This window comes from Ammospiza nelsoni, chromosome 4, assembly GCF_027579445.1.
Source record: "Ammospiza nelsoni isolate bAmmNel1 chromosome 4, bAmmNel1.pri, whole genome shotgun sequence".
NCBI lineage: Eukaryota > Metazoa > Chordata > Aves > Passeriformes > Passerellidae > Ammospiza > Ammospiza nelsoni.
Window position 1 is genome coordinate 7,367,779 of NC_080636.1, and position 140,648 is coordinate 7,508,426.

Genomic DNA, 140,648 nt, shown 5'->3' on the forward strand with positions numbered 1-140,648 from the left:
AGGAGCTCCGGGAGCTGCTGGCACAGGCAGAGGGTCTGGCTGCCAGCTGGAGCTGTCCTGCTGGCCCCACAGCCTCCTGCAGAGAGCCTGGGGAGGCTCCCCCGGGGCTGGGTGGGAGGGAGGAGGATCCAAAGGATGCCAGGTTAGGCCAGGACTGGATCCCAAAGCTGCAGGACACACTGTCATGGGATGAGGCCGTGACCCCAAGGGGTGTGCAGGCACAGGAGCTGGACACGGACCCTCTGGACTCTTCCAGCTGCCAGCTGGCATGGGGACACCCTCTGGCTGTCAGCTCCCAGCACAGGGAAAGGGTGAAGGCAGTGGCCCAAGAGCCAAGGACAGGGAAATCCACAGGGAGGTGGGAGCCAGAAGGGAGCAGCAGTGTGGGCAGGAGCCAGGCTGCCCGTGCAGGGCTGGCACAGAGCACTGCCAGCAGCCTCCCGGGCACTGGCACAGCCCCACAGCCCAGCCATCCTCCCTCCCTGGAGCCCCTGGCAGTGCCCCCAAAGGCTGCCCGTGTGGGGCTGGCACAGAGCACTGGCACAGCCCCACAGCCCAGCCATCCTCCTCCCCTGGAGCCCCTGGGCAGTGCCCCCGCTGGCCTGGGCAGCTCCCTGGGCTCCTGGGGCCAGGCTGGCAGGGCAGCAGGGACACAGGGCAGCGAGGACAGCAGCAGTGGGGATTCCCTCAGTGCCCGGGTCAGGAGCCTCCTGAGGAGGGCTGGGCACTCCCAGCAGCCGGGCAGTGCCCCGGGGGCGGTGCAGGGCAGCCTGCCCAGGGCTGGAGTTGCTCGGAGCCTGCCAGGAGCTGCCCTGAGCCCGGCGGGCAGCAGCAGCAGCAGCGGTGACTCCCTGGCCACCCGTGTCCGCAGCCTCCTGGGCACCACTGCCCCGGCCAGCCGTGTCCTGAAGAGCGCTGAGGAGCACGAGAGGAGGATCCGAGGTGAGGAAGGCTCTCAGTGGGTTTGGCTGTGTCAGGAGCACGGCCTGGGGTGGGTTTGTGTCAGGGGCTGGGGTGGGTTTGTGTAGGGGCTGGGGGTGGGTTTGTGTCAGGGGCTGGGGTGGGTTTGTGTCAGGGGCTGGGGTGGGTTTGTGTAGAGGCTGGGGTGGGTTTGTGTCAGGGGCTGGGGTGAGTTTGTGTAGAGGCTGGGGTGAGTTTGTGTAGAGGCTGGGGTGGGTTTGTGTCAGGGGCTGGGGTGGGTTTGTGTCAGGGGCTGGGGTGGGTTTGTGTCAGGGGCTGGGGTGGGTTTGTGTCAGGGGCTGTGGCAGTGACCAAGGAGCAGGAGAGGAAGATCTGAGGTGAGGAAGGCTCTCAGTGGGTTTGGCACAGCCCGGGGTGGGGTTGTGTCAGGGGCTGGGGTGAGTTTTTGGAGGGGCTGGGGTGGGTTTGTGTCAGGGGCTGTGGCAGTGATGGGGTGAGGCTGCTCCTGCATGAAGGGTCTGGTATTCACGTGCCCTCCGAACATAGAGAAGCTGTGAGAAGAAGGAAAACACAGTTCTTATCTGGCTTGCTGTGCCTGTGTTGTGCTAAAGTAGAATGCAATATGGAGATTGTTTACCCAAAGTGAAGATGTTTTGTTCCCTTGGCCTATCAGGGCCAGGTGTGTGTGTGTGGGTGGGTGCTGGACTGTCACGGGACAGTCACGAGACAATCAGAGATGAGTGCAGGGTGAGCAGTTGTGAGCAAGGGTGAGTGCATGTATCAGTTTGGATACAATGTGCATAGTATACTATTATAAAGTAATTAATAGTAAAGTAATTAATTAGCCTTCTGATAATGGAGTCAGATGCATCATTCTCCCCTTCATCGGAGTTGCCTTTGATTTACAACAGAAGGAGATTATTGTGCAGTGCACTGAGACCCTTTAATGGGACAGAGCTTGGGTGGGGGACACTTCCCAGTGATCTCCTGACTCCAGTGATCTCCTGACTTCATCAGGGTCTGGTGTAGTGCCTGTGGGACAGGTTTGGGGGGATGTTCTTTGGGGGGATGTTCAGGCTCTGAACATTGAAGGGGATTATTGTGCGGTGCCCTGAGACCCTTTAACGGGACAGGGCTTTGGTGAGGGACACTTCCCAGTGATCTCCTGACTCCAGCAAGGTCTGGTGTAGTGCCTGTAGGACAGGTTGGGGGATGTTCTTTGGGGATGTTCTTTGGGGGGATGTTCTTTGGGAACATTCAGGCTCTGCTTCTCCCTTTCAGAGGTGACAGCCCCAGGAATTCAGGTGCCACTGGATTTTCTTGGCATTTCCTTGTTTCCCATGGAAGTGTGTGAAGCCTGAGGGCAGGGAAGGGATCAGGACACTGGGGAATCTTCTGTGCTCTGATCAAACTGGGTAGAACTAGGCTTTTCCAGTTTGAAAAGCTTCTTTTCCTGGCATCACTGTAAGGAATTATTTTGTCCATACAGTTATTAAATCAGGGATGTGGGAAGGGATTGTGTGAGTGACCTCTGAGTTGTGTCTGAGACTGTGAGGATGACAGAACCAGGGAAGAGTCTTGGATCCATCTCCCCAAATAAATGATCCAAGGAGCCATTTGCCTGCTCATTGTAGTCCTGCTCATTCCAGGAGCTCTGGAATTTGGTGTGGTCTTTGTTCTCTCAGCTGGGCTAACCAGAAGTGCACAGCTTTGACTTTAAGTTAAAAACTGCTCTCATACATGAAACAGGAAAGGAAAACTCTCCTACTTTGTGTTTTTGGCAGCCTGGGTGAAGATGAAACTGGCCAGCCAGTCCCAGGAGTGTGAGGCAGACTGGGATGAAGAGCACCAGCTCAGGATGGAGGCAATCAAGGCAGAGCTGCTCCCAAAGCCCAGGGAACCCGCACCAGCCAAGGTACAAACCAGCTCAGCTTGGGGAAACACTGCTGCACCTGCCCTTGGGGGGTTTTGGGGTTTTTTTATGGTTTTCCCACACAGTTTGGGGTGGTTTGGCCATGGGGGTGACACTCAGCTGCAGATGTGCCTGAGGAAGGTGTGAAGGACAGAGCTGTGGGGGGACAATTGGTGTTGCTGTCGGAAAGTGCCCAAAGCTCCTGGTCCTGGGGTTGGCTGGAGGAATTCTTAGCACAGAATGTTTATGGAGGTGCTGATGGTGCCTGGGAAACTCCTCCTGGTGTGCAGGGAGCACCCTCAGCACTGGGAAGGGAAGGGAAGGGAAGGGAAGGGAAGGGAAGGGAAGGGAAGGGAAGGGAAGGGAAGGGAAGGGAAGGGAAGGGAAGGGAAGGGAAGGGAAGGGAAGGGAAGGGAAGGGGCTGCTCCAGGCTCCTGCAGGTGAGGATGCCAGGGGAAACCAGGGAGTGCTGGTCACAGGATGCTCTCCCCGGAGCTGGGAAGTGTCTGTGGAAACCTGGTGATGTCTGTGCTGGGTCAGAGCTCAGGGCTGAGGAGGTTCAGGCTCTGCAGCTCTGACTCTCTGGGAGAACGAGCCCTGAAGCTGCTATGGTTGATGCATCTCCTTTGGAGTGTTTCTTGTTCATTATAAATTGCATGTCTGGGCTGGAATTGGTCTGAGCAGGAGTGTATTACCTCTGTTTTCACTCTAAATGCCATTTCTGCCACTGTTGTGCTCTCCAGGGTGATTCAGGCAAGGTTTTTAGGGACTGGTGGTTCAGACAAGTGCCTTGAGCTTTAGGAAGAGCTTCCTCTTTATTTTTTCCCTTGATTTTCCCCCTGTTTTCTCATGCAGCCTGCTTGCCTCCCAGGAAAAGCAGCAGGGGTTGGTTTGTTTGTTTTAATTAAAAGCCCTGCATTAGCAGGAGTGACAGTCAGTGCTTTAGGAGTACTCTATGTTCTGAGCTTCTCTGCATCAGCAGTGCTGGGAGGGGACACAGCAGCTCCCAAAAGCCATCAGGCCAAACCTCCTGGCTATTCCCAGACTGGTGGAATCTCTGGGCAGCTGGTGAAAAGAAAGTGACTATTTTATTAATAATTATTATAGAAATAAATTATAAATATACTATAGTAGATTTTAATGATATTTAAAATCTAATATTGTATAATATACAGCATTATATATAATATAATATAATATAATATAATATAATATAATATAATATAATATAATATAATATAATATAATATAATATATAATATATACATATTACATAATATATAATATTAAATATATTATATAATAGCTTTAAAATATTATTTCATATTTTAGAAATTCACATTTCTTAAAATTCAGATTTTTTAAAAACAGAAGTAAAACACAAATACAAAACCAAAGGCATCAAAGCTTTTCCCCCCCAGCTTTTAGATTATTTTGGTCACAGCTTGGTCCCTGGAAGGAACTCTGTGCAGTGTGGAACCAAGGATTTTACCTTTCTGTGACTCAGTGTCAGCTGGGGATTGTTTTCTCCCCATTTGGAGTAAGAAGAAATTCACCATAATTTTGCAACCAAGCTCCAAGAAATTGCTTTAGTTGAACCACAGCACCTCGTGCTTTGATTTGAAAATACTTTTGCACTGCAATGTTTTTAATTTGAGATAAAAAAGGTTTGAATTTGCAGAGTGAAGGTCACTGGGTTTTTTTATTGTACTTAAGATAAATGTGCTGTTCCCTCCAAGACAAACACTGTCACTGAAAAACACAGATTGTTCAAAACTATTGCACTGAAAAAAAACACAGCCAGGCAAAATATGCTCCTGTAAATTTAATGGGAACTGTTGTGTACAATAAGGGTGCAAGTCTTAGAGCCAAAGTGCCTTGCATGGAGTTAAAAAGAACAGAACAAAGATTAGGAAAAGACATTTTCCTTCTCCTAAACTTTTAAGGCTGAGAAAGACAAACTGTTCCTACAGCTCGAGCAAACAATTGCAGCAGGGTCTGGTGTGGTGCCTGTGGGGCAGGTCTGGGGATGTTCTTTGGGAATGTTCAGGCTCTGCCTCTCCCTTCCAGAGGTGACAGCTGCAGGAATTCAGGTGCCACTGGATTTTCCTGGCATTTCCTTGTTTGCCATGGAAGTGTGTGAATTCTGTGGGCAGGGAAAGGAGCAGGACACTGGGGAACATCTCTGGGATGTTTTATTTGGGAAGATTTTCCGTCTTTCCTGTGGGTTTCCCACGTCGGCCTGAGCAGAGGGTTCAGGAGGGGCCTGGGGTGGGCACAGCAAGGGGCTGCAAACCCAGCTCGAATGCTCTGGAGGGCTCCAAACCCCTGGAATATTCAACATGGACAGGCTGGGAGAGCTGGGAATGTGCCCCTGGAGAAGGGAAAAACCCAGGGAATCCTCAGAGTCCCTGAAGGGGTCCAGGAGAGCTGCAGAAGGACTGGGGACAAGGGACAGAGGGACAGGAGCCAGGGAATGGCTCCCACTGGGAAAGGGGAGATTGGGCTGGGATCTGGGCAAGGAATTGCTGGCTGGGCTGGAATTCTCAGATTTGCTGTGGCTGCCCCTGGATCCCTGGCAGTGCCCAAGGCCAGGCTGGGCATTGGGGCTTGGAGCAGTGGGACGGTGGGAGGCATCCCTGCTATGGCAGGTTTGGAGCTGCTGTTGGATGCAAACACAATTCCAGCACCTTCAGCCTCAGGATTTTCCTCCTAAATTGAGAAGCTGATCCCCCACCTGTATTTCAGGGTGCCAGTGCCCTCAGTTCCCTGCCCTGTGAGTTCCTCCCTGCTTGGTGCAGTGTTTCCCTCCACTCCCTGCTGTACTTTTCCACTCCCTGACTTCTCGCTTCTCCAGGAAGTTCACGGAGTTGTAGCTCTAAATTTGCTCTGCAGGCTCCTGTGGATCATATGGCACAGGGAGCTTTTTTGGAAGGATGACACATAACAGGCACAATAAAACATGTGAAAGGCTTGGGAAGATGAGTTTATCACAACTTCTGTGCCTGCTCCTGTGGGTGGGAGTTGCTCTGGATTACCTTAGGCCGTTGAACTGGCACGTGGTGCAGGGAGGAGAAGCTTTTGGATCATCCCTGTGCTGGCTCAGCTCTGCTCCTTGTCCCTGGGCTCTCCCACAGGCCCTCCTGGCTGCAGGAAATGCCAAATAATCCCATTTATTGCTTTAAAACCCATAAAGGAATAGAGAAGTGGGACAGTGATCCAGGCCCTACTGGAGTAGATGCTGTTGTCAGGACAGCTGGGATGGAGAAAGACTGGGAAAGCTCTTGTGAAATATTTGTTTGTATGTTTGGTTTGCACCAAAAATGTTTCCCACTGCTTTTTGTTGCCAAATTCCCAGTGGTTGATGGGGATATAATCACCCAGGGACCCGTGGTTGATTCATGACTGGAATACATTCTGCTGCTTCCACAGTTGGCCCAATCAGTAGGAAAAAGTAAATATAACCTAGATTTTTGTGTCTTTTTTCTCTAATTCAGCTTATCTGGCCCATCTCCATGGCAGCACATTTCTCTCAGATTTACTCTCTTCAGTGGAAGTGTTGGAATTTTGGGTTACACTTGAATGAATAAATTTATGTTGGTGGTTGGAATCATGGAATCATTCAGGCTGGAAAAAACCTCCAAGATCATTGAGTCCAGCCATGAACCAGCCCCACCATGCTTAGCACCAGAGTGTCCTCACGTGCCTCATCCACACATTTCTGTGCAGTTCCAGGGGTGGTGACACCACCAGCTCCCTGTTCCAGTGCCTGCCAACCCTTTCCAGGCAGAGATTTTCCCTAAAATCCTTTCTAAACGTCCTCTGGTGCAGCCTGAGGCCACTTCAGGGGTTCTGTGCACAGGAGGGTGGTGGTCTGAACCCCCCCACAGACACAGGGGAATATGGGGTGGGAGGGTTGGATCCCCATGGAATTGTGTCTGTGTCCTGTCCCTTGCCAGCATTCCCCAGCCCTGACCCTGCCCCAAACCAGACCAGAACTGAAGGGCAGAATGGATTAATCACATTTTTGAAAAGAACCACATCATCACAGCTTTTAATTAAGTAATATTCATTTTATACATTTAATTTTATGATGTTGCTGATAAAGGAATGTCTTCGAAACAAATGACTCTTTCCTAAAACTGTTAAATTTGTTTTTAAGGGGTAGAGGCCATTGGATATGTGTGGTATGAGCCAGTAACAGTGCTGATATTTAATCCACTTTCCAAAATTGATGGAAGAATAATTGAGACCCTTTAGGAACCCTTTAAGGAAGAGCTGTACTCCCTACAGATACTAATGGGGCAAACACATCAGAAATTAATATTGCCATTAATGGAATGGTGACCTGGCACTTAGAAAGGGTAAAGTTTAATTAGTTCCTTACCAGCTGGGCTCCCTCCCTTCCTAGTGACAAACTCTTGGTTGGTGACACTCTCATCCTTGGCTTTTCCCATCCAGGTTTGGCCAGGTGGGATGTTCTCCACATGACCTCTGAATTGTGCTCTGCTTTTCAGGATCCCTGGCTCTGTGGTTTGGAAGCAGCTTCTGAGTACCTGAGGAAGCAGGAGCAGGACCTGGAGGGTGTGCAGGGTCCCAGGGGCAGGCAGGGACAGCTCTCCAGGACCTGGGAGCTCCTCCAGCCCCGCTCCCCACCAGCAGCACCATTCTGTAGAGCTGGTCCCTGGCATTCCTCCCTGCTGAAGGACATGCACCTGAAACCTTGGGGTGCTGCTGAGCTGCAGGATGTGCAGCTGAAACCTTGGGGTGCTGCTGAGCTGAAAGACATGCACCTGAAGCCCTGCAATGCTGCTGACCTGAAGTCCTGGAATACTGCTGATCTGCAGGATGTGCAGCTGAAACCTTGGAGTGCTGCTGACTTGCAGGACATGCAGCTGAAGCCTTTCAGTGCTGCTGAGCTGCAGGACATGCACCTGAAGCCCTGGAACACTGCTGAGCTGCAGGACATGCACCTGAAGCCCTGCAATGCTGCTGACCTGCAGGACATGCACCTGAAACCCTGCAGTACTGCTGAGCCACAGAAGATGCAGCTGAAGCCCTGGAACACTGCTGACCTAAAGGACGTGCACCTGAAGCTCTACCGTGCTGCTGAGCTGCAGGATGTGCACCTGAAACCTTCTAGTGCTGCTGAGCTGCTGGACATGCAGCTGAAGCCCTGCAATGCTGCTGAGCTGCAGGACATGCACCTGAAGCCCTGCAGTACTGCTGAGCCACAGAAGATGCAGCTGAAGTCCTGGAACACTGCTGACCTGCAGGATGTGCACCTGAAGCCCTGCAGTGCTGCTGAGCCACAGGAGATGCACCCAAAGCCCTGGAACACTGCTGAGCTGCAAGTGCACACCCAGCAGGCAGCCATGGGGCACCCCAGTGCCAGGGCAGAGCCCCGTGCCCCTCTGGCACAGCACCCCCGTGCAGGGAGCCCTGCAGCTGCCCCCCCTGCCCACGGGGAGCTGGGCAAGCCCAGCACCTCCCTCACCCTGTGCTCGCAGAGCCTGGCACACAGCCCCAGCCTGGCCAGCATCCTGCTTGGGCAGCACAGGCTGGGCACAGAGCCCTGGCACAGAGCTGGGGGTGCTGCTGCTGAGGCTCCTGCTGCCTCTGCTACCAGGGCTGCAGCTCCTCAGGAGCCAGCCCAGCAGCCCGGGAGCATCCAGGCTGGGAAGGGACAAACCCTGAGTGCCCGGCAGCCCCAGCTCCTGCCGGCAGCTCTGGGGCACAGACACGGTGCCAGGGAGCTCAGCCAGGAAACAAAGCCATCCATGGAACCTCCCCCTCTGAGCCCATCCCTGCAGGAGGAGATCCCCCCTGGGCACACCCAGCTCCAGGAGATCCCCCCTGGGCACAGCCAGCCCCGGGAGAGCTCAGAGGGTCCAGGAGCAGCTGCACAAAGGGGTTTGCTGAAGGGCCCCAGTGAGGTGTTGGCTGAGGGGAGGAAAAGCCCTGAGGAGCCACCTCTGGTTCCAGAAGAGGCTGTGAGGGAGCACGTGGTTCCTGCTCACCCTTTACCTGAAGATGAAGCTTTGTCCACCATTCCAGAAGAGGCTGTGAGGGAGCACGTGGTTCCTGCTCACCCTTTACCTGCAGATGAAGCTTTGTCCACCATTCCAGAAGAGGCTGTGAGGGGGCAGATGGGTCCTGCTCACCCCTTACCTGCAGATGAAGCTTTATGCACCATGCCTGAAGCTCCCTCATCACCAGTGAAGAGATTCCTGAGCTGTGTGCACATCACCCTCTCCTCCAGGGTCCATCACCCTAGTGCCAGCAGTGCTGGGAATGGGATCAAGGTGTGGGACAAACCTCCAGAGACGGCTCAGACAGTGACTTTACAAGCAGCTCCAGAATCTTCAGTGGGAGGTGTTCCTAAATCCCCTCGTGCTGAGGGCATTCCCAGCTCAGCTCAGCCTGTGGCAGGTCCCAGCCAGCTGCTTTCCCCCAGGCAGGAGCTGCAGGGCAGGGCCAGAGCCCGGCTCACACAGGGCATCCCCACCTCTGCCACACCTGCCAGAAGGACTTCTGATGCTGCCACCCAGATCACCACAGAGAGTCCCACCAAAGCCACGTTCTCAGCAGAAATCTGTGTGGATCCCCACGAGGGGGGAAGTGCTGCCCTGCAGCCATCACTCCCCAGTGCCCCTGGAGCTCCTGGGACTGCAGCTCCACCCCACAAGGCCCCTGAAGCTCCTGGGATTGCAGCTCCAGCCCACACGGAGATTCCCCCATTCCCAAGGCAGCCTGGTGAGCAAATTCCTGTCTTACAGGTGTCTGCACTTGAATCTGCACAAGGTCAGGTACTGATAAATGTGAAAGCCCAAAACCAGTTTTTTTGTGGAAATAACATCCTTGAGATAATTGTGGTATTTGAAGTTGCTCAACCCTTAAACTTGTGGTTTTCAGCCCTGTCAGGAGGGGTTTGTGTGGAAACAGTTGGGATTCAGTTCAGGTTTCTCTAGAATTGAATTCTTTGTGTCCAAGTGTGGTTGGAGAATATTTTCTGGTGTTTGTGTGTAGATGGTTTGATTTGGTTCACTTGGAGTTCAGTGAGAGCTGGGTCTGATTACTGATTTACTCTCTTGCCAAGATAGCACCAAAAAATCAGAAGGAAAAGTGCACATTGCTGCTTTTAATGGAATAAAACAGCAAACTGCAGGGTTTGGGGTGTCTGTCAGCAGGGGTATGTGGATGTTCACAGGGTTTCCCACCCCAGTGGTGTGTGGTACTGGGGCTCTGTTGTTGCTTTTATAGACTTGAGGGACACATCCCTGCTCCTTTAAAGGGATTCCCTCAGGCTGGGATCAGCTGGGAGCTCTGTGGGTACAGGAGATGTTTCTGTAAGTCACTGTTTGCCACCCTGATCACATTTTTAATATTGAATAGGAGAAGCTGTTTTTCCAGGTAAGGGATGTAACCTTCTACTTGTGGGTGGGGATTAAAAAATCCAATTAATTAAATTTAGCTAATGAAATAGCAATTTAATTTAATTTAGCTAATGAAATAGCAATCCCTGTTGCTGAAGAACAGGGTACTCCTCAGGCTGTAGCAGCAGGAGCACCCTGAGCAGCTTGCCCAGGTCCTGCCTTGCTGCATGAGGGGTTTCCAGCCTGGCTGCTGCTCACTGTTTGCCTTGTCCCCCCAGCCCAGCCCCTGCTGCTGCCCTACAAGCCCTCAGGAAGCTCTGGCATGTACTATGTGCCTTTCCAGAGAGCAGGAGCCAGCGTGGAGCCCAGCACAGCCAGCTCCCACTCAGGTACTGCACCCCTGCCCAGGCTGGATGGGTGTTCTGTGCTGAATTACCTGTGAGCCATGAGGGCAGCTCCTGCCTGCAGCCTCTGCGCTCCTGGGGTGCAAGGGGGATCTTTTCCACTCTGGCAGTGGAAAGGAGCAGAACTCAGTGTTCACAGCCTGAACATCCCTTGCTTTGCTCTGGGAATCGCTGCTCACTTAGCATCCTTGCAGAGCTCTGCTACTCTTCCTGCAAAGCATGGACCACTGGGTTTAGTACATGTTTTCACAGGTTTTTATTACAGGTTATCACAGGTTTTATTTGCAGGTTGGTTTCACTCAGAGCTTTTTAACATCCAAAGCTTGGTCTGTAGACAAAACTCACATTAAGAGATTCCAGTTCCTGAATTGCAGCAGTGGTGACCAAGGGCTCAGGCTGATCCAACAGTGCCCAGATCAATCACTGCAGCCACAAATTGTGCTGGCCATGATTTAGGTGTTCCTGCTCTTGACCTTTTTCAAGTTTATCTGGGGAATCGTGTCCAAAATGAGGGAAACAAATGTGATGCAAATCTGTTGTTTTGCAGAAATGATGATGCCATATATAAAAATTCACTATGCAAATGAAGCAGCACAAGGTTCTAGGAGAACGTACAGCAGGATGGAAAAATACATTTTGTTTTTCCCAGTCCCTGCTGCTCCCAGGGCTCAGCTCAGGGGGAGCTGAGGGATCTGAGTGCAGGAAATCCATGGGATGTAACCAGGTGGGGTTGGCAGGGATGAGAAATTGGTGGGGACAGTTCTAGGTTTGTAACCCTGAGACAGGGATAGGATCATGGAGTCATGGAATGGTTGGGTTGGAAGGACTTTGAAGATCATCCCATTCCTCCCTGCCATGGCAGACACCTCCCACTGTGCCAGGCTGCTCCAAGCCCCATCCAGCCTTGCCTGGGGCACTGCCAGGGCTCCTGATTGCTGGTTGTCTTGGTTTGGAAAGACCGGAGTCTGCTAAGGAAGGCAGGAGAAATGGAGAATGTAAACCCTCCCCACCCCTCTGAATTGCTATAAATTTTAAATTAAGGGGCTCTCAGGCAAAAATATGGGAGCAGGAGATAGCAGTTCTTTAATAGGGAAAAGAAAAAAAAAAGAATAAAAGGATAAAATAAACAATGCAGTACACTAGAACAACACTGCCAGAGTCAGAACCCAACCTGACCCTGTGGGGTGTTGGTGGCAGTCCCATTGGAAATGTGGCTCAGCCCTCCTGCAGTGTCAGGGGTGGTTCTGTTGGAGCAAGGGGATCCTGTAGAGAAGGATGTATTCTTGCTCTGAAGATCCAGTGGAAGGAGAGGCAGCTGCTGCTCCTCTGGGGAATCCCATGGAGAAAGCTGTGCTGGTGTCTCAAAACCTCTGGATTATATCTGGGTAGCAATGCTTGGCTCCTCCCTCTGGGCTCACATCTCACAATGGGATGCTGTAGTTCTTATCAGTCATGCAGTGACATTCAATAATCTGTTTATCAGCAGATGTCCCCTCCTGAGGGAGGTGTCACTCAAAGAGAGAGATAAAGCAAACTGCCCACTTGACAAAAGATAACCTGCCATACAGATGGTAATGGAAAACATCTTGCATTGCAGGCTTCAACACTGGTTCATTGTGGCATTTGTGTGCCTGCTGTCCCTGGTTGCTGTTTTACTCACTCTGCTCTCTCTGTGCAGGCTCAGAGGATGCTCCTGCTCCAGGGATCCTGGCCCAGGTGCTGGCTCTGGGGGATGAGCCCCCTGCAGCCAGGGCAGCTGCCCAGCACACAGGGACAGTCCATGGGCACTGGCCTAAGCTGGCCTGGGCTGAGGGGCACAGGACACCGCTGGAACAGTCTGCAGGTAATGAGAATGTGGATTTGATTTTGTAATTGTTTCTGTGTGTTCATACATGTGGAGGAAGTCAGAGCAGAAGATTTGACATTTCAGGATCCGTGGTTCCGGTGACATTGCTGGGTCTGCCAGAAAATGCTGGATTTGACTCAGTTTTCTCTTCCTGTCTTTCTGCTTCTCCCTGGCTGATAGAATCCGGGTTTCTCTGGCAAGCTCTAGACTCTGCATCCCTGCAGTGTCCCAGGCCAGGCTGCACAGGGCTGGGAGCAGCCTGGGACAGTGGGAGGTGTCCCTGCCGTGGCAGGGGTGGCACTGGATGGGATTTCAGATCCCTCCAACACAGCCCATTGCAGGATTCCATGGAAAACTTGGCCATCAGTATTTGGTGGCATTCCTGTGTCTCCAGGGATTGTCAGGAATTCCCTGAGGCTGCAGCCAGCGGGGATTCCTTGAGCAGGGGGGTCATTCTGCCCCTGCCCTGGGCACTGGGGAGGGCACACCTCGAGTGCTGTGCCCAGCCCTGACCCCTCAGTTTGAGATGTTTGAGCCCATCCAGAGGGGGCTGGAGAGGGGCTGGGAGCACAAACCCTGTGAGGAGCCCCTGAGGGAGCTGGGGGTGCTCAGCCTGGAGAAAAGGAGACTCAGGGGTGCCCCCATCACTCTGCACAGCCCCTGAAAGGTGCCTGTGCTCAGCTGGGGCTGGGCTCTGTCTGCAGGAACCGACACAACCAGAGCACACAGCCTCGAGCTGTGCCAAGGGAAACACAGGTGGGATAGCAGGAAAAGGTTTTTACAGAAAGGTGATAAAGTTCTGGAATGTTCTGCCCAGGGAGGTGGTGGAGTCACCATCCCTGGGGGTGTTTAACAAAGCCTGGATGTGGCACTGGGTGCCAGGGTCTGGCGGAGGTGTTGGGGCTGGGTTGGACTTGACGATCTTGAAGGTCTCTTCCAACCTGGTGATTCTGTGAGCTGGGCTGGGGCTGTCCCTGCCCAGGGACACTCTGCTGTCCTGTGATGTCACATCAGGTTCCTCTGTGCCCTGCGTGTCCTGGAGCTGCAGCTCAGTGTGCTACTGTCCCTGCCCCTGTCCTGCCCTGTCTTATCCCTGTCCTTGTCCTTGTCCCTGCCCCTGTCCTGCCCTGTCTTATCCCTGTCCCTGCCCTGCCCCTGTCCCTGCCTGGCTGGAGGAGCTGCCCTGGAGCAAGGTCAGGGTTTGCTCTGTCCTGTTCCTGTCCCTGCCCTGTTCCTGTCCCATCCTTGTCCCTGTCCCTGTCCCTGTCCTGCCTGTCCCTGCCTGGCTGGAGGAGCTGCCCTGGAGCAAGGTCAGGGTTTGCCCCCCAGGCTCTGTGTGCTGAGGGTGCTGCCCCAGGGGGGTCAGGCTGGGCCCAGCCCTGGGTGCCTCGCTGGCTCTGGTGGCAGCAGCTGGAATGATCCTCGTGGGCACTTTGTACAGCACAAACACTGATGTGAGTGCCTGATGCACTTCTGGGTTTTCATCCCTGCACACAGGTGGCTGCAGCCACACCACTCCAGGGGGCTGCATCTCTGTTGTCCTGATGGTTCCTGTCCTGATGTGGTGATAGGGTTTCCATCTGATTATTTCCATTTTTCACTTGAGGTTGGGTTTTTTTCTTTGAAGCTTTTCCTCTCAGAATGGAGAAATTTTGATGTTTCCAGAAGACAATTTTTATTTGCACAGGAAAATTTCAATGATTATGTAAGGCTGCCACATCAATAACCTGGATAAAAATGAGAGGGGAACAAAAGTGCTAACATAAAATTATCTCCTAACATTTTTTATTGCTCTGATGGTCTAAAGGTCCAGGTAAGAAAAGAACTGTAAGGAGAAAGAATATTTTGTGAAGGTAGCCAGTGCAGCTGGAACTTTAAAGAATCTTTCAGAAGAAAGACTTGCATGTCTTAAATCTTCCCTGACTTCTTCAACCATATTTTTAGATGATCTAATAAAAGATTACCTCTACCCACAGAGCTTGTCTAGAGCTTAAAATTATGCAAGTTATGTATTTTTAAAAAAAAAAGTTTCTCTATACAAACTTATTTTTATTTTTTGCCTGTTTACATTCCTTCCATTTCTTGGTAACTTTCTAAAAAGCCAGGAATAGCAAAGTTCTGCCTGGCATTCCCAAGCCTGATCTCATTTGTCAGGAGGATGTGGAGGAAGCCTCTTACACAAGTTTATAAACATTGCCCTTGTATGGGAAGAAAAATTCCTGCACTTCCAGAGTTAGTGGGGCTGGGCCTGGCTGCAGCATCTGTGATCTGTGTGTTCCACCACAGCCCCTGTGCTGGGCAGGGAGGAGATGCAAGCACCCAGTCCTTTCTACAAAAATCACAAGGCACATTTTAAAAGTGGACAGGTTTTACATTATATTAAAAATCACTTTAAAGCTGTTTTGCAGAGCGATCCTGGCTCGTGCTGGGTGTGTTTCAAGGGTGGCCAGGGCATCCCCATCCCTGGCAGTGTCCAGGGCCTGGCTGGATGGGAATTGGGGCACCCTGGGGTAGTGGGAGGTGTCCCTGCCCGTGCCACTGGATGGGCTTTGAGGTCCCTTCCATGGCTCTAACAAAGGCTCAGTTCAGGGTTGGTCAGGGCAGTTCCGTGAGATGGAATTGGTGGAGTAAATTCTTCCCCAGATTCACTTGCATGGAATATTCTCTTGGATTCCATGTTTCAAAAGATAGAAAACATTTGTTTATGTGATTTTAATAATGCTCAAACCTGATCTCCCAGTTCACTGCGTTTGGGAATGAGCTTGGTGATCCTGCTTTTAATCCTTTGTGGTGTTTTGGGAGTTTTAGCATGAAAATCCTGCACTTGAAGCAGAGCAGTGAAACATCCCTGTGTTTTGTGTCTTGCAGAGCTCCCAGCTGGTTCTCAGCTTGCAGAACCCTCCCGTGGTGTCCCTGAGCCCCGTGCCATGCCCACCAGGCAGCGCTGCAGCCAGCATGCCAGGGAGCCCTGCAGGGCCAGGGCTGCAGCTGGGCACGCTGCCCTGGGCACAGCAGGGCACTTCTTTGCCCTCCCTGCAGAGGCTGACGACAGCAGGAGCGAGGAGCTGAGTGCCAGGGGGTCCTTTGGGCACGGGGCAGCTGGCACGGGGCTGCACCAGGGCACTGCTGGCACCGATCCTGCCCCACGGGGCCCAGCTGCTCCCCTGCAGGACAGCCTGGGGAAGGCACCACAGCAAAGGGGCCATGCCAGGGGCGGCCTGGACGAGCTGTGGCTGAGGTTCCTGGAGCGCCAGGGCACACAGCAGCAGCAGCAGCAGCTCAGGAGGAACGGGGAGCTGAGCCTCGTGCAGCGCCTGGACCGGCTGGCCAGGCTCCTGCAGAACCCCATCAGGCACACCCTGGCACCCACAGCTGCTGGGGAGAGGGCTCCTGAGCAGGAAATGCAGGGGAGGGAACAGCCAGAACCTGGGCTGGCAGGAAAAGCCAGGTCTGGGAGCAGCACGGGGCCAAGGGGAGCACGAGCGGCACAGAGGCCACGTGTGAGCCATGGCAGCAGCAGCCCCGGGGAGCCCAGGGCAGGGCAGAAGGTGATCCAGCACCTGAGCAGGATCCTGGAGGAGCAGCAGCCCCTGGGCAGCATCCTGGAGGAGCAGCAGCACCTGGGTATGCCAAGTGACAGCTCCTCAGAGAGCAGGCTGAGCGGGGAGCCCAGCAGCTGCAGCACCTCTGCGTGGGACACGGGGACAGGGCTGGACACCTCCCCTGCCTCTGGGAGCAGCAGCTCCCTGTCCCTGTCCACCATTGACACAGCCAGGCTGCTCCAGGCCTTTGGGCAGCACAGGGTGGCCCCAAGCACCGACGCCCCCAGCCCAGCCCCACAGCTGTCCCCAGAGCTGTCCCCGAGGCTGGCCCGGCTGTACCGTGCCATCAGCCAGCAGAAGAGGCGCTCTGAGAAGTGGCAGGAGCACAGTGGAGGAGCAGGGACTGCAGGATGTCCCCAGGGAGCTGCTCAGAGCCTCGGGAAGGGACAGCAGAGCCAGGTAAGAGCCCCCTGAGCCCAGCACTGCCCCATCCCCATAGGAACCCCAACTGCTGCCAGCTCTGTGAGCTGGGAATCTCTGAGAACCACTGAGAGTCACTGCGAACCACTGGGAATCTCAGCATCGCTGGGAACCTCTGGGAACCACTGGGAGTCACTGGGAATCTCTTGAGAGTCACTGGGAATCACTGGAATCTCTGAGAGTCTGTGGGAATCTCTAGGAATCACTGCAAATCTCTGAGAATCTCTGGGAATCAATCACTGGGAATACTTAGGAATCACTGGGAGTCGCTGGGAATCTCAGAATCACAGAATTTCTGGGAATCACTGGTTTGCATGGGAGGCTTCTGCCTTCCATGGGGTAGCCCCAGCTCAGGTCTGAGTGTGCAGGAGCCAGGGCAGCAGCTCAGGCTGGCACACACCCCCTGGGCTTGTATTCCCTGTCTGCATTCCCTTGGGAACAGCTCCATCCCGAGCCAGGGCAGCAGCTCAGGCTGGCACACACCACTGGGTGTGCCCTCCTTGTCCCCATTCCCTTGGGAACAGATCCTGGTGTCCCAGTCCCTGGGAACAGATACCTGCAGGCTCAGTGAGGTTCTAAATCTGATGGAAATTGCAGCCAGGACATCCCTGGGCAAGGCTCCATACAATTATTGGAGTTGCCCTGCTGCTGGGCTTGTAAAAATTTGTGAATTGTTTTGTCTGGCTGGTTGTGAGGATTTTCTTTTTAAAGAGCTGAGAATTTCAGGTGAGAGCTCTGCAGTGCAGCTGTCTGAAAGGGGAGGGAATAATTCCTTCAGGTGAATTCGGCTGTTGCCCTTGGCAGGAGAAATGGAAATGTTCTTAACTGGGACTCAGCCTGGATTTGGTGATTTTAGTAAGGAATTAGTTCAGGGGCTCTGTGATCCACAGGAATGCTGAAAAGTACAGAACAAGTGAGGAATATTGAATTACTTCTTTCATTTTTTTGTATTTCCAGATGAAAGTGGAACTGGCATCATTACTACCAGATTTAATTTAAATTACTATTTTATTTTATAGAAACAGCTCCAAGTCTGTTTGTCAAATAAGCCAGTGAATTATGAAATAATTAAAAAGAATGCCAATAACGAAATTAATCTAGGGAAGAAACAATCTTTTTGAAGGTGAAGAATGGTTAGAAAATATTTTATTTAATATTTTTATTCATAACATTTATTTGAAGGTAAAATAAAACTGTTCTGAACTATGCAGTTTTAGGACTATTAACCAGAACACCAGCATTAGGATCCAACATTTCTGGCACAGTTGTAGAATTCAGAAGATGATTTTATTCCACGTTCCATTCACAAGATTAATTTTTCAGGGTCTGTTGAATCTTAAACCCGAATCTGATTTTTTAACGTGTTAAATCACCTGTGAGATGACAAATGGAATTAATACTATGGGGAATAAACCCTTTAAAGGCTCATTGAACCCCCATGGCTTTAGAAACTCACATTTTTTATCTGCTGGTGAAATATCCTTTTTAAAAAATCCATCTGAAGACATACATGAGCCCCCTCAAATAAGGGGTGAGAGAAGATAGATGGCAAAATAGCAAATTTAATTTAAAATTCTGATTTTGGTCATTTCTGGGCTGTTTTGCCCAGGCTGGGTGGCTGCTGTTGGGCAGTGCTGCAGGGAAGGGCAGATTTGGGGTTTTTCTCCCTGGTTTGACACGTTTTTGCCAAGCACATAATTCAAATTCACACGTTCACAATTCAGATGTTCACATGCTCTATTATCTGAAAGGAAATCCATATCCATGCATGTGTGCAGTGCCTCTCCTGGAGCTGGGATAGTTACAGGAAATTAAAGAAGAGCAGGTTTATGAGAGCCAGAATGGCCTCCTTATAGTATTTAGTTTTGTTTGGGTGATAGAGCTGTAGTAAAGGGAATAAAGAGGCCTCTGCATTCCCATGGCCTCCTTCTAGTATTTAGTTTTGCTTGGGGTGATAGAGCTGCAGGAAAGGGGAATAAAGGGGCTGGTGTTGGGGGTGACTCACAGGACACCAGGTAATTTTCTCCAGGTTGCTGATTGCAGCTCTGTAATTAGAGCTGGAGCTCAGGGGAGCCGTGGGCACTGTCAGGTTGTGCTGGGAGGTGCTGCCAGGTCACTGGTGATAATAAACCCCCTGAGCCAAGGTTGGGACAGCCTTCCTGCTTTTAATGGCTTTGTTAATTGCAATCAGTGTGTGATCTGCAAGCTGTGTCCAGCCCTGCAGCTTTCACACCTGGCTTGGTGGCAGTGAAGGTGTGACACTCCCCTCAGCCCTGCTCCTTCCATGTCCCTCCTGTTTCTTGGATTTATGGAATTTCTCCCACCTCGAGGACTGTGTGGTGAGGATCACAGGGTGAGGGAGCTTCCCCTGTTTTGAAAGGGTTTTGCCTGCTCATCCTCCCAGGGAACAATTCCTAATTCCCAAGGTCCCATCCATCCCTGCCCTCTGGCAGTGGGAGCCATTCCCTGGCTCCTGTCCCTCCATCCTTGTTCCCAGTCTCTCTGCAGCTCTCCTGGAGCCCCCTCTGAGCTCTCCCTTCAGCTGAACAGCCCCAGGTGGGTTGGAGGATGCCCAGTGCTGTCCTGACTGATGCCAGCAAGCTCTTCCCACAGAAATAGTGTGTTTTTATAAAGTAAATAATGTACTTTTCAATGATGTACCAAAGCAGGCTGCTGGAAGTGCACGGGGTGGAGCCAGGGCTGGGATTTGTGAGAGCAGGTGGACAGCTCAGCCTGGGCTCAGCATTAACAACAATGAGGGAAAAGCAATGACTGCTTTCTGTTTAGATGCTCTGTGCTGCTGTTTGGGTTGGAATCTCGGGAATTCCTGTTCCCTTACCTGTTTTGTAGAGCACCATGCCCTTCTCAGACTCCACCTGTGCCAGCAGCAGCTCCTGGGGGCCCAGCTGTGCCCTGAGCCACAAGAGACGGGCTCGGATGCTGAACAAAGGGATCCAGGCAGGTGAGGCCTTGAATCCCACACCTCCCTGGGCTCCTCCTGCCTCTCCTGATTTGGAACCTGTTTTCCACACTCTGGGTATTCTGGTGATGGCTCTGTACAGGCAGCACCCTCCAAATTCACTCCAGATGCTGGCAGGGAAGGGTGATGTGTTTAGTGAAGGTGAGCTGCTCAATTGCCCTTCTTGGGCTGCTTTAAAAACCAGTTTTCTCACTTGTAAGTTTATTAACCTCAGCTTCTGCTCCATTCCAATGGCAAAGGTGAGCTGCCTTTTTTATCTATTGTTTTTCCCCGAGACATCTGTTCCTCCCAGAATGGGTTTTGTAGGCATATGCTATTTCAGAAGGCAACTGCAGTGTTCTGTGTTCTTCCTGGGAATATTTTGGGTGTTAAATTCTATTTCAGTCCTGAGCTGCTCCTGGCCTGGTGCAGTTCTGCAGTTGGGTTTTTTCTGGTGGCAATTAGCAGTTTCTTCATTGCTTTCATTTCCACGCCAACTCCCCATCATCACATTGAGTAATGGCCCTGGTTTATTCATCAGATACAGCAATTATTTATTTATTCCTGCTTGTGTGCAAGCAGATTGAATCAGGGAAGGATTTTCATAGGGGAGAGTTAATTCCAGTTGAATTCCCACCCCCAGATAAATGAATATTTTGCTTGGGGTATTTGGTTTTAATTTTCCTCAGATTATCAAGCAGTAACATAACTGGAAACTCTCCTTGCTTTGGGGAAGTGTAAAATAGAAATGTGAAAGGTTTGGACTGTTGGGGGTGGGTGAAGGATGTGATTCCTCACTCCTGGCTGGAATGGGGTCATTCCCTGCCCTGGCACACGGGACTGAGGTGTCTCTCCTTGGTTTCCATTGCAGGGGACCTGGAGATCGTCAGCAGTGCCACCAAGAGGAACACTCGGGATGTGGGGGTGACCTTCCCCACGCCCAGGAGCAGCCAGCAGCTGTGGGAGCCCCCTGGGCAGGGCCAGGGCACAGCCTGGCAGCAGCCCCGGGCACAGCCGGGCAGGATGCTGACAGACACACGGACCAGGAGGAGCAGGCTGCACTTCCAGCAAGGTCAGCACCTGGGGCAGGGCTGGGGACACCTGGGCAGGCCTGGGGACAGCCAGGGCTGTGTCACAGCCTGTGATGGTGGTGCACACACCCTGCCCCAAGAGCATCCTGTGCCAAGGGGCAGGAGCCACGAGAGCATGGCACACACACTGATCTATGGACAGACAGCTCTTCAACTAATTACAGTTGAAAAGTGCTGTGTTTATTACAGCACTGGTACAAGCTGAATAATTTCTAAAGGTATGTGTGCTCTTGAGAGTCCAAACTTCCTTTTTGTCCCTTAACCTGTTGCTGTGCATTAAGCTTTGCAATAGGTTTGTGCGTATTTATTTATCACAATTAGTTCTGATCAGTAGAGAGCTCTCTGGTTGTCCATCCATCTCCTGTAGCTTTAGTTTTGGTTTCCATCTTGTTTTAAGGTCTAAGAGGCCCCTCTTATTTTCTTCTAGCTTGGAAGTTCACACTCTTTTCGCCTTGTTGAGGCAGCTTTGTGAGCTGCAGGCTGTTGCAAGCACAGGTTTTTTACAAGCACAGCAAATGGATAGACTCTACAGACTAAACAATTCAGAGCAGCACACTTCACCTGAATCTGAAATGGGTTTCTAACCTCAGTTAATCCCTAACCTCATGTCTCAACACACACAGAGCATGAGAGGGTGAAGGCACAGGGGGGTCCAGGCATGGAGTTCCGATGTGTTTTATTTCAGACAATGCTGAAGGGATCCAGGGGCCAGAGAAAAACACAAAGGAGGGTCCAGGGTATAAATACAGGAGGAGGGAATCGGGGATCCAGTGGTCTGAGGGCTCAGGGGTGGTACAAAGGGAAGGGACTGACAGTGTTGCAGCATGGCAGGGTGGTAGAAATGCTGCAGATACCTCGAGGTGTCTCCTTCAGAAGGTGCTCAGAGTAAGGCCACCAGAACAGCATTTCAGGTCCATGCACAAACAGACACACACAGATCAGCAGAGGAAGCACAGGAAGGGTCTCTGTATGATGTATTCCAGTGAGGTTTTATTCCAAAGCATGCCAAAGGATCAGGGACAAAGACCAAACCATGGGGTGTGCACAGGTTGAAGTGTGGGGTCAGTGACCTGAGGGCACAGGGGTGGGCAAAGGGCAGCAACCTGCTGGGAGGGATGAGGGATGAGTAACTGGGGTGGGCAGGGTCAGCTGGCCCATGGGGGAGGCAATCTGATGTGGATTGGCAGTAGTGCTCGGAGCACCATGGGCTGAGTCCTCTCCATCAGCTCAGCTGGGGAAACTCTATGGTAGATCCTTCCAAGGCAAGGCAATCCCTGGGGGTTTCTCTGGGGGGAGGATTCAGAGGGTTCCACACAACAGGGGATGCCAGGGTGGATGGCAATAGGTTGCACAAACCAATGGGGTAATGGGGAAGGGAGAACTCTCTAGAACATGAACATGTAGGGAAGGCCAATGGGCAGGACAGAACTGGATAAATGGACACAGAGCTGCAGGGCACCCTGGGGGAAGTCTCTTTCCTCACCCTGAGCTGTGAGGAGTGCCCAGAGCCTGAGGTGCATCTCTCCAGGCCATTCCCACTGCCCTCTCCCTGGTGGGTTCATGGGTCTCCACAGAGCTGGCCCTGCCACAGCCTCCTCCTACTGGGATTTCATGGGAGTTAACCAAACCCTGCTAGGGATTGCAGTGCTGGCTTCTGATGGCAATTTCAGCCATGGAACAGCTGTTACAGCAGGAAATGCACTCATTGGAGAGGAATAAACAAGGTGGAGAGGTGGCAATCCTGTAGGTGCTTAACATGAACTTCTGAGACACAAAAGGTTCTGTTGAACTCTCAGTGCTGGTCACCAGCTTGTCCTTAATGTCTCATGCCCTGAGGCTTCCCAGGAAATTTTTCCAGAGCACTTGAGTGAAAATTGGGAAGAACACGACTGTTATTGAAAATTGCATTTTTAGGCTGCTGCTGGAGTCTCCTGACGTTTTCATTTATGTTTTTTGTCTCTTAAATTCCTGCCACTCTTCACAACGTCACAATTAAATGTTTAAAAATATTTCCCTTACTCATCACTGTTGTTGTTGTGGGGACTGATCATTCTTTCTCATAAGAGTTTAATTTAGAAAATTCAGAATATCTGCTCAGAATCGCAGCTGATGCATTCGCATCATTGTATGTGTAAACTGTGAGTAACTGAATTCCTGGAGACAGGTTGAGCATTTGGGAGATGGAAAGCATTTGATGTTCCAAAACATGGATGAAGAGCCACAGGGCTTAGGCCAGCAGAAAGGCTCCTTAGAAATGTGTGATTGCTGGTAAATAACTGTTCTTTCCATGGAGAGAAACCTGGAAAATGAAACCTGGGCCGTTCAAAGTGGTGTTTGGTAAAGACTTGCTGGGGAAGGAATTCTCTTGAACCTGCCCAAGGTGTTTCTCACAGAAATTCCCCAGGAATTCAGCTGCAGTGAGGGGTTGCTGCAGTGCTGGCACTGGCTGGGTTTAGTTGCAAACCTGGGCACTGCTGTGGTTTAACCCCAGGTCCTGCCCTTCTGAGGGATGTGGGACAGGATGGGAGGGTGAGAGTGGGGAAACCACTGGATTGGGATAGAAACAGGATAACAAGAAAAGGAGAAGCCACATAAGCACAGTCAGACAGGGAATTCATTCTCCACTTGGAGAATCCTGGAGTGGGTTGGGTTGGAAGGGACCTTAAATCCCACCCAGTGCCACCCCTGCCATGGCAGGGACACCTCCCATTGTCCTGGGGTGCTCCCAGCCCCAGTGTCCAGCCTGGCCTTGGACACTGCCAGGGATCCAGGGGCAGCCGCAGCAAATCTGGAAATTCCTGTGCCAGTCTCTCCCCACCCTCCCAGGGAACAATTCCTGCCCCATATCTGGTGTAAACCTGCCCTCCTTCAGCTTCAGACCATTTCCCCTTGTCCCAGGTTCCTCTGCAGCCTCCTTGGAAGCCCCTGTAGGCACTGGAGGGACCCTGGCGAGCCCCTGCCCACTTTCCATCCCCAGGAGAGCTCCATTGTGCCTGGTGTGACCTGGGGGGGTCAAAGCACCATCATTCCAAGTGCTCCCCTTCCTCTTCCCTCAGCTCTGTCTCCTGACCATGATCTGGGATGGCCCTTGGGTCAGCTGGCATCCCCTATCCTGGCTGTGTCCCCTCATTCCTGCAGGAATAAAGGACCGTGGATTGGGATGGACAACGGGCACAGGAATTGCCTCAAATCTTCTTTCTCTCCCATGCTCTTTTAACAGGGACTGCGTGGCTCATCCCAGCAGAGGACTTGGAATGTGAATCAAGGAAAGAAAACCAGTGCAGTGCCCCTCCTGGCCCTGGGCCGGCCTGGTTTGAGCCCTGGAGCAGCACAAAGCCCTGGAGAGAGCCCCTGAGGGAGAAGAACTGGGAGGAGCAGCCCAGGCTGGGCCAGGGAGCAGTGACAGCCCTGGGGGCTGGCAGGGGGCTGGGGCAGCCCCTGGGCAAGCTCACCCTGCAGGTGAGCCCACCCTGACCCAGGCACTGCTGGGGCACATCCTGGACTGCTCTGGCAGCCTGGCTTTCCCCAGGATCCTGCCCCAGGTTATTTCCCCAGTATTTGAATTGGTCTGGTGTTACAGGGGTTAAACCCCTTGGCTTCAGGAGCCAGGAGGTGTAGCTGACAGAACATTCCACCACGCTTGTTTCCACGCAGAAACAGTACTGAGGTGTACATAGCATGAGATCAAAATGAGTTTTTATTATTCTTTATTATTATTTTGGTGGTTTCTTTTTCCTTTCTGGCCAGTTTATTTCCATGTTGTTAAAGCAGAGGCTCAGAGGCTACTGGCGTTAAGGACAGGAGTTTTGTATTACACCCAATATTGTGATGGGATTTTTTCCATGCTCTGGGGTTGGTGGTGGGTGTTGTGGGTCTCCCCTGCAGCTGCCAGCCCCAGCTTGGTGTGTTGGTGTCCCCTCAGGAGGCGCTGGCCCTGCACCGCCCCGATTTCATCTCGCGCTCGGGGCAGCGCCTGCGGCACCTGCGGCTGCTCCGCGAGGAGAGGAGGCTGCACAAAGCCCAGAGGGAAAAGCTGCTGCCAGCCCAGGGGGAAACACTGCTGCCAGCCCAGAGGGACCAGCTCCTGCCACCCCAGCAGCTGCTGCAGCCTGCAAGGAGGAGAAAAGACTGCAGGACTGCAAATCACCTGCTGTCCAACCGAGGTACTTTAGGGCTCTGTGTTGAATTCTTTGGTTTCATGAACCCCACATTGTGCTTTAGGGTGTGTTTATTTACTTTGTATTTCTCCTAAACTCATTACAGTTATTTAAGCCTGTTGTCTGTAAGATCTTTAAAGAGTTTTTTGTGAGAACTTCTATAAAACTTACAAAGGACTCAGACTGTTGCAGTAACAAACTCGTTCATCATTCCCTTCTCTCAAAATTTTCCATTCAGGTTTCCTGATGAGAGAAAAAAGAAGAGCAATTCCCAAGCATGAAATGTTTCAAAGATCTAAAAGGTAAAATTGAGGGAATTTTATTTCAGGTGGATCAGTGCCCTCGGTGGGGAAGAGCTCTGAATCCTGTCTGCAGTCAAAGAACTGGGTGTGCAAATAATTCAGCTTTTTCAGTGAAAAATGCAGGTGCCTTATCAGAGGGAGAAATGTCCTGCTTAGAAGTTCCAAGAAACAAAATCATTTTGTAAATAATTTCTGTAGCTAAACCTAGGATTCTGCTGCAGTGTCAGCCATCCACAGCAAACTGGGTCCCACATGGAGAGGGAATGGGCTGGAGGACACTGGAGCATCTGAGGAAGATTAGAAATTACCAAAGTGGGTAACTGGGGCAGCAGCAAGGCAGCATTCCCCAAAGCAAAAGGCTTTCTATAGAAATAATCACCCCAAGGGAATGCAGAGACGTTTACCCTTGGAGAAACCACCTTAGGGTAGGGTTTGTGTTATTTCTGACTGCAGTAATTCATCTCTGCAGTGCCCAGCACAGTCCATGGATTTACCCTTGGAGCAGCTGAGCTGCAGAGGGGCCACGGGAAGGGATGGTGAAAAATGGGAGCTCACTGCAGCTGAATTTTGCTGTGAATGGGATGGGAGGTGCAGGGCCAGGAGCAGCAGAGGTGGCAGAGCCTGAAATAGTCCCAGGTTGGTGGGATGAGGCCTGAGCAGCCTGGTCCAGCCTTGGAATGGACCCTGCTTTGAGCAGCAGCTTGGTGGCCTGCTGAGGTTTCTGCCAACTTGGTTTCCCTGTGATTCCACTAAACACCTACTGTAATACTATACAATAATACAATATATAAAATAAACCCCTTGATGATTTTTAATGATTTTCATGATATGTTTTAATGGTTTTTAGCATTTAAGAGTATTCTTAGGGTGTCTGGGGAAGGTGTCCCTGCCCATGGCAGGGGTGGCACTGGATGGGCTTGGAGGTTCCTTCCAACCCAAACCATTCCAGGATTGAAGAAAAACTTGGGGAAGCATCAGCAGAGGAGAAGACAAAGCAGGGCAACACTACTGAAAGCACTGGAATTTTGGAAATGCCTAAAAAGCTTCAGTGAGGTGGTGGCTGTGCTGAACTCCTGGCGTGGCTGGAGGGACATGGGGCTGTCCTGGGCTGGGGACATGGGAGACACTGAGCTCCAGCTGGGTCACCAGGGCAGGGCAGAGCTACAGGTGCTGCTCTGGGGAGGTGCTGGGGTGGGAGAGGGGCAGTTCCAGGGGCAGGAGAGGCATCCCAGGGGTAGCAGAGCCACCCCAGGGGCAGGAATTCCCAGGCTCAGTGCTGCTGTGGATTCCACAGTGGGACAGCAGCAAACTGCAAACACATTTGTCAGGGATGTGCTTGGCCAGCAGCCCTTAGGGATGTGGGGCTAAAGCAGAGGGTGTGTGTTCCAGTAAAGCAGATGGGACTCAGTTTCTTCATGCCCATATTAAAATAAATAAATAAATAAAGCAAATATATAAATATAAAAAATAGTGTAAAAATAGAAATAAATATACATAAGCTCACATTTATACAGTTTTTAAAGACATTGTGTTTGACTCTAATTGGTTAGTAACCTTAACACCCAATGTATTGGTTAGAAGGTGCTCGTGTGTGTGTATGTGTTAATGCTTTTTTTTCTTCAGATGTTTATGTTTTTTCTTTGTAAATTCTCATAGGACAGATCTTTTGTTATTACTTTTTCCTTTACAAGAATAAGTTGTTATGCAGACTTGATTCTCAATCTAATTTTTTTCACATAAAAACTTACAAGCTGGCTACTAGTTTAGCCAAAGTAACAGGGCCTAAACCATATTTTATAGGGCTTTTCTAATATTTCTCCTTGTGTACAGCAGCTGTGGTTTTTAGTGTCAGGCAGTTTCAAATATCTGGTTTTGCCTTTCCTGTCCCGTTAGGATGTACGAGCAGCTCCCTGAGGTGAGGAGGAAGAGGGAGGAGGAGCAGAGGAGGCAGGAGTACAGCTCCTACCGCCTGAGGGCTCAGCTCTACAAAACTGTGAGTGACCTCTGTTCATAGCTCATATTTTATTATATTAATATGTATAATAAAAAAAAAAAAAATATATATATATATATACTAGGTATATTTTTATCTATTAAAATATACATTCTATATATATTTTATATATTTAGATAGCATATATTATATTTTTATATCTTGTAAATATTTATTTTGATATAAAATATATATTTTGATATATAAATATAGATATAAATATAGATATAATATGGAAGGTATATATTTCTATTATATATTTATCTTTATATAATTAAATATTATAATACATATTATAATAGAATATATAATATATCACATATAATATAATATAATATAATATAATATAATATAATATAATATAATATAATATAATATAATATAAGTATTCCATTATTTAAATATATTTTTTATTATATTTATATGGCTATCAGAAGGCAGCATGCCTGGATCTAACTGGTCAGCAGTTCAGTGAAGCTCAGCTCGCTGGCTGGCAATGGCTGCTGTAGGTGTCCATCAAACCTTTCTCTTTCCAGCTATGTTCACATTCTTGTCTCCTGGGGAGGGAATGTTTCACAGGGGTAGAACTTTCCTCCCCACAGGTGTGAGCTGTCTTCTCACAAGAATAGATTGTTTTGCTAACTAATTCTCGCTATTGTAATTCTTATCTCAGAGTAACAAGGCCAGATTTTAGAAAGGTTTTTTTAATAAGGTTTTACCTGTATGTGACACCCCTCCCCTCTGGAGCACCAGGTTCCCTCAGAGGGTCCCAGACACAGGGATCTGCTGAGGGATGTCTGTTCGAAAAGCAAAGTGTCTGCTGAGGAAGGCAGGAGCCTCCTCTGAAATGGAAAATGTAAACCTCTCCCTCTGAATTATTGTGATTTGAAATTAAGGGGCTCTTGGGCAAAGATATGGGAATAGGAATAACAGTTCTTTAACAGGAAAATTAAAAATACAAATGCAATAGTACAAAACAACCCTGCCAGAGTGAGACCATGCCCTGCCCCCTGTGTGTCAGGGAGGTGTCCCAGCCCCATCCCATGGGGGCTCAGCCCTCCTGCAGTGCCAGCTGTGGCTCTGCTGCAGCAGGGATCCTGCACAAGGGGGGAGTTTTCCTCTGCAGCTCCAGGGCTGCTGGAGATGGGCCTGGGCTCCCTCTGGCAATGCAGGGCAGCAGAAAGCTGCTCCTCTGGGAATGCAGTGGGCAAAGGCTGCTGGGGTGTCCCAAAGCTCAGATTGGATCCAGGTAGGAATGCTTGGTTCCTCCCCTGGGCGGAGCATCTCCCCATGGGATGATGGAATTTGATCAGCCATGCAGGGACACTCACTGGCCATGGACAGCAGATAATTAATAATTAGTGGCCCATGAACAGCAGATAATTAATAATTAATGGCCCATTAACAGAAGAGATCTCCTGGAGGGAGGATTGGCTGTGGAAGAGATGAAGAGAACTGCCCCATGAGCAGCGGATACCTGCCCCAGCTCTGACAGGTGGCAGTAGAATACACACTTATCTTACATCCCAGGACAGGAGGGAAGAGCTGGGTTCTGCCCAGAGGACAGCCTGCTGCTGTGGCTGTCCCTCCTGGCCGTGCTGTAGGGACAGGAGGTGCCTGGATCCATTCAGGGAAAGGCCTGCCAGGGGCTGGAAACAAATCTGGGCTCCCCTTTTCATCCCACACCTTCCTGTGCCATGGCAAGGAAGAGGCAGAGCAGGCCAGAAGCAAAATCAGATTTTGGAGCCATTTTGTCTGGGTGTAAATGGTTCTTCCATGTGCACATCCATGGAGGGGTTGGCCCCAAACTCACCCATCTGCCCCAGCTCTGACAGGTGGAATGCGACCCCAGCCACACCTCACAACCCAGGGCAATGCAGTCCAGTGCTGGGGCTGCCCAGGTGTGCTCCATTCATCAGCCAAGCTCTGCTGCACCTTTCCTTTCCTGAAATCCTCCCATCCCACGGAAAAATGGCTCAGAAGGTGGTGCTGGTGAAATGATACAAACCAGGGCTTGTGCAGGCCCTGGGGTGGAACAGAGGGGTCTTGGAGCACATCCCAGAAGGACAAGTGTCCTTCCAGAGCTGGGTTTGCTCTCCTGTGCCCTGGCTGTAGATAGATTGGCTCAGGGAATTCCCAGCCATGCCTAGCAAAGCCTGGAGTCACCTTTGATTTATCCAGGCTAGAGCCTGCAGTCCTGGTGGAGGGTTACCTCTGAGGGTTCCAGCAGTTTCTGTTTGCCCAGCACTGGCCCTGCTCAGCCAGGACCCCTCTCTGGGAAGCTGTGGGATGAACCAGTGTCCCTGAACATGGGCAGGCTCTGAAACTAAAACTGGCCTTTTCTTTAAACTCTGGTTGTTAAACTTGCACTCCAGTTTTAGTGTTAAACTCCTGGAGTATTCCAGAGCTGGAGTAACAGGCTTGGCTGTTTGTTGGGAGCAGCAGTCATTGGATTTTGGAAGCCAGCACTTGTAATGTGTTCTGTAAAACATCTTCCTACTCTAATCTGGGGAATTTACCACTAGAAAGACTTTAATTTGTTGCTATACTTGAGCAGGGTATTTTCAGGACATTTTTTTTCTCTGGTCTGAGAATTCCAGATGCTGGTATAGTAAAGTTTGGGGAATTAATGAGTTCTGGCAGTCACTGACTTGGAGTGGCAGAGTGGGCTGGAAGCAGGGAGGAAATAGGATCAGAACTTTTGCACATAAATATGGGTTTGATTGGAAGGGAGGTGATGATTCATGGCAGTAAATAATTGCAGTGCTTTCGTTCTCCCTGCTGGTGCAGAAGAGCTGCTGTAAATCAGGGAATGGTTTGGTGAGGATGGCACCAGCTTCTGGGTGAGGCTCATTATGCCTGAAAATCAACCACAGATTCTGTGGAATGGCTCCAAAAATGAGACAGAGCTGGTCTCAAGGCATTTCTGTGACAGTTTGGGGCAGCTCACTGACGGGAAAAGAATAATAAAAAGTTTTCTTGGCACTGAGTGAGGGGGAAACAACATGGGCCCACCTAGAACTGGAGCCATAAAAATCCCTGGGCTGGAGTGCACAGACATCCTTATCTGTGAAATTGTTCAATACTTCTCTTTGTTAAGATAGCAAAGTTATTTTTATCACAGGGTGCACGTGGATCTGGGCTGATGCTCTGTCCCAGCAGCCCTTTGCTTTTGTGCTTTCAATTTCAAATAGAGCATAAAATCATCCCAGTCAGATCAGGGGACAGGGAGTGCCCTGGAATTTTGCACTCTGTAGTGGGGACAGACTCTGATCTGATGGCAGCAGCAATCAGAACTCGCAGCCCCACTGGAGCAGAAATGAATTTTCTGAGTTTGTCAGATCCAGATTGGTTCCAATGCTGAGGCTCTTCCACGAGGGGGAGCGAGTTTGTGATGCCAGTGAATTGGAGAGAGCTGCTGGAAGGAGCAGCAGCTCATGGGTATTCCCCCTGCTGGATTCCACAGCAATCTGTGCAGAGAACCTGTGCTCAGCCTTGTTAATTTCAAATCACTAAACTCACCCATGTCCCTCTGTTTTTCCCTCAGAGCACAGAGAACCTGTGCTCAGCGTTGTTAATTCCAAAGCACCAAACTAACCCATGTCCCTCTGTTTTTCCCTCAGAACACAGAGAACCTGTGCTCAACATTTTGAATTTCCAAAGCACCAAACTCACCCGTGTCCCTCTGTTTCCCCTCAGAGCACAGAGAACCTGTGCTCAGCGTTGTTAATTTCCAAAGCACCAAACTCACCCATGTCCCTCTGTTTTTCCCCCAGAAGATCACCAGCCGTGTCCTGGGGAAGAAGGTGTCCTGGAGCTGACCTCAGCCAGCCTGGGCTGGGCACACACAGCCCTGGCACAGGAGAAGGCACTAAATGCTTCTGCAGCCCCACTTTGTGCTCTTGGCTCCCTTGTGTGCTCACTGCTCCTGCCCTACGTAAGAATCGGGGATTTGGGGGAGTGTCAGGGTTTTAAATAAATAGCTGGGGTTTTATAGTGGTGTTAGGCACTTCAGAGGAAACAGAGTCTGGAAAAACTTGGTTCATAACATATTTATAACTCCCTGATTGGAATAGCAGTTTTATATATTTATTTTCAACGGATTTTAACGCGGATTTTTAGATTTTTTAAAATTCCTGTCTCAATGTAGAAAATTCACTTGTTATGTTTTGTACTTCAATAAAACAGCTGAGTTGTTTTAACTGCTGCAGCTGTGTTTGTGTAGGGACCAGGAGGGGCTGAGCAGAGACACTTGTGGTGCTGCTGGTGGGAGCTTTCAGGGCTTTCCTGGGAGAATCCCTGTTTTATTTGATGCTTTGTCCTGCCAGGGTCCCTGGCTGTGCCCTGGGCCAGCGTCACTGAAAAGACGCAGGGCAGAGAGGAGGTTTATGAAGTGCTCAAGCCTCAGTTTCATCTGATCATCACTGAGCAGTTCATAGGATGGATAAACAGGAAAAGAGATCTGAGGAAAACAGAGTGGGTGTGAGCTGTGGCTTCCTATGCTCTCTCTGCCACAGATGTTTGTGGCAATTCAGCCCCAAACAGCTGGGAGGGAACACCCACTGCTGGGAGGGCTGGGCACCATGGAGCTGGAAGGTTCTGGAGAGACCCTGCAGGGCCTGCAGGGGCTTCAGGAGAGCTGCAGAGGGACTGGGGACAAGGCCTGCAGGGACAGGAGCCAGGGAATGGCTCCCACTGGGAAAGGGGAGATTGGGCTGGGATCTTGGCAGGGAATTGCTGTCTGGGACGGTGAGCAGGGGCTGGGCTGGAATTCCCAGATTTGCTGTGACTGCCCCTGGATCCCTGGCAGTGCCCAAGGCCAGGTTGGATCCACCTGGGACAGTGGGAGGTGTCCCTGCCATGGCAGGGGTGCCACTGGGTGGGATTTAGGATCCCTTCCCACCCAAACCATTCCAGGATTCCCTGATCTGATATGGTCTCAGAAATGGAAGTTGAAGTGCAGATTACAATTTACACCATCCCATGGCTAGGATAAATCAGCTCAGGCTGTGGCTCCTCTTCTCAGATCTTCCCACCTCCCACAGTCCAGTTTTACCTGTTTATCACAGCATCAGCCTCCTTTGGGATGCAGGGATCCAGTGCCACCCCTGCCCTGTCCTACCTGGCCTGGAGCTGGAATTTGCTCCTTCCACTGCCTTGGGATCAGGAGGGATGGAATTGCTGCCTTGCCTCTGGAATTCTGTTCTGGGGCTGGAAATGAGCTTGGTGTGAAGCAGAAGGTGCTGAGTGTGCTGGGGCTGAGCTCTCTGATGGATCCTGAGACACACAGGACAGATTTGTTCCCTGGGAGAAGAGACGGGGGGTGCTGGAGCCCCAGCGAGCTCCTGCCTCACTTGGAGCTTGCTCAAGGCCGCTCCTTATTTGTGCCTTTAAGCTTTCAGTGAGGAGATGAAGGGAGCTGGAGGGGCCTTGTGCTCCAAAACCCCTCTGAGACCCAGCCCAGTGTTCCCCCAGCACTGCCAGGGCCCAAAACCCCTCTGAGATCCAGCCCAGCACTGCCAGGCCACCCCTGAGCTGTGTCCCCAGGTGCCACAAACACAGGGCTTTGAAATCCCTCAGGGATGGGGACTCCAGGCCTGGACAAACCTTTGGGGGATGGAAGTTCCCCCAGAGCTGCTGGTGAGGGTGTTCCCATCCCTCCTGCCCTGACTGATGTGTCCCTGGGGATGCTCCTGAGCTGCTCCAGGGCTGTCCCTGCCCTCCTGTGCATGCAGAGCTCCCTTGCAGTGTCTGCAGCTCTGGGAAGGAGCTGTTGACATTTGCAGCCACTGCTTCCAGCACACCAAGCTGCTTTCCAAACACTCAGGAAATTGTGCTTGTCTTGTGCTGGCTCCAGAGTGGAGTCATCCCCTCCAAATCCACTGCACTCAGACTTCTGGGGTGAATCCTGCAGAGCTCTGGGAGGGGAATTGGGGCAGGACTGGTTTTTGTCAACACTCTTGGAGCAGATTTGTGTTTCAGTGATTCAGAATTGCCCTTTGATCAACAGCACCCCCAGGGATTGCTGTGTAGGACAGATGTGTGTCCACAGCCTGACCTGCAGCTGGGAAACCTCCTGGATCAGATGGAAAAGGAGGAAATGGAAAAGAGGTGCAAAAATCCACTTTTGCTTTTGAAATGTGCTTTATTTCAAAATGAGAGGCTTTTTTCCCTTCAGAAGCACCTTCCATTTCTTCTTTTATCACCATTTCCACTCATTCTTCCTTTATTCTGTAAATTCCATCCCGAGGCAATCAGTCCTGACCCTCCTCTGTGGGGGCAGCCCTGTGGGGGTTTTGGGGGTCCTTCCTATGGAGAACCCCTCTCCAGCAGGTTTGGGAGTTTCTGGAGCACCTCTCCAGCAGGTTTGGGTGTTTTGGGAATCCCTCTCCAGCTGGTTTGGGTGTTTTGGGAGTTCCTCTCCAGAAGGTTTGGGTGTTTTTGGAACCCCTCCCATAGAGAACCCCTCTCCAGCAGGTTTGGGTGTTTTGGGAATCTCTCCTATAGAGAACCCCTCTCCAGCTGGGTTGGGTGTTTTGGGAATCTCTCCCATGGGGAATCCCTCTCCAGATGGTTTGTGTGTTTCTGGAGCCCCTTTCCAGCAGGGGTTTGGGTGTTTCTGGAACCCCTCGCATGGAGAACCCCTGTCCCATCAAGGGCTGAGGGGCTCATGACACGTTCTGGCACTGCTGGCATCTGGAAGGGTTTCCATGGAAATGCCTTGCAGTGCGGATGTGAAACACAGCTCAAGTGCCCCATTAAAGGAAGTTCCCAAATCTGCAGTCACTGTTGTCCCTCTGCCTGTCCAGCATGCTGGGGACTCCTCCCAGGGTTTCTCTTGGCCCATTTGTTTTGTCACTGAGAACACCATGGGAAGCCTTTGGAGAGGAGAAGATGAAGGATTTGTGCCAAAGCAGGTGAGGAAAACTCTTCCAGAATTCCAGGATGGTTTGGATTGCCAGGGATCTTAAAGACCATGCAGGCCCACCCCTGCACTGGCACCTGAAATTAGATGGATTATGGATTATTATGGGCTTTATATCAGCCTTCCTCGAAGTCCATCTCATTTTTTCCATGAGTGCATCCTGGATTGTAATTCACTTTTCCTGAAACAGTTCCCTGAGGAAGACATGACTTCCTGAGTGGCTGTTCATTAGTGCAGATCCCACTTGAATCCAGTGGAACAGATTTTAAAATATTGTTTCCTTTGTGCTGTCTCTGTGAGCCCCTGGCTGCTCCTGGGGCCAGGGCAGGAATTCAGCCTGGGGCAGGAATCTGGCTGGAAATGGGAAAGGCCCGGCTCTCACACGAGCAAGGTTTGAAAGTCAAGCTTTTAGTAATATTTTTCTCCCTACATCAGCAGATAAAGTGAGTTCTGCTGCCAAATGGGACCCTGCGGGAGGGTGAGCGACCTCGGCGTGACAAATGGGAGCCACGCTGATTAATGCTGCTGGGAGGAGCTCAGATTCCAGGGGGATGAGGCACTGGGAGAGCCTGCCTGCCTTCCCGGGGACAAGGGGCTTTTCAAACCACTCTCATTTTATTCCTGTGCCCACGTGCTGCTGCCCTGCTGCTGCACCAGAGGCTCCTTCCAACTTCCCAAAGGCAGAGAGATCCGAGCTGTTTCCCCCAGGCTGTGCTGCTCCCCCACCTGAGATGGGTTCAGAGCATCCCATGAACTGTCCTGGCTGCTCCTGCCAGCCCTCCTGACTCATCCACTGAGCAGCCAGCCCTGACCTTCCTCTGGCCAGGGAAGAGCCCCTGGGACTGACTGAGAGGGGACACAGCTGAGGAGTTGTGTGACACCACTGTGTCCCTGGGGTGGCACTGGGGGCACATCTGCTCTGGGGAGGCTCACCTGGCTCTGCCAGGGTTGTGTGAGCAGCACAGAGGTGTTTGACTGGAACAGAGCTGGGAAGGGGCTGGAGAATCCCTGAGGGAGCTGGGCAGGGGCTCAGCCTGGAGCAAAGGAGGCTCAGGGGGCCCTTGTGGCTCTGCACAGCTCCTGCCAGGAGGGGAACAGGGACAGGAGCAGAGGGAACGGCCTCAGGGGAGCTCAGGGTGGGCATTGGGGACATTCCTCATGGAAAGGGGGGTCAGGCACTGGAAGTGCCCAGGGAGGTTTGGAGTCCCCATCCCTGGAGGTGTCCAGGGAAGCCCTGGAGGTGGCACTCAGAGCTCTGGGCTCGGGACAAGGTGGGAATTGGGCAGAGGTGGGACTGGTGATCCTGGAGATCTTTTCGCACCCCAGCAATGCCCTGATCCTGGGACTGTCACACCCGAGGGTGTCCCTTGCAGCGGGACCTGGGCCAGGGTAGGGGTGATGGAGTTTGAGTTGAGCAAGCCCCAGGCTGTGGCTGCCCAGGGTCACCCTCCTGTGCCCGTGTCCATGGCTGGGGACAGGGCGTGGCTGGGAGGGGGAGCAGCCTCAGCCAGAGCCCCAGGGCCTCTCCTGTCTGGGACCCCAGCTCTGGGTGACCCCGGGCTCTGGGTGACCCCCAGTGTCACAGACATCATTTATGAAAAATCCTTTCCTTAGGATTTTTCCTCCTGAGCAGCTGAGAGGCCTCAAGAACAAAATGTAAACAATGGTTATCTGCTGCTGTGGAATGCAACAGGTGCATCTGTGATTTGTCTCATGTGGTTGTTTCTGATTAATGGCTAATCACAATCAGCTGGCTCAGACTCTCTGAGCCACAAACCTTTATCATTCCTTCTTTTTCTATTCTTAGCCAGCCTTCTGATGAAATCCTTTCTTCTATTCTTTTAGTATAGTATTAATATAATATATATAATAAAATAATAAATCAGCCTTCTGAAACACGGAGTCAGATCCTCATCTCTTCCCTCATCCTCAGACCCCTGTGAACACCGTCACACCCCAGCACTCCCCACGTGCTGCCCTGGCCTCTCTGCAGCCCCAGGCTGGGTGCAGCTGCTGGCTGTGCTGGTGACAGGGGATGGGGCCAGCGCCTGCTCCTGCCCACACAAAGGCATTTATAGCTCTGCAGCCTCCCCAGCTGCTGCTGCCAGCCTGGGCAGGGCCATCCCAGAGCCTGGGACATTGCTGGGGGAAGCAGAGACTTCTGTCTGTGCCCTGGGATCTGTCTTGTCTGTGCCCTGGGATCTGTCCTGCTCTGTGCCCTGTCTGTGCCTTGTTTGTCCCTGTCTGTGCCCTGGGATCTGTCCTGTCTGTGTCCTGTTTGTGTCCTGTCTGTGCCCTGGGATCTGCCCTGTCTGTTCCCTGGGATCTGTCCCTGTCTGTGCCCTGTCTGTGTCCTGTTTGTGTCCCTGTTTGTCCCTGTTTGTGCCCTGGGATCTGTCCTGCTCTGTGTCCTTGTCTGTGCCCTGTTTGTGTCCCTGTCTGTCCCTGTCTGTGGCAGGCTGCTGATCCCCAGCCATGCCCTCGGGTTCCCCCCATGCTCCCACATTCCCTCTTGGCAGGGATGGGTTTGGAGCATTTCTCCTCTTGTGTATCCTCTCCTGGAGCTGGCAGGACCTGCAGGGTGGGGTGAAGCTTCAGTGGGGCCTGGGGCTGTGCAGAGGGGCCCAGGAAAGGCAGAACTCCATGGAATCCCACCCAGTGCCACCCCTGCCATGGCAGGGACACCTCCCACTGTCCCAGGCTGCTCCAGCCCTATGTCCAGCCTGGCCTTGGGCACTGGATCAGCCCCAGCTGCTCTGAGCACATGTGCCAGGCCCTCAGCCCCTCACAGGGAGGAATTTCTCCCCAAAGGCTCCCTGAGGTGCCTGGGGAGGGCTTGTGGTGGCAGGAGGGGCAGCTCAGTGCCACTGACCCTCCTGGGGAGGGCTGGAGGCTGATGGGGAAGCTCTCAGCTCCATCCAGATGTTTGCAGCTGCAGGGTGCACCCCAGGGCCCCCTCCCAGCACCCCCGGTGTTTGGTGCCAGCAGGGCTCTGACTCGGTTGCCACAGCTCTGCTCTGTTTGTCCCTTGTGTCAGGAAACCCCAGGGAGGTCCCCTGTGCCTTCCTGTCCCCAGATGTCCCCTTGGGCCACAGCTCCCTGGAGCACTCTGGGTAGGGGGCCTGGTAGCTGTCCCCGTTTTCAGGATAAATCATTTGCAAAGCTTTAATTACTACTGCTAATCAATATTGCTATTGGGATTTTAATAACTATTGCTGAATCCTTGCCCTGAATGTGGCAGGAGAGCTGGCTGGCCCCAGGGAGGCAGCCAAGGGGCTGGGAATGTGTGCAGGCAGGAAGGGAGCATCCCCTCATCCCCACACTCCCTGCTCCTGCTCTGGTGGGTCTGGGGTGATGATGGCAATAAAATCCATCCCTGGATGTGCCCAAGGCCAGGCTGGAGCACCTGGGACAGTGGGAGGTGTCCCTGCTAAGGCAGTGGTGGCACTGGGTAGGCTTTGAGATCCCTTCCACAGAATCCAAACCATTCTGTGATTCTACAGTTAAGAGCATTTTTATTAATAGCATTAACATTTTTATTAGTAGTATTTATATTAATGAATATAAAATACTGATGTTAATAATCAATATAATCAATATTAACAATAACAGCAACTGTGGAGCAGATTTAAGGTCACAGAGGTGTCTCTGGGGTGGGGTATGTGCAGTTATTGAATTGCTTTAATCAATTTTGCCCATCTCCTTGTGGAGGCAGCTGTGGGAACACCCCAGGCTTTACTTGAGCATAAGAAAGGGGGGGAGTGGTGGTGGGGATGGATGGATGGATGGATGGATGGATGGATGGATGGATGGATGGATGGATGGATGGATGGATGGATGGATGGATGGATGGATGGATGGAGGGATGGCTGAGGGCTGATGAATGATGAATGATGGATAGAGCCGCGGCGGGCGGGGGAAGCCTGGGAGCCGCCGAGCCGCGGATCTGGTTCTCATTAAGCGGCCGGGCCGGGCCAAGAAACACAGCAATAAATAAGGGCGAACAAAGCCGCCCCGTCCCCGCCGCCCCCCGGCCGGGCCGGCCGCGCTCGGGGCTCGGCGGCGGGGGAGGGACCCGCGGCATAAAGAGGAGGAGGTCGGGCGGAGGCGCCGAGTCGGGCGGTGACAGCCCGGGAGCGGCGGCATGGCCGGGCCGGGCCCCCCCGGGCCCCGCCGCGGCTCGGCCTCGGGCTGGGGGCTGCGCCTCGCCCTCCTGGGGGTCCTGCTGGGGCTGCCCCCGCGGGGCCGGGCGGGGCCGGCAGGTAACGGGGGCTGCGGGCCGGCGGGATGGGGTGCGATGGGATAGGGGTGGGGATAGGGATGGGGATGGGATGGGATGGGGGATCCGGGCTGCGCTCGCTGCCCCCGGGGAGGAGCCCCCAGAGCCCGCGCTGCGGCTCCGCTCCGCTCCCGGAGCTCCCGGCCCGGCCCCGCGGGTCCCGCTGGCCGCGGAGGGACCGGGCACCGGGCACGGGGCCGCTCTCAGCCCCAGAACACGGGGAGGGACCGGGCACGGGCACGGGGCCGCTCTCAGCCCCGGAGCTGAGAGTGAATTCAGAGCCCCCGTTCCGAGCCAGCCCCGGCTCTGAGCAGGAGCTCGGAGTCCGCCCTGCCCTGCGGGTCTTGCCCTGAAACGTGGCTCGTTCGGTCCGTGAGGAAATCCAGACTTTCCCCGGGGCTCCCATCGCTTTTTAGATGGGAGCCGGAGGAGGAGAGGGGCTGCCCGTTTCCCTTCGCCCCCCTGTCGCCTCTTCCTTATCCCTGTTTCCTTCCCCAGCCATTCCAAGAAGTCAGGGCTGATGTTCCTCCAGCCAGAGCACATTTTTTCGTTACAGCTTTGCCGGGCTCTCGGCTGCTGCTGAGAAGTTTTCCAGCAACTGCAAGAGAGCAGCTGGGAGGGGAGCGGGAGGGCGGTGGGGCCGGAGCTGTGTTTGGATAAGGAGCAGAAAGGAAAGCTGCCAGCTCTGGGGGGCACCCGGGCTCTGCGGGGCTCCCCGGGCTCCCCCAGCCCCGCAGCTCGGGGTGCCACCATCCCAAACCCCACAGCAGCGCCGCTCCCCACAGCTCTCCCTAAAAGGGCTGGGATCGATGTTTTCCAGGAAATCCAGAGGAGGGGGGTGTGGGAAACCCTTTCTGCGCTGCCTTTGGGTTTATTTGAGTTCCGTTTCGGAGGCCCCGTCTCGTGCTCCGAGTCTCTCAGATTCCTAGCAAAAGCTACAAACAAAACAGTGGGAAATTTAAAATATCGTAACTGAAATCTCATCTCCTAAATCTCCCTGCTGAGGGATTTTTGGGACGCGGCCGAAGCCCGGGCCAGCCCCTGGTGTCCCATCCTCTCCCCAGCCGTGGGAGAGAGCTGGGGCCGGCACAGCTCCCTGCCCTGCTCCAGTGGGAATTGAAAACAGAGGGATTTATTGCTTGGCTCTGGAATGGGAGGCACCAAACCCCGAAATGGGAGAGCACCAAACCCGCCGTGGCTGCTCCCGTGCCTCAGTTTCCCCACGGACAATGAGCTGATGTGAGGCCGGGGTGCAGGGCCTGGCTCCCGCGTTGGGAGGAAGTGAGGAGAGGGAAGCTGGGATGGTGCCACCCCTTATCTGCAGCTATTCCTGGAATCTGATCCCAGGCTATATTTAATGGCACTGATTAAATACCTCGGGCGATAGCGCCCGGCGCTCCCGGGGGACAAAGGTGGCCGGGCGGGGTGACCCGAGCCCATCCAGCCCCGGCAGCAATTCCCAGCCCACAGCTCCACCTTTGTTTTTCCTTTGTCTCTCCAATAACTTCATCTTCCCTCGAGCCAAAGCCCCGGAGCTCAGCACAGGGAACCAAAACAAGCTCTAAAACCAGAGAGCCCTGAGCCCTGTAATTCCACTCTCTGAGTAAATAGTCTCGCTGGGGAAGATAATTCCACCCAAGCTCTCCTAACAACGTTTGGCTTGGCAAGGTGGCCCAACCCTTGACATTTTTGTTCAGCCTCATCCCCTCTCTGCAGCAGCCTCAGATTTTCGTTTTTTGTTCTGTTGTCATCCGGGCTTAAGTCATCAGTGGCTGCTCCCTGTGCTGCAGTCAAATCCAGCCACATTGTTTAGGAAAAAAATAATCTTAGAAAGTCTGTCTGCCTTGGCTGGAGCCAAGGAATGGCTTGTGCTGCCTGCCCGGGGGGGCTGGGATGGCTCAGCAAACCCTGACAGGCACGGCCCTCGGGATCCTGCTGCAGCCCAGCCCTGGGGCACAGAGCTGCATTGGGGTGATGGAACCACCCTGCCTGCTGAGCACAGAGTCATGGAGCTCTTTGGGTGGGAAGGGACCCCAGAGCCCACCCAGTGCCGCCCCTGCCATGCAGGGACCCCTCCCAGTGCCCCAGGCTGCTCCCAGTGTCCAGCCTGGCCTGGGACACTCCAGGGATCCAGAGCAGGCACAGCTCCCACGGGCAGCTGCGTCTCCAGGGGCAGATTTAGGGATTTGGGGCCCTGGGCCCTGGGTGGGAGCAATGGGACTGGGAGCTTCCAGGACCAAGGCTGAGCCAGCAGTGAGGGGTTGGGCTGGGGAGGGGGTGACACTGGGGGTGACACTGTCCTGGGGCTGGGGAGGGGATGACACTGGGGAGGAGGTGACACTGGGAGTGGCACTGGCTCGGCGCTGGGTCCATCCCCTGGAACACCCGTGAGGAGGCTCTGGGTGTGGGTGCCCATCTCTGTCCCTGTGCTGGGGCTGTGCAGGGCTGCAGCTCTCTCAGGCTCTGCTCAGCAACTCTCTCCTCTCTCCTCCCCTGTCCCCAGGGTCCCTGTCCCATGGAGAGAGGGTCACCCCCCACTGGCTGCTGGGGGGCCGTGCCCGCAGGGCTGTCAGCCTGCAGGAGCAGGTAAGGGTGATCCCAAACCCCTCCTCCCTCCTGCTTCCTCCCTCCTCCTTCCTCCTTCCCTGCTCTGCCCACAGCCTTCTTGGTGGGACACCATGGAGCCCTTGGGCTGCAGCATCCATGGGCAGGGTGTGGAATTCAGGATCCATGGGCAGGGTGTGGATTTCAGGATCCATGAGCAGGGTGTGGGATTCAGTATCCATGGCAAGGTTGAGAATTTCAGGATCCATGAGCAGGGTGTGGGATTCAGGATCCATAGCAAGGTTGAGAATTTCAGGATCCATAAGCAGGTTGGGGAGTGTCAGGATTCATCACCACCCTCAGGTGGTGAAGAGGTAAAGCAGAGGATGCAGCAGTGCATTAATTAAACATGGTGTTAATGAGTGCTGGGCAGGAGGAGGATGGCCAGGAGCTGCAGGGTGAGTGGATGGGAGCTGGAGAGCTCAGAGGGAGGAGATGGAGGTGATCTGTCAGCTCCTGGTTTGGGATGGGAGGAGCTCAGGTGATCTGTCAGCTCCTGGTTTGGGATGGGAGGAGCTCGGGTGATCTGTCAGCTCCTGGTTTGGCTGGGACAGGAGGAGCAGCCACAGGAAGTGCTGCAGGTTTGGGAGCAGAGGGCATCTCCTGCCAGGGCTGTCCCCCTCTCCCTGCTGTCCCCACATCCCTGGGGGGCCGGGGGCTCCTTAGGCAGCTCCAGCCTCTCCCACCTCTGGTTCCGAGGGCTCCAAGGGGCTGAGAGCGCTGCTGGGAGGGGCCTCCGGGGCCATCTCACCGGAGATGCTCCAAACGAACCTTCCTTGCCACAGGTGGAACCGGCCGGGCTCGGGAGGGGGCTCTGGGCTGCCCTGGTCGTCCCAGGGGAAGGAACCCGGGCTGGCTGCTCCTGCCGGAGCTGCAAGGGCCCGTGTGGGTGCTGTGCTCGGCCTGGAGAGATGTCCCTTTCCTGGAGAGATGTCCCTGACCTGGAGAAATGTTCCCCGGCCTGGGAGATGTCCTTTCCCTGCAGAGATGTCCCCAGCCTGCAGAAATGTCCCCTCCCGCTGGCAGCCCCGGCCCCGTCTATATTTAAATTGAAGCCACTTGAGACAGGGAACGCGTGGCAGGGCAGGATTATTGGGCAGGATTATTTCTGCTCCTTTATTTATGGGTGCCTCGGTGGTACCGGGGGTGCAAACGGCACCCGGGGGGTTTTGGGGCTTTTAAAGGGTTTTGGGGATTCCGGGGCTCGGGGCTGGGGTGTCGGGCAGGTCCCCGTGTTTGCTGCCATCCTCTGCGCCGCAGCCCCGCCAGGCTGGACAAGGAGCTGAGCAAGGAGCTGAGCAAGGAGCTGGACACGGAGCAGGGAGGGAGCGGGGCCGGGCAGAGCTGCAGGGGGGGACTTTGGGGAGGGATGGGGACAGGCAGGCAGGGACGGACACAGCCCCGGTACTGCTGAGGCTCATTTTTAGGATCAATTTAGTCCGTTCCGTCCCCACCCTGTCTCCTGCCGCCCTCCAGCAGGGATTCTGGAAATAACCGCGTCTGTGGGGATGCCAGCTGTGCCAGGAGGCAGCATGCCAGCCTGCGGGGGGGTGGCTTCCCGCCCGGGCATCCCCAGAATCCTCCATCCCTGCCCGGGGCTGCTCCTCCTGCCCCTGCCCGGGATGGGGGCAAGGGCTGCCCGGGCTGCCAGGGGCTTTTCCAGACCCCAGAGATGGAAATGGGGCTGGAGCCAGGGATGGGAATGGGGATTGTACCCAGAGATGGGAATGGGTCTGTACCCAGTGATGGAAATGGGGATTGTGCCCAGAGATGGAAATGGGGCTGTATCCAGCACTCTACCCTGGGCATTCCACCAGTATCCAGCCCTGGGGAAGGGCTCGATATGCCCTGTCCCAGCCCAGAGCCTGCTCAGCCTTGGGGCTCCCCCTGCCTCTTTCCCTTCCATTTGGAATTGCTTTCTCCAAGGTGTGGAGCAGGAGGAGAGGGAGGATCAGGCTGCTCACAGTGGTTGGGATGTGCTGCAGGTGCTGAGGGCACTTCCCTGCCCTGCTCCCTGCAGGGAAGCCCTTTCCCCCTTGTTTCCCCCTTGTTTCCCCCTTGTTTCCCCCTTGTTTCCCCCTTGTTTCCCCCTTGTTTCCCCCTTGTTTCCCCCTTGTTTCCCCCTTGTTTCCCCCTTCTTTTCCCCTTCTTTTCCCTGTGCCAGATGTGGCTGCACTGAGCAAACCCTGCCAGTTCTGTTCTGAACCAGCCCAAACCCTGCCCTGACCCCTGGGCCTGGCTGCCCTGCTTCCTGATTCCCAGGGATGCTCCTGATTCCCAGGGATGTTCCTGACTCCCAGGGATGCTCCTGATTCCCAGGGATTGTTCCTGACTCCTTGGGATGCTCCTGGTTGGATGTTCCTGACTTCCAGGGATGCTCTTGACTCCAAGTGATGTTCCTGGCTGCCAAGGGTGCTCCTGGCTCCCAGGGATGCTCCTGGCTCCCAGGAATGCTTTTCCAGAAAGCACTGGGTGTAAGAGCTTCCTTCCTGGATGCTGCTGGCATTGGCCAAGTGATGCAATCCCGAGCTGTGTTCCTCAAGCCTCAGTGCTGGCCCCTCCTCAAGCCTCAGAGCTGGCACTGGCTGCCTGGGGAGGCCCTGGTGCAGCCCAGCTGCTCCAGCAGCTGCAGATCCCATCAGCAAATCCTCCTGGAGCACCCCTGGTAGCCTCCATCCTCTCCTCCCCGTCACATCCGGGCTCTGGGGGCTTCCCTGGGAGCTCAGGGCCTGGGGGAGCAGCCTGAGCAGATGGCTGGGCTGGGAGCTGAGCTCTGGGAGCTGGCCTGGGTGATTCCCAGGGAACTCTGAGCTCCCTGAGCCTGCTCCTGAGCAGGAGCTTCCCAGCAGGGATGGAGGCAGCTGGATGGGGAGGTGGATGGGCTGGGAGCTGTGGGCAAATGGGGAAGGGCAGCTCAACCCCCTGGCCCTCTGCACAAAGCACTGGGGTTTGTCTCATCAATGGAGTGAAAAGTTAAACCAGACTGCAGCTGGGCCTGCAGGGTCCCTGGGCTGGTCACAGGCTGGGGCCTGGCCAGGCTGAGCCATCCCAGCTGCAATTCCATCATTGCAGCCCCTCCCAGCCCCTGGGGACTGGCTGTGCTGGATGGCCAGGACAGGGCCACCCCCTGCACCTGCAGCAGGGCTGAGAGGGGATGCAGGGACTGGGGGGGACTGGGGCACTCCTCTGTTCATGGTGGGGACTGGAGAAAGAGACTGGGGAGCAGGAGGAGCCTGTGAGGATGCTGGGACCCGTGAGGATGCTGGGACCCGTGAGGATGCTGGGACCTGTGAGGATGCTGGAGCCTGTGAGGATGCTGGAGCCTGTGAGGATGCTGGAGCCTGTGAGGATGCTGGGACCTGTGAAGATGCTGGGACCTGTGAGGATGCTGGGACCTGTGAAGATGCTGGAGCCTGTGAGGATGCTGGGACCTGTGAGGATGCTGGGACCTGTGAAGATGCTGGAGCCTGTGAAGATGCTGGAGCCTGGGGTCACAGTGGAGCCCAGGATGAAATTGGAACTTGCAATGTGCTGGAGCCCAGGGTGGTGCTGGAGCTTGGAATGTGCTGGAGCCTGGGGTGATGCTGAAACATGGGATTATATTGGAGCCTGGGATGATGCTGGAGCCCAGGATAATGGACTCTGGCATGATACTGAAGTTTGGGATGTTGCTGGAGCTTGGAATGTGCAGGAGCCCAGCTGGAGCCTGTGAGGATGCTGGGACCCAGGAGGATGCTGGAGCCTGGGGTCACAGTGGAGCCCAGGATTAAATTGGAACTGGGGATGTGCTGGAGCCCAGGGTGATGATGCTGGAACTTGGAATGTACTGGAGCACAGGACAGTGCTGGAGCCTGGGGAGATGCTGAAATATGGATTATATTGGAGCCTGGGATGATGCTGGAGCCTGTGAAGATGCTGGGACCTGTGAGGATGCTGGGACCTGTGAAGATGCTGGAGCCTGGGGTCACAGTGGAGCCCAGGATGAAATTGGAACTTGCAATGTGCTGGAGCCCAGGGTGGTGCTGGAGCTTGGAATGTGCTGGAGCCTGGGGTGATGCTGAAACATGGGATTATATTGGAGCCTGGGATGATGCTGGAGCTCAGGATATTGGACCCTGGGATGATGCTGGAGCCCGGGATGATGCTGGAGCCCAGGACAGTGCTGGAGCCTGGGGAGATGCTGGAGCTTGGAATGTGCTGGAGCCTGGGGAGATGCTGGAGCCCAGGACAATGCTGGAGCCTGGGATGATGGAACCTGGGATGACACTGAAGTTTGGGATGTTGCTGGAGCTTGGAATATGCAGGAGTCCAGACAGTGCTGGAACACAGGATTATGCTGGAGTTTGGGATGATGCTGCAGCCTGAGACAATGGCAGAGCCCAGGAAGATGCTGGAGCTGGGAATGTCCTGGAACCTGGGATGATGCTGGAATGTTCTGGAATCCAGGATGATGCTGGACCTTGGGATGATGCTGAAACCCGATAAGTTGCTGCAGCCCAGGCTGATATTGGAGCCTGGGATGATGCTGGAGCTCTGGAGGATGCTGGGCCTTGGAATAATGCTGGAGCCAAGGATGATACTGGAACCTGGGATGGTGTCGGAAATGTTCTGGAATCCAGGATGATGCTGGGCCTTGGAATGATGCTGGAGCCAGGGATAATATTGGAACCTGGAAGATGCTGGAGGGCAGGAGGAGGCTGGAGCCAGGAGGAGGCTGCTCCTGGATCATTCCCAGGGTGCAGATCCTGTCAGGAGCCCGGGGCAGCTCCCTGCCTGCCCGGGGCACAAGGAGCAGCGTTCAATCAGTGCCATCACCCTGCCTGCCCTCGGAGCCTGGCTCCTGCCTGGCACAGTGCTGCCCACATTCCCTGCTTTCACTGTGCTGATCCCTGCAGGAGCTGAGCTGGGCCCATCCCAGCTGGAACCAGGATCCATCCCTGCTCCCCACTGCCCCTCCAGTAACTCTCAGGGGAAACTGAGGCACGGGGGGAGGAGAGCTTGTGGTGCATCCCCTGCCGGGGAGGGGATACACGTCCCACAGCAGCCGCTTGTTCTCCAGCCCCTGGGAGATGGGATGGGATGGGATGGGATGGGATGGGATGGGATGGGATGGGATGGGATGGGATGGGATGGGATGGGATGGGAGCTGCCGGGGCCGGGATACCCCGGACACACACGTTCCCTTTAAGACGGCAGCTGGGAAAGAACATTCTGCCAGTAACGGCTCTGGAGGCGAGGCAGGGAGTAATTGCTGGGGAATTCTAAACCGGGAGTGAGCCGGCCGGGACCTGGGGGGGAGGAGGAGGAGGAGAGGGCTGCAGGGAGCGGGTGCTGGGGAGATCAGAGACGGGGAGAGAAAAAGGGAGGGCAAGAGGCGGGGGAAAGGAGGGAAACGGCGAGAAAAATGTACAGACCATGTTTGGCCAGAGAGCGATGTTTGTACAAGATCGTGTTCCAAAAATACCGCCCGTTCCCAGTGCCGCCGAGCGGGGATGGAGCCGCTGCCCGCCGGGGCCCGCTCGGTTCGGGCACCGGGCCCGGCTCGGTTCGGCACCGGGGCCCCGCTCGGTTCGGCACCAGGATCCCGCTCGGTTCGGCACCGGGCTCCGCTCGGTTCGGCACCAGGATCCCGCTCGGTTCGGGCACCGGGCCCGGCTCGGTTCGGCACCGGGCCCCGCTCGGTTCGGCACCGGGGCCCTCTCGGTTCGGGGCCGGGCCGGGCCGCGGGAGCCGCCGGGAGGTGCCGGGGCCGGGCCGGGCCTCCCTGTGCTGCGGGTTTGTGCTCTGACAGCGCCGGGGCTGCTCGCCTTTTTTGGAGCTGGGCACATGGAGCGGGAGGCGGAGGGAGCTCAGCCAGCCCGGCTGCAGCTCCAGCCCTGTTCCCTGCTCCATTCCCGGCTCCATCCCCGCATCCCGGCTCCATCTCCGTTCCCGGCTCCATCGCCGCATCCCTGCTCCAGCCCTGCTCCCGGCTCCATCCCCATTCCCAACTCTATCCCCATTGCCGGCTCAAGCTGTTCTCAGCTCCATCCCGGCTCCTTCCCCGTTCCCAGCTCCAGCCCCATTCCCAGCTCTATCCCGGCTCCAGCCCTGCATCCCAGCTCCTCCCGGCTCCAGCCCTGCATCCTGGCTCCATCCCGGCTCCATCGCCCCATCCCGGCTCCATCTCCGTTCCATCCCCATTCCCGGCTCCATCCTCATCCCCGTCCCCGGCTCCCCCCCGGCCCCATCCCCCCATCCCGCCCGGCAGGAGCCGCACCTCGCTGCCCTGTGGACCCGGAGCTCATCGCGGGGGCTCCTCGGAGCCGCAGCCACCCACGGGCACCCTGAGCAGCCTGAGCACTGTCTGGGACGGCCCGGCCCGGGGCTGCCCTCGGGGTGGGTGTGCAGGAACAGCCCCTCCGGCAGTACAGACCCCACAGCCCGGGGGCAGCAGTGCCGGCACCTCACTGCTCTGCACCCAAATGCTTTATCCCTTTGTCCCTCTGTCCCTTTGTCCCTCTGTCCCGAGCTCAGGGCAGGCTCCCCTGGGGCTCCCCTGGTGTCCCCCATAGCCAGGGCAGGGGGCTTGGGCTGGAAGAGCAGCAGCACAGCCAACTCCACAGGAATTGGGGAATCCACAGGGAATCCAGCTCCACAGGAATTGGGGAATCAGGACTTAACCTCTGCTTTATCCCGGGCCTTGAATCACCCAGCTCTGCCCCTCCCTGCTGCATTCCTGTGTTCCAGCTGCAGGGATGGGATGCCAAGGGCAGCCCGAGCTGGGGCCTTGTGGGGATGGCTCCTTTCTCTGTCCTCTTTCCCTGCAGAGCCAGGAACAGCTCCTTCCTCTGTCCCCTTTCCTTCCAGAGCAGGGACGGCTCCTTCCTCTGTCCCCTTTCCTTCCAGAGCAGGGATGGCTCCTTCCTCTGTCCCCTTTCCTTCCAGGGCCAGGAAGAGCTGGCCAGACCCACGGCCATGGCAGTGATGGGGTCCTGTGGGCTGGCAGCCCTCTGGGCTCCCTGTGTGCTCCATGGATGGGGACAGACTGAGGGGGACCTCAGAGCTCAGGGACAGTCCAGGCCATGGGCAGCAGGCAGGGCCATGCTTTCAGTGTCCTCAGAGCTGGGGATAGTGTGGGGACACAGGGAAGGGCAGCACTGTGGGCTCTGGCCCCTCCTGTCACACACAGCTGGGCTGGCTCCAGAGCCAGGTTCCCGTCCAACACCCTCCGAAGAGAGGGAATGAGTAAAGAATGAGTAAAGGCACCGGCATCCTGGGGAAGCTGAGTCAATGTTTCCTTTCTGTGCCGCTGCTCTGAGGTATTTTTAACGGCCCTCATCCGGTGCCCGGGGGGGTATTGGTGGTGATTTCCATCCCCCCAGGGTACTGATGTCCCTCCCAGGGCTGAGGGCCCTTCCCTGGATCAGCCTCTGCACTGGGGCAGAGCTGAGCTGGGATGGAGCACACAGAGACCCTGCTCAGGGTGGTCCTGGTGCTGGTCCTCATCCTGGGGCCATCCTGTTCTGCCTTTCCCTGGGGGAGCTGCCAACAGAGCTGGGGTCTGCTGCCTCAGCCCTGAATCTCTTGTGACTCCCCCATTATCCCTGCTGTAAATCCCCCATTATCCTCCTGTGACTCCCCCGCTATCCCCCTGTGACTCCCCCATTATCCCTGCTGGCTGGGAGTTCAGGGAGATCCCCTTCCCCAGGATGGAGAGGCCGGGATGCACCTGGAGCTGGAGCAGAGGAAGGTTCTGGGCACAGGGACCTTGTCTGAGCCCATCCCTCCTTTCCTTGCAGGTGGTGGCTCCTGCCCGGGCAGAGGTGGCTGTGACAGCTGAGGGCAGAGAGCTCGTGCTGGTGCTGGAGAGGAACCAGTGAGTGTGGGGCTGGGAATGGGGAGGGGACATGGGGCACCCTGCCAGGGACCTGCCTGGGCTGGGGAGGGGACATGGGGCACGGGGCACTCTGCCAGGGACCCATCTGGCCTGGCAGGGTTGCGGCCAGCAGGGGAAGGGACAGCCCAGTGTGGCTCCATTTGGGCTGGAATGCTCCTGTTGCCTCCTTGGTCACCTCCTTTGGGCTCCTGCTCTGGGTCAGTTTGGATGCAGGTGGCAGCAGCTCCTGTCCCCTGTGCCCTGTGACACTCATCCAGCCTGGGACATGGACACTCCCCTCCCCTGGGACACAGACAGGACTTGTGTCCATCTGTCCTGTCCTGCCCTCCTTGTCCCTCTGCCTGAGACCTCGTGGCATTTTACAGAGCCCCAGAACCCCAGAGTGGTTTGGGCTGGAAGGGACCCTGAAGATGCAGTGCCACCCCTGCCATGGCAGGGACATCTGCCACCAGCCCAGGCTGCTCCAGGCCCCGTTCAGGGCTGGGGACACTGCCAGGGGTGGGGCAGCCCAGTTCTCTGTCCCTTGGTGGGTTTGTGTCCTGTGCTGAGCAGGGCAGAGCTGAGCCCTTCCTGCTGCTGGTGGGTACAAACCCAGCCCCACGGTGTCCCCCGGGCCCCAGTCACAGCTCCTGGTGTGCAAGAAGGGGAACTGGGGGTCCCTCTGCCCATCTGAGAGCTGTGGGCACTGGGGTTGGTGGTGGGGGATGAAATGTGATGGGCAGAGCTTGGCCTCGTGTCTGGCTGGTGCTCCAGGCCTGGCCACCTTGGGGTGTCCCCTGTGCCCCTCATTGTGCCCCTCTGGAGAGGGGCAGGAGGGACAAGGAGAGCGCTGGGAGCTCTGGAGGGGGCAGGAGGGACAGGGGCAGCTCTGGGTGAGCTGGGGGACAGTGGCACAAAGGGGACCTGAGCACCCAGAGCAGTCCACAGCACCCAAGGCACCCCAGAGTGGCTGTGGGGACATTGTGGGGATGCAGTGTGGGGACACAGCATGGAGACACAGCGTAGGGACATCCAAACTGCCCTAGGGGTGTACACAGAGTGGGGACACAGCGTGGGGACAGTACATCCAAACTGCCCTGGGGGTACACACAGAGTGGGGACATTGTGGGGACACAGCATGGGGACACAGTGTGGGGACACCCAAACTGCTGCCTCAGCCCTGTGAGCGAGCCCCTGGCCCAGTGAGCTGGGTTTGGCCTCAGACCTTCCTCCTGGCACTGGGAGCTCTGCTCGGTCCCCAGGAGCATCCCGGGGTGTTTTCCTCACCCTGCTTGGTGGAGCAGGCTGGTCCTGCCCTCCCTGCCCTCCCTGCCCTGCCTGGAGGGCACATCCCTGCTGTGGGGCCAGCCCGGGCTGTGCCTGGCTCAGCCATCCCAGTCCATTCCCTGGCCATGGCAGGAGGATTTGCCATTCCTGTGTCCCCAGCCCAGCTGTCCCGTCCCTGTCCCCATGTCCCCGTGTCCCCAGGCTGGCCAGGCCCTGCCTTGGCAGCCACCCAGTGTCCCTGGCAGGAGGCAGGCTGAGCTGTGGCTGCAGTCCCTGGGGCCAGGCACCCACGGACAGGCTGTGGGGAGCCACAGCCGTGCCCACAGTGACATTTCTGGGGCCAGGCTGGCTGAAAGCAGAAAGGGAGAGGCAGGGGAGCTATTCTGGGAGTGCTGCTTTATTTTCTCTGCAGAATTTAACTTTTGGGATGGAGCCAAACCCCAAAAAAGAGTCTAAACTGAGAGCAGGGGAAAACCTGGCCCCATTTGTCCCTCTCTGGGTGGCTGAGCCCCACAGGAGTGCTGCCCTTCCATGGGGCCCTGCCAGCCCAGGGGTGACCTGCCATCCCCACAGGGACCTGCCATCCCCCGGGCACTGCAGCCTTCCAGCAGATACCCATCACCCTGGCATCTGGGCAAGGTCACACAGATCTGGGCAATGCAGGAAAACCTGTCTTCTTTTTCTTTTTTCTTTTTCTTTTTCTTTTTCTTTTTCTTTTTCTTTTTCTTTTTCTTTTTCTTTTTCTTTTTCTTTTTCTTTTTCTTTTTCTTTTTCTTTTTCTGTTCTTTTTTTTTTTTTTTTTTAATTGTTTTTCTTTTTTTCTTTTTCTTCTTTTTCTTCTTCTTCTTCTGGATGGCCCAGCCTGGTTCAGGGGGCTCAGGGGATGTGTGGGTGGCTCAGGGGGTTCAAGGGGCTCAGGGGGATATGTGGAAGGCTCAGAGGGTTCAAGGGGCTCAGGGGGATATGTGGATGGCTCAGAGGATGTGTGGATGGTTCAGGGGGCTCGGGGGGCTCAGGGGATGTGGGGATGGCTCAGGGGGCTTAGGGGGACATGTGGATGGCTCAGGGGGCTCAGGGGATGTGTGGATGGCCCAGGCTCAGGGCCTCAGTGCGTTGCTGTGCCGGCAGCCCTGGAGCCGCTGCCCACTGTCCCCGCTGTGTCCCCGCTGTGTCCCCGCAGGCTGCTGGCTCCGGGCTACACGGAGACGCACTACAGCGAGCAGGGCCAGCCCGTGACGGTCACCCCCAACCACACGGTGGGTGCTGGGCCCTCCCCTCTGGGTTTCGGTGTTCGGATGGAGCCGCGGGGCGCTCCCCTCTGCGTTTCGGGGTTCGGATGGAGCCGAGATTCCCCGACGGCAGCGGGAACGCGGCAGCGCTCGACTGCTGCGGCTCCGGGCCCCAGGACAGCGCTTCGGGACACAAACACAGCAGGGCAGGGCCCTCCCTCCCCATGGCCCCACCGCCTTCTGTCACCCTTCCAGCGCCGCGCCGGGCGCCGGGCTCTGTCCCGGGCTGACCCCGTTCCATTCCCATTCCGGTGCGGGGAACAGCGCTCGCCTGGCTGGGAAAAGAGATGGGAAATGGAAGTGGGGAGATGGAAAAGGGGAGATGGAATAGGGGAAATGGAAAGGGAAAATGGAAAAGGGGAGATGGAAATGGGGAGATGGAAATGGGGAGATGGAAATGGGGGGATGAAAATGGGGAGATGGAAAAGGGGCGCTTTTCTGGGAGCAGCCCTCGGGCTGCTGGTCCCAGCCCGCTGAGGAAGGTCCCCCTGTCTCTCTCCAGGAGCACTGCCACTACCACGGGCACGTCCGTGGCCACCGCCGCTCCTGGGTCGTGCTCAGCACCTGCTCGGGAATACGGTATGGGGGAATGGGAATGGGGAAATGGGGAATGGGAATGGGGGAATATGGTATGGGGGAACAGGAATGGGGAATATGGGAACAGGGAATACGGTATTGGGGAATGGGAATGGGGAATGGAGGAACGGGGGAACAGGGAATGGGGAATGGGGAATGGGGGAATGGAGAATACAGTAATGGGGAATGGGAATGAGGAATGGGGAATACAATATGGGGGAATAGGAATGTGGAATGGGGAACAGGGAATGGGGAATGGGGGATAGGGAATGGGGGAATAGGGAATGGGGAATGGGGGAATGGGGGAACAGGGAGTGAGGGAACAGGGAACAGGAAATGGGGAATGGGGGAACAGAGAATAGGGAGTGGGGAATAGGGGAACAGGGAATGGGGGAATAGGGAATGGAGGAAGGAGTAGGGTAGGGAGGAAGGAGTAGGGAATGGAGGAAGGAATAGGGTATGGGGGAATCAGGGTTGGAGAAACACAGGGTCGGTGGATTGAGGAGCTGACAAAGGTGGGATGGATCCACTGCTCCCTCTCTCTGCAGGGGTCCCCTTTGGGACCATCCAAGCAGCACCAATGCTCATGCAAGCCCAGCTCCAAATGCTTCATGGGCTGATTTTCCCATGGCTCCTATCTTGTCCTTCCTCCTTCTCCCACCCTTCCCCCAGCCCCAGGACTGAGCAGGCTGGGCAGGGACCATATTCCTGGCAGTATGAGCTTATTCCCAGGAAATCTATCCCTGGAGGGGCAGGTCCCTGCACCCCAGAGCAGCTGTCCCAGACCAAGCTTTGGCCTGTGCTCTGAAGGGGGGAGGTTTGGGTGCCCAGGGTTTATTTGTCCTGGGGCTGTTTGAGCAGAGATCCCCAATTCTTGTCCCTGCTCCCAGCTTGAGTACAGACCAGGCTGGTGTGCCACGAGTATGTGGGGCCTCAGGGGCTGGGGCAGTGCAGGGGGAAGCACCACAGGAGCCATCGGGGCTGTTCCCATCTCCAGGGGCCTCATAGTGCTGAGCAGCAACACCAGCTACTACCTGAGCCCCCTGGGGCCCCCCGAGCCCGGCCTGCACCTCCTCCAGCGAGCAGAGCACCTGCCTGTGCCAGGGGGCACCTGCGGGCACGGCCAGCACCTGGCGAGCACCGTGGCTGGCATGGCCCGGCTCTTCCAGCCACGGCACACACGGGTAAATCCTCAGGGGGAATCCAGTTGGGTAAATCCTCATGGGTAAATCCTCATGGGTGAATCTTCATGGGTAAATCCGCTCAGGTAAATCCTCACGGGTGAATTTATTGTGAATCCTCACGGGTGAATCTTCACAGGTGAATTTACCATGAATCCTCATGGGTGAATTCTCACGGGTGAATCCACTTGGGTAAATCCACTTGGGTGAATCCTCATGGGTGAATTTACTGTCAATCCTCACGGGTAAATCCTCACGGGTGAATCTTCACAGGTGAATTTACCATGAATCCTCACGGGTGAATCCACTTGGGTAAATCCACTTGGGTAAATCCTCACGGGTGAATTTACTGTGAATCTTCATGGGTAAATCCTCACAGGTGAATCCACTTGGGTGAACCCTCATGGGTAAATACTTGTGGTAGAATCCTCACAGGTGAATTTACCATGAATCCTCACGGGTGAATCCACTTGGGCAAATCCACTAGGGTAAATCCTCATGGGTGAATTTACTGTGAATCCTCATGAGTAAATCCTCACAGGTGAAACCTCACAGGTAAATCCACTTGGGTGAATCCTCGTGGGTGAATCCTTGCAGGTGAATTCTCAAGGGTAAATCCACTTGGGTAAATCCATTCAGGTAAATTCACTCAGGATCCGTCTGGGGACAGGCAGAGGGCTGGGAGGGGCTCTCCGCACTGCTCCCATGTCCCTGGCAGCTGGGCAGGCTGTGCAGGCAGGTGGGGTGAGAGGGTCTCTGTGGGTGGCTTGTGTGGCTTGAATTTAGGCAGGAGATCCCAGGGGATGCTTGGGTTGGGTCTTGGTGCTGCATCCTATCATGGGGGATATGACGTGAGGTCATTTGGAGCCACCCAAACGTTCTCTGTCACCCTGTGCCTCAGTTTCCCCTCTGAGCTGTCCCTCCTGAGCAGCTCTGTGGTGTCTGGAGGGTGCCCAGAGCCAAGGGCTGCTCCTCTTTGCTGAGCCCTGTGTCTGCCTGCAGGCCAGGAGGGATGCCTGGAGGACCATGAAATACATGGAGCTCTTCATTGTTGCTGATCACACCCTGGTGAGCGCTGGGGGGCAGAAAACCAGGGTCCCTCTCTGTCTCTGCCCTGGATTGACCCCGTGGGCCTCCCCATCCTCACCTGTCTCCAGTACAGGAACCAGAACCGCAACCTGGGCCACACCAAGCAGCGCATCGTGGAGATCGCAAACTACGTGGACAAGGTGAGGGACCTGCCAGACCCTTGTGTGGCCCCAGGGACTGTCCCCGTGTCACCAGGGCCAGGAATCACAGAATTATGGAACTGTTAAGGTCAGAAAGGGTCTTTAAATCTTTGAGTCCAGTCATTCCTCAGCACTGCCAAGGCCAGCACTGACCATGTCCCCAAGGGCCACATGCACGTGACTGTGAATCCCCTCAGGGATGGGGACTGCTCCCCTGTCCTGGGCAGCTGTGCCAGGGCTTGGCCACCCAGGGAGGAGTTCAGGAGCTCTTTGAGAACACGGTGGGAAGGGCTTTGTCACCCGTGGGCTGAGCTCGGCAGGGAAGTGTTCACTGGCCCCTGCCTGGATCATTTTTGGATCATTTCCAAAGAAGGGACACACAGAGGTGTTGTCACTGAATGTCATCGTGCCCCCCTGGCTGCCCACACCTGTGCCTGTGGAGCCATGCTTGCAGGTGGGTGTGGGACAGGTGTGTTCTGGGGTCACACAGCCACAGGGAAACACGAGGACCCCACAGCAGGGAGGGAGGGTGCAGGGAATTGTAGCCCCCATGCCCCCACCCATGCCCTGCTGCAGTTTTATAGGCTGCTGAACATCAAGGTGGCCCTGATCGGGCTGGAGGTGTGGACGGAGCGGGACCAGTGCGCGGTGAGCAGCGACGCCAACGCCACGCTCTGGGCCTTCCTGCAGTGGAAGAAATCGCTGAGGGCGCGCAAGAGGCACGACAACGCCCAGCTGCTGACGTGGGTCTGAGGCTGGGGGCGCTGGGAGGGGGTCCTGGCTGGGGGTGGGCACTCCTGACCCCCCAGTGCTGAGCTGGGCCCATTCTCCTGCCCGGACTGGGGCTGGGCACTCCTGACCCCCAGTGCTGAGCTGGCCCCGTTCTCCTGCCCGGCAGAGGGAAGACCTTCGGGGGCACCACCATCGGGATGGCCCCGCTGGAGGGGATGTGCAGCGCCGACAACTCTGGAGGGGTCAGCGTGGTAAGGGGGGCTGGGGTCCCTGTGCCACCCCGGCCCAGGGGAGATCCCCCTGGGGTTGGAGGAGCAGCCCCTGAGGCTGGGCCAGCACCCCTGAGTTGGGTCTGGGGTGCAGCCTGAAGGTGATGAGGGGTGATGTTGTAGCCCCTGACCTGGGGTGCAGCCTGAAGGTGATGAGGGGTGATGTTGTAGCTCCTGACCCCCTCAGGTGCTGGCCAGGGGCACAGGGGTCAGGTGAGAAGGGGCTGCTGAAGGTCTCCCACCCCCAGCTCCCAGCTGGCACAGCACTAGGATCTCCTGTGCTGCTCCTGTCCCTCGGGCTGGAGAGCCCCTGCCTGTCCCTGCTTCTGCTCTGGATTTCTGCCCCCATCTCTGCCCAGATCCCTTCTGCTCCTCCTGATGGTGACCCTGGGCATGATGGGGTGGCCTTGGTGACCTGTGATCCCTGGGATCACACCCTGTGATCCCTGAGCAGGGTGGTGGGGGACACACAAGTTTCTGGGTTTTGGGATGTGCCCCGGGTTTTGAGCAGCTGGCTCCAGCCAAGAGCTTCCCACCAGCCCCACAGGGGAATATCAGGAGACCAAGCCCCACTTGCCACCAACCTTCCTCCAACCTCTCCTCCACCAACCTTCCTCCAACCTCTCCTCCTGCAGGGCAGAGTGTTCCCTCCTGTGCCCAGCCCCATTCCCTGCTCTGGGTGACCCTGTCCCTCGCTGCTGGCCCTGGTGACACGTCCCTTCCTGGCTGTGGGTGACCCTGTCCCTTGGTGCTGACCTTGGTGACACATCCCCTCCCTGATGTGGGTGGCCCTGGTGACACATCCCCTCCTGGCTGTGGGTGACCCTGTCCCTCGCTGTGGGTGACCCTGTCCCTCCCTGGTGGCCCTGGTGACACGTCCTGTCCCCTCCCTCAGGACCACGCGGAGCAGCCCATCGGCGCCGCCGCCACCATGGCGCACGAGATCGGCCACAACTTCGGCCTGGTGCATGACAGCCCGGGCTGCTGCACCGAGGCCACCCCTGAGCAGGGCGGCTGCGTCATGGCCGCGGCCACCGGGTGAGTGCTGCTGGCCCTGGAGTGTCCCCAGAGCCATGGATGTGTCCTGGGTGTGTCCCCAGTGCCCTGGATGTGTCCCCAGGCCATGGTGCTGGGTGCAGGCAGGGAATGCTGTCACCTCTGCTCTGGAGCCAGGCTGGCAGAGCTGGGAATGTTCCCCTGGAGAAGGGAAGGCTCCAGGCAGAGCTCAGAGCCCCTGGCAGGGCCTGGAGGGGCTCCAGGAGAGCTGCAGAGGGACTGGGGACAAGGGATGGAGGGACAGGAGCCAGGGAATGGCTCCCACTGGGAAAGGGGAGATTGGGCTGGGATCTTGGCAAGGAATTCCTGGCTGGGAGGGTGGGCAGGGGTGGGCTGGAATTCCCAGATTTGCTGTGGCCGCCCCTGGATCCCTGGCAGTGCCCAAGGCCGGGTTGGACACTGGGAGCTCCCTGGGATAGTGGGAGGTGTCCCTGCCATGGCAGGGTGGCACTGGGTGGGTTTCACAATCCATGTGGTTGGTGCCAGTTTCCTTTCCAGTCCTTCTCTCCCTTCTGAGGATGTCTCATCCCAGATGTCCCTGCCCTGAGGGAAAGCAGGGTTTATTCAGCTGTTCATTCCCTGTGTTTGAACCCACCTGCTCTTCCAATGAGGAAGGAACAGTGGGACCCCAGTTGTGCTTTCAGGGCTGCCAGACCCCTGCCAGACCCTGGTGTTGATCCCACAGGATTTAACCTCTGCCTGGGCGGGTTGTGGTGGGGAACAGCACATTTCTGGCTGTGTTTGCACAGCCATGTGTATGAATTTATATAAAAATACATGCGTGGTACACTGGCTTGCTCAGCCTCCATAACCTGCAGGCTCTTACAGGTTTCCCTCCAGCTCAAGAGATTTCAAAACCAGTTTTAAAAAATGTCCTCTGAGTCATCTTGAGAATGAGATGTCCTGGAATGAAAATATTTTTCAGCTTTAAGGGGAAATGAAACTGTTTTTCAAGAAGGAAATGCTTCCTTCTTCATAAACCACTGAAACCCCTGCAAATGGTGAAATTACAGAAGAACTTTGCTCAGAGGTTCTGTAGAAAATGAGTGTTTTTCCTGTTCCTCAGTTCCTTACACACTGTAGGCTCTGACTGTTTTATTTTTTTTGCTGCTCTCTGGGTAGTTTTTGGTATTTTTTTCTGTATTTCTTCAACTTTAAGTGATGTTCACCCATCTCAGCTGTGGGGCCCAGGTGGGGTTTGCTGTGGGGTTCAGTGAGCACAGGAAGGGGTTTGCTATGGCTGAGGGCAGAGGTGACACCTGCAGCAGTGCTGGGCTGGCAGCAGTGAGCACAGGAAAGAGTTTGCTGTGGCTCATGGGTGTCTGTGGTGTCCCAGGGCAGAGGTGACACCTGCAGCAGTGCTGGGCTGGCATCAGTTAGAACAGGAAGGGGCTTGAGTGGGAGCAGAGGGCCCTGCAGGGGTGGGGACCTGCCCTGGGGGTGTCTGTGGTGTCCCAGGGCAGAGGTGACACTGTTTTGCAGAGATAATCAGAACTCCACAACTTTTGTGAAAGTTGTAAAGCTGGTATGTGCTGGAGGCATGTGGGAATCATTCTCTTCAAAATGACATGGGTACTTCTGGGAACTTCAGGTCCCTTTTTATCCCCCTCTCAGATACATATGCATACAATTTCACAATAGGTTCATACATCTTCATTTTTACAAATTTTGCATAACATTTGCCGCTAGTTCTTCTTTATCAGAAAGAATTCCTAGGTCAGGTTGACCTCCTCTCACAGCAGTCTCTGTCTTTTTTTATCACACTCTGCCTCTTCTCTTCTCTTCTCTTCTCTTCTCTTCTCTTCTCTTCTCTTCTCTTCTCTTCTCTTCTCTTCTCTTCTCTTCTCTTCTCTTCTCTTCTCTTCTCTTCTCTTCTCTTCTCTTCTCTTCTCTTCTCTTCTCTTCTCTTCTCTTCTCTTCTCTTCTCTTCTCTTCTCTTCTCTTCTCTTCTCTTCTCTTCTCTTCTCTTCTCTTCTCTTCTCTTCTCTTCTCTTCCCTTCCCTTCCCTTCTCTTCCCTTCTCTTCCCTTCCCTTCCCTTCCCTTCCCTTCCCTTCCCTTCCCTTCCCTTCCCTTCCCTTCCCTTCCCTTCCCTTCCCTTCCCTTCCCTTCCCTTCCCTTCCCTTCCCTTCCCTTCCCTTCCCTTCCCTTCCCTTCCCTTCCCTTCCCTTCCCTTCCCTTCCCTTCCCTTCCCTTCCCTTCCCTTCCCTTCCCTTCCCTTCCCTTCCCTTCCCTTCCCTTCCCTTCCCTTCCCTTCCCTTCCCTGTCTTTCACTGAAGCAGTTTCTCTGAGCCTAGGCCTTGCAGTCAGGCTACATAGCTATGTTTGCTAACCACAGACTCAAAGATGTACATTTCACCTAAATCAAAATGGATTTCTGCTCTGGAGAATTTCCACTCTGTCTCACCTGGGTCACTGAGCAATGGGGATCTGCTCTGGGAGGGTCTGTGCCAGTCTGTGCCAGTTGTCCATGTGCTGAATTCCCCACCTCCTCTGGCCCTGCTCCCCTGTGTCCCCCCAGGCACCCCTTCCCGCGGGTGTTCAGCTCGTGCAGCAGGAGGCAGCTGGAGAGCTACTTCCAGAAGGGAGGGGGAATGTGCCTCTTCAACCTGCCCGACACCAAGGACCTGGTGGTGGCACGCAAATGTGGCAACGGCTTCCGCGAGGAGGGAGAGGACTGCGACTGCGGCGAGGTGGAGGTACAGGGGGGCTTGTGGGATGTGGGGGGACAGGGGGTCCTTTGTAGGATGTGGGGGGACAGGGGGTCCTTTGTGGGATGTGGGGGGACAGGGGGTCCTCCTGGGACCTGGAGGGACAGAGTGACCCTTGTGGGAGGTGGAAGGGCAGAGGGGTCCTCTGTGACAGCGTTCACAGGGGTCCCAGGTTGAGGGAAGAGATGAGGATCTGACTCCGTGTTTCAGAAGGCTGATTTATTATTTTATGATATGTATTACATTAAAACTATACTAAAAGAATAGAAGAAAGGATTTCATCAGAAGGCTAGCTAAGAATAGAAAAAGAAAGAATGATAACAAAGGCTTGTGGCTAGGACAGAGAGTCCAAGCCAGCTGACTGTGATTGGCCATTAATCAAAAACAACCAACATGGGCCAATCACAGATGTACCTGTTGCATTCCACAGCAGCAGATAATCAATGTTTACATTTTGTTCTTGAGGCCTCTCAGCTTAGGAGGGAAAATCCTAATGAAAGAATTTTCCATAAAAGATGTCTGCAACAGTCCTCCTCAGCTGAGGGAATTCCTGCACAGGGCATTTACAAGGGAAGGGTTTGCTGTCACCACAGGGACTCCATCCCAAGGGCTTTTCCCAGTCCCACCTCCCTGAATCCATCTATCCCAGTCCTGACTTTCCCCTGAGTGCCCATTCTCCCCCCTGCCCTCTGTGCCTCAGTTTCCCCATTGCAGGATGAGCAGGGTGCTCTGGGATGGGTGTGGCAGGGACTGGGGCAGTGCTGGGGAAGGCATGGAGCCCCAGCCCATGGATGGGTGTGGCAGGGGTGGGGCAGTGCTGGGGAAAGGATGGAGCCCCAGCCCATGGATGGGTGTGGCAGGGGCAGTGGTGTGGCAGGGATGGAGCCCCAGCCCATGGATGGGTGTGGCAGGGGTGGGGCAGCAATGGGGCAGGGATGGAGCCCCAGCCCATGGAGCTCTGTGCTCCCCACAGGAATGCACCAACCCCTGCTGCAACGCTCACAACTGCACGCTCAAGGAGGGGGCCCAGTGTGCCCACGGTGACTGCTGCCACAGCTGCAAGGTGAGACCCAGCCTGAACACCCTGTGCCACCGCCTGTCCCCAGTGTGTGCCCATGTCAGTGCCACCTGTCCCCAGTCTGTGCCCATGTCAGTGCCCCCTGTCCCCAGTCTGTCCCCGTGTCAGTGCCACCTGTCCCCAGTGTGCCCCCATGTCGGTGCCACCTGTCCCCAGTGTGTGCCTGTGTGTGTCCCCCCAGTGTCCCCATGTCACTGCCCCCTGTCCCCACTCTGTCCCCACTCTGTCCCTCTGTCCCCAGCTGAAGGTGGCCGGGACTCTGTGCCGGGAGGCCGCTGGCTCCTGTGACCTGCCCGAGTTCTGCACGGGAGCGTCCCCGTACTGCCCTCCCAACGTGTACCTGCTGGACGGCTCCTCGTGCGCCCAGGGCCAGGCCTACTGCAGCAACGGCATGTGCATGACCCACCAGCAGCAGTGTGTGCAGCTCTGGGGGCCAGGTCAGTCCCTCCCTGCAGCAATGGGGTGTGCATGACCCACCAGCAGCAGTGTGTGCAGCTCTGGGGGCCAGGTCAGTCCCATCCCTCACTGCAGCACCAGCCTGGGGTGCCCAGGGGGCTGTGGGTGCTGCATGGGGGCCCTGGCACAGCCACAGCCACACCAATGGCCAGGGGACAGTTCTGAACCCCAAATCCTTGGGAATGGGGTGGAGGGTGCCCAGAGCAGTTGTGGCTGCCCCTGCATCCCTGGAATGCCCAAGGCCAGGGATGGGGGATGCCCAGAGCAGCTGTGGCTGCCCTTGGATCCATGGAATGTCCAGGGTTGGACACTGGGGCTGGGAGCCACCTGGGACAGTGGGAAGTGTTCCTGCCCTGGGTGGAACTGGGTGGGTTTAAGGTCTCTTCCAACCCAACCCATTCTCTGACCAAAATCCTCCACAAGCCTCCAGAGAATGGGGAAGTTCATCCCTCCTGTCCCTGGCCTGACACCCACAGCAGCAGCTCCTGGGACAGCTGTCCCTGGTGTGTTCTCCCTGAGCCCCATGTGCTGCTCCTGCTGTGGGTCCCTGCCTGTGCCAGGGTTCCCAGAGCTCTCCCCTGTGTGCAGGAGCGTGGCCAGCCCCTGATGCCTGCTTCCAGGACGTGAACATGGCAGGGAACACCTACGGCAACTGCGGCAAGGACAGCCAGGGCCGCTACGTCAAGTGTGACAAGAGGTGGGCACAGCGCTGGCATTGGGTGCTCTGTGTCCCCTCCTGTACCCCTGCCACCCTTGTCATGCCACTGGGAGGGCCCTGCATCAGCCCTACCCTCGGGAATCAGCCCTGGATTGTACCCCAGAAAGCCACCAGGTCCTCCTGAGCTCTGTCCCCACCACTGCTGGGAGGTGGGACCTGGAGATCTTGAGGTGTTTTCCAGCCTCAATCCTGTGATTCTGCTGTCCCACCACCAGCAGCTCCCAGCCCAGCCTGCTGGGCAATCAAAGCCAGTGCCAGATTTAGGGTGTTGTGCTCTCTGGTGTCCCAGTGCCACATTTAGGGAGTTGTGCTCTCTGTGTTCCCAGTGACCCCAGGGATGTCAGTGCCTCTCCTCCCCTCCCCTGCCCTGGCTGTTTCCCTCCATCATTCATGTGCTGTCCATGATTTACCCACTGAGCCTCTCCAGCATGGCCATAACCCCATGGGAATGACCCCCAGGTGTGGGATGCTGGGGCTGGGGGGCTGAGGGGGCACCACTGCCCGCTGTCCCATCTCCTCCCGGCTGTGCCCGCTGCAGGGATGCCATGTGTGGGAAGATCCAGTGCCAGAGCTCTGCCAAGAAGCCTCAAGGCACCAACACGGTGTCCATCGACACCACCATCCGCCTCAAGGGCCGCGAGGTCAAGTGCAGGGGCACCTTCGTCTACAGCGCCAAGGACGACCAGGAGGACCTGTCCGACCCAGGGCTGGTGCTGACGGGCACCAAGTGCGGGGATGGCATGGTGAGTGTCCCCTCTGCCCCGGGCTCTGCTCAGGGACACCTGACCTGGGCTCTCACCCAGCTCCAGGCACCTTCTGTGGGCTCTGACCCAGCTCCAGGTACCTCCTCTGGGCTCTGACCCAGCTCCAGGCTGCACATGGCCATTCCCTGTGTCACAGCCAGACCCTGCAGTGGTTCCTTGCACACCTGCAGATGTTCTCTCAGTGTCACCTCTGGCTGCCACCAGGTGTTTGTGGGCCACCAGGTTCTTCTCACTCTGGGCATTTGTGGGCATCACCAGATGCTCAGTCGTGTTTAGGCCACCAAATCATTCTCTGTGCCCTCCAAACTTCTTCACCAAATTGGTTCAGAGTGGAGCAACCCCAGCAGGAATTGCCCCAGGATTTGATTGAGGATTCCTCCTATGAAGAGATTGTTTCCCAGAGGAAAAAGGAAATCTCTGACAGGAATCCATGTGACAAATCCAGTGCTAACTGGGCATTGCTGTCTGCAGCTCCTGCATCTCCGAGAGCTTTGGAGGGGGCCAGTGGAGCTGAGAGAGGGCAGTGGCTGCTGGAAGCCAGGGCAGCAGGGATGTGTTCCAGAGAGGGCTGGCTGTGGAGACACAGCCTTCCCAGTTTGGCATTTTAACAGTGAAATCTTCACTGGGGAGGCCAAAGCGGTGACATTTTCATGAGGAAATGTGGCCAGTTTTAGTTTTGAAATGCGGCATTGTTTATTCTGGCCAGTGCCTGGGATTTCAGGCCAAATGGGAAATGTTTTCCCTTGGTTTTGGTGCCAAATGGAAATGGTTTCCCTTGGTTTTGGGGCCAAATGGGAAATGGTTTCTCTTGGTTTTGGGGCCAAATGGAAATGGTTTCTCCAGGAGCTGGCAGGGGTCTGTGTGGAGCGGGTGGGAGTGGAATCCCTTGGCTGGAGCCATGTGATTTCACCACCTGCATTTTCCAGCACTCCAACCCTCTGGAGCACCCCCAGCTGTCCCTGTCCAGGTCCCTGTGTGACCTCAGCCTCTCATGTGTCCCCCCAGGTGTGCAAGGACCGGCGGTGCCAGAACGCATCCTTGTTCGAGCTGGAGAAGTGTGTGTCCCGCTGCCACGGCCACGGGGTGAGCTCTGCTGGGAGCCCTGGTGCCAGGGGAGGGCTGGGAGTGTCTGCCACAGGGATGGGACCTGCAGGGAGCCCCTGGCATCAGGGGAGGGCTGGGAGCCAGCCCCAGTGTGTGCCATGAGGATGGGACCTGCTGGCACCTCCAGGGAGCCCCTGGCATCAGGGACAGGGCTGGGAGCCAGCCCCAGGGTCTGCCACAGGGATGGGCCCTGGGACTCAGGGGATTTGGGCCTCTCAGACCTGTCCCAGGCAGGGCTGGGACCTTTGCTCAGCTGTGTCCCAGCGAAAGGAACAGGATTGTTTATGGTGTCAGCTTGGCTCAGGGTCTGGTTTGAGCTGGAGAGCGTTTGGAGCTCAGAGCAGGTGCAGGGTCCCCCTGAGAGCAGAACAAGTGCTGGAAGGAGAACTGGACAGCAGAAAGGCAGGGCAGTGGCTCAGGGATGGAGGAGACACTGCTCTCCAGAGTTGGAAGGTTACAGAGGTCTGAGCTCTGAGAGCTGAACAGGAGCTGGAAGGAGAAGTGGGACAGCAGAAAGGCAGGGCAGTAGCTCAGGGAGGGGAGGGCACACTGCTCTCCAAAGCTGAAAGGTTACAGAGGTCTGAGCTCTGTGCATGCAGGGCTCTGTCAGATGGGGCAACAGACACTGCTGGGTTCTGGATGTGACAGATAAAACACCTGATTGACCCTTCTGTGACAGGTAAAACATCCACACCTGCCCTTTGTTGTGCCCAGCATGGCTCAGGCTCTCAGAGCTGCAGTTGGTCAGCCTGTGGATGAGCAGGTTCTGGGGGGACCTTCTGGCACCTTCCAGCACTAAAAGGGGCTTGTAAAGAAGAGGGAGGGTGACTTTTTACATGGGCAGATAGGGACAGGAGCAGGGGGAATGGCTTCAAACTGAAAGAAGAGATGGAGATGGGATATTGGGAATTGGGAATTGTTCCCTGGCAGGGTGGGCAGGAGCTGGGCTGGAATTCCCAGATTTGCTGTGGCTGCCCCTGGATCCCTGGCAGTGCCCAGGGCCAGGTTGGACACTGGGGCTGTAGCAGCCTGGGATAGTGGGATGGGATGGGATTTAAGCTCCTTCCCTGATCCCAAACCATTCCAGGATTCTGTGATGCCCAAGCGGGAACATTGTCAGGGGTGAAGCTCCTTCAGCCCAGACTCGTGTCACCATCTCTCCATTGCTGCCCTGTGGACCCCCATTGCACACATGCCAGCCCTGTGCTCTGTCCCCAGGTGTGCAACAGCAACAAGAACTGTCACTGTGAGCCAGGCTGGGCCCCCCCGTTCTGCGAGAAGCCGGGGCTGGGGGGCAGCGTGGACAGCGGCCCCGTGCAGAACCACGGTGAGTCACAATTGTCCCTGTGCCCTGAGTGTGTCCCCATGCCCTGAGGGCTCCTGGGCTGCAGCAGGGCCCAGGAAGGGCTGGGGGCTCCCAGAGGGGCTGGGGGGCAGCGTGGACAGCAGCCCCGTGCAGAACCATGGTGAGTGTCACACTGTCCCCGTGCAGAACCATGGTGAGTCCGAGTCACACTATCCCTGTGCAGAGCCACCGTCAGTCAAACTGTCTCCATGTCCTGAGTGCTCCTGGGCTGCAGTGGGGCCCAGGGAGGGCTGGGGGCTCCCAGAGGGGCCTGTGCAGGTGTGACAGTGTTCACAGGGGTTCTTGGATGAGGGAAGAGACGTGGATCTGACTCTGTTTCAGAAGGCTTGATTTATTATTTTATGATATATATTACATTAAAACTGTACTAAATGAATGGAAGAAAAGGTTCTCATCAGAAGGCTGGCTAAGAATAGAATAGCCAAGAATGATAACAAAGGTTTGTGGCTTGGACAGAGAGCCTGAGCCAGCTCCTTGTGATTGGCCATTAATTAGAAACATCTAACATGGGCCAATCACAGATGCACCTGTTGCATCCCACAGCAGCAGATAATCATTGTTTACATTTTGTTCCTGAGGCCTCTCAGCTTCTCAGGAGGAAAAATCCTAAGGAAAGGTTTTTTCATAAAGTTGTCTGTGGCACGCAGGCAGCCCCACAGTGTGTGCCCAGCTCTGGCTGTTGGTGGCACCCACTGCCACCAGAGGCCACCGAGGGAGGGTCCCTTCCTAGAGTGGCACCAGCAGGGATGTGCCAGCTCTGCTGACCAGCAATGGACAATGGGGTCACCACGAGCAGGGCTGGGGGCTGCTGTCTGTCCCAGCCCCTCAGTGGCCCCTGTGCTCCCCTGGCAGCCCACGAGTCCATCCTGATCGCCCTGGTGGTCATCTCGCTGTTCCTGCTGCCCGCTCTGACGCTCAGCATCTGCTACTGGTACCGCCAGGAGAACTCCCTGCTGGCCAGGTGGATCCAGGAGAGCAGGGTCCGGGCCCACGGCGCCTGCAGGTGGGCACACACCCAAACCCTTCCCTCCCTGCACCCAGGGCAGCCTGGGCTGGTTTCACCCTGCCTGGCAGGGGCTGGGGGTGCACAGCCCCTGTCGCAGTGTGAGACTGCTTTGGGGGCTGGACAGACTGACCTGGGGAACCCAGAGCTCTCAGCAATTCCCTGAGCCCAGGACACCGATGGTCCTCTGGGCAGGACAGTCCCAGGGAGGGGAGGAGGTGGCCTGGAATCAAGGAGAATTCTCATTCCTTGTGCCCATCACACATTGACCATCCTTGTCACACACTGACCATCCCTGTCACAGAATGACCATCCCTGTCACACACACTGACCATCCCTGTTGCCCATCATGCACTGACCATCCCTGCTGCCCAGCAGTGAGGGCTGGCTGTTAATGAGGTGTTAATTGATACAGGAGCTGATGGGCAGTGTTTTTGGGGCAGTTGGTGCTCCCCTGGTTGCTTTATTTTGCCGTGTCCCAAATTCCCAGCAGGAACAAGTCCGTGGGTCGGAAGTCAAGCAGTGCCCATGCCAAAGCTGCTTTCACCCTGAGGAACATTTCAGCCTCCAGCCACCCTTCTAAGGTCAGTGATAACTCAGTAGGGTCAGGGATAACTGACTAGGGTCAGTGATAACTCACTAAAGTGAGTGATAGCTCAGTCAGGGATAACTCAGCTGTCAGGTTTGATTCCCAGCTGGGATGTGAAGTCTGTGAGTGTCACATCTGCTCCCAGGAACTGGGCAAGCCCTGGTGCCCTGTGCTGGTCCTGCCCTAGGTCTGCACTGAGCCCCTGGCCAGGTGTGCCCATCCCTCCTAAAATTGAGTTTGTTGAGCTCAAAGTCCCCTGGTGATCACCAGGAGCCTCCACTGGGAAACTTCCCATATGGAAAAGGGATAGATGGGAGTGAGGGATGATCACAGCCTGTGTTGGGGGTATTTTCTGATGTTAATGAGCCCAAAATTCAAACACAGTTGGTCTTTGGCTTTGTAGTTCGATTTATGGCGTCCTGTTCTTCCTTCTTGGGTCACTGCTGCAGATTTTGGTTGTTCCTTCATTTGGCTATTCCCTCATTTTCCAGTTCTTTTATTTATTCTGTACCTTAACTTTGAACCTGCATTGGTGCTTTTTGGGCACCAGGGCTGAATTCAGGAAGAATTCAGGTTTTTTTGGATGATGTCTCCCACCTGCTGGAAATTGGTGTGCATTCAGCAGAGCTGACACTGCTCTGGTCTCCAGCCCCTTTCTCACCCCTGTGTGTTCCCATGGGGTTGGTGAGGAGCAAACCCAGAATCACAGGCTCAGGAAGGATGGAGATGCCCTCCAATGTCCATCTCCAAGCCCATCAAACCCACCCATCAGTGCTGCCAGGCTCAGCACTGACTATGCTCAGCGTTTGGCTGGGCTGGTGACAGTGCTGGCCCCACAGAGGTCCCAGAGCTCCTCCTGCAGCTCCCTGGAGCCCAGGCCTCAGGGACACAGCTGCTGTTGAGCGCCTGGAGCAGGCACCCCAAGTGATGTTGGCAAGGGGGGCTATTTACAGACACGAACAAGACGGGGCTGCTGCTGAAAGCACCTCGAGCTGCTTTATTTTTCAGCATCACTCTGATTACATGGTTATGACAACGGGAAGATGCTAGCAGCTCACATTCCAGGCAGCAGACACAGAACTTAATGTTACAACTTACTTTATAAGGTTCTTGACCAATCACACAAAGCAAAAGCACATTGACAGTATTTATATCTGTACCGTATATGTTCTATATTGACAGTAGTTCTATTCAATCACCATAAGCACACGTACCTTTTGTTAAAACAATGCTTGCTTATTTTGAATACAATACCTGCTTGTGAGCCTTAAAACACAATGCACAGAGCTCCATTATTAAGCTTTAACCTTCCTAATATCTTGCTAGATGAACTTTTCTGTAGCTTAGAGAGCTATTCTGACAAGTGTTAATACACAGACCATTGTTCTATTTGCCCTTGCTTTTCTACAGTTTAAATACTTCTTCTGCTGACCTAACTCATGGCTGCTACTTTAGCTCTACTCACAGTTCTGCTGTATCCGAGGCCTGCCTTTTGCAGCTTTCCCCTCTAATTTCCCCTCTAATTTTGTGGATTCCCACAATTCCCCCTGTCTGTGGGAATACACACCCTCCAGTGTCCATCTCCAAGCCCATCAAACCCACGCATCAGCACTGCCAGGCTCAGCACTGACCATGCTCAGCGTTTGGCTGGGCTGGTGACAGTGCTGGCCCCAGGAGGTGTCCAGAGCTCCTCCTGCAGCTCCCGGGAGCCCAGGGCTCAGGGACACAGCTGCTGTGTCACACCTGGAGCAGATACCCCAAGGATGCTCCCCCAGCTGTGCTTTTCTCTACTTTTTCCCTTTCTCCCTCTCTCAGGGCCCTCGGAGCGCGTTCCTGCCCCGGCCTGGTGCTGCCCAGCCTGGCTCCCAGCCCATCAACGTGGTGCACCCGCTCCGCCCGGCCCCCCTGGGCATCCCCCCCCGGCCCAGGGACCCCCGACCCGCCCGGCCCCCACCCCCGGCCGCCAAATCCCCCCCAGGCCCCGCCAAGGCCGGCGGCGCCCCCCCAGGCCAAGCTGCCGCCGCCCAGGAAACCTCTGCCCTGCAGCCCCGTCAGGAGCCCACAGGTGAGCTCTGATGGGGGGACACAGGTGAGCCCTGCTGGGGGAGACACAGGTGAGCTCTGATGGGGGGACACAGGTGAGGTGTGCTGGGGGACCCCACAGGTGAGCTCTGCCCTGCAGCCCCGTCAGGAGCCCACAGGTGAGCTCTGGTCAGGGAGACACAGGTGAGCCCTGCTGGGGGAGACACAGGTGAGTTCTGATGGGGGAGACACAGGTGAGTTCTGATGGGGGAGACACAGGTGAGTTCTGATGGGGGAGACATAGGTGAGCTCTGCCCTGCAGCCCTGTCAGGAGCCCACAGGTGAGATCTGATGGGGGGACACAGGTGAACTGTGCTCAATGACCCCACAGGTGAGCCCTGCTCAGGGACCCCACAGGTGAGCTGTGTCCCCCCCCCCAGACACAGGAGACCCCATAGGTGACCCCACGGGTGAGCTGTGTCCCCCCAGGCCCAGGTGAGCTCCTGCCCTCTGTCTGGGCTGGGCTCTGTTCAGGATCTGTCCCAGCCCCCTGAGGCTGCACCTGGGCTGACATTGCAGGAGCCCCATCACACCTGAGGGTGCTTTAGGGTTTTTTTGGGTGTTGTTCTGTGCTTTTAAGGCTCTCACCTCTGCGGGGAGGGAGGTCTGTAGGGTTCCCTGAATGCTCTCCTAAGAGCTCTGTCTCTGCTGTGCCCTCTGCCATGCCAGGTGGCCCCAAGGGGCTCCTTGGATGCCACTCTAAGGGCTCTGTCTGTGCCCTCTGATGCCAGGTGCCCCCCAGGCACGGAGCCCCGCGCCGGCCGCTGCCGGGCAGCCCCCTCCTGGCCAAGGAGCTGCCCCCTGCCCCCGGACAGACCCTGCTGGTCATGGTCCCTCCCTCCAGCCCCAGGGTGCCCAGCACCAGCGCCTCCAGCCCTGCCACGAGGCCAATAAAGTGAGTGGGGGCAGCTGGGGGGTACCCAGGGCTGGGCTCTGGCTGTGGGCATGGGGGGAACCCGAGGGAGGGACACTCCAAAGGGCTGCAGCGGGTCCATGGGGTGGCCAAGGGGGGACCAAGGTGCCAGGGAGGGAGGGAGGGAGGGAGTGCCAGCCCTTGGGAGTGCCCCTGGCCTGGGGGGAGCTGTGGGACTGCTGGGGATGAGGGAGTGCAGGGATGGACACTGGGGATGAGGGAGTGCAGGGGATGAGGACTGTTTGGGATAAGGGAGTGCAGGGATGGATGCTGGGGAGGAGGGAGTGCAGGGATGAGGGAGTGCAGGGATGGACAATAGGGATGAGGGAGTGCAGGGATGGACAATGGGAATGAGGGAATGCAGGGATGGACACTGGGGATGAGGGAATGCTGGGGTGGATGCTGGGGATGAGGACTGTTGGGGATAAGGGAGTGCAGGGATGGATGCTGATGCTCTCTATGCTGATGCTCTCTCATCTTTCCCCCTGCAGACCGATGCCACCTCAAAGGTGAGTGAGGACATTCACAGACCCCTGTGCTGGGCTGGGAAATGGGGACCCATCCACCTTCCCAGGGCTCCTGGGTGGGACATGGTCCCTCTGGGCACTCCAATGGGGCACCTGTGTCCCAGAGGATGAGGATGTGGGGTTTGTTTGGAGTTGGGGGATAAAGCCCAAGTCCTTGACAGTGCCACTTGTGCTCCCAGCTCTCCTGCACTGCTGACTACTCTGGGTGTGGGGCAGGGGAGCCTCAGGGGACCCTCTCCTGACAGGCAGGCTCATGTGCCTGGAGAATTCCTGACCTGGGGAGGGGGTGCTGGGGCTGGTGGGTGTCTGGTGCTTGCACTCAAACCTGTTGTCTCCTTTCTCTTTCCTCTTGCTCCAGGCCAGTCCCAGCCATCAAAGCCCAGTCAACCTCCTTCTCCTCAAAGAAGTGACAGTCCCAGGACACCTGGGACACCTGGGACAATCCCTGACCTCCCTTCCTGAGCTGGCTCTCCTGATTTGCACTGCTGTGGCCACAGGGCTCTTGTTTTAGTAACCCTTTTGATACCAGAGGACTATTTTTGTAAGACAGAATTTGTATTCAGCACACAAACTGTAGTGGTGGGGTGAGAGGGGACATTGGTACACAGCTGGACCAGGGCTGGCTGAGGTGGTGTTTCCATGATGGAGATCCCACCACAGCTGGACCAGGGCTGGCTGAGGTGGGATGTCCATGATGGAGATCCCACCACGACTGGACCAGGGCTGGTTGAGGTGGGGTGTCCATGATGCAGATTCCACCATGGCTCTTGGCACTGCTTCCTGGCCCATCTCACTGCCAGCTTCACTTCTCTGGACATTGCACACGGGCTGGGAGGGGGTGGCTGGGGCAGTGACCATCCCCACCGATGGAAGATGCTGGTGACAGCGTGATGTCCTTGCAGCTACCTCCTCCTCCTCCTTCAGGCCTGCAGCCCCCAGCCTGCAGCTCCACACTGGGCACCTCTCGGGGGGATGTTTGCCATGACAGAACCCAGGTGCCCAGTTTGGGCTGGGCCACGCAGTGCTGGGACAGTTCCATGAAGGATCCAAGTTCTCAGGCTCCCCTGACCTCCTACACAAGGAAAGGCAGCTCCAGGTGACGATCCCGGGCTCACCTGGAAGGAGGAACTGTCTGGGAGCGTCTGAACACCCGAAGTGCCCATGACAGCTGCTCCCAGGGTGCTCCTGAGGGGCTCAGGATCCCTCACAGCGCTGCCTGTTCCTGCCAGGCCCAGCAGAGGCTCCAGGAGCTGCTCACACTCCCAGGGGAAGGAGCCATGAGCAGGAACCAGAGCAGGAAACTCCTGCCCGTGCCGGTGGCTTGTCCTTGCCCTGGCCAAGCCTCTGCATCTCTCTGTGCCTCAATGCCCCTCTGGGGGTGTTTCCTACCTCACAGGGCTGTTGTGAGGTGTGACAAAGGGGCTCTCCAGGGCTCCCACCCCTCTGTCCAAGGTGCTGTTGACCTGCACAGTTGGTGCCACTTTCCTGTGACTTGACCTGCGGCTCGATCAGGGTCTGAGACAACAACAAAGACTTGGAAAAGTCCCCTGGCTCCTCTGGCTCTTTTCTTGCTCCCTGTCCCCTGAGCCTTCAGGCACCAGGACATCTCCAGGGCTCTGCCCACACCAGGGCAGGCAGATCCCAGGGTCTTGTAACCTGGGATCCAGCTGGGTGTGACCTGTCAGATCCCATCTGACCTGGGGAAAATCCTTTGGGATGTGTCCAGCCATGATGTAGTTTCAGGGAGAGCCCTCAGGCAGCTGCTCTGGGCTTCCATTGTCCCCAGTGTCCCCATTGTCCCCAGCCTGTGGGTGCGGCTGCCTTAACCCAAGCTGTCCTTACCTTGGGCTGTGTTCTGGAATTGTTGAGTCACACCTGGGTGTTCCCTGAAGCATCCTCAGGAGGAATTTCTCCATGGAAAGGGTGGTCAGGCTTTGGCAGGAGCTGCCCAGGGCAGTGTGGGGTCCCCATCCCCAGAGGTGTCCAAGGAAGGGCTGGAGGTGGCACTCAGGGCTCTGGACTAGGGACAAGGGGGGAACGGGCACAGATTGGGCTGGGTGACCTTGGAGGGATTTTCCAGCCTCAGTGATTCTGGGGTTCTGTGATCCCTGGTACCCCCATATCTTTCGTGGTTCATGGATATTCAGCTGGGATCAAGGATCCAACGTCTCTTAGTCTGATAACAAAATCAGAAAACCAGTGTCACTGAGGATGGAAGGGACGGGAGCTGGAAGGGAAGGGGGTTGGTTGGGGGTGATCTCGAGATCAGTGTCCCTGGGCTTGGACTCTGGCCCACCAGTGCCACCTTCCTGGCCATCACAGGCCCTTCCTCTGGCCCTGGTGTGGAGGCAGGGCTGGGCAGTGCCCCCTCCATGCTCCCCCAGCAGTGCAGGACTGGGTCACTCTGTCACATTGGGCCACACTGGGTCACACTCTGTCACACTGTCACATGGGGTCAGGGGGCTCAGGCTGTGTTCTTCAGGCTGGGAAGGGGTTGGCAGAGCCCACTGGGCAGTACCTCAGGGCTGCTGCCCAGCGGGGCTGGCCCAGGGCCCATTCCATCCCCTTATCCCATCCCCTTATCCCATCCCCTTATCCCATCCCATTATCCCATCCCATTATCCCATCCCATTATCCCATCCCATCCCATCCTCAGGCAGGAGTGTGGGATCCGTTCAGGGCTGCAGCTCGATGCTCTCTGCTGGCCCAGCTGTGCCCAGGTGTGCCCAGGTGTGCAGCTGGGTGTATCCATCCTGCCACACCCACTGTGGGACGGGTCCAAGGGCCGGGCAAGTGCTCGGGTTTGGGATCCGGGAGGGTTTGGGTGCCCGCTGGCACTAGATGGCAGCAGATGGCAGGGAATAGCAGGGGATGCCAGGAACCCTCTGCTTGGGCTCCTCCGATTGCCGGGACCGCCTCCCCCAGCGCGGCTTTTCTCCTTCATCTTCCTCCCCTGCCCCGTCATTTACAAACCCATTAAAATCATCCCCTGGGCAGGAACCTGCTGATGGCTCCTGATGAGCTTCAGCTTCTCCCTGCGGACCTTTCCCTTTATCAGTGGAACAGGTGAAGGTCTGGGAATGTTCCCCTGGAGAAGGGAAGGCTCCAGGCAGAGCTCAGAGCCCCTGGCAGGGCCTGGAGGGGCTCCAGGAGAGCTGGAGAGGGACTGGGGACAAGGGACAGAGGGACAGGACACAGGGAATGGCTCCCACTGGGAAAGGGGAGATTGGGCTGGGATCTTGGCAAGGAATTCCTGGCTGGGAGGGTGGGCAGGGGCTGGGCTGGAATTCCCAGATTTGCTGTGGCTGCCCCTGGATCCCTGGCAGTGCCCGAGGCCAGGTTGGATTTACCTGGGATAGTGGGAGGTGTCCCTGCCTATGGCAGGGGTGGCACTGGATGGGACTTAGGATCCCTTCCCACCCAGCCCATTCCAGGATTCTGTGCCTGCACCCCCTGGCCATTCAGGCTCTCTGTCACCCACCCCTGAAGCTGTTCAGGATCTCTTGACCTCAGGCAGGTGTTGTCTCTGTCTCCCTGCCTTGGTTCCCCTCTCCACACCTTGGCTCCCCTTTTCCAGGCCCTGGCTCCCCTCAGATGTCAAACGGAGTCTCCAGCCCTGTCCCAGCTGTGCTGGCCCCCACCAGAGAGCTGTGACAGCCTTGAGCCCCTCAGGGTGTGCCCGGGGTCAGGAGGCACAGGTGATGGAGGGAACAGACAGGGGGTCCCAGTGGCTCCCAGGGCTGCAGCAGCTGGAGCCTGTGGTATTTTTGGGGTCCCCTGTCATGGGAAGGAAAGGTGAATATGACTCTATGTTCTTAGAAGGTTAATATAATATAATATAATATAATATAATATAATATAATATAATATAATATAATATAATTCTATACTAAAACAATACTAAAGACTAGAGAAAGGACACAGAGAGAAGGCTTAACAAGATGCTAATGAAGAACTTGTGACTCTCTCCAGAACCTCCACACAGCTGGCTGTGATTGGTCATTAAGTTAAAACAATTTACATTAAACCAATGAAACAATGACCAGTTGGTAAACAATGTCCAACTCACATCCCAAAGCAGCAAACACAGGAGAAGCAATCAGATAATTATTGTTTGCATTTTTCTCTGAGGCTTCTCAGCTTCCCAGGAGAGGAAATCCTGCAAAGGGATTTTTCAGGAAATGTGACAGTGACAGGAGCCCTTCCTGGGCACTCTGGGGGAGCCACCTGGGGACAAGACGTTCCCTCCTTGGCTCCCTGGAGCCCCAGCTGGAGGTGCCCCAGTCTGCCCAGTCTGCTGTGGTGTCCTGGCCTGGCCCAGGCTCTGTCCCCTGGGCTGCAGGACAAGGTGACAGTGCTGATGTGAGCTGTAAAACACAGAATATCCTGAGCTGGGTACACCAGGATCATCCAGCCCTGCACAGGACTCTCCTACAACCCCACCCTGTGCCTGAGCATGCTGCCCAATTATTTTTGAACAATTCCTTTTTTTTTCTCATCCTTTTTTTTTCTTTCTTTTTAACTTTCTCTTCCCTTTTATTTTCTCCCTTCCTGCAGCATCCTGGGCTGGAGGAGAGGAGATGAGGGGGATGGACACCTGGAGCAGGAGCAGCAGCCCCAGGCAGGCAGCACAGCACATCCTGGGCACTCGGAGCTGCAGGCAGCCAGACATGCTCAGAGCCAAAGGGAAAATCAAAGAGGAGAGGGAAAAGGCAGTGGAGCAGTTAATGAAGAAGCTCCTGCAGCAGGAACTCGGGCCATTCATCATCCTGCAGCCCTGCTCTCTCTGCTGTGTGGCTTTGGCAGGAGGGGATGGCTCTGTCCAGCCATGCCTGGCATCCAGGGCTGCACGTCCCTGCTCAGAGCCACCAATGGGTCTGTCAGAAATGGGATTACAGAGCACAAACATGGAATTACAGGGATTGAGTGCTGTGCATCAGCTCCTCTGTGTGCACGGGGAGCAGGAGAACAATCCCACTCACAGCAGGGCACAGGGGACAGTGCAGGACAGGGTGTGTGGCTGTGACAGTGCCAGGGAGGGTCTCCAGGGCAGTGGTGACAGTGCAGGGCAGGGTGTGTGGCACTGACAATGAGGGAAGCAGGGCAGAGGTGACAGTGCAGGACACGTGGCAGTGCCAGTGAGAGTCTCCAGGGCTGGGGCTCCTTCAGGGCCTGTGCTGAGGAAGGTCCCCTGGGATGGTCAGGGCTGAGTGCATCCAGCAGCTCACACTCACAGGACAGGGTCCAGGTGTCACCCAGGGACGTGTGACAGCAGGGACCTGCTCTCAACTGGCCTGAGGTGACCAAAGCCACTCTGCTGGCTTGGCCTGGTAAGCCCAGAGCAGCTGTGGGTGAGCAGCCTCAGTTTCTGCCCATCACACAAATCCAGGTGGGTTTTTCTGCTGTTTTCTGCTCCGTCCTGCTGGGTTTGTGCCCCTGGCTGCCCTTTGCAGGAAAGAGAGCTGTGGCTGTGAGACAAAGCTTGGGCATTCTTTGGGCTCAAAACCACTCCTGGCAGGGCTTCCCAGGCTCCTCAGCAGAGCCTTTCCCGGGAGGGTGCAGCACATGTGGAGCTTTTGTGTTGCAAACACCCCAGGCCTGAGCCAGGCCCTCTGCAGGGTTCTCTTCCCAGCCCTCCATTATCATCACTGCTGCAGTTTGTCTGTGCATGTTTGCCTTTTCACAGCAGTGCAAAAACAGCTCAGCTCCTTTGATGTTCCCTTGGCTGGAGCTCTTTGGGGTTTTTTGTTGTGTGCTTTTCTTCCCTTCCCTTTCTGAGCAGGAGCAAAAGAAAATCAATTTGAACAAGGAGCAGAAAGGCTCCAAAGGCAGCACTGATCGTCCTGGGGAGAGCTCAGAGCCAGCCCAGCCTGGAAGGGAGGGAAAAACAAACAAAGAGCCGTGGAGATGGGACAGCCCTGGCAGGGAGGGTAACAACAAACAGAGCTGGGACAGCCCTGGCAGGAGGGACAGGCCCAGGGCTCAGGGACAGCCCCATGGTGGCTGCAGAAACTCCTGCCCTGAGCCTCCAGCACCATGGAGCTGTCTGGGATGTGAAATGTCCCTGCCTGGGTTGGGAATGGGCCCTGGAGTGGGATGGATGGATGATGGATGGATGGATGGATGGATGGATGGATGGATGGATGGATGGATGGATGGATGGGAAGGGACCCTAAATCCCGCCCAGTGCCACCCTGCCATGGCAGGGACATCTCCCACTGTCCCAGGCTGCTCCAAGCCTCAGTGTCCAACCTGGCCTTGGGCACTGCCAGGGATCCAGGGGCAGCCACAGCAAATCTGGGAATTCCAGCCCAGCCAGGAATTCCTTGCCAAGATCCCAGCCCAATCTGCCCTTTCCCAGTGGGAGCCATTCCCTGGCTCCTGTCCCTCAGTCCCTTGTCCCCAGTCCCTCTGCAGCTCTCCTGGAGCCCCTGCAGGCCCTGGCAGCTGGAGGAGTCCTGCTCACCTCTGGGATGACACAAGACACCTGGTCCAGGTGACTGAGCGGAGCCCTGGCTGTGCCTGGCTGTGACAGGAGCAGTGACACTCTGGCTCTGGAATTCCTGTGCTCCCATCCAGGGGCTCCTGCCCCAGGGATCCAGCATGGCTGGGAACAGAGAGGCTCTGGCAGGGCAGCAGGGCATTTTTGTGCTCATTCAGCCTTGAAGAAATAACTTCTGCACTGCTGGGCACCTCTGGGGCCGGAGGCACTGCTGGGACAGCTCAGGAGGTGACAGCAGCTCTGTCACCTGGGCTGGGCACGGGGGACACCAGGGGCAGCCAGGGGCAGCTGGAGAGCCCAGAGCTGGCCTCTGCCCTGTGCAGGGCACCCATTGTCCAGGGGATCCATGGTCCAGGGGATCCATTGTCCTGTGCAGGGGATCCATTGTCCAGGGGATCCATTTTCCAGGGGATCCAAGTCCAGGGGGGTTCATAGTCCAGGGGAATCAATTTTCTAGGGGAATCCATTGTCCTGTGCAGGGGATCCATTGCCCAGGGGGATCCATTGCCCAGGGGATCCCTTGCCCAGGGGATCAATTTTCCAGGGGATCCATGGTCCAGGGGATCCATTGTCCTGTGCAAGGGATCCATTGCCCAGAGGGATCCATTGCCCTGTGCGTGGGATCCATTGTCCAGGGGATCCATTGTCCAGGGGGATCTATTGTCCTGTCCAGGGAGATCCATTGTCCAGTGGATCCATTGCCCAGGGGATCCATTGTCCAGGGGGATCTATTGTCCTGTCCAGGGAGATCCATTGTCCAGTGGATCCATTGCCCAGGGGATCAATTGTCCAGGGGATCCATTGCCCAGGGGGATCTATTGGCTTGTCCAGGGAGATCCATTGTCCAGGGGATCCACTGCCCTGTGCGTGGGATCAATTGTCCAGGGGATTCATTGCCCAGGGGGATCTATTGCCCTGTGCAGGGGATCCATTGTCCTGTGCAGGGGATCCATTGCCCAAGGGATCCATTGCCCAAGGGATCCATTGTCAGGGGATCCATTGCCTGGGGGATCCCTTGCCCAGGACAGGGAATCCATTGTCTGGGGGATCAGTTTTCCAGGAGGATCCACTGTCCTGTGCAGGAGATCCATTGTCCATTGCAGTTCCAGGGCAGTTCAGGGCAGCTCCTCACAGGACAGGGTGTGCTCTCCCTGCAGAGCTGCCCCAGTGCCCAGGGAGCTGAGCCCAGCCCTGGTGCCTCTCCTGCAGGCTGTGATCCCCTGTCTTTGCCCCAGCAATGCTTCACTCCTGTTTCCCCCTGTGCCCCATCCTGTAGGAGGAATCACCCCATGGCTGGTTCCAGGCTGTTCCGTCCCAGCTGCTCCTCCTCGCTGCCCTGTGCTGCAGCTGGGGCCTTTGCTTCTGCTTTGTCCTCACCTTCCAGACTCCTCTGGAGCCTCCAAGGGGAATCTTCCCCCTTCTCTGTCCTTATCTGCAAGGTGAAAGGAGGGAGAAATTGTCTCCTGCCTCGGGGAAGATAAGTCACGTTGGCCTCTCCTTCTTTAGAAAACTCTCTAATGCCATTTATCAATTAATTACTGGGTTGCATTTCTGTCCATTAATTCCCCCTGCTGTCTCTCCGTTTTGGAAAGGTCTGTGATGTTCAGGCTCTAATTGTCCTGTTCTCAAGCTGCTTTCTTTCTCATTTTCAAGTTAAGTGGATACCAGAGCCTTCTGTATCTGCTCCTTTCTTTCCCCTGCAGATTTCCCTGCCCCCCTTCTCCTCTTCACCATCGTGTTCCAAAAGGATTTCACTGGGTTTGGGGGGGGTGGATTAACCTGTGTGGCCCAGGCTGTAAATCCTAATTCTGCTCAGGAATCAATTGTTGTGGAGCCAGGAAAACATTTTCACTTGGAACTTTTTACACTAGCAGATCTACTTTCAGGTCACCTGCAACATGCTGTGGTTCTATATCAATCTCAGTCCCTTGTTTTGGGTTGAAATAACCAAGCCAGACAATTTTGAAGGAGAAAAGCTTCAATTTACCTTTTCCCCCCAAGAAAAACCATTTGATGTCTCTGTTTGAAACAATATTTCCCTTGTTTCACTTCAGCTTAAAACACAAAAGTATTTATTTTAAATGGGAAGCAGTACCCACGTAAACAAAATGTGTTCATTTTGTTCCAGTGATGTGCCAGTGACAAATGGAAAAGTACAGCTTTGGGATGGGTCTAGAGGAAGATTTTCCCTCAGTTCAATCACTTAATCACAGAGCTTTGCTCACCCTCCCCTGGCCCAGGATGCCCATCCCTGCTGCCATGGCCGGTGCAGAAATGGACCTGTGAGCCCTGCTGGAATTGATTTCCTGGTGCTGGGATTGATCCCTGAGCCAGGTATGCTCACCTGGGCCCTGCTGGGATTAACTGGTGCTGGGTGTGAGCCCTGAGCCAGGTGTGCCCCCCTGGGCAGGCTCAGGTGCTGTGTGTGATCCCTGTGCCCCCCTGGGCAGGCTCAGGTGCTGTGTGTGATCCCTGTGCCCCCCTGGGCAGGCTCAGGTGCTGGGTGTGATCCCTGTGCCCCCCTGGGCAGGCTCAGGTGCTGGGTGTGCCCCCTGTGCCCATCTGGGCAGGCTCAGGTGCTGTGTGTGATCCCTGTGCCCATCTGGGCAGGCTCAGGTGCTGGGTGTGATCCCTGTGCCCATCTGGGCAGGCTCAGGTGCTGGGTGTGACCCCTGTGCCCACCTGGGCAGGCTCAGGTGCTGGGTGTGCCCCCTGTGCCCACCTGGGCAGGCTCAGGTGCTGGGTGTGATCCCTGTGCCCATCTGGGCAGGCTCAGGTGCTGGGTGTGATCCCTGTGCCCATCTGGGCAGGCTCAGGTGCTGGGTGTGATCCCTGTGCCCACCTGGGCAGGCTCAGGGCCCTGCAGAAGGTGCTCAGGGTGGAACTCAGGCAGAGCTCAGCACCCAGGTTCCTTTCCCAGGGTTCTGGAGGATTCTGGAGGCCATCCCAGAGACCCAGCCAGAACAGACTCCTTTACAAACCCCAGCTTTGGTCAGAAGGGAAGGGAGATTTCCCTACTGCATCCAGAGCCCCCTGGGTCCCACTGAGCCATGCCTGGTGCTCAGGGTGGGTTCTTGGGGTGGCCTGGGCAGCAGCTGGGCTGATGGTCCCTTGTATACCCCCCAGCTCAGGACATTCCATGGTTTCCTGATCCAGAGAGGTGCAGCTGTGTCTGGTGGGCATTGCCCCCATTGCTGGGGGGTTAAAGCTGTGGGAGCTCTCCAGGTCCCATTGACCCTCAGAGGTTCACCCCCAGCCCAGGCCACACCTGCCACAGCTGTTTGCTCCTCCTCAAAGCCTTGGGTTTCCCATCCCCATCCCCTCCTCCCCCAGGCTGCTCTTTTCCCTTTGCACGGGAGGGTTGCTGTGCTCCCATCCCACCCGGGGCACCCAGCAGCTCCCTCTGCACCCCAGGCCCCTCCCTGGCTGCTGCTGGCTCCTCTCCTGCTGGGAATGTTTTCCTGGATGGATGGAGACCCTCAGAACACCCACAGCACCCCATAAATGCCACCCTGCTGTTGTTTTTTATGAGACAGAATCTGGTGTGGCATGACAGTGTTCACAGGGGTTCTTGGATGAGGGAAGAGATGAGGATCTGACTCCATGTTTCAGAAGGCTTGATTTATTATTTTATGATACATATTACATTAAAACTATACTAAAAGAGTAGAAGAAAGAATTTCATCAGAAGGCTGGCTGAGAATAGAATAGAAAGGAAAGAATGATAACAAAGGCTCTGTCTCAGACTCTCTCAGAGCCAGCTGACTGTGATTGGCCATTAATTAGAAACAACCACATGAGACCAATCACAGATGCACCTGTTGCATTCCACAACAGCAGATAATCAATGTTTACATTTTGTTCCTGAGGCCTCTCGGATTCTCAGGAGGAAAAAATCCTAAGGAAAGGATTTTCCATAAAAAGATGTCTGCAACAGTGTGGTGTGGAACTGAATCTGGTCCCTGGTCTGGGTCTCCTCACTGGTTGCATTCCGGTTTTTCTGCTGCCTTTGTGGAGAACAGATCCATTTCCTCAGCCTGGTGGGGCTGAGCCGGGAGAGTTTCTCTGTTGGAGCAGGAGAAACAAACCCACCCAGGTGTCTGTTCCTGCTTTCCCCGCAGCCAGGGAGGTGTGAGAAGAGGGTGTTAATTGGTGACAGCTCGGCTCCTCGGGCTGCAGTGAGAAGTGAAGTCACCCTGGCAGGATGAGGCTGGAAAGGAGCCACAAAGAGCCCTGAAATCTCCTTGGCTTCTCCTGACACGGTGGAACAAAGAGTGGACACAGCACAGAAATCCAGGTCTCACCCCTGGAAAATTGATTTCCTTCTGGTGATGCAGGATGTTTGAAAATGGCACCTCAGGCAGGATCAAACTGAGGAGGAAAAATGGGGAATACGCCTGGATTTCCTTTTATTTCCCACCTCCCAGGGGTGCCACGGTGGCAGAAGAAGGGACAGAGGACAGAGGAAGGAGGGGAAGGGGAACCTGTCTGAGACAAGGGGGTGCAGCTGGACCATGGGATGGATTTAGCAAAACCTGGCCTTTAAAAATCAGATCCACAGAAAAGCACCAGTCCCAGGAATGTACAGTGCAGCTGTGTCTGGTGAGGAACCTCTGGGGGACACGGAGAGAGGCACAGAGAGAAACTTGTGGGGCAGATTGTGGAAGGAGAAGAGTAAAGAGAAACATGGAATTGGTTTGGTTGGAAAATCCCTCTGAGCCAAACATCAAATCCAGCGTTTCCCCAGCACTGCCCCCTGTCCCCAAGTGCCACATCCACAGGGCTGAGAAATCCGTCAGGGATGGGGACTCCAAACTTCCCTGGGCACTTCCAGTGCCTGACCCCCCTTTCCATGGGGAAATTCCTGCTGGTGCCCACTCAGACCCTTCCCTGAGGCCGTTCCCTCTGCTCCTGTCCCTGTGTCCCCTCCTGGCCGGAGCTGTGCAGAGCCACAAGGGCCCCCTGAGCCTCCTTTGCTCCAGGCTGAGCCCCTGCCCAGCTCCCTCAGGGATTCTCCAGCCCCTGCCCAGCTCCCTCAGGAACCAAAGTTTGGCTTGGAAGGGACCTCAGAGCCCAGCCAGTGCCACCCTCTGCCATGCCAGGGACATCTGCTGTCCCAGGTATGTCCAAGCCCTGTCCAGTCTGGCCTGGGGCATTTCCAGGGATGGAGAGCCCATCCTGGTGTTCCATGTGTGCAGGTGGGAGGGTGTCACCTGAGGAATCCCCACCTGCCTGGGCACAAATTCCCAGCCTGGAGGGGTGAGGAAGGTGATGCACACCGCACAGAACTCCAGCCAGGGTGGTAAAGAGAGCCCTGAGCCCCAAACCCCGAGTGCATCCAGCCCTGTATCCCCTCAGCTCCAGGCTGTGTGTGGATCCCAACCTCACCCCCAGCACCCCAAACAGCATTTCAGGAGGGCACCCCCAAACAAGCAGCATTTCAGGAGGGCAGAGATGTTTGTTTTCCTCAGGAAGCTCAGCAAGACCAGGTGTCACCTTTGCCAGGCTGCTGCAGGCTGCCCTCACCACCTGGACTTTAATTTTCTTTTCCTGACCCTCAGCCAATGGCTCCTTCCTCCCTCCACGTGGGGAGGAAGGCCAGAGAGCCTTCCTGCTGGCTGCTTTCCATCCCTATTTCCAGCAGCAGCTGTTGCCCACTCTAGTGCACAAAGCTTTGCTCCCTTCTCTCTCCTTCCCCTTCTCCCTCCCTTCCTGAGCCTTCCTCCTCCTCCTCCTCCTCCTCTGGCCCCTTGCTGATGCCAGCCCAGACTCCAGACAGCCCAAGGGCACTGAAAGGGTGTCCCTGGTCAGGGCACTGCTCTGTCTGGGCTGGCTGAGCACAGGCACAGCAAGGAAGGGGGGAAGGAGGGAAGGAGGATTTGTAATTTGTAATTTGTGATTTGTGATTTGTGGTTTGCGATTTGTGATTTGTGATTTGTAATCTGTAATTTGGGATTTGGGATTTGTGATTTGGGATTTGTAATCTGTGATTTGGGATTTGGGATTTGTGATTTGTAATCTGGGATTTGGGATTTGGGATTTGTGATCTGTAATCTGTGGTCTGTGATTTGTGATTTGGGATTTGTGGTTTGTGATTTGTGATCTGTGATTTGTGATCAGTGATTTGTGAAGCTCATGACTGGTTTAGGGAGGGAATGTGCTGGGTTTGCTCCTCCAGGGCTGGAGGGCTGGGATGTGGTGATGCAGGATGTTTGAAAATGGCAGCTCAAGCAGGATCAAACTGAGGAGGAAAAATGGGGAATACGCCTGGATTTCCTTTTATTTCCCACCTCCCAGGGGTGCCACGGTGGCAGAAGAAGGGACAGAGGACAGAGGGAGGAGGGGAAGGGGAACCTGTCTGAGACAAGGGGGTGCAGCTGGACCATGGGATGGATTTAGCAAAACCTGGCCTTTAAAAATCAGATCCACAGAAAAGCACCAGTCCCAGGAATGTACAGTGCAGCTGTGTCTGGTGAGGAACCTCTGGGGGACACGGAGAGAAACTTGTGGGGCAGATTGTGGAAGGAGAAGGTTGACACCACTCTGGGGTGTGTGGCCTCCCTGGGGAGGTGGCCCAGAGAATGGGGATGAGCCTTCGTGGGACGGGTGAACTTCCATCAGCTCCACCTGTGAGAAATGACACTCACCTTCAAAACATTTAGGAGGTTTATTAAAACCTTATCAAAAATACAGCAGAAGACTGAATAAAGAAAATAATACAGCACCAGGAGCAAAGGATCCAGGCACCATGTGATTATCAAAATGGGTATTCTGCCTTTTATACCTCAAATCCCTCCCAAAGTCATGTCAGTGAACTCCTTCACTGTGCAGGGGTGGAGATCAGCTCCTCACAGCCTCATTGAGGGTCAGGGGCTGCCATGGTGACAATGCCACCCTCCCAAATGTCCCAACTGCCCAACGGGGATAGAGAACTGACAGGAATGGAAACGGGAATGGGAATGGGAACGGGAATGGGAATGGGAATGGGAATGGGAATGGGAATGGGAATGGGAATGGGAACAGGAATGGGAACAGGAATGAGAATGGGAAAGGGAATGGGAATGGGAATGGGAACGGGAATGGGAACGGGAACAGGAATGGGAACAGGAATCAGAATGGGAATGAGGAATGAATGGGAACAGGAATGGGAACAGGAATGGGAATGGGAAACGGAATGGGAATGGGAATGGGAATGGGAACGGGAATGGGAATGGAAACAGGAATGGGAATGGGAATGGAAATGGGAACGGGAATGGGAATGGGAACGGGAACGGGAACGGGAATGGAAACAGGAATGGGAATGAGGAACTGAATGGGAACAGGAATGGGAATGGGAACGGGAATGGGAATGGGAACAGGAATGGGAATGAGGAACTGAATGGGAACAGGAATGGGAATGGGAATGGGAATGGGAACGGGAATGGGAACGGGAATGGGAACGAGAGCAGGAATGGGAATGGGAAAGGGAATGGGAACAAGGAGCTGAACAGGAATGAGAGTGAGGAGCGGGATCCCTGCACCCCAAGCTCCAGGAGAGGCTCCCCCACAGGCAGAGGGGAGGATGCAGGAGCCGGCTCTGGCTCCTGGCAGTGCAATCACAGTCAGCTCCTTCCCCAGAAGAACTGTTACCCGTGACAAGACACGAACTGCACATCACCAGGGATGCTGAGAGCTTTAATTGCTGCTGAGAGGAGACAGTGACAGCCATTTATCCCAAAAAAGAATCCATTGCTCCTGAATGAAATGTTTAGCTGAGAAGTGAATGGCAGCTCTGAGAGAGGAGCAGGAGAAAAGTCAGCCAAAGAGGTAAAACAAAGGATAGCAACCAGTAAATACCTGGCACAGGCAAGAGGTTCAGGTTCTGATCCCAGCGTGGGAGGGCTCTCACTGTCATGGGAGGATGAATCCTTCTGCAGGAGGAATCCTTTCCCAGATCCATGGGCTCACAGGCACAAGTGGGGTTTCCACTCTTCCCCCAGAATAATAACCAACAAAAAATAGAATTAAGCTTCAGATGGAAAGCTTTATGTTTTGTCAGGATTCACAGACAATAAGATGTGCTTTCAGTTGGGCCTGAGTTGAATTCCCGTCGTTTTTAAATGGTGAAAAGGTTTCTTTGAGGGAGAAAGTGGAAGGCATAGCAGTCATATTTGACTTGCAAGAGTTGTCCTGAATACTTCAATAGTTCCAAGGACAAGAACAAGAAAAGATGAAATAGAAGAGCTCTCCCAAGCAAACAAAATCACACCAAGAAGTTTCTTTTCAAACACCAGTGTGTTTGCATCTGAAATTCTATTTGGCTCCACCAGACTGACAGATCCTTCCTCTGCTCCTTCCCATGCTTCAGCTCCTGTTTTCCTCTTGCCCTTTTGATGGAGGAACTCTGTCATAAATATTTCACTCAGTTGTGTCCCAGACCAATGGGTTTCCAGAGGACTCTTTGATTTGTTTGGTTTATTTTCCTTCAGCTCTGCAGGAGCTAAGGGTTGTTCCATGGCCCGTGCCTGCACTGCTGACAGCTGGGAAAAGGGCTTGGAAATATGAAGGAAAAAACAATGCAGGTGCCCAGATGTACCCCCAGAATAGATTTAGGCTCCTTAGGTCATTTCTGTGCCCAGGCCTGCTAAAAACCCTCTGTCATGTGCTGCCTCCCCCTGTGAACCCCAGATGCCCCTCTGCAGCACCTGGTCCCGTGCTGTGTCAAGGCTCTGTGTCCATCTCCATGTCCAGGTTCTGTGTCCAGCTCTGTGTCCATCTCCATGTCCATCTCTGTGTCCATCTCCATGTCCATCTCTGTGTCCAGCTCTGTGTCCAGCTCTGTGTCCATCTCCATGTCCATCTCTGTGTCCATCTCCATGTCCATCTCTGTGTCCAGCTCTGTGTCCAGCCCTGTGTCCATCTCCATGTCCATCTCTGTGTCCATCTCCATGTCCATCTCTGTGTCCATCTCCGTGTCCAGCCCTGTGTCCATCTCCATGTCCATCTCCGTGTCCATCTCTGTGTCCATCTCTGTGTCCATCTGTGTCCAGCTCTGTGTCCAGCCCTGTGTCCATCTCTGTGTCCCATCTCCATGTCCATCTCAGTGTCCATCTCTGTGTCCAGCCCTGTGTCCATCTCCATGTCCCCATCCCTGAGGGATCTCACAGCCCTGTGGCACTTGGGGACAGGGTCAGTGGTGGCCTGGGCACTCCAGGGGCTGGTTGGACTGGGTGATCTCAGAGGGCTTTTCCAACCTGACCAATCCTCTGATTCCAAACCTGCAGTGGGGATCAGCCCCTTGGATGACCCCTGGGGATGTCCAAGGGTGGGCACCGGGTTAAACCCCCCATGGGAGCTGTGCTCAGCCACTCTCACCTGCCCTGGCAATTCCCGTTGCTGGGCATTCCCTTTTGGGGCAGGAAGGGAAGGAACAGCCCCATCTCTCTGCCCCATCTCCCCTTGCAGGCAGGCCAGGCTCAGCCCCAGGGTTGGCATCCCCCAGGCAGCTGAGATGGAGCACAATCCTGCAGCAGCCCCAGACACAGCTGGGCTGGTGTGAGGACCAGTGCCCAGAGCTGCCTCAGCTGGCACGGGTGAGTTTGGAATTCCAGAAACCTGCAATGGTTGGGCTGGGAAGGTCCTGAGATCCACTCAGTGCCACCCTGCCATGGCAGGGACACCTCCCACTGTGCCAGTGTCCAGCCCCAGGGTGCAGCCTGGCCTTGGGCCCTGCCAGGGATCCAGGGGTAGCCACAGCAAATCTGGGAATGCCATCCCAGCACTGTCCCACCCTCCCAACCAGGAATTCCTAATTCCCAACGCGTCAAATGCACACTTCCCTTCCTCAGGGCATTCTCAAACTGCAACGCTTCCCTGAAATCCTCTGCCACCCATCCTTGGCACCCTCTGGGTGTTCCCCAGCTGTTCCCTCTGTGACACACCTCTGCCAGCAGTGCCAGCAGTGCCAGCAGCAGTGCCAGCAGCAGTGCCAGCAGTGCCAGCTGTGCCAGCTGTGCCCCCCCCCCCCCCCGCCCCGGTGTCCTGCAGAGCACCTGGGCCCAGCTCCCTGCAGGAGCATTCCTGCCGTTCATTGCCAAAGCTCCCTGCAATTTGCTGCTCATTATTTCTCTTTGCTCCCCTAATTAACGCTGGTTTGTGCTCTCTCTGCTGCTTGCAGGCTCTCAGTCTCTTTCCCAGCTCAGCCTCTTTGCTGCTTTCCCTCTCTTTCCCTCTCCCTCAGCATGATCTGTTTGCCCTCCTGGGGGGTTCCTTTCCAGCTAAACGCTGCCATTTCCAGCACACTTTTTTTTTTTTTTTTTTTTTTTTTTTTTTTTTTTTTTTCCCCACATCTGCATATCTTCTCTTTTTTTTTTGGTTGTTGTTGTTGTTGTCATTTTGTTTGCTTTCTCCCCAACTGTTTCTTAAAAACTCCTTGCATTTCTGAGTGTGCAGAAATTGCCCAATCTGCTCTGATTTGCACTCGGGTTTGCATTTATAGGAATTACCCCTAGTTTTGGGGTGGTTTATTTGTGCAGAGACTTGTGGTTGATGGTGTTTCAGAACAGGGATGAAGAACCTTGGCCATGGAACACGAGAGTGTTCAGAGACAAAAGTGTGTGATCCTCTCCACAGTGTGGATGTGACAGCTGGATGTGGAGCCCAGGATCCAAAAGCACACTGACCACTTGGAAAGCATCCCAAAAATGCCTCTGCAAACCCAACTATGACAGGGTCACTGCCCAGGGGACTCCTGGGGGCCAGTAGGGACGGCACTGTCACTGCTCCTGAGAGGGCATTGTCACTGCTCCTCACATGGCACTGTCACTGCTGCTCGGATGGCACTGTCACTGCTCCTCGCTGGAGCCAGCTCCACACAGCCCCAGGGCACACGTGAGCCATGTTTGGCAAACTCGGGGCTTTCCCAGCTTCTGGAGCTCAGCAGTGCTCCAATGCAGCCTGGTGGGCTCAGACTGGCCTGGGCAGCTGGGCTGGGTGTGAGGAGTCCTTCCCTTCCCTTCCCTTCCCTTCCCTTCCCTTCCCTTCCCTTCCCTTCCCTTCCCTTCCCTTCCCTTCCCTTCCCTTCCCTTCCCTTCCCTTCCCTTCCCTTCCCTTCCCTTCCCTTCCCTTCCCTTCCCTTCCCTTCCCTTCCCTTCCCTTCCCTTCCCTTCCCTTCCCTTCCCTTCCCTTCCCTTCCCTTCCCTTCCCTTCCCTTCCCTTCCCTTCCCTTCCCTTCCCTACCCCAGCTGGCACCGTGGGCTGTGGCAGCCCCAGCTTTCCCCTGGGCAAATGTTCTGCATTCCCATCTGCTCCTCTACAATAATGCAATTTAGCCTCATTTTTGGTGTCAAGACATTTGGTTAGGGAAATTACATTCTGTCACCGAGGTGTCAGCCTTGGCTGGGGTTTAATAAAACAATGGCACCCCCTGGGAGCTGGGAATGAGCCTGGAGTGCTCCAGCCTGGCTCAGGGCAGGGATCTGTGCTGGAGCAGGGATGTGTCCTGGAGCAGGGATCTCTCTCTCCTGGCTCTGGGATCTCTCCTGGAGCAGGGATCTCTCTCTCTCAGAGCAGGGATCTCTCCTGGCAGCCCTGCAGGAGCCCAGCAATCCCCTGTGGCTCAGAGTGCCCTGCACAGCCTGGCAGCCCTGGCACACAAAGTGTACAATCTGAAGAAGGAATAGAGATGGAAGCAAATTTTGATACAGAAGAAAAGAACTGCTGAGCCAGTCTCACTGGATAACCAAGGAGGCAGAGGGTGTGTTAGTTAGAAGGGGTTTCTATGGCTTAGAGCAAAGGATAAACCCAGCCCAAACAAGAAGATGTTTTTACCAAGCAGAAAGAGAGCACAGGCAAACAAGGCAGCAAATGTGGCAAGTAGAAAAAAGGTCTCAGAATTTTCCACTGCAAGAAAACTGAAAAAAACTTCTAGCTTAAACTGTAATGTACTGACTTTTAGTGACTGGAGAACAGTAACATGAATGTGGTAATTATAGCAGTTATGATAGGCTATAGATAATAGATAAGGTAGAGATTCGTTCTACTGTATGAAGATGCTCAGTAAAGAAAAATACAGAATGCATTGTAACCAAAGAAAAGTATATAATGCATTGTAACCAAAACCACAGGGTCTCCAGGCCTGCCTGCAGCTGGAGCTGACAGCTGTAGGTACAGCTCTGTCACCCACAACCCTGGACTGCTGTAAGGTCTTGGGTACAATAAACTGCATTTTGGAGAGCCCCTGGAGTCCCACATCTCTCATTTAGGCTCTTACAGGGAGAGGAGTCCTGAGCAGGGTGAGGATTTCTGATCCCTGGCAGAGCCGTGCCCATCCTGCTGCTCGTGCCCATCTGCTGCTCCCCAGGGTGCCCCTGATGCAAATCCTCCCTCCCATCAAACACCCCGTGTGGAGAAGGAGCATATGGGAAATAAACTCTGATTGCCCAAATGCAGATTTACAGCCTGCTCAGAGCCAGGCCAGCCCCTGCTGCTCAGCACTCTGCATTGTCCCGTGGGGCTGGGCTGCTGGGGCTCTGCAGGGCTGGGGAAGGACCAAACCTCCTCTTCTTCATCCTCATCCTCCTCATCCTGGGGCTGCTGGGGCTCTGTAGGGCTGGGGAAGGACCAAACCTCTTCTTCATCCTCATGCTGGGGCTGCTGGGGCTCTGTGGAGCCAGAGAAGGACTAATCCTCCTCTTCTTCATCCTCATCCTCATCCTCATCCTCATCCTCATCCTCATCCTCATCCTCATCCTCATCCTCATCCTCATCCTCATCCTCATCCTCATCCTCCTAATCCTGGGGCTGCTGGGGCTCTGCAGGGACAGGGAAGGACTAATCCTCCTCTTCATCCTCATCCTGGAAAGGACCAAACCTCCTCCTGCTCATCCCGGGGCTGCTGGAGCTCTGCAGAGCTGGGGAAGGACCAGCCTTCACTGCTCCTCATCCAGGGGCTGCTGGAGCCCGTGCTCCAGAGGATCCAGAGGCTGTGGATGGGGTTTGTCCCTGGGGACATCCCCCAGTGCTCCCTGGAGGGCTCCATGGACAGTGCCCAAACAGGCTCATTTTTGGAGAGGATGTTTCTGTGTTACTTGAGCTCTGGCTTTGCCATGAGCCCTCCTAAATCCAGGATTTCCAGAATTGCCCCAGAGCTCCTAAACCTGGCCCAGGACTCCTGGTTCCATAGGAAAGACAGATTTCCATCCCAGAATGGCCCTTTCCTGAGCAGGGGCCCTGTTCCCAGCTAACTCTGCTCCTGCCAGCTCTGTCTGAGCCCTTTTTCCTTTCCAGCCTTCAAACCTGGCAGGTCAGGAGTGACAGGAACATCACTGCTTAGGAATATCACCCTGGGATGAGCCCCAGGATGCAAAGGAAAATAACCTGGGAAGGATTTCAGAGTCCCCCAAGACTGATCCTGTAATTTACAGTATCTCCCATTCTTTCCATCTTTTCCTTGTGCCTATTCTGATACAGATCCCTCAAGGAAAAATGGAATAAAACACACCCACGTTACAGGGCCTGTTGCATCACCAGTGCTTAGCTTGCTCAATTGACTGGAAAATTCAAAATTCACATCCAATTTCACCACTGAAGGGTAAAAACCCATCCCTGTCAAGGGCCTAATGCTGGTTAATATTAGTTTGAAAATTGTCTTGGTAAACAAATCAGCAGTGGATCTGCAAGGTGCAGGGGGCACTTCCTGCAGGGGGAACCACAGATCTGTGTCCCTGGTCAGGTCCTGGGGGGGATGCTTGGCTTCTTTTATCTCACCCCATATTTTATCCCACCCCAGATTCTATCCCACCCCAGATTTTATCCCACCCTTGGATTTTATCCCACCCCAGCTTTTATCCCATCCCACCTTCTATCCCACCCCAGCTTTTATCCCATCCCCAGATTTTATCACATCCCAGATTTTATCCCACCCCATATTTTATCCCACCCTGGATTTTATCCCACCCCCAGCTTTTATCCTACCCCCAGCTCCTATCCCATCCCAGATTTTATCCCACCCTGGATTTTATCCCACCCTGAGATTTTATCCCACCCCATATTTTGTCCCACCTCCAGATCCTATCCCACCCCCAGATTTTATCCCTCCCTTTTCTTTTATCCCACCCCAGCTTTTATCCCACCCCAGCTCCAGGCATGCACAGTGGTTGTTCCCCCTGTCCTGGCTCCTTGGCCTCCCCAGGGCACTGTGACCCAGCACAAACCTTTCAGTTGCCCTGGGTTGGCTCTTTGGGGTGAGGACAGTGGCCCTGGGGGCCTGTGGGGTCCCAGAGCTGATGGAAACCCCTGGACACCACAGTGGGTCAGTGGGGTATCAGGGCACTGGCACCCAGGCAGGGATGTGCTGACTGGGGGGTCTGAGCTGCCCTTCCCGGGGCTGTCCCTGTGTCCCCCCTGTCACAGTGCCACCAAGGCCACCCCCAGGTGCTGCACAAAGGCCCCAGGTGCTGCTGGCTCCTGGCAGGGAATGGCTGCACTCAGTCTTTGAGCTCCTTTCCAACCTGAACAATTCTGTGATCACACCAAATGCATTTAAAGTGATTTCACACCAAATGGATTCAAAGGGATTTCACACCAAATGTATTCAAAGTGATCATTTCCTTTTCTCTCATGTCCCAAGCACTGCAGGGGAGATGCAGCTCAGAGTCCCACCCAGCAGAGGTGTCCATCCCTGGGCCAGGCATGGAGCTCCTCCTGGACTGTGCTGGAGGGGTTGGTGTGGTCCAAGGAATCTGGGGAGTTCTGCTCCAGGGAATCTGGGGAGTTCTGCTCCAGTGAATTTGGGGAGTTCTGCTCCAGGGAGTTTGGGGAGTTCTGCTCCAGGGAATCTGGGAAGTTCTGCTCCAAGGAATCTGGAGAGTTCTGCTCCAGGGAGTGTGGGGAGTTCTGCTCCAAGGAGTTTGGGGAGTTCTGCTCCAAGGAATTTGGGGAGTTCTGCTCCAGGGAGTGTGGGGAGTTCTGCTCCAAGGAGTGTGGGGAGTTCTGCTCCAAGGAGTGTGGGGAGTTCTGCTCCAGGGAATTTGGGGAGTTCTGCTCCAGGGAATCTGGGGAGTTCTGCTCCAAGGAATCTGGGGAGTTCTGCTGCCAGGCTCAGCTGGGTTCCTCCCCAAGCTCCAGAGAGTGTTTGTCAAGGGCTTGTTTCATTGCCTGACAGGCAGATGTGGGGATTTGGGGTGTCCAGGGCTGTCTGACCTGGAGGGTCCCTGCATGCAGTGAGTTACAGGGGGGATTGGCACAGGAAATCTGGAGAGGGGTTTTGGACAGGGCCTGGAGAGAGAGGAGTGGCTCCCACTCCAGGGTCAGATGGGATTTGGGCTGGAATTCCTGCCTGGCAGGGTGTGAGGCCCTGGCACAAGTGCCCAGTGCAGCTGTGGCTGCCCCTGGATCCCTGGCAGTGCCCAAGGCCAGGCTGGACATTGGGGTACCCTGGGACAGTGGGAGGTGTCCCTGCCATGGATGGGTGGGATTAAATTGTCCTTAGGGCTCCAAAGCCCTCTGTGCCTGCAGCCCATGGCAGCTGTGCCCCCCTGTGGGTGATGTGCAGCCCCTGCCCTGTCCTGGGTCACCTGCAGCCCCCTCCCACAGAAATGCTCCTGCTCAGGGGCTGGGCTCCATCTGCCAGAGCTGACGCTGAAGTGAGGACAGGGAAATTCCACAGGGGATTTTGTGCTGTCTGGCACCTCCAGCCCACACTTTTCTTGGGGGGAAGACACCCAAGGACAAGGTGTGACCACCAGAAGGGACCTTTTCCCATCAAGGAGCAGCTGTGAGCAGCAGCTGTGCTGACAAAAGGCTGTTTGAGTCCATAACTGTTCCCATCTAAATGCAAATGCTGCCACAGCCCTGGGCTGGCAGGGAGTGCTGTGTGCCCTGGTGTTGGAGAATTTTGCTCAGAAATGGCTTATAGAGTTTTGTTCAGACATGCCATAATCATATACAGCTGATGGAAAGGTAGAAGGCAGCTGTGAGGAGCAGATTCTCACAGCCTGTTTCTGTAAACAACAAAAGTTCTCCGGCATGTTTATGTAAACAGCAGAAGTTCTCAGGTTGTTTTTAATAACAAGTAAACCTTGTCCTTGGATAAGTTTTGCAAAAGCAAAAGTTGACAAACATGGAGGCCTTGAGAACTTTCATATCAGGGTGAGAACACAAATCTTGGTTTCAATAACAAACCACAGATATTGAAAACAAAAGGAGGGGTTGGTATTTAATCTGTGACCTATGATGAGCTCGGATTTTGCAATATGCATGAGCTTAATTAACACCACTATAAAAGTGTGTGAGTGAGATCAATAAATCGGAGCTCGATGCTGATAACAAAGATGTGTCGTCTCCCTTCACTTCAATACCCTGGCTCAGGCTGGCACATCCTGCTGGATGCTGCTCCTTCCACAGCCTGGGGACACCCAGGGTGGGAACATGGGTCATGGAGCATCCTACAGCTGTGCCTCACACCATCCAGAGTGGGCACACAGGTCATGACAAAGGTCATCACCTTGCCTGCCCCAGCAATGGTGTGCTGCCCTGCCAAATTCACTGCAGCTCCTTCCCTGTCCTGCTGCTCCTCCTGGTCCTGCTATCATTGTCCCTGCTGTCCTGTCCCCTGTCCCTGTCCCCTGGGGGCTGTCACTGTCCCATCGGGCTGGCTGTGTGTGCCCACAGCTCCCTGCTGTCCTGTCCCCTGCCCCTCTCCCTGTCCCCAGGGCTGTCTCTGTGTCCCAGCTCCCTGTCCCAGTCCATCACTGCACGCTCATCCCTTTGCTCCCAGCCTGGTTCCTGCTCTGCTCCCCAGGTCTGTCCCACAGGAGCCTGGGGCTCCCTCCCTGTTTTGCAGGGCTGCTCCCACCCCTGGCTGCTCCTGTTATTGCCCTGCCAGGGTGCCCAGTGTCAGTGTCACAGCTTTTATGGAAAACCCTTTCCTTAGGGTTTTTCCTCCTGAGAAGCTGAGAGGCCTCAGGAACAAAATGTAAACAATGGTTATCTGCTGCTGTGGAATGCAACAGGTGCATCTGTGATTGGTCTGTGTTGGTGGTTTCTAATTAATGGCCAATCACAGTCAGCTGGCTCAGACTCTCTGTCCGAGCCACAAACCTTTGTTATCATTCTTTCCCATTCTATTCATAGCTAGCCTTCTGATGAAATCCTTTCTTCTATTATTTTAGTATAGTTTTAATATAATATAATATAATATAATATAATATAATATAATATAATATAATATAATATAATATAATATAATATAATATAATATAATATAATATAATATAATATAATATAATATAATATAATATATATCATAAAATAATAAATCAGCCTTCTGAAACATGGAGTCAGATCCTCGTCTCTTCCCTCACCCTCAGACCCCTGTGAACACCGTCACAGTGCCATCTCTGAGCTGCAGGCCCAGTGCCCTGGACAAGGGAAGGGGCAGGGCTGGCCTGAGCCTGTGCCCATCCCTGCTGGGGTTTGTTTAACACACACCTTGTGTTTGACCTGGGATGCAAATCCTTACCCAGCCCCTCTCCCAGCTCAGCTTTCAGCCATTCCTGTCCATGGCAGGGTTTGTGAGGGAGCTGGGATTGTTCTGCTGCACACACAGAGACACAGATAACACTGCTGCATGTTTGGCTTGGCAAACACTCAGCACCTCAGCGGGAAAATTGCCTCAGCAGGCAGAGCCAGGCTGCTCCAGCAGCCCATTGCTAATTCACCAGCACAGATTCACCTCCCTGGGATAATCAGCAGCCTCCAGAAAGGAGTTTGTGAGACACTGGGTCCCAGGGATTATATTTATCTCCTGAGCACATGCACACACAGGCACAAGGTGGTGTTTAACCAACTCTGTCAGCCCTGCTGCTCCTGGGTGGAATGGGAAGGGTTCTGCTGGCTCAGAGATGAGATGTGCCCACCCTGGTGGGCTGGGGGACCTGGAGGGACATGCCAGGGGTCACCACAGGGCAGTGCTGGCTCCTGGGCTGTGACAGAGAGGGACACCAGGCTGTGACGGTGTTCACAGGGGTCTGAAGATGAGGGAAGAGATGAGGATCTGACTCCATGTTTCAGAAGGCTTGATTTATTATTTTATGATATATATTACATTAAAACTATACTAAAAGAATAGAAGAAAGGATTTCATCAGAAGGCTGGCTAAGAATAGAATAGCAAAGAATGATAACAAAGGTCTGTGTCTCAGACTTTCTGTCTGAGCCAGCTGACTGTGATTGGCCATTAATTAGAAACAAGCACATGAGACCCATCACAGATGCACCTGTTGCATTCCACAGCAGCAGATAACCATTGTTTGCATTCTGTTCCTGAGGCCTCTCAGCTTCTCAGGAGGAAAAGTGCTAAGGAAAGGATTTTCCATAAAAGATGTGACACTGACACCGTGGCACTGCTCCCACCATTCTCCTGACCCCCTTCCTTCCCTTGCTGACCCCAGCAGCCCCTCATGGCCTGCCATGGGCACAGCACAGGGAATGGATGTCACTCAGAGGGTCCTGGCCCAGGGGCCTCCTGAAGGAATGGGAGCCTGAGCCCCAGAGCCCACAGGGAGCCTCAGCTGGTTTGGGCTGGAGGGGACCCCAAAGACCACCGACTCCCAGCCCTCTGGCAGGGATGGAACCCTCCTTGGGCCTCTGTGAGCTGAGTTTAAGTCAGCCAAAGGGTTTAAAGGGACTGGGGGCTTTCCCAGCCACCTGCCCCAGGAGCTGGGATCCCACAGACACCAGAGCCCAGCTGTGCTGCCCAGCTCAGCCTGCTCTGGGCAGGGTGTGAGAGCCTTCAGAAGGTGGCAGGGACAGAGTAGCCTGCAGGGAACCAAAACAAAAACTGGAGAAGAGGGGAACCTCAGGGGCACACAGTGGGTACAGTCTGTGCTGATGGAGTGGGTGTCACTCATGGTGCAGGGTCACAGCCACGGACAGAGCTGGCCAGAGCTGGACCACTATCACCTGTGAATTGTCCCTGCCATGCAGGGTGCTGCTGGGGACATGGGGAGCACGAGGAGGGGGTGCCTGTGCTGCTGGGAAATGGCCATGCAAGGTACTGTGTGAAACTGGAATGTCCTGGAGATCCAGAGTCCAGAACTGCTGAGCTGTGGAGAAATCACAGCTTGGAGAATACCAGCTCCTAGAGAAATCACAGCTTGGAGAATACCAGCTCCTAGAGAAATCACAGCTTGGAGAACATCCTGGAGGTGTCACAGATGGAGAACACCAGCCCTAGAGATCCCAGCTTGGAGAACACCAGCCCTGGAGAGATCATAGTTTGATGAACACCAGTCATGGAGATCACAGCTTGGAGAACACCAGCCCTGGAGGTGTCATGGATGGAGAACACCAGCCCTGGAGGTGTCACAGATGGAGAACACCAGCCCTGGAGGTGTCACACCATGGAGAACACCAGCCCTGGAGGTGTCACAGCATGAAGAACACCCACCCTGGAGGTGTCACGGATGGAGAACACCAGCCTTGGAGGTGTCACAGATGGAGAACACCAGCCCTGGAGGTGTCACACCATGGAGAACACCAGCCCTGGAGGTGTCACAGATGGAGAACACCCACCCTGGAGGTGTCATGGATGGAGAACACCAGCCCTGGAGGTGTCACACCATGGAGAACACCAGCCCTGGAGGTGTCACAGATGGAGAACACCCACCCTGGAGGTGTCATGGATGGAGAACACCAGCCCTGGAGGTGTCACACCATGGAGAACACCAGCCCTGGAGGTGTCCCAGATGGAGAACACCCGCCCTGGAGGTGTCACAGTTTGGAGGACACCAGCCCTGGTCTCTCTTTGTCATTATTCCCTATTTTCCCCAGTCTGTCACCATTCCCAGCTATTTGTTCATAAGTTCCAAAGGATCCCAGGCCCTTTGCAGCACGGTCAGGGGTGGACAATGCTCATTTGGGGTGGGATTTGGACAGTTCTCATTTGGGGTGGGGTTTGGACAATGCTCAGTTGGGGTGGGATTTGGACAATGCTCATTTGGGGTGGGATTTGGACAATGCTCAGTTGGGGTGGGATTTTGCCTGCCCTGATCGTTCTGCCCCCACATGCCCTGGCACAGGTGCCCATTGCAGCTGTGGCATCCCTGGCAGTGTCCCAGTGGAACACCTGTCCCCCTGGAAGGTGTCCCTGCCCATGGGGATTGTCAAGGTCCCTTCAAAGCCAAACCATCCCATGGCTCTCTGGAAAGACTCCCTGGATTTACTGGATTTATTGACCCCAGGCCAAGAGGAGGGAGTCACAGTTCCTGGAACACCAAAGCCAAACGTGTCCTTGCCCAAGTACAGCTTGGTAGCCCTGCTCTAAATCTAACTCGTTGATATTTTTTAATGCAAAAAGCCACACGGATCCTCTTTACAAGCAGCACCAGCACACAAAATAAAATATCATAAAAAAGCAACATTAAAAATGAACAAAAAGACAAAGCAAAACATAACTGTGCAAATAAATAACCCTTTGCAATTTGGATATTTTATGGTGAGGGAAACACTGTGAATATCTAATCCAAGCAGTTCTATTGCCAAGGAAATGTCACATAAAACCAGAAGAATCATGGCATAGATCAGGGAGATAAAAAAGGACAACACAATCTAATCAGATGTGACAGATGCAACCCAATTCCACACAACAGCCAGAGCCAGCGGGGATTTGTTGGCATGTGCCCCTTGCTCCTGCCCAACCTTCTCCTCTCCTTCCAGTATTCAGCGCTGCCTTCATCTGAAGGGAAAATAAATCTCATTTAAAAGCTCTCTGAACTGCTCATGAGAAGAGCACTGAGAGCTGGGGGGGCTGGGAATGGCCTGAAAATCACAAATCCCAGAGAGGTTTGGGCTGGAAGGGACATCAGAGATCATCCCCTGCCACCCTGCCCTGGGCACAGGCACCTGGGCACGGGCACCTGGGCACAGACACCTGGGTACAGACACCTGGGCACGGACACCTGGGCACGGACACGGCACGGGCACCTGGGCACAGACACCTGGGCATGGACACCTGGGCATGGACACCTGGGTACGGACACCTGGGCACGGACACCTGGGCATAGACACCTGGGTACGGACACCTGGGCACGGACACCTGGGCATAGACACCTGGGTACGGACACCTGGGCACGGACACCTCGGCAGGGACACCTGGACTCTGCTTTCTCCTGGCCTGGTGTCAGGACCCAGCACATCCCTCTGGCAGTCCAGCACGGCCAGGACCCTGCCAGGGGGCTCAGAGACCCTGGCACAGAGCCCAGAACACCTGTGGGTTTGATTATGACCTGTGGAGCAAAGTACCAACCGTATATGAAAATCAGCAAGCCACAACAGTTTAGGTAGAATAATAGTGAAGTTATCAAGGGGTGGAAAAGTCAATTTTGGGGTTTTTGGTATGGGGGTTCAGGGGGCAAGATGGAGGAACCTGGGCATGTCCAGCCTTTCTCCTTCTTCTTGGCCTCCATCTTCTGCTGTGATGGTGGCATTTTTGGATTGGTTTAGAGTAGAAGCTCACTGTCTAACATAGGTGATAGGTATTGGAAAGTAATTGTAAATATGTTATACATCGTTTTTAGTATAAAGACATAACACCACCCGGGGGGCAGTCACTGTGCCTGGAACTGTCCTGCTGGACGGACCTCAGCAAGGCAAGTGAAAATTTTTTATAGATAAGATACAATAAACAACCTTGAGACCGAGAAATGAGGAGCCCTGACTCCTTCTTCAAGCACCAGGCTGAGAAAAGAGACTTTCCAACTTTTCTCGGGGTCACTCTGAGCAGCTAGAGATCCCGACAGCCTGGAAGCCAAGAATGTTTGGAGCAGTGGGATCTGCCTGGGCTTCTGGCAGAGAGCTCCAACCCAGCAGTGCCACAGCTCCCTGTGGCCATCAGTAGTGGCCATCAGTGTCCCCCAGCCCTGCAGGTGACAGGGACAGGCTGCAGTGGGGTGGCCTCAGCCCTGGGCTGGGCTGGGAGAGCCATCCCCAGGCCCTGGGGCTCCATTTATCCTCCTGATTGATCCCTGCAGGCTCCCAGAGAATGAGGGGGATGGCCTGAGAGACACCAGGATAGGCAGGGACTGTCACCAGGGCTGGGTAGGGACTGACACCTGTAATGGGCAGGGACTGTCACCTGTAATGGGCAGGGACTGTCCTCTGTGCTGGGTGGTTTCTGTCCCCTGTGCTGGGTGGTTTCCATCCCTGCACACCCAGACCAGCCCCTGGGACTGTTTCCTGGCTGTGTGTCCTTGCCAGGGAAAGAGCAGCTGGCTCAGTTTCTGTTTGATTTCTGTCCTGCTCCAGCTCTGCCCTGGGGATCCCCTTCTCTCAGTGTGACAGCTGACAGTGGTGCCACATGTGAGTGACAGCTGACAATGGTGCCACATGTGTGCCCTCAGTGAGGGCTGTCCCTGCGTGCCCCAGCCAGGCTGTGACACCAGCCCAGCCTGGCCTGCCAGCTCTGGGGCCATCCCCACTGGGTCCCCATCACTCCCCTGCTCTGTCCTCACTCTCAGTGACAGAACTCCTGTCCTGCTTGTCCTGGGGTGGGGAGGGAATGGGAAATTGTGGGGTCAGTGTGCTCTGACCCCAGGGATGGATCTGGGGCCAGGAACCCCAAAGGCAGGGATGGATCCAGGGCCAGGAACCCCAAAGGCAGGGATGGATCCAGGGCTGGGCAGCACCAAAGGCAGGGATGGATCCAGGGCCAGGAACCCCAAAGGCAGGGATGGATCCAGGGCCAGGAACCCCCAAAGGGTAGGGATGGATCCAAGGACAGCATCCCCAAAGGGCAGGGATGGATCCAGGGACAGCATCCCCAAAGGGCAGGGATGGATCCCCAGGCTCATGGAAACAGGGAAGGTTCCAGGACCACAAACACTTTCCCAAATCCAGGGCTGGTGTTTGCACATGGGACACGGGCAAAGGTCTCTGCCACAAGACAGAGATCACCCACAGAAAAAGGGGGATCCAAAAGCTGTGCTGGACATGAATTTATGTTTAAATGTATGTTTAATTTATGTTTATGTTAATAAATAATTTATGGGCATGAGTTCCTTCTATCCAAACCCTCACAGGAGCCCTCAGCTGGCAGCAGAGTTTAGCAGGAATATTTCAGCAGTGGGTGCACCCACTTGCAGCACTTAACATGATTAGGCCTTTTTTCCTTTCCCTCCCTCTCTGTAATTAATTTGTGAAAACTCTTGTAATTACGGAGGAAAGCTGAAAAGTGAGGCCTCAAGCAACTTAAATATGAGCAGCCTGATGAGCAGCACACACTCTGGGTCTCTGTAAAAAGCCTTTAACCTTAAGCTGGTGATTTGGGAGAGGATGGTGGCTCTTACTTGTGTTTTTGTTATTGCTGGTGGCGCCAATTTCCTCAGCACAGGATCTGCTTGGGCCCTGTTGAGTGAAAAGACCTTTTCAGACTCAAAATCACCCCTGCCTTACTCCCTAAACACCAGTTTGGAGAGGGGGAGATGGAGCAGCATCACGTCCCATTTGTGCAGTCTGAGGAGGACACGTGACGATAACTTGTTCCTGCAATTAGAGAAATGCCTTAATGAGAGCAGGAGACAGAGAGCAGCAGGCACAGGACCCTGGTGAGCAACAGCCCCTGTCCTGCACAGCATCCACAGAACCAGCAACAGCCCCTGTCCTGCACAGCACCCCCCTGCAGGGATTTGGGGCCAATTCACAGAAAATCCAGAGTGAACCTGGAGCAGTCTCTGGGCAGCAGGCCTGCAAACCCAGCAGCTGCCCCTCGTTTCCATAATTGGGCCCTGAGCTCTGAGCTTTAAGTGCCCTTTGCAGAGCCCACTGTGCCTCCCACAGAGCCTTTAGAAGCTCATTGTGAAAAGAGCTCTGCCTTTGTGTGAGAGCAGCCCACCAGCATAATTAAAGTCGTGCTGGTCACTTTTCATCCTGCATTGGCAGGAAAATGCTGAAAATGTCACAGCAGAAACGAGCCCTGGGTGGTGTTTTGTTGAGGAGGAGGAGGAGGGCTGGGCAGAGGGAGGCAGAGCTGGGATTGCAGCAGAGGACAAGCCCAGGTGGGCACATTGAGCAGCACAGGGGATTGTAGCAGGGTGATGGAGCAATGCTGCTTCTCCTCCTGCCCAGAGAGGGGCACAGGCTGAGGGAGCCCTGCAGGGTCTCCTGTCCTGGGGAGGGGAGATCAGCCCCTGCCCTGAGTGGGATGGGTGGCACCCTGATGGAAAGGTGAAACAGGAAAGCCTTATCAATATGATTGTCTGGCAAGAGATTTTGAGAATATGGAAACTATAAGTGAGATTGAAATGAAAGCAAGCTTTGAGATCCCTTAGTTACTGAACAACTGGAAAACAATGGCATGGCTAGCTGAAGGTAATCCCCTTTTGATGACACAATACCTTCTGCTTGCAGACAGCTCCAAGGGTCAGAGCAGACCCTGCCAGCTTGGCAGAAGGGGCCCAAAGAGGAGTTTTTAGGGTATAAAATGTAACACAGTATGGTAACATAATGATTCTTATATCATTATGTATTTATATTATCAGTATGTAAATGCTACAGGATTTGTATCTTGTACTAGATTAGTTAGTGAGAATCAGAATTTTCAGCACAGAAGAAGATTTATGGTATTGTAACGGGAACCTTGCTCTCTTAGTTCTCACCCTCTCATCCTCTGTCTCTCATCCTCTTTCCCACTCTTTTCTTCTCTGGGCCCTGCTCCAGCTGTGGCTGGCAGCTCCAAGCAGGGCCTTGCACCCAGGCCCTTTGCAATAAACCACAAGTTCCAAGCCCTGGCTCCAGAGATCTCTGGTTTCTGTCTGTCCCAACCATCCGACCATCTTACCCCTGACAATCCTACAGCACTCCCTTCCCTTCCCTTCCCTTCCCTTCCCTTCCCTTCCCTTCCCTTCCCTTCCCTTCCCTTCCCTTCCCTTCCCTTCCCTTCCCTTCCCTTCCCTTCCCTTCCCTTCCCTTCCCTTCCCTTCCCTTCCCTTCCCTTCCCTTCCCTTCCCTTCCCTTCCCTTCCCTTCCCTTCCCTTCCCTTCCCTTCCCTTCCCCTGTTTGGTGCCCGGAGCAGCCCTGGTGTCCCTCCTGTCCCCATCCCAGGGTAGAGAGGGCACCTCATGGGCTGGCACACCCTGGACTGGCACACCTTGGGCTGTGACAGTGATAGGAGCCCTGTGAGCTACCCTGGGCTGTGACAGGAGCCCTGTGAGGTTTCACCTTCCACCACCCCAGGGTGCCCCAGCCCCATCCAGGTTTCACCCAGCTGCCATTTGGGCTGGAACCCTGTACAGGTGGGAGACTCTCCTGCTGCATCCTGTGGGCACATGGAGGGCCCTTCCCTGTGCAGCTGTCTGTCTGTAACACCTCCAGTGCCACCCAGAAAAGCCAAAAAAAGCCAATAAAAGCAGAGCAGCTCCCTGAGCATGATGCCTGCAGGCTGCACACGCAGCTCTGTGCAGGGCAGAGCCGGCAGAAGGGAATTGCATATGACAGGAGGTGTCACTGGGAGCAGCACTCCTGTGTCCACACTGAATCCATCTGAGCCATTGTCACCTGCCAGGGGACAGGTGGCAGCTGGGAGGGAGCCCAGCAAAGGCACGGGAGCTGGAAATGCCAGCAATTATCAGGGCTGAGACACACACAGCAGGCAGGAGAGCACGAGCAGAGCCCTGTTCACATCACAGGAGCTGCAGAGCTTCCCTGGCACAGCAGGGCCCTCCTGGCTCCCTCTGTGTCCCCATGGATGCACATCCACCTGGCTTGCCACAGGATCTCAGGCTTTCCACAGAGCCACAGGAAGGTTTGGGTTGCAAAGGGCCCTAAAGACAATTGAATCCCACCCCTGCCAGGGCAGGGACACCTCCCACTGTCCCAGGGTGTCCCAGTGTAAAACCTGGCCTGGGCACTGCCAGAGGTCCAGGGGCAGCCACAGCAAATCTGGGCACCTGTGCCAACCCTGTGCCAGCCCCAGTGTCCAGCCTTGGACACTCCAGGGATGCAGGGGCAGCCCCAGCTGCTCTGGGCACCTGCGCCAGGGCCTCAGACCCTGCCAGGGCACAATTCCTGCCCAATACCCAATTAATCTGCCAGGGACTCGGGACAAGCAAGGCTGGGCAAGCAGAGTTTCTGTGTTTTGCATGAGCTTCCAGGGCAGTAAAATCCCTCCAGGAGCTCAGAGCTCCCAGCAGGGCTGGGGCTGCACTCAGAGCTGCTAACTCGGGGTGACACCAATTGTCAGCTCCTATCAGGATTAGCAGAAAGGCTTTATCAGGCAAATTGGTGCTGCTGTCACTGCCCTAATGCTATTTTAAGTGACTCCTTGTCCATTCCAGGAGACTCTGAAGGACAAGCACTGCTGGTCCGGGTGGAATGCTGGGCTCCTGGCTGGCTGCTGACACAAATCCTCTCCTCACAAAGCAAGCTCCCCGTGCAGGGCTCCCATCCTGCTTCTCCTGCTTATCCCATTGCCTTTCAGCGTGTTTGCACACTGGTTAAATTGCTGTTTCTGTCTCAGCAGGTTCTGGGACTCTGCTCTCTGAGGGATCCCCTGTGCTGGGCAGAGCTCGATCTGATCTGAGGCAGGGCAGCTGTGCTTGGGCTGAAACTCAGGAAGAGTCCCTGGATCCCTTTGGAGGGATGGATGGCTGCTCACATCACCTGTGAGGGGATGTGCTCACAGGCTGGAGAACCCCTGGATGGCTCTGGAGCACACACCTGATCCCAGGCTGGAGATTCCCAGCTGGAAATGCAGCCCTGCATCCTGACCCCAGGTGTTCCCAGCTGGAAATGCAGCCCTGCATCCCGATCCTAGGCAGGAAATTCCCAGCTGGAAATGCAGCCCTGCATCCCAATCCCAGGCTGCAGATTCCCAGCTGGAAATGCAGCCCTGCATCCCAATCCCAGGCTGCAGATTCCCAGCTGGAAATGCAGCCCTGCATCCCAATCCCAGCTGGAAATGCAGCCCTGCATCCCGATCAGCTCCCTTCCCTCACACTGCTGCAGCACCAGAGCTGCTGGGCCCTGACCTGCTGTCCCACTGTCCCACTGTCCCACTGTCCCACTGTCCTGCCCTGGGAGCTGTCCCCATCCTGAGGGAGGCAGGATGTCACCATGATATTTTCTGAAAAATCCTCTTTGCCCAGGATTTCTTCTCCTGGGAAGCTGAGAAGCCTCAGAGGGGAATGCAAACAATAATTATCTGATTGCTGCTCCTGTGCTTGCTGCTTTGGGATGTGGCCTGGAGATCATTTACCAACAGGTGAGTGTTTGATTGGATCCATGTGAATTGTTTTTAATTAATGGCCAATCACAGCCAGCTGTGTGGGACTCTGGTCAGTCACAGGTTTTTATTATTCATTCTTGTGAAGCCTTCTGATGTCTCCTTTCTCTTTCTTTAGTATAATTTTAGGATATTGTTGTGGTGTGCTGTAATGTCCCATTTTTGACTTCCAGGTCACTTCCCCAGGTGTGCCTATACCTCTCTCCCTTCCCTCTTGCCCCCTGCTGAGTGAGTCCTGTCAATCAGGCTTAACATTCCAGCAAGGCGTCGTGTGGTTGGTCAAGTTCAAAGGATGCCCCTCAGGCCTGGGGGTCATTGGCCTGTCTGGGTGTCATCCCCCCCTGAGACCCTGCCCCTCTCACCTGGTTGGTGGCTCACCTGTACCTCCCCTCCCCCTGTCCCTGAGCTTAAAAAGGTGATCAGACCATATGGCCGGATTCTGTTGGAGCAGTTGCTCACGTTGAGACCTCTGTAACCATGGAATAAACCTCTGGATATAACCCTCCAGCAGAATCCATCCTTTTTCTCTTCACCATCGCCTGAAATCTTCCTCCTGAGGTAAACAGGGTTCCTAACAAGCCTGGACTTGTTCAGTACCCAGCTGCAATCTCCAGCAAGCCAAGGTATCTCTGGGGTGATACACCGCAGTTGCTGCCTTTGGCCCAGCAGCGAGGGTCAGACTGGCCCAGGCACAATCTAACTGGTAATATTGGGAGCCATATTCCAATAGGATATGATATGATATGATACTATATGATATGATGCAATTCAATGAAATATAATATAATGTAATATAATGTAATATAATGTAATAATACAATACAATGCAATACAATATAATACAATATAATACGATATAATAATATAGCAGCCTCCTGAGACCTTGGAGTGAGATTCCCATCTCTCAGCTTGTTCTGGGACCCTGCCACACCAGAGCAGGAGTCACTCCTGGCAGGGCAGCCCCAGCCCCTCATTCTGGGCTCCCTGAGCGTGGCTGCTGAGCCTGCTGTGCTGGAGATGGGCAGGGCTGCCCAACTGCTTCTGACAGGAGCAGTTTTTTCTCTGTTCCCATTACAAACACCCTCTTCCCTGGCACTTGGCCATCTGGGAGAGTTATTCTGGCTCTGGGCCTTGGCGTGGGAGGTGCTGAGTGCTGGGCTGCCCATGCTAGGGAGAGCTGGGCAGTAATACAGAGCTGGAAATGCTCATGCAGATGGATTAGAGGATGTTTCCATTAAAATCCTGCCTGCCTTTCCACTCTGCAGCATAAATAATGGTGGTGTGAGTGTCAGGATGCTGAAGGCTTAGCAGAAATGTTCTCTAGGCTTTGGCAAAACTCTTATCCCTGTTTAGCAGAGCAGGCAGCGGCTTTGATGTGCAGAGCTGTATGTTGAACCCCAGAATCCCAGAATGGTTTGGGTTGGAAGGGCTAAATCCCACCCAGTGCCACACCTCCCACCGTCCCAGGGTGTTACCAGCCCCATCCAGCCTGGCCTTGGGCACTGCCAGGGATGCAGGGCAGCCCCAGCTGCTCTGGGTAACAGCAGTGAAACTGCAGGGAGCTGGAATGAGCTGGAAACAGGGGATGGGGGCAGAAAAGAGCAGCAGCAGCTTTGAGAGCCACACTTTGGGATGCAGAGTGTGTGGAAGAACCCAAGGCAGGCAGGGTTTAGGGCCTGGCAGGCAGGGATAGCAGAACACCCCCAAACAGCCATGTGCCAGTGACACAAGGACAGAGGGTGACAGGCACTGGGAGGGAATGCAGCTCCCAGCAGCAGCTGTGGGCAGGGACACCCACAGGGCTTGGGCAGGGCCGGGACACCCACAGGGCTTGGGCAGGGCAGGGACACCCACAGGGTTTGGGCAGAGCAGGGACACCCACAGGGTTTGGGCAGAGCAGGGACACCCACAGCTCCTCTGCTCGGGGTCCCAGTGCCCCTGCACCTCCCCACACCTGGCACCCCCAGCTCCTGACCCCCAGCCAGCCCAGAGGAGATGGAACCATTTCAGACCTGCCCAAACCAAGCCCTGGGGTTTGGCATTGAAGCCCTCCAGAGGCAAGAGAGGAGCAGTGCTGTGCCAGCAGGAGGGTTACAGACACCACAGGGCTCTCTGCTTTTGCCCTCCATGTCTGTCTGAGCTGGAACCAAACCTGCCACAAAACCTGCATCATCAGAGAGCTCAGGATGCAGAGACCAGCTCTGGCCAAGCTGGCTGGGCAATCTGCATCCCCTCCCTGCACACCCCAGCAAGTTCCAGCAGCTGATTCCACACCGCTCTGCCCATTTATTCCCTGTTGCAGAGCACCAGAGGGAGAATTCCCAGAACCAAAGCCTCACCAGGAATCAATGGATCCAGGCAATCCCAGAGGTGCTCCTCTAACGCTGCTCTGCACACAGCTGGGCAGGTTCTGAGGGTCAGGTCCATCCCTGTATGGGGGTTTTGGGATGATCTGGTTTGAGCTTTGCACAGTCAGAAGTTGCTGCAGGTAACACTTGTGGTGTTGGGATGCTGAGCTGCAGGCATCTGTGCCTGCTCTGGTGTAAAACCCATCTTTGCACAGCACAGATGAGCTCCTTGGGCTCCTCAGCAATTCTTTAAAAATGAATTAAAGCAGTTGCTCACTTGTGAAATCCCAGCTCGTCAGCAGATCTCAGACACAGGGTGGGTTTTGGTCACTCTTCTGCATTTCATCAACCCCAAACTCAGCTGAGGAGGGACCTTGCAAGGCAATTTTCACTGGGTAGGACAGGTGCTGTCCTCCTGCCACAGCACTCAGGGAGAGGAGCAGGCCTGGCACACTGTGGGATCATCTCCTGGTGCCCGAGGGCTGCCTGTCATGCCCTGGAGGTGACTTGGCCATGTCAGGGCCACCACAAGGGGCCAAAGTGTCCCTGTGGATGTCCCAGCAGCAGAAACCTCCCTGGGCTGGGTGTCACAGGGAGTGAAGCCACAGGGGGTGAAGGGGGAGCCTTATAGGGCTGGGAAATGCACACACACTGCTGGTCTGGGACACCAGGGGGTGGATGTGTGTCAGGACATTGTCCTGGTGCTGCCAGGATCTCCCAGAACCTAAAGGAAAATGCTGGGGGGAGTATTCCTGTCAATATTTCCTGCTCCCAGCAAAATCCTTTTGCCATCCCTGCAAGGATTGTAACAGAGAAGTGGAAAATCTCTCCATCTGTCCAGCCAAATCTCTCATCTGCCTTTCCTTCCTACTCTGACAGGGATTGCAGGGGATGTTTGTGAATCTGGCCTCAGAACACCTCGCTGATCTGAGGCTGCTTTCTCCTTTTGGATGAAGGGAGAGGAGCCCTGGGGTGAGGAAGGGCTGGATCTCCACCAGCCCCTTTGAAGCTCTGGCTCTTCATGTCGCAGCAGGACTTGCCAGATGCCTTGTGGTCAGGAACAAATCTGTCTCTTTTTTTTTTGGTGTTTCTAACAGGAACTGAGCTCTTTGAAATCTCTGGCCTGATAAAACTTGTTAAAAAATCACATGGGCAGCCTGAGACAGAGCCATGGTTTTTAACTCTTTCCCAAATCCAGCCAACTGAGGAGAGGAGAATTCTCTGTCTGGGAGGATTTGCCTGACTCCTCACCAGGCACAGGCAGGAACAGGGTTCCTGTCTGAGCAGGGAAAGGGAATATGGAGCAGGTTCCCCCTGTTAAGCCCACCTTGCACCCCCAGCTGCTGGGGGACATTTCACAGAATGAAGGGACCTCAAATGGAAGGGACGTAAATCCCAATCCAGTCCCAATCCGTGGGCAGGGACACGTCCATCCCAGTCCATGGACAGGGACACGTCCATCCCCATCCAGTCCCAGTCCATGGGCAGGGACACATCCATCCCCATCCAGTCCCAATCCATGGGCAGGGACATGTCCATCTGGAAAGCATTTAAAGGAGTCAGGCTGAGTGATCCCAGCCTGAGCTCATCTCCCCAGCCTTGCCCATCTCTAGTGAGGGTGCTGATGTCCCTCAAAGCCTGGCAGGAGTTTGCAGCAGTTTAAAGGATATTCCTGAGCTTCAGGTGCCAAAATTCGATCTGTGAGCCCTTGCTATGGAGCTGATTTTCCTTTATATCTTGGAGCTTCTTGAAGTCAAGAAGAAAACAAGAGCACCAATGTTCCAGGTGGTAGAAAGATGGATTCTGGTCATTGTATTCTGCTGGATTGCCATGGATTCTGGGGGAGTACAGAACATTTCCCAGCCCTGGCAGTGCCCAAGGCCAGGTTGGACACTGGAGCACCCTGGGACAGTGGGAGGTGTCCCTGCCATGGCAGGGTGGCAGTAGGTGGGATTTAAGGTCCCTTCCCACCCAGCCCATTCCAGGATTCCACATTTCCATGCAGGATCACTGGCTGGAAGCCTGGAACCATCCCTGTGTGTCACTGTGCTCAAAGCCAGGCTGAGGGCTGGGTTTGAGCCATTCCCTGGTGCCCAGATCTCCAATCCAGCTGGGCCATCCAACAAGGAATATTTCTGCACCAAAACCTCTCCCTCTGCTCTCCATCCATGGAGGGGCTCTGCCCACATTCCTCTGGAGAAGGGAGGTGACAAATGTGCCAAGGACTGAGAACTCTGGAACCCTTAGGAGAGCAGAGCAGGACGTTGTCAGTGCTGCAGGAGAGGGGCTCATCTGCTGTGTGACAGCTCAGGGGGAGCTGCCAGAGCCAGGCTTGGCAGGGAAATGTGCTTTTGCAAGAGGTTTAACTCCCTCGAGGCTGTGCCAGCCTGACGGGGACAAGGGTCAGCTCAGGGGTCCTGTGCAGCCACCCCAAATCACTGGAAATGAGGAATTCACCTCCTACCCTGACTGTGATACGGGGCTTTGTGAGGAGAGGTTTCTGTGGGACCCAAAGTGTGTATCTGCACAGCAACCAGAGCTGCTTTGGGACTGTGGGGTCACTGCTGGGCTGGTCTGCATGGGAGGGTAAAGCCCAAAGGGGAGAATCCAGGACCCATCTTAAAACATTTCTGGGTCTGGAGAGGCAGTTAGATGGCCCAGCAGATGGAGAATCATGGAATCATGGAATGGCTTGGGTTGGGAGGGACCTTCAGTCCCACCCAGTGCCACCCCTGCCATGGCAGGGACACCTCCCACTGTCCCAGGCTGCTCCAGCCCCAGTGTCCAGCATGGCCTTGGGCACTGCCAGGGATCCAGGAGCAGCTACAGCAAATCTGGGCACCTGTGCCAGGGCCTCACCCTCACAATAAAGACTTTTATCCCACCTACTCCTTTCCAGTTTAAAGCCATCCCCTTGTCCTGTCACTGCATGAATCCTAAAGGTTGGAAATCACCTTTGAGACCCCCAAGTCCAGCCCTGAACCCAACCCACTGTGTTCCCCATGGCCCACGTGCCCAGGTACCACATCCATGGGCTTTGGAACACCTCCAGGGATGGTGACTCCAGCCCTGGACACCCTGAGGGACCTGAGGCAATGGAGCCATGGGGCAGGAGCTGTCACAGAGGGTGTGAGACCCCTGAGAGTCTGGGCTGTCACAGACATCTTTTATGAAAAATCCTTTCCTTAGGAGCTGAGAGGCCTCAAGAACAAAATGTAAACAATGGTTATCTGCTGCTGTGGAATGCAACAGGTGCATCTGTGATTGGCCCATGTTGGTTGTTTCTAATTAATGGCCAATCACAGTCAGCTGGCTTGGGCTCTGTGTTCGAGACACAAACCTTTTTTTATCATTCTTATTTGCTATTCTATTCTTAGCTAGCCTTCTGATGAAATCCTTTCTTCTATTCTTTTAGTATAGTTCTAATGTAATATATATCATAAAATAATAAATCAGCCTTCTGAAACATGGAGTCAGATCCTCATCTCTTCCCTCAACCTGAGACCCCTGTGATCACTGTCACACTGGGCAGTATCTGGGCTCAGCCCCAGGGCTCTGTCTGTGCTTTCAGGGTTCCAGAGCCTTCTCCAAGGAGCAGAACTTGCAGAAGTCCCAAAGGCTGAGCAGGAGCTCCAGGGCTACAGGAGCTTGGGGCATCCTTGGCCTTACAAACAGCGGATGTTTGAGTGGAGAAGGGAGGCTGGACAGGGATGTTTGAGTGGAGAAGGGAGGCTGGACAGGGATGTTTGAGTGGAAAAGGGAAGCTGGACAGGGATGTTGGAGTGGAGAAGGGAGGCTGGAGCAGCCCTGCTCCTGGCAAAGCTGCAGGAAGGCCGTGTCCAGGCTGGGACCAACAGGTGATTGCCAAGGGAAAAGCCAGGAAAATGCTGGCAGAGCTGCAGGAAGGCTGTGTCCAGGCTGTGTCCAGGCTGGGACCAACAGGTGCTGCCAAGGGCTGAGGGGAGAGCCAGGAAAATGCTTAAAGGATTGGAAACCTGCTTATTGTGAGAAGCTCGGGGATCTTGGTGTGTTTAGCTTAACAAAGAGAGGATTAAGGAGAGACTTTGTGGAGAGCAGAAATCGATGGCAGAGGATTTCTGGCCCTGCAGACAGAAGTGCAACAAGGGAGAGAGGCAGGAGCTGGGGCCAGGCAGCTCAGAGCAGGACAAGGTGCCTGCTTTAGGCAGGGAGGGCACTGCTGGTGGAGCAGCAGCTCTCCAGCACTGGGCTGGGTGGGTTCCAGAGCAGGGAATCTCCTTGGATCCCCCCTATTGCAGCTGAGGTGGAGCAGCTCTCCAGCACTGAGCTGGGTGGGTTCCAGAGCAGGGATTCTCCTTTGAGCCCCCCTATTGCAGCTGAGGTGGGATTAGTGCACCAAGCTCAGGGCCGCTCAGCTGACGAGCAGCTCGGAGAAAATGATCCTGATGGATTTTTTTCATGCTCTTCTGAAAAATCCATGAAGTCCCAAGTGCAGGTGATTTTTGGGGAAGGGAGCTGAGAGGGAATTGAATCAGCTCAAAGCTGTTACAGACAGCAGCAGAGCAGAATCAATCACCATAATCAAAGCAGAGCTGCCTGATGACACCGAGGGCTGAACAATGAACATTCACATAAATCCACTGCACTGATTAGGCAGAAAAGCCCAGATAGTCAATATTCCCATTAAACATCCATCAGCAAGTTCTTGCCAGATTGCCCTCCCATTTGGGAATTTCTCCATTTCATAGGCAATTGGATCTGTTTAGCTGATGATTGCTGTTGGATAACACCACCTCCCTGGGATGTAAAATCACCTGGGGAGGGGTGTTTGGGCAACTGGGGCAGCTCTGCTGGCACACAGCCCCTGGGGCTCATTCACAGCCCAGCTGAGGCTGCTCTGGGCATTTCCCTGCTATTGGTGGGGCAGGGGGTCACTGCAAACACGCTCACATGGAGAGGTTTCCCCCTGCACTCTGGGCATTGTCTGGGACGTGGCATTGCCATCTCCCAGGCTGCTTTTCCCAAGGTGGGCACAGCTCTCCAGAGCTCTGCAGGGAGGGAGATTTTGGCTTCCAGCACCCAGCCTGTGAGGAGATGCAGCTGTGGGGACACTGGAGATGGGGCAGGGGCTCAGAGCAGGGTCAGAGACAGCCCAGCAGGGCTGCACTGGGCTGACCTGTGCTGACCCTTCTGGCACCCAGAGCTGCAGCTTCTCCCCTTCCCTTCTCCTGACCCTTGTGGCACACAGAGCTGCAGCTTCTCCCCTTCCCTTTTCCTGACCCTTCTGGTATACAGAGCTGCAGCTTCTCCCCTTCCCTTCTCCTGACCCTTGTGGCACACAGAGCTGCAGCTTCTCCCCTTCCCTTCTCCTGACCCTTCTGGCACACAGAGCTGCAGCTTCTCTTCCCTGCTGCATCCTGGCATGGTTTTAATGCCAAGGATTTTAAACATCCAACAGAGGTGTCTGATCCAGGGCTGAGGGATGCCCTGTGAAGAGAGAGAAGCACCTCAGTAAGTCACCCACAGGTCACCACTAGTGGCCCTGTGTCCACCCAGACCTGTCACACCTCAGGTTCCAGCTCGAGCCACAAACACCAGGAGGATGTGGGATGTTGGGGAGGTTTGTCTAAGAGAGCTAATGCAGGCAAAGAGGTGAATGGAAAAAAAAAAGGTCAGAAAGAAAAGTGGGAAAGGGGAGAAATGGGAAATAGAATAATTGGTACCACAGAGGGGAAAGAAGCAGCACCCCTGATGTGCTTTGCTTTGCACTCCCATCATGTGCAGCGCAGAGCAATCAGCGTTCCTGGAAACTTTGGGTTTTAATCTCTCTGAACCTCAAATCTTCATTTGTAAGTAGGGATAATGTACTCAAAGGACAGGAAGATTAGTTAATTAATGGGTTGTGACATACTCTGATGCTGTGATAATGAGCACTGCTAGGAAATGTGTGATTGAGGCTGTGCCTCAGTGTATTTTATTTAGATCTGAACCTGGGCATGGGAGCAGCCCCTGAAGCTGCAGAGCTTTCCCTGTGCTGTCCCTCTGTTCAGGGATTTCCATTCTGTGTTTTGGAGTCTCCCATGGCAGCACAGCCTGGAATGCTGGCCCATATGTGTGGGACAAGATTCCCAGTTCACAGGGCTCTCCTAAAGCTGCTGGCCCTGGGGCTGTGCTCCCAGCAGGGAACACAGGGGCAGCCTGGGCTGCTGGGCTGTCTGTGCGGGGCAGGAGCTGCAGGATGAGCCCCGTGGGGCCCTCCCAGCTCAGAAGGTTCCATGAGTCAGGCAGAGAGCTCCTGGTGCCACATCCTGGCATGAGGAGAGATGAGGGCACTGAGCTTGTTGGGGATCACCTGGCGAGGCTGATCCCACCTGATCCCATCCAGTGGCTCCTGGGAGGGGTGGGGCACCTGGGAAGGCTGATCCCATCCAGGCTGATCCCACCTGATCCCATCCAGTGGCTCCTGGAAGGGGTGGGACACCTGGGAAAGCTGATCCCATCCAGGCAGATCCCAGCCAGTGCTGCACAGCTCTTGGGAAGGGTGGGACACCTGAGAAGGCTGATCCCATCCAGGCTGACCCCATCCAGTCTGACCCCATCTGATCCCATCCAGTGCTGCACAGCTCCTGGGAAGGGTGGAACACCTGGGGAGGCTGATCTCATCCAGGCTGATCCCATCTGATCCCAGCCAGTGCTGCATAGCCCTGGGAAGGGTGGAAGTGTCACCCCTCAGAGCAGTGTCAGCACACCCACACTCACACAGACAGGCAGAAACCCCGAGCAAAGCCGTGCTGGATGCCCTGACCCCGGAGCTGTGGGGCTGGGGATGTCAAGGACAGACAGAGGGAGCCAAGGCTGAACCTCCAGGGCTCCAGCAGTGTCAGGTGATTTGGGGCAGGGACTGATCACATCCAGCACTTGCTTTGGGCAGCTGTTGAGGGAAATGAGAGGAGACTGGTGAGGAAGGGGCAGCAGGATGGTGCAGAGCAGTGGGAATGCTGAGTCTGCAGGGAAGGGGAGCGAGCACAGACCTGGCACAGCACCAGGCTGGAGGGTGAGGGCCCAGGCAGTGACCTTGCCTTGCCCTTCCTGAGGGAAAGCAGGGCTGGGAGCCTGGGGGCATGGGGCCGTGAGCCACCAGGGCCCTGGAGAGGTGAAATAGGGAAAAGCCTTCCTCAGAGCCCTGGGAGCCAGGCCTGGAGAGGGGAAACAGGGAAAAGGCTTCCTCAGAGCCCTGGGAGCCAGGCCCTGCTGCCGAGCTGTGCCCAGTGGGCTCAGGAGCAGCCGAGGGGAAGGCAAAGGGAACCAAGGAAGCCAAGGGCACCAAGGGAACCAGGGGAGCCAAGAGAACCAAGGGCATCAAAGGAACCAAGGGAATCAAGGGCACCAAGGGAGCCAAGGGCACCAGAGGAACCAAGTGCACCAAAGGAACCAAAGACACCAAGGGCACAAAGGGCACCAAGGGCACAAATGTCCTTCGCTGCCCTCTGCCAGCAGCTCTGGCACAGCTGCCTGCCCCTCTTGGCATGGGGCATGAACTCTATGCTCCTCAGTCACTTCTCCTGCTGCATCCTGACCCATAGGCAGGCTGTCCCACAGGCAAGGATGCTCCAGCTGGGACAGCTGTGTCCCCCCAGGGGCATTTTCCATCTGCCCCAGGGCAGGAATCGTCCAGGTGCTGTTCCTGGGCACTGAACCTGGTCTGGCTGTGCTTTCTGCCCTGACCCTGCAGGCTGCCAAAATTCAGGATCACAGGGGATCCTGCAGGCTGTGCAGGGGATATCAGGAGCCTGGGACACAGCCAGGCTTTAACCCCTGCACATGGAACTGCTCCATTCCCTCTGCTCCCCCCAGTACATCTCCCTCGCACCCCTCACTGCCTGAGCTCCAGCTCACTCTCTGGGGAGCCTTTTCTCCCGTTGATTCTTGTTTTCTCTTGGCTGAGGCTTTTCTTTCACTGATTTTTTAAAGTCAAGTCCCAGAGGCTTGAAAGAAGGTGACTCATCCCCTCAGAAGTCCTGGCAGCTCTTATCTCCTCTTTGGCACCAGCTGGGAGGTGGGAAAGTGGGAAAAGGAATTAAAAAAAGAGAAATCAATACATCTTTTGTATGATTTTCCACAGCTCACCTGTTGTCTATGCTCTCAGCTGGGGAAGATAAGGTGATTTACTTGGTGGCAACACTTCTGCCCTTTCAGCTTACAAAATCCTTAATTCATTAGCAGAGGTACAACACGAGCAGATCAGCAGGATGGGAGTCGCTCTTTTGGGAGCATTTCAGGCTCTAAGGAGGGAATCTTTCCTTTCAGTTTTACATATAAATATGTATATTTATGTATATATATTTGGATGTAATTTTAATTTGGGTATAAACACACACAGACATTACTGACCAGTATGAGGGTGATGTACAAGGCCATGATGCTCGTGGAGGAGATTCAGAGTTTTCCATGTGGGAAAGGGGGATGGAGCAGGCGCTGCCCAAGGCTGAGATTGAGCATTCCCAGGGCTTTCCATGAGGGAAAGGAGGATGAGGCAGGTGCTGCCCCAGGGCTGACATTGAGATTCAGAGTTTTCCATGAAGAAGAGCAGGATGGAGCAGATGCTGCCCCAAGGCCCAGAGTGTGAGCCCTGGGGAGGGCAGCTCAGTCCATGGCACTTCCTGCAGGGTGTGGGGGATGCCAAAGAGCTTGGAGCAGCTGGGGGACAATAAAATGACATCTTGGAAGTGGTAAATTAAACAAAGGCACAACAGGGACTCTCAGCCAGCCCCAGGGACACACATCCCAGCCTCCCCCACACCAGGGCCTGGCTGTCACCCAGGCAGTGCCCCAGGGACACCTGAGCCTGGGCTGTGGCCCAAGGTCTGGAACTGCCTGTGTGCCCTGGGTCAGGAATGGTGCCTGGTCACCCCAAGCTCAGCAATGTCCCTGCCTGGTATCTCCTGTGGCTCCCCGAGCCCACACCCCTGCCAGGCTGGGAAGAAGAAGCAGAGAGCTGCTGGCATGCAATTCCAGCCCTGCAGAGCTGTCAGGGGCAGTGCCAGGAGCAATGCTGCCCTTGGGAACCTGATGGCTCCTGCCCTGGCACCTGCCAGGGGCTGGCAGGGACGTGCAGGGGGCTTTTCCAGGCCCCAGAAGCACATGGAGCATGGGATGGAGATGTGGCTGTGCTGCAGCTCAGGGCAGATCACCAGGGCTGCCACCCCCTCAGAAATCTGGGAAACCAGCAATTCCTCCTGGGAAGGTAAAGGGCCTGGATCAGACTGGCCCTTGGTGTTTATCACAGAATAACTTCTTGTGGAGGGATAGATGGATGGATGGATGGATGGATGGATGGATGGATGGATGGATGGATGGATGGATGGATGATGGATGGATGGATGGATGGATGGATGGATGGATGGATGGATGGATGATGGATGGGTGGATGGATGGATGGATGGATGGATGATGGATAGATGGATGGATGGATGGATGGATGGATGGATGGATGGATGATGGATGGATGGATGGATGGATGGATGGATGAATGATGGATGGATGGATGGATGGATGGATGGATGGATGGATGATGGATGGATGATGGATGGATGGGTGGATGGATGGATGGATGGATGATGGATGGATGGATGGATGGATGGATGGATGGATGGATGGATGATGGATGGATGGATGGATGATGGATGGATGGGTGGAGGGATGGATGGATGGATGATGGATGGATGGATGGATGGATGGATGAAGGATGGATGGATGGATGGATGGATGATGGATGGATGGATGGATGGATGGATGGATGAATGATGGATGGATGGATGGATGGATGGATGGATGGATGGATGATGGATGGATGATGGATGGATGGGTGGATGGATGGATGGATGGATGATGGATGGATGGATGGATGATGGATGGATGGATGGATGGATGGATGGATGGATGGATGGGTGGATGGATGGATGGATGATGGATGGATGGATGGATGGATGGATGGATGATGGATGGATGGATGGATGATGGTTGGATGGATGGATGGATGGATGGATGGATGGATGGATGATGGATGGATGGGTGGAGGGATGGATGGATGGATGGATGGATGATGGATGGATGGATGGATGGATGGATGATGGATGGATCGGTGGAGGGATGGATGGATGGATGGATGGATGGATGGATGGATGGATGATGGATGGATCGGTGGAGGGATGGATGGATGGATGATGGATGGATGGATGGATGGATGGATGGATGGATGGATGATGGATGGATCGGTGGAGGGATGGATGGATGGATGGATGGATGGATGGATGGATGGATGATGGATGTATGGGTGGATGGATGATGGATGAGGATTACACATGCCTATTTTCCTGTACCCTAACTCATGCCATAGGGAATTAGCTGGATCAGCCCTGGGTGATGCAGTCTTTGGGAAGCTGTCACGAAGTTTAATGTGCTGCCACAACAACTCCCTGAAATGCTGCAGCCTGAGGCACCAACTGCTCCTGCCCTGCACCAGCTGCTCCTGCCCTGCAGCCCCTTCCTCTGAGGAGGGCCACCACCCCAGGACAGCCCCAGGACACCTCCAGGACAGCACTCCTGGCATGTCCTGAGCTGCTCTGGCCCCAGGGAACCATGAGCCCTGTGCTCCAGGGTTTGGATCCAGCAATGCTGAGTGTTAGGTGTGAGCTGGGGTGGGAATGGGACCCTGGGCAGGAATCTTTGTGTCTGGAGGCCGAGGGGATGGAGGGGAGCACACGGAGTGCAAACATCAGCTCCTGAGTCACTGACTGCTTTTGTCCATGTGCTTCATGTGAGTCTGGGGAGTTTGAAGAGTCATTTTGGGAAACCATGGGGTAAAAAAAAAAAAAAATAGAAGAAAAATAAAAAAGTGCTAACAGTGTCCCCCACTGATCAGCTTTAACTACAAAGGCCTCAGAATTGGCCTTTTAAAGGTCAATCGAAGTGAAAATCTTTGCAGAAAATCTCTTAAATGCTTGAATCCCTCAATTGCTTTGCCTCAGGCTTTGGGAAGGGACCTTTCCTTTTCCTGTGGAGAGCTGACCCAGAGCTGCTCCGGGGGCGGCTGCACCCATCAAATAGCCCGTGCTGCCCTGCAGATCATCCCCACAGCTCCATGGACTCATTTCCAGCTCACCACAGCTTCCCTTCTGCCAGGAGGCAAAGACAGCAGGGATGGGAGGGAGGGGGCTCTAGAAGGGAGCAGCATTTCCTATAGGATGTCCTGCCATTTCTTCTGGAAGGTGCTCAGTGAATGTCACAGGGCTGGCAGGGACAAGGTCACTGTCCCAGCCCGTGTGCAGCACTGTGAGGCAGAGCCGGGCACACAAAGGATGCTCTGCCGCTGACAAGTGCAGCCCCCTGGGTGCCCTTGATCTCCCAAAATACCTTCAAAGGGAGCCCTTTGTGCCTGCCAGGCTCCCCATGGCACAGCTCCCTTTGATTCCCTTCCTTCCTGACCCACCTGGGAAGGGCTGGCCCCTTCTCCTGTGTGATAACACAATTATCTGGGGCTGGGACAGGGACTCCTGCTCGGATCAGAGCCGTGCTCTGGCCTTAGAACCAGCCTAGCCTGGCAGGAGCAGCATGCTGAAAAGGAGGGCAAGGAGCCAAACAGAGAACCCCTTCCATTGTCACCCAGCAGCTCCTCTCTCCTCTCCTCTCCTCTCCTCTCCTCTCCTCTCCTCTCCTCTCCTCTCCTCTCCTCTCCTCTCCTCTCCTCTCCTCTCCTCTCCTCTCCTCTCCTCTCCTCTCCTCTCCTCTCCTCTCCTCTCCTCTCCTCTCCTCTCCTCTCCTCTCCTCTCCTCTCCTCTCCTCTCCTCTCCTCTCCTCTCCTCTCCTCTCCTCTCCTCTCCTCTCCTCTCCTCTCCTCTCCTCTCCTCTCCTCTCCTCTCCTCTCCTCTCCTCTCCTCTCCTCTCCTCTCCTCTCCTCTCCTCTCCTCTCCTCTCCTCTCCTCTCCTCTCCTCTCCTCTCCTCTCCTCTCCTCTCCTCTCCTCTCCTCTCCTCTCCTCTCCTCTCCTCTCCCTCTCCCATAAAATAAAATAAACCCCCCCCATGATGGAGGATTGCTTGGCACCCAACAATGTTAAAATTTCCAGACAAGATTTTCAGCCTTCTGATTTTCTTCCTGCCTTCCTCTAATAACAGCCAAGCAATTATAAATATTATTAGCCAGGTAAAAAGTGCTGGCTCAGACACAGCTTTCACCCACACCGACTCCCAGATCCTTGTCACTCTGCCTTGCTCCAGCTGCCACAGAAACAAAGGAGCTGACAGCTTCAGAATTACAGAATTAGAAACTCTCTGCCACCTTCTCTTTGCTGGAAGCAGTGAAAGCTATTTTTTTTTTTTTGAGAAAAAGATGTAAAAGAAAGGTGATTTTTTTAGCAAGCCAGTGTAGCTCAGGTTCCAGAATTAGGAGACCACCTTGGAAACAGGTGGCTTCAGAACTAGGTTAGAAGCAGGTGGAGGAATGGCAGCAAATCCCCTCAGCAGTCAGGGAACTTGGAGGATTTGACATTCATTGCCTCAGTTCCCAGAGGAGAAGTTGTTCTTGCTCTCCCAAAACTTGCAGGGGAGCAGTTCTAACATTTAGTAGCTGTTAAGCTTAGCTTAGCTTAGCTTAGCTAGGACAAAGTCAGCCCGCAAGGCAGGACTTGTTCTCAGCACACATCACACCTATTCTCATTGTGGGCAGGGCCTGGAGCTCCCAGCAGCCTTGGCAGCTCTGCACAAGGAGTAGAGAGAAGGAAGAATTTGTCACAGCTTTGTTGCTTTCACATGAAGCTGTTCTGAAGGCTGAGGGGAGCTGGCAAAGGCTGGCAGGGGTTTGGGGAGGAGGATCTGGCTGATCCAGGGCTTTCCTTTCCTCAGTGCCACCTTCATCCCCATCCTCAGCCTCCCCTGTGTGTCCCTCTGGGGCTGTGACTGCTCTGTGACTTCCTCAACACTCCTGTGCCACCCTGGGGTGTCTTCAGACCCTGCCCTTCACCATCCTCCCCCTCCCTGCTCCCCCCAAGCCTGGCCTGAGCGTTTCTGCTCTGGGAACCAAAGGCTCTGCTCTGAGCCACCTCCTGCAGCCTCTCCTGTCCCTCAGCTCTCCCAGAGCTCCAGACCATAGGAAGGCCAAGGCCCCTGGCCCTGGGGGCACAGCTGCCCACCTGACAATGCTCCTGAGCAGCTTTGTGCTCTCCTCATTGCCCCAGACAGCCCAGGTCAGGCCGGGATCACAGGCACTGAGCCTTCATCCCATGAGGGCTCTTCATCCCAGGAGGACTTCTCATCCCATGGAGGCTTCCTCTCTGCTGAGAGGGCTGCCAGGTTGGACAATGAGTGATGGGAGTCCCCAGGAGCCAGCACAGCCCTGGCACTGCTCTGTGCCTGTTTCAAGTCCCTGATAAAATAATCTCCCTCATCCTCCATCCCTCTCCAAAGGCCTGGCCTGCAGCTGTACAAGCAAATGACATCCCCTTCATTAATCACCATCAAAGGGAAAGCAAGAAGGGGAAAAGCTCAGCCCTCGATGCTAAGAGCAGGCATTAAAGTGTGATTAAGTCTCTTGGATTTCATTTGCACAGTTGGAGCTGTGCTGGTGTCTCTGGAGGAGCAGGGACATGAGCAGAGGATGCCCCTTCCCCTCTCACTGCTCTCCAGAGTGTCAGGGCAGGATGGATGTGTGCCTGTGCTTCCCAGGACTCTGCTCTCCTCCCTGCCCCAGCCAGGTGTGCAAACAAGCTGAAGGGGGACTGGAGGGTGTCTGTGGAGCAGGGAACACACTCGAGCATCTCTGGTTCCCAGCTGGGAGTGAGGGCAAGGGCCGTCCCTTCCTTGGGCTGTGCTTCCTCTGTGCTGGGGAAGGTGAAACAGGAAAGCCTTACAAATACTATTGTCTGGCAAAAGATTTTGAGAATATGGAAACTATAAGTGAGATTGAAATGAAAGCAAGCTCTGAGATACCTCAGTTACTGAACAACTGGAAAACAATAGCATGGCCAGCTGAAGGCCATGGTGTGGCCATCCCCCTTTAATGAAACGACACCCTCTGCTTGCAGACAGCTCCAAGGGTCAGAGCAGACCCTACAGCTTGGCAGAAGGGGCCCAAAGAGGTGTTTTTAGGGTTTAAAATGTCACACAGTATGGTAATGTAGTGATTCCTATAGGCTGTATGGAAATGCTATAGTATTTGTATCTTATACTAGATTGGTTAGTGAGAATTAGAATATTCAGCACAAAAGATGATTTATTGTATTGAAACGGGAACTTCGCTCTCTTAGTTCTTACCCTTTTACTTTCTTACCCTCTCATGCCCCTCTCTTCTCTTGGGCCTGCTCCGAGCTGTGGCTGCAGCTCCCAGCAGGCCCCTGCACCCAGGCCCTCTGCAATAAACCCCAAATCCCAAAAGGCCCCTGTACCCAGGCCCTTTGCAATAAACCCCAAGTTCCCAAAGGCCCCTGCACCCAGGCCCTTTGCAATAAACCCCAAATTCCACGACCTGGCTGCAGAGATCTCTGGTCTCCGTCCGTCCCGACCATGCTACTCCCGATGCTCCAACATCTCTGTGACCCAGTGCCAAAGGGGATGGACTGTCACCTCCTGAGCTGCTCTCTGCAGGTCCTGGCACAGCAAGAGAAGCCATCCAGGAGGAGAAGCCACCCAGCTTTTCCCAAGCACACAGGTGAACCGTGGGCTCAGCTGTGCTCTCAGGAGAGCAGACACCCCCAATCTGGGCTTGTCTTTGCATCCAGAGCTGGAAATGCTGAGGGGCCTGTTGAGGGGATGTCTTGCACTCATTCACTGGGGGGTTGTAAGGAAACACTGAGGACTTTTAAAGGAAGCTGCCCAAATCTCTGGATTCTCCTCACTGCTAACTCACAGTGCACACGCAGGGTGGCCCTGCTGTGGGGGCTGAGGGTGTCTGGGGGAATGAGGCCACCTTACAGGCACAGCTTTCACCCCAGCTGGGACTGAACTGCAGTGAAAAGGCACCAAAATGGTCACAGCTCTGCAAGGCTGGCTGAGATGGACAAAGCCATGGCTGTGAACTGCTAGGGGCAACTTCCACCTCACTGCTGGCTCATAAAAACCCCAACACATTGGCCCTTTCCTCACCAAATACACATTTTGTCACCCAGTTTGCTCCTTGTCCATGTCATTCTTCCCCTGGAGCTCAGTACTCATTTCTGCTGCCATGGGGCTCTGCTGTCCCTGCTGTCACCAAATCCATCTTTTCTCACCCAGTTTGCTCCTACTCCATGTTATTCTTTCCCCTGGAGCTCAGTACTTATCTCTGGCTGCCGTGGGGCTCTGCAGATCCTCTAGGACAGGGTGAACTAACCACGCTGATCTGGGAACACCAGTTCTGCTCTGCCACCTGAACATCCAGGGCAGGCCTGGCAGGGACCAGCCACAGATAAGGACAGAGAAAAGTGAGGTGTGGGCTGGGAAAGAGCCTTTGCTGCTCTGCACCAGCTGGGATTGTGCAGGGCTCAAGGATCAGCGGGGATTGCTCACCCCAAGCCCAGGCACCAAACCCAGAAGCTGAGCTGGGCAGGGGAAGGGGAAGCAGCTCCAGGTTCTGCTGGCCAGCTGCAGAGCAAAAGGGCCAAATCCATCAGCTGCTGTGACAAGGTCACCCCTGGCACCCCAGCTCTGGGGGTGGCCAGAGATTCCCAGTGAACAGTGACAGCACAGGGGAAGGGCTCCCTGTGCCACCATCCCCATTCAGACCTCCAGAGGCAGGATGGCACCACGGATGGGTGTTACTGTCACATGTTCTGGAAAAATTCCTTCACCAGGAATTCTTCTCCTGGGAAGCTGAGAAGCCTCAGAGAAAAATGAAAACAATAATTATATATGATTGCTTCTCCTGTGTTTTGCTCCTTTGGAATGTGGTTTGGAGATTGTTTATCCAACATGTGAATTGTTTTTACTTAATGACCAATCATGGTCAGGCTGTGTCAGGACTCTGGAGAGTCACAACTTATTCTTCTATTAGTATCTTGTTAAGCCTTCTGTCTGTATCCTTTCTCTGTTCTTTAGTATAGTTTTAGTATAGCATTCTTTTATATAACATAAGTACACAAAATTAACTTCTAAAACACGGAGTCAGATTCTGAATTCCTCCTTCATCCTGGGAACCCAGCAAATACCACAGATGGGCAGTTTTGGGGACACAGGAACTGCCAAGAGAGTGTTGTACCCAATCTCCAGGGACCTGCTGCCACCACCCAGGCTGTGGGTGAGATGGTGACACCTGGTGTCCCTGCTCCATGCTCTCCCTGCAGGAAAAGAGCTCAAACACCTCTCCTTGGAGCTCCCAGGAGCTGATTTCTTGGATGTGCAGGGAATAAAGCAGCCTCTGTGTGTGTGTCACACCTGGGGACACCCCAGGACAGGCTGTGTGTGAGATGGTGACAGTCTGTGTGTCCCTGCTCTCCCTGTGTGTCTCTGCTGTCCCTGCAGGAAAAGAGCTCTAACACCTCTCCTTGGAGCTCCCAGGAGCTGATTCCCTGGATGTGCAGAGAATAAAGCAGCCTCTGTGTGTGTGTCACACCTGGGGACACCCCATGACAGGCTGTGGGTGACACGGTGACAGCCTGTGTGTCCCTGCTGTCCCTGCAGGAAAAGAGTACAAACACCTCTCCCAGGAGCTGATTTCCTGGATGTGCAGGGAATAAAGCAGCCTGTGTGTGTGTGTCACACCTGGGGACACCCCAGGACAGGCTTTGGGTGACACAGTGACAGCCTGTGTGTCCGTGCTCTCCCTGTGTGTCCCTGCTGTCCCTGCAGGAAAAGAGCACAAACACCAGCTCCCAGGAGCCGATTCCCTGGATGTGCAGGGAATAAAGCAGCCTCTGTGTGTGTATCACACCTGGGGACACCCCAGGACAGGCTCAGCCATCCCCAGGTGCCACCTCTGATCAAAGGCAGAGCCAGTGGGCCACGATGGAGGGAAAGCCCGTGGAGGAAACAGAATCTAAATTCATGACAGCTCTGCCTTTAATTCGATGATTTCAGGGCCGTTCATAAATTTCCATATTTAATTAAATGCTGCAAGCAAATTATTTTCCATTAGGCTCTGTGTTCCTTACTGCATCCACAGGGCCCGGGCTCTCCTGCCTCATGTGCAAGGCCAGATAAGGCTCCCCTGCCATGCCCAGGAGCAGCAGGAGCAGCTTGCCAGGGCTTTGCATGCTGGGTGGTTTCTCTCTCCCCCACTGCCTCCTCTTTTCTGAACAAGCCTGCAAATAAAGAAGGAAGTTTCCATGGGATTGTCTCCTCTCTCTGCCCAAGGTGTCTTTGAAGGCATGAATAAGAAAAGGAGGGAGAAAAGGAAGAAAGAGGAGGCTGAGAGCTCTACAAGAAAGGAAACTGGAGATAAAACAAATAAATAAAGCCAAAGGGAGGGAATACGAAAGGGAGGTGGAACGGATCCTTACAGGCTCAGTTACTGCTCCATAGCTCCCTCCTGGCTCAGGAGATCCCAGGATGAAAATCCCCTTTCCCCACACATCAACTGTGCCCCTTTGAAGGAAAATCAACAGCCACGCTGCACGTGTGGGGCTGCCCCATGGAAATAAAGGGCACTGGGATGAGGTGCCCGGCGCCTCCCACCTGCCCTTGCCTTGCCTGGTGCTCCCATCACTTCTCACCAGTGTGGATGCTGTGGCTTGTTCCCAGAGGAAGGGAATTCACTCCACTGAAGTGCTTGGGGCAGGGAAGTGTCCTGGTTTGGGGCAAATTTGGGAGGAAACATCCAAAAGGGAAAGGGGAAAGGGGAAAGGGGAAAGGGGAAAGGGGAAAGGGGAAAGGGGAAAGGGGAAAGGGGGAGAGGGGGAAAGGGGGAGAGGGGGAAAGGGGGAGAGGGGGAAAGGGGGAGAGGGAGAAAGGGGGAGAGGGGGAGAGGGAGAAAGGGGAAAGAGGGAAAGGGGAAAGGGGAAGAGAAAAGAAGGAGAAAGGGGAATGGGGGAAAAGGGAAAGAAGAAGGGGGAAGGGAAAGGGAAAAGGAGAAAGAAGAAGGAGGGAGGGATGGAAAAGGGGAAAGGGAAGGGGACCGGCTGGCTCCCTGCCTTTAAGCAGAGACTCTTCACTTCTGCAGATGGATGTCTCTTGTCAAAACTCAAGCAGGAGCCTCATGCCACCCTTGCTGCAGCCAGCATGCTCAGAGTGCACTTTCCCATCACAGAATAAATGAGGCATTCAGCCTTTATTCCCAGGAAAAGACCACAAAACCCCACTTCCCTCCCCAGCAGTGCTTGGATGCCTTGGCCCTTCTGTGAGGATGAGGTTCCTGAATGCCACCAGGCAAAGGTTTACCTCAAAAGCAGCAGTTCTGGCTGTGAAAGGATATTTAGAAGTTATTTTGCTCCTAATGTTGCTGGAGAGAGCGAGTTACACAGCAAATTGGCTCTTAGGATGCATGTGACACTGCAGGGAGCCGTGTGTAATAAAGCAGTGTGATCATAAAACCCCTCGGTTCATCCTTAGAAAGGAACCTGACCCTCTCTGGAATTTGTCATTGGGGATTATGGATGATTTTTTATTTCTTTTTTAATGCTTGCAGCACTCAGAGCTGTGAAGGGTGAAGCCCCTTGGAGCTGCTCTCAGCCCAGGCTGTGTAACATTTCTCTTTTTCTCACTTTTCCCTTATCCCAGGGAGGCTCATTTCCCTGCCACGCTGGAGGGAGAGGAGCCAAAACACTTCCCAAGGCTCTGCAGAACCTTCCCAAGGCCAGGACTGAGCATTAGAGCTGGGGGAAGGTGAGTGACCTCCCTGCCAGGCTGGGTGTCAGCACAGGGTGTATTTATACAAACACAAACCCAGGCACTGTCCCCTCCGAGCTGCAGCACATCCCCGTGGGCTGGGCCAGGGCTGCAGCTCGGCTGGCAGGTGGCAGGTGCCACCTCAGGGGTCACAGCTTATTAAAATGTAATTGCATTGTAAATTGGATGCGCTGAACTATTGTGAGATCAGCGGCCGAGCCTCTGCCCGGGTGGTGGAGAATGTTAATGATCCCCTGTGCTCACTGAGCCAGAGGCAGCTTCGGCTCCAGAGCTGCCTCTCTTCCTCCTGATGTCCACCCTGAGCCCCCCCCGAGCTGTTCCCTCTGCTCCTGTCCCTGTTCCCTGGGATAAGATCCCAAATCCCCCCTGCTGCGCCCTCCTGGCAGGAGCTGTGCAGAGTCACAAGGGCCCCTGAGCCTCCTTTGCTCCAGGCTGAGCCCCTGCCCAGCTCCCTCAGGGATTCTCCAGCTCCGTTCCTGCCCTGGCCACGCTCCAGCTCCCTGGCAGGCTCTGGACAATGGAGGCACTCAGAGTTCAGCTCATTTTCCGCCGTTGCTCCTTGTCCCCTTCCATGTCCCTACAGCATCCCGGGTGTGTGCGGGCAGGGAGCTGTGCACGGATCTCTGCCGAGCTGGCTGCAGCCGGTGCCATCTGCTGTGGCATATGCTGCTAGCAGGACGTGCCCCCCGCGCTGGCACAGCCGCAACCGCCGAGCGGCGGCCGGGATGGATCCCGCACCCGGGATGGATCCCGCACCCGGGATGGATCCCATACCCGGGAAGGATCCCGCATCCCCCCCACCCTCCGCACCCGCGGAGCTGCAGCGGAAAGGCTCCCGCATCCTCCGCACCCTCCGCATCCGGGAGGGCTCCCGCATCCCCCTCACCCTCCGCATCCGGGAAGGATCCCACACCCAGGATGGATCCCGCATCCCCCGCATCCAGGAAAGCTCCCGCACCCTCCTTAGCCGGGAAAGCTCCCGCACCCTCCGTACCCGGGAAAGCTCCCGCATCCCCCGCATCCTCCGCACCCGGGAGGGCTCCCGCACCCTCCGCACCCGCGGAGCTGCGGAGGCTGCAGGGGACGCCATGAAGGCTTTTGGGGACGGTGACCCCGGGTGGTGGCTCAGGTCCTGTCCGAGGATGGGATTTAGGAGAGATCTCAGAGCGGAGAGGCGGCGCAGCACCCGCAGGGTGGGAGAGAGATGTGGAGCAGCTTAAAGCCTCACTCCGTTAATGACGGCAATTAGCACGGAGCTCCCATTAACAGAAACACAATTTTGTTGTGTACACGAGCGGAGAAGAGTAAATACCCATTACTTTACCCATTTTATCTTCCGCAGGAACGGGGCAATCAGAGGCTGCTGTTACAAACGAGCTCCTTCCCCGCGGGGCTCCGGGGGGCTCCCCACGCTCTGTCCCGTCCCTCTGGGCTGTCCCCACTGTCCCCAGTCCCTGCAGTGCTCCTGCCGTGACCCATCCGAGCCCCGACTGTGTCCGTGTCCTGGGATGGCCGGGAGGGTCAGCAGGGCTGGCAGCTCCAGCCTGGGTGTCCTGGGTGGGTTCTGGGTGGGTCCTGAGTGTGTTCTGGCTGTCCTGGCTGTCCCAGCCCTCCCTCCATGTCCCAAGAGCGGGAGCTCAGCACACAGAAGCTCAGAAAGGGCTCCTGGAACAGCAGGATAAAGGCTGAACCGAACCTGGGAATCAAACCCAGAGAACCAAACCTGGGAATCAAACCTGGGAATTGAACCCAAAGAGCCGAACCCGGGGAACCAAATGTGGGAATCAAACCCAGGGAACCAAACCTGGGAATTGAACCCAAAGAGCCGAACCCGGGGAACCAAATGTGGGAATCAAACCCAGGGAACCAAACCTGGGAATTGAACCCAAAGAGCCGAACCCGGGGAACCAAATGTGGGAATCAAACCCAGGGAACCAAACCTGGGAATCAAACCTGGGAATCAAACCCGGGGAACCAAACCTGGGAACTGAACCTGGGGAACCAAACCTGGGAACTGAACCCGGGAATTGAACCCAAAGAACCAAACCCGGGAATCAAATCCGAGGAATTCAGGAATCAAACCTGGGAACCAAACCCGGGAATCGAAGGCAGGAACAAAACCCAGGGAGTCAAACCTGGGAATCAAACTTGGGGAATTCAAGAATCAAACCCTGGAATGAAACCCAGGACCTGAGCCCAGGAATTGAACCTGAAGAACCAAACCCGGGAACCGAACCCAGGAATCAAACCCAGGGAACCAAACCTGGGAATTGAACCTGGGGAATTTGGGAATCATACCCTGGAATCAAACCCAGGAACTGAGCCCAGGAATTGAACCTGAAGAACCAAACCCAGGAACTGAACCTGGGGGATCAAACCCAGGGAACCAAACCTGAGAATCAAACTGGAGAATTCAGGAATCAAACCCAGGAACTAACCCCAGCAATCAAACCTCAAGAACCAAACCCAGGAACTGAACCCGGGGAATCAAACCCAGGGTTCCCACTGTCCCCGCTGTCCCCACAGGGTTCCCGCTGTCCCTGCAGTGTCCCTGCTGTCCCCACTGTTCCCGCTGTCCCTGCAGGGCTCCCGTTGATGGGAGGCCCTTGTCCCCCAGACAATATGAGAACAGCAAAGGGACACAGAATGGCCCCATGAGCTGCACGGGCAGCCAGGTAGGTTCCTTCCAGAACCTTCCACGGATCCGGAGCACGAGGGCCGCTCCAGCACATGGAACTGTGCTGGTCAAACAGCCGATAATCCTGGAAAATGGAGACTGGGCTTGAGCCAAGCTCTCAGCAAACCAGTTCTCCAGTCATTGACCAAAAACCACTTATGGGATTTTTTTCCCCCATTTTTGAGGGCTGATTGTAAAAATTATTCTGAACAGGCACAGCAGTTCAATTGTAATAATTTTGTCACGTGGTATGTTTTGATTTTTCATTTTCATTTTCCAGCGCTGCTCCGTTTCAGAATTTAGCAAAAATGTGATGATTACTGTACAGTTAAACTGAGGGGAGGGAAGCAACAAGCTGAAACCTTTCCTCTGAGATAGGAAAAAATAATATCCTATCACTGTGCATCCGGAAATGATATTCTTTCTGATTTGAAAAGGGGGACAGGGGTAATGCTGCATTTATAATTTTGTTCTATTCTTTGGGTTTTATTCTGAGCCCAAAATGCATTTAAACAAGTTATTTCTGCAATTCTCCCAATTAAAATGGAACAGCTTATTTCCCAGAGCAGAGAAAAGGCTGCAAATAGAATCCCGAGGAATCAGGAGGAGCAGGAGCCTTTCTTATGGAAACGCAGAGGTTTTCAGCCTGGAAACCCATGGCTGCTTTGCCTTGGGATGGGGCTGATTGTCCTCTTGGCTCGTGCAGGGATGTGTCCTGTGCAGGGCAGTGAGATTCACCCTGGGGCTGCTCCAGGGCTCTCCCTTCCATGAGCCCAAATTCCTCCAGCTGCAGCAGAGGGAGGGCTCTGCTGGTGACAGAGCTACAGTGCCACAGAGCCACAGCCAGGGTCCTGCTGGAGAGCAAAACCACCCCAAGCCCCAATTCTGCACGGCCAAATCCCTGGCGTCACATTTGGTGCGTGCTTATCACAGCAGCATGGCTTGGCACAGCTGCCCAGGGCAGGGCTGGAGTCCCCAAACCTGTGGGTACCGAAAACCTGCAGATGTGGCACCTGGGGACATGGGGCAGTGACCTTGGCACTGCTGAGGGATGGCAGGACTTAGCAAACTTCGAGGACCTTTCCAATAATTCTGTATTGCTGTACTTCCATATTTCTGTATTTCCGTATTTCTGTATTTCTGTACTTCCATATTTCTGTACTTCTATATTGCTGTATTGCTGTACTTCTGTATTTCTGTGACTCCAGAGAGCTCTTGGAGAAGGAGGGGTGGGTGATGGGAGGGTGAGGGACATCCCCCAGCAGAGCCCCTTGTCCCTGGAGAGGGTTTCCCTGTGCAGGGAGCAGCGAGCTGAGCATCTCTGCCTTTACTGGGTCTAATCCCAAAACTCCCTCAGACCCCAGATTCTGTTGGGATCTCAGCCCTGGAGATGAGGAGCCCATGGGGCCACATGTGTCCCACAGACCAAGGGGGGAGCAGAAAGGGGCTCCTGCCAGAGGGGCTCAGGGAAGGGATGGGAACAAATCCTACAGTGTCCCCCTTCCCAAAGGTCTCAGGACAAACCACAGACTGACCCCCGTGTCAGAGCCCCTCCCATGGGCACAGGGAGCAGCTCTGCCAGACCCCTGGTGCTCATGCTGGAACAAAGCCTGCCCAGGGCTGGAACACCCTGCAGGCACACAAACCAGGCTCAATCCTCTTTTCTGAGCTACAGACCTGAAAGCCCTTAAGCCCACACAAAGGGTGGCAAAATCACAAGGCAGCTCTCCAGTGGAAGTCTGTAATTCTGCTGTTCCACCTCACAAAGGGCCAATCAAGTGTCTAAATAAAGGGTGTGGAGGTGCAGGGAGGGAGAGAAGGAGCCTCTTGTGTGTGTGCCCACCCCAAATACCCCCAGCTCTCCCTGTGCCTGCCCTGTGGCTCATTGTCCACCCTCCAAGAGCTGCTCCGAGCCTTCCTCCTGCTGCTCCTGGTGCTGCCCCAGGGCTGCCTGGCCACAGCTCACCCTCCTGGCTATTCCCAGCTCCAAACTCTTCCTCTGTGCCGGCAAAATGCACATTTCCCCCAGGCACAGCCCTGCCCTGCCACTCTGCGGGCTCAAACCCCAATTTGGGACCCACAAATGGCATCTGCTGGCCCCATTACAGCCCCAAACTCAAACCCCAGCTTGGAGGCCACACATGGCATCAGCTGGCCCCACTACAGCCCCAGTTTGGGGACACAAATACCATCAGTCGGCCCCATTACAGCTGGGCCTGGAGCAGCTCTGGCAGGAGAAGTATTTCTCCCTGTGAAATCAGCTGATTTAAATCCTAATGAGCCAATAACCACGTTTGAGTAGAATAATGGCCATAGTAATAGGAGCCATAAAAAGCTGCCGTGCTCTCAGGAACGTTCCCAGGCTCCTTCCACCCAGGTGTTTCCCCACTGGCAGCCTCCAAAGGAGAGGGGAAGGGATGGCCAGCAGTGCTCAGACCTGCTGCCAGAGGTGTTCAAGGGCAGCGGAGCTGCAGGAGCTGAGCTGGGTCTGGTCTGTGCTCTGCTGGGAGGGAGAAATCTCCAGTGTGGGTCTCAGTGTTTGTGGGATGGTGACATTGCCATGCTGAGGTTTGTCCCCTCACCTGGAGGGCACTGCAGACATTTGGAACATGTTTCATAGAGCACAGAATCATGGAATCACTGAAGCTGGAAAAGCCCTCTGAGATCATGGAGTCCAACCATGCCCAGCACTGCCAGGGCCACCTCTGCCCCATGTCCCCAGGTGCCACAGGGCTTTGAAATCCCTCCAGGGATGGGCACTCCAAACCTCCCTGGGCACTTCCAGTGCCTGACCCCCCTTTCCGTGGGGAAATTCCTGCTGGTGCCCACTCAGACCCTCCCCTGAGGCCGTTCCCTCTGCTCCTGTCCCTGTTCCCTGGAGCAGAGCCCGACTCCCCCGGCTGTGCCCTCCAGGCAGGAGCTGTGCAGAGCCAAAAGGGCCCCCTGAGCCTCCTTTGCTCCAGGCTGAGCTCCTTCCCAGCTCCCTCAGGGATTGTGCAGCCCCTTCCCAGCTCCCTCAGGGATTGTGCAGCCCCTTCCCAGCTCCCTCAGGGATTGTGCAGCCCCTTCCCAGCTCCCTCAGGGATTCTGCAGTCCCTTCCCACCTCTGTCCCTGCCCTGGCCATGCTCCAGCCCCTCCAGGGCTCTCCAGAGCTGCCCCAGCCCTGGAGGTGCCCCAGCAGTGCCAGCACAAGGGACAAGGACACTGCCCTGGCCCTGCTGCCACCCCAGGGCTGCCCTGGCTGCTGTGTTGGAGGAGGATGAAGGGCTGGATGAGGAGGAGGATGAAGAGCTGGATGAGGAGGAAGAGGATGAAGGGCTGGATGAGGAGGAAGATGAAGGGCTGGAGGAGCTGGATGAGGAGGAGGAGGAAGGGCTGGATGAGGAGGAAGATGAAGGGCTGGATGAGGCTGGAAGAGCTGGATGAGGAGGAGGATGAAGGGCTGGATGGGGCTGGCTTGTTGAAGTCCCCCCATCCTCTGCCCCATGTGGTGCCATGGATCAATTCCCCAATTTCCCCGTCCTGGCAGAGCCCTGGGCACTGCCCCAAGTCTCCTCCTGCAGCTCCTGCAGCACTCCATGATGCAGAAGAGCTCGAGTGCCTGGAATCAGTGGACTTTGAGGAATAAATCTGCTCCAGAGTGCAATGGGGGATGTTCCCATTTACAAACCCCTGGATCAATCCATGGCCAGCCTCAGCTCTCAGTGCTGGTGTTTACAGCCCCTTCCCTGCCCTCAGGCTGCTCCAGCTTTATCTACTCTTGCTGTTGTTATTGCTATTATTATCATTATTATTATTGCTATTTTCATTTTCCTTCTCAGATTTATGAATCTTGGCTGTGAGCAGGGGATGGAAATGGGAAAATCCAGTGCTGGGTTACATCAGAGAGCCAGTACAGCAGGAGAATGTGAAATGAGGAGCAGCAATAAAATGGATTATTAAAAAAAATAATACTCCTATCCCTGAGTTCCTTGGTCATTTAGCGAGACTATAAGTTATTAAAAAAGGAATAAGAGAATTAAAAAGTGAAATCAAGTGCGGGATAGGAATTAATTGGAGAGGAATAAAGCACTGGTAAATAAATGAGATGTTAGGGAAAGATGAGCAGGGGGTGGGAAATGACACATTTGCTTCTTCCACCTGGCCAGGTGTCACAGGGCCATGGGACACTGAGGGACACCCAGGGACATTCGGGGACACTCAGGGATCCTCAGGGACATTCAGGGACACCCAGGGACACACAGGGACACTCAGGGACTTTCAGGGACACTCGGGGACACCCAGGGACACTCAGAGGCACTCAGGAACACTCGGGACCACAGCAATGACCCTCAAGAGGAGGAGCCACCCTGGAGCTCAGGGCAGCTGGCTGCAATATTCCATCCCTGCACAAATCTGAGTCTCTGTACAGCTCTTCCCTCGGGGGGAGCATAAATTAATTGGAGTTTCTGAGGAGCCTGGACTCATCTTCCAGCTCCAGGAGAGCCCCCAGAGGTTCCCCAAGGTGGGTCTGTGCCACAGCAGGGACTGGGGAGAGGAAGGGGCTGATTCCCCCAGGTTTCCCAGCAGGAAGGTGACAAAGGGAACCTGGAATGGGTGCCAGGGCTGGATCAACTTCCTTTGCTCTGTCTCTGAGGCACAGGAGCTGTTTGGGCTGCCCTGGCTGCAGGAAAGCTGGATCTTGGCTCAGCCCAGCCTGAGGTGAAGGACACTCTGTGCTCACTGAGGGGACTTGGCTGGTCCTGCAGGGCTGGGGACCAGGGCAGGGCACCTGTGAGTAGAGGGGCTGAGGGACTGCACAGCTCCTGGGGGTGGTTCCAACATCCCCGTGGTGACACCTGCCCAGGGGTGCCCCTGTGAGCCCACAGCACTGCTGGTGGAGCCACCCAAGGCTCATGGGGCTGTGACTGCCCCAGGGCTCTGCAGTCACCCCCAAGGGGCTCCTGGACCCAAGGCAGGGCTGTGCAGTGACCCCAAACAGCCCCAGGGCTCTGCAGTGACCTCAAACAGCCCCAGGGCTCTGCAGATAAGGTCCTGCCTCACAGATCTCTGTGATCCCACAGATAAGGTGCTGTGATCACATAGATAAGGTGCTGCCTCCCTCAGGAGCCCTGTGATCACAGAGATAAGGCCCTGTGATCCCACAGATAAGGTGGTGTGATCACACAAATAAGGTGCTGTGATCACACAGATAAGGTGCTGTGATCACAGAGATAAGGCCCTGCCTCACAGATTGATGTGATCACACAGATAAGGTGCTGTGATCACACAGATAAGGTGCTGTGATCACAGAGATAAGGCCCTGTGATCCCACAGACAAGGCCCTGTGATCACCCAGATAAGGCCCTGTGGTCCCACAGACAAGGCCCTGCCTTACAAATTGCTGTGATCACACAGATAAGGCCCTGCCTCACCAGGAGCCCTGCAGGGCACGGAGGAGCAGAGAGAGGCTCAGCCCCAGGATGGAGTGTGCTTATCACACAGTACCACGCTGCTGGCTCTAATCCACCATGGGAAGCTTCTCCCTGAGCCGGTTCAGGGATGAGCTGATAAGGTGATAGAGGAGCCCAGCTCGCTGGCTGTGACCTTTAGAGGGATGTGACAGTCACTGTCACAGCTGCTGGGGCTGGCACAGGCACCCCAGGGCACAAATGGGGGCTGAGGAAGAGCTGCTGGGCAACAAAGCTTGGGGACACTCCTGTGACCGTGTTCACAGGGGTCCCAGGATGAGGGAAGAGATGAGGATCTGACTCCATGTTTCAGAAGGCTGATTTATTATTTTATGATATATATTATATTAAAACTATACTAAAAGAATAGAAGAAAGGATTTCATCAGAAGGCTGGCTAAGAATAGAATGGGGAAGAATGAATAACAAAGGTCTGTGTCTCGGACAGAGAGTCCAAGCCAGCTGACTGTGATTGGCCATTAATTAGAAACAACCACATGAGACCAATCACAGATGCACCTGTTGCATTCCACAGCAGCAGATAATCATTGTTTACATTCTGTTCCTGAGGCCTCTCAGCTTCTCAGGAGAAAAAAATCCTAAGGAAAGGGTTTTTCATAAAAGATGTCTGTGACACACTCCCCCTTCTCCCCTTGGCACCCCTCAGCTGGACATGGACAGGGCAGCCCAGAGATGGAACCTGAGCCTGGACACTGAAGCCCAGGGATGGAGGTTGGACCTGTCCATCCCTGTCCCTGCCAAGGCACCCAGGGTTGCTGGGGATATCATCCCTGTCCATCCCTGTCCCTCCCTGTCCCTGCCAGGCCACCCAGGGGTGCTGGGGACATCACAAAGCCAAGCCCAGGCTCTGCTGGCTCCCAGTTTCTGCACCTTGACTGCAGGTGAGAGACTTTTTTACCCACACCTGACTCCGAGTCAGGGTTTTCACAGCAGAATTTCACTGTTTCTGCTTGCTAATGAAGATATATTTGTATGGAAAAAAAAGAAAAAGAAAATATCCAGGCTCCCCCAGAGCCCCCCATCATTTGAAACGCAGGCTGGGCAAAGCTGACTGGAAAACACCCAGTGGGGGACAGAGCTCTGTGAGCAGAGAGGGAGATGAGACTCTCTAATAAGATCTTTTCCCATCTCTAATTTCTCTGAATCGAGCTGCTCATGCAGAAAGCAGCACTGGGAGATTTGGAAAGCTATTTGTGTGGGTAATTGACATTATTTTCTCTGCTAGGCACTACGCCCAACTTCCAGTGTTAATATAAACATTTTTTTTTAAATGATAGCTTGTGCTTTTTGGTGGACATAAAGCAGCATTTGTATTTACAGCCAAAATGCATAATAAAGAAATGAATACATTTGGTAGAATATTTTATCTGCCTGGATGAAAAGGAATAAAATCTATTCAGGCTGACCAGAAATGCTTGTTCATTCTGGCTGGGCTTAGCAAAACATTTTGGTTAAAAACACACAGCGAAGATGGGAATTTTTTTGGGAAGGATGTAAAATGGATTTTGATTTCTAATTTCAGCACAAAATCCTTCCTTTTTGGAGGCTTGAAGTGATATTTCAAATTTGACCCCTATTAGCCTGTATTTTTAGAAAAAGCTGAAACAACAAAGGGTTTATTACAGGTTTGGCTCAGCTCACAATTAAGTGCATTATTTAGGTTTTTTTCCATATTTTGTTTGTGGGAGAGTGGTTTTTAAAGCTGGAGCTGCAGCCCCACATCTTGTGCCGTGCCTGCCATGGGGAGCTGCAGCTGCAGGGCCACTGTGGGGTGGGAATGGCTCTGGAATGATGGAATTTGGGGATTTCTCCCCTCCTTCTCCAGGATTTTGCCCATCCTTCCCCTACCCAGGGCCACACCTGGGTTCTCCTGCTGGATCCTGGGGCTCTGTGCTCCAACCCAGGGGTGCAGGATGAATTTAACCCTCCTTTTCAGGGCCTTGGGCAAGAGAAGGGAAGGAGGCAGATGTTTAAACCAGCCCTGGCCTTCCCACTCTGGCAGAGCTTCCGTGAGGTTCACAGAGGTTCTGTGAGGTTCTGTGAGGTTTGCAGAGGTTCTGTGAGGTTTGCAGAGGTTCTGGAGGTTTATAGGGGTTCTGTGAGGTTCTGTGAGGTTCTGTGAGGTTTTCAGAGGTTCTATGAGGTTCACAGGGGTTCTGTGAGGTTCACAGATGTTCTGTGAGGTTTACAGATGTTCTGTGAGGTTCTGTGAGGTTTTCAGAGGTTCTATGAGGTTCACAGGGGTTCTGTGAGGTTCACAGATGTTCTGTGAGGTTTACAGATGTTCTGTGAGGTCCTCTGAGGTTCACTGAGGTTCTATGAGGTTCACAGGGGTTCTGTGAGGTTCTGTGAGGTTCACAGAGGTCCTGTGAGGTTTACAGAGGTTCTGTGAGGTTCTGTCAGGTTCTCAGAGGTTCACAGAGGTTCTGTCAAGTTCTGTGAGATTCTGCGAGGTTTATAGAGGTTCTGTGAGGTTTGCAGAGGTTCTGGAGGTTCACAGAGTTTCTCTGAGGTTCACAGAGGTTCTGTGATGTTTGCAGAGGTTCTGTAAGGTTTGCAGAGGTTCTGGAGGTTTACAGATGTTCTGTGAGGTTCTGTCAGGTTCTGTCAGGTTCACAGAGGTTCTGTGAGGTTTACAGAGGTTCTGTGAGGTTCTGTGAGGTTTATAGAGGTTCTGTGAGGTTCACAGAGGTTCTGTGAGGTTTGCAGAGGTTCTGGAGGTTCACAGAGGTTCTCTGAGGTTCACAGAGGTTCTGTGACATTTGCAGAGGTTCTCTGAGGTTTGCAGTGGTTCTGGTGGCTCACAGAAGTTCTGTGAGGTTCTGTGAGGTTTAAATAGGTTTAGTGAGGTTTATAGAGGTTCTGTGAGGTTCTGTGAGGTTCACAGGGGTTCTGTGAGGTTTGCAAATAGAAGTCAGCTGGCAAGAAAGAGGGGGAAAATCCCGACTGTCACGAGGTGAAACTCAACCTCCCCCAGTGCAAAGCAGAGGTGAACACATTAAACACAAAACAAACCTCAGAGTGCTTCCAAAGGGGGCTGTGAGTCCATGGCTCCATCCTGGGACCAGGGATATATGAAATAATGTGCATTTTATAACCTGGGAAGGCTGCAGCTGAAGGCTGGGTTTCATTGCAGCCCTGCCCTCAGAGCCCAGGTCAGGAGATGTTCCTTGGGGAGGAGTTGGAGATGTTCCTTGGAGATGTTTCTTGGAGATGTTCCTTGGGGAGGAGTTGGAGATGTTCCTTGCAGATGTTCTCTGGGGAGGAGCTGCTGTGGGCTGGGAGCACAGCAGTGCCCAGCCCAGGGTGCACAGGGGGCTCACCCCAGGGGCTCAGGGAAGCTCTGAAGGGCAGAGAGAGCCCTGGGGCAGTGGCTGCTGTGTGAGCAGAGGGGCCTGGGACAGCTCCCTGCTCAGCCCAGGCCTCACAGCACATTTATTCCAGATAAACCCCTTGGGAAATGCACGGGACACATCATTCCCGCATCTCTGGGCAGAACCCCAGAGGCTGACATGTATCAGAACTGTTATTAGGTGTTATTATTCCTACTATCAAAATATGTCAGAGATTTCATTTGAAATTTAAAAATCCAATCCCACAAACCACCAGAAACTCACCTGTGGTGAGATCCCCATTGACCAAGACTTCTCAAAGCACAAGGAGGGCACAGCCTCTCTTGGGACCCCCCATGGGACCAGGAAAGAAGGGACTGATCCCTTCACCTTCCATGGGACCAGGAAAGAAGGGACTGATCCCCTCACCTTCCATGGGACCAGGAAAGATGGGACTGTTCTCCTCACCTTCCACTGAACCAGGAAAGAAGGGACTGTTCTCCTCACCTTCCATGGAACCAGGAAAGATGGGACTGTTCTCCTCACCTTCCATGGAACCAAGAAAGATGGGACTGTTCTCCTCACCTTCCACTGAACCAGGAAAGATGGGACTGTTCTCCTCACCTTCCACTGAACCAGGAAAGAAGGGACTGTTCTCCTCACCTTCCATGGAACCAGGAAAGAAGGGACTGTTCTCCTCACCAAACACAGGACAGGGTTTGACTGATCTGCTGTAAAATGTGAGAAAAGCCAAGGTTTGACCTGGGACCCTTTAGAGCAGCCCAGTGCCCCAGTCCCAGCTGTGCCAGCACCTTCTGGGTGTGACTGTCCCGTGTCCAGCCAGGCTCTGGAACCACCCAGCCCCTTGGAGCAGGAGGGGATGTGCAGCCTCCCATCAGATCATTGTTCTTGCTGCAGTTCCCTGGCAGTGAAATAGAGATAATACAGCAAGGAAACAATGCCACCAAACTTGTTATCAGTCCTTCCTTGCTTATTCCTCCCACCAAACATTTCCTATCAGCATTCACCAGCTAATCTTCTCCTTTTGTCACTGACACAAAAACACTTGCTCATTTTGTGTCATCTCCAAATACCGCAACAATAGAAGAATGCAGCCATTAATTACTGAAATTACCGTTACAAGAGAAAATTATAGTCATTAAAATCGAGGTAAAACTCATTTGTACTTTCCTCAACTTCTCCTTTTTTTGTGCAGCTACCAACTTAATGCCTCCAGTAAAGACCCCAGAGTGCAGCAAACTGAAAAGTGTGGGAAATGTGAGTGGGGCTGTCACTGCAGGAGCTTCACTGAGGGAAAGACTCCTGTGCCCTCCCTGAGCTGTGCTCCCATCACAGAGCCATGGGGTGCGATAATGGGATGGGATAATGGGATGGGATGGGATGGGTTGGGATTGGATGGGAGGGACTCAGAGCCCACCCAGTGCCACCCCTGCTGTCATGGTTTGACATTGGTGCAACCAGTGTTGGGGTTATAATAATTTCGGATTATTATTGATAATAATCCCAAAAAACTCACTTCCTCTCCAACCAGGACACCTGCCATGGCAGGGACACCTCCCTGTGACGGTGTTCACAGGGGTCCCAGGATGAGGGAAGGGACGACGGTCTGACTCCATGTCTCAGAAGGCTTGATTTAATATTTTATGATATATATTATATTAAAACTACACTAAAAGAATAGAAGAAAGGATTTCATCAGAAGGCTGGCTAAGAATAGAAAAATAATGATAACAAAGTCTTGTGACTGACTGAGACAGTCCAGAGAGCTGGCTGTGATTTGCCATTCATTAGAAACAACCAACATGGGCCAATCAAAGATTTACCTGTTGCATTCCACAGCAGCAGATAACCATTGTTTACATTTTGTTCCTGAGGCCTCTCAGCTTCTCAGGAGGAAAAATCCTAAGGAAAGGATTTGTCAGAAAATATCACGGCCACACCTCCCACTGTCCCAGGGTGCTCCCAGTGTCCAGCCTGGCCTTGGGCACTGCCAGGGATGCAGGGACAGCCACAGCTGCTCTGGGCTGTGCCATGAGATGGTTTTGGAGTCCATTGCAACCCAAACCACTCTGGGATGGTCTGGTTCCATGTTCCTGTGAATGTTGGAGTGAATAGAGGAGCTCCTGCTGTAACTGAGCTCTGTGGCAGACCCAGTGTGCCAGTTCTGCTGGTGAGTGCTGAAGGAGCCCTGGGAGGAGCAATATTCCCCCAGCACTGGGGAGTGGAGGTGCCAGGAGCCCTGGGAGGAGCAGGATTTCCCCAGCACTGGGGAGTGCAGGGGCTGGGATCAGCAGTGCCTGAGCCTGCCCAGGGTCACTCCCTGCCACAGGGACAGGCTGGGCACGGTGCCCAAGGGGGATTCTCCAGATGCCAAAATCCTCCTTGGGGGATCCCTGACCCTCAGCAGGGGCTCCTTGCCTGTGGGGGATAAATAGGAGGTCTGTAAAAGATTCAGTCTCCTAGACTGAATCTCACTTGATTCAGCTGTACCTGTGAGAAATCTGTCAACCTTTCCTGAAAATAGAACCCTATAACAGTGAAAAACAACCTGTTTCACTGAGAAAGAATTCTAGGTCTGACACTGCTACCTGCACCTATGTAAACTATTCTAAACCCTCAAAGACAAAAAATGCAGACAATATCTGCAGCCAGACCCTTGCCAGCAGGTGGGCATCCCTGGTGAAGCGACCAGTGTCCTCTAAACCAGGACACCAGTCATTACACGATAGAGCCCATTACTGACCAGCTGGAGACAGGCACAATTTATTTATAAAACTCTATATTATGGAGGGTGGGAATAAACCTGTACCTTTCTGTGCTACATGAACAAGTGCCTCATCTCTAACACCAGGTGACAGGCACACCTGCCCTGCTCCAGGGAACAGGATGGCTCCAAGGATCCTGTACCAACCTCTCAGAGCCCTTTGGTGTGTGACAGGAACCCAGACAGGACCTGAACACCTGGAGCAGCCCCAGCCAGGGAGCAGCACCAGAATGGGCCCCAGGAATGGGCACTCCTGTGCTGAGTTGGGCTGCATCAGCTGCCTCTGCTGATAGCAGTGCTGATATCAATGCTGATATCAGGAGATCAGAGGGTTCTGATTCCATCAGCTGCCTCTGCTGACATCAGTGCTGATATCAGTGCTGATAGAGCAGCTCAGAGGTCCTGATTCCATCAGCTGCCTTTACTGATATCAGTGCTAATAGCAGTAGTCAGAGGCTCTGATTCCATCAGATGCCCCTGCTGATATCAGTGGTGATAGCAGCAGCTCAGAGGGTGCTGATTCCTGATACCAGTGTTGATAGCAGCAGTTCAGAGGTCCTGATTCCTGATTTCAGTGCTGATACCAGGGCTGAGAGCAGCAGTTCAGAGGTTCTGATTCCTGATTTCAGTGCTGATAGGTGCAGTTCAGAGGTCCTGATTCCATCAGCTGTCCCTGCTGATATCAGTGCTGATACCAGTGTTGATAGCAGCAGTTCAGAGGTCCTGATTCCTGATATCAGTGCTGATAGCAGCAGTTCAGAGGGTTCTGATTCCTGATAGCAGTGCTGATACCAGTGCTGATAGCAGTAATTCAGAGGTCCTGATTCCTGATATCAGTGCTGATAGCAGCAGCTCAGAGGGTCTGATTCACTGATGTGATGCTGGGTGACAGGTCCCTGGCCTAAATGCACATGCAAACATTACACACATGCATACAAATTGAATTTGCCATTTTCTGCAGACTTCAGCCACAGGCAAACCTTGGGAAAAAGAGGAGCAGGAGCAGTTGATGTGATCAAGATAAAGGTTAAACACGCAATTATCCTGTTTGCTAGTGAGGTTATGGGCCAGCACAACGAGTGGCTTGGTTAATATCTGCCTGGAACTCTGAGGCACAGAGCTGGCCTTTCCTCAGTGCTGCTATCAGCAGCACTGCTCAGGTTGTGTTTCAGCAAATATCTCTCCAAAGGATTTCCTCTACACTTGGTTTTAACTTCTAATTTTCATTCTTATTTATTCACAGCAAAATGAAAAGTGTTGATGTTATGATTTTCTGCCAGGCTCTACAGCCAGTGACAGCCCATCTGTCACTGTGATTTCTCTGGGCCACTGTCCTGCTCTCAGGTATCTCCCTGCCCTTTGATGAGTAAAGATCTTGAATTCCAGGGCTTCTGCCCTCGCTGGTTTTGGACAAAGCTGCATGGACACGACTCCAGCACATCCCACAATGGTTCTGTTGCAGTGGCTGGGCAGTGTGGGACCTTTCCTCAAGGGACTGGCAAATCCTCTCCTGACTGGGAAATTCCTCTCACATGGAGTCCCAAAGTAATTTTGTCCCAGTGTTTCCTCCCTTGTGTTTTATTCATCATGCAAACCCCTTCTCTTTTTCCCCCCGACTTTCTTTCAACAACCTGTAATCAAATGTTTCTCTAAAGAAGTGCCCAAGGTTTGTTTGGGTTTTTCCCCATCGCTGGGATGAGCGTGTGGTTGGAGAGTTCACAGGCTCCTTTCAAACAGACGGCTAATTGCTCAGGAGCAGGCACCAAAGTTAACGATAAATATGTAAATTGGGCAAGACTGAAACACTCGTTAAACATCAGGCATTTACTATGGAAATTAAGTGTCATTAGATGCATAAAAGGCTTTCCCAGTTTCCCTTCAAGCCTTCATTAGTGCACTGATCCCAACAAACAC

General features: G+C 54.5%; 2 protein-coding genes across 2 annotated transcripts; both read left to right on the forward strand.

The window, feature by feature from the left end:
• Positions 1–483: 483 nt before the first annotated feature.
• Positions 484–31,185, forward strand: ALMS1 (ALMS1 centrosome and basal body associated protein). The gene is made up of 14 exons (XM_059470116.1): positions 484–942; positions 2,706–2,836; positions 7,351–8,187; positions 8,647–9,589; positions 10,488–10,598; positions 12,292–12,456; positions 15,328–16,460; positions 19,332–19,443; positions 20,312–20,512; positions 23,752–23,990; positions 24,454–24,694; positions 24,927–24,990; positions 26,884–26,983; positions 30,760–31,185. Exons 2-14 carry the CDS (start codon positions 2,717–2,719, stop codon positions 30,802–30,804), a joined length of 4,311 nt encoding a protein of 1,436 aa, XP_059326099.1. The 5' UTR covers positions 484–942; positions 2,706–2,716; the 3' UTR covers positions 30,805–31,185.
• Positions 31,186–38,041: 6,856 nt separating this feature from the next.
• Positions 38,042–71,122, forward strand: LOC132072551 (disintegrin and metalloproteinase domain-containing protein 33-like). The gene is given in 25 exon segments (XM_059470947.1): positions 38,042–38,170; positions 40,691–40,773; positions 48,573–48,649; positions 51,117–51,192; positions 51,728–51,804; positions 52,799–52,985; positions 53,985–54,050; positions 54,140–54,211; positions 54,788–54,954; positions 55,110–55,194; positions 56,108–56,250; positions 58,788–58,965; positions 59,951–60,040; positions 60,297–60,492; positions 61,100–61,208; positions 61,768–61,972; positions 62,999–63,076; positions 64,316–64,424; positions 65,316–65,466; positions 65,960–66,050; positions 67,871–68,044; positions 68,046–68,120; positions 68,869–69,032; positions 69,542–69,559; positions 69,936–71,122. Coding segments are annotated over 25 exon segments (2,841 nt in total). The 5' UTR covers positions 38,042–38,052; the 3' UTR covers positions 69,988–71,122.
• The last annotated feature ends 69,526 nt before the right edge of the window (positions 71,123–140,648 follow it).

Excerpts from the sequence above, each read along its gene's own strand:
- ALMS1 (XM_059470116.1), top strand. The coding sequence starts at position 2,717 with ATGAAACTGGCCAGCCAGTCCCAGGAGTGTGAGGCAGACTGGGATGAA. Across the intron at positions 10,599-12,291 it reads CACAGCCAGCTCCCACTCAG|GCTCAGAGGATGCTCCTGCT; the intron begins GTACTGCACCCC and ends CTCTCTGTGCAG. Across the intron at positions 19,444-20,311 it reads GAACAAAGGGATCCAGGCAG|GGGACCTGGAGATCGTCAGC; the intron begins GTGAGGCCTTGA and ends TTTCCATTGCAG.